Source organism: Carcharodon carcharias, chromosome 5 (genome assembly GCF_017639515.1).
Source record: "Carcharodon carcharias isolate sCarCar2 chromosome 5, sCarCar2.pri, whole genome shotgun sequence".
Lineage (NCBI taxonomy): Eukaryota > Metazoa > Chordata > Chondrichthyes > Lamniformes > Lamnidae > Carcharodon > Carcharodon carcharias.
In genome coordinates, this window is record NC_054471.1 from 13164416 (window position 1) to 13308594 (window position 144179).

The 144179-nt window shown below is 47.5% G+C and overlaps 2 protein-coding genes across 3 annotated transcripts; both read right to left on the reverse strand.

The window, feature by feature from the left end:
- Positions 1-7141: 7141 nt before the first annotated feature.
- Positions 7142-28502, reverse strand: degs1 (delta(4)-desaturase, sphingolipid 1). Of its 2 annotated transcripts, none has more exons than XM_041188686.1 (3): positions 28324-28502; positions 11958-12700; positions 7142-8183 (listed from the first exon to the last, which is right to left on the reverse strand). In XM_041188686.1, exons 1-3 carry the CDS (start codon positions 28403-28405, stop codon positions 8040-8042), a joined length of 969 nt encoding a protein of 322 aa, XP_041044620.1. In that variant the 5' UTR covers positions 28406-28502; the 3' UTR covers positions 7142-8039. The 2 variants fall into 2 exon arrangements, with proteins under 2 accessions (XP_041044620.1, XP_041044621.1); XM_041188687.1 differs by having other exon boundaries at positions 7142-8199.
- Positions 28503-49603: 21101 nt separating this feature from the next.
- Positions 49604-112796, reverse strand: fbxo28 (F-box protein 28). Its single transcript, XM_041187693.1, has 5 exons — positions 112570-112796; positions 74028-74137; positions 67147-67285; positions 62089-62284; positions 49604-56040 (listed from the first exon to the last, which is right to left on the reverse strand). Exons 1-5 carry the CDS (start codon positions 112774-112776, stop codon positions 55586-55588), a joined length of 1107 nt encoding a protein of 368 aa, XP_041043627.1. The 5' UTR covers positions 112777-112796; the 3' UTR covers positions 49604-55585.
- Between the last annotated feature and the right edge of the window lie 31383 nt (positions 112797-144179).

The following is a 144179-nucleotide window of genomic DNA, read 5'->3' on the forward strand; positions in this document are numbered from 1 at the left end:
GGAGCCTCATGCAAGCGCTCTCCCACACCAGTGGATTTTTCATGTTTCACACTCATCTCAATTTCCTGAGCATTCCTTCCTGAAAATCCCACCCCCATCCACATTCATGTTTCCGACCTCCTCCTTCCCACCCGCAGGGTTCGTGTCTGCTTTTGGATCCCTTCTATCGCTCCTGTCACCCTCCCACTCCCACCTCACTCTGCCCTGTCGTTCTCACCCTTCCTCCATTCCACACCCAGCTTCAGTTTGCTCCCCAGGAGGCAGACATATCCGACCACTCCTGTGCAACCCGCACCTCCCCTCCCCCTGCACCCCTTGCATTCATTTCCCCCCCTCCGCAACCCACTCCCCAGAACCCCCATGGGACCCTTCCACCCCCCCCCCCCCGACTTAGTACATCTCCCTTCACACACCCTTACCTCTTCCACCGTTAGCCCCTCCCTCCTCCAGCTTTATCTCTTCATCGAGCCTTACTTCTTTCTCCAGCCATACTTCTACCCCTTTCCTGACTCCTTCCTCCACCCTTACTCCTTCCCCTCCCCTTCCTCACCCTGGAGGCCTTCCATATTCCTTCTGTTGCACCTTCCACCCCCTTACACCTACCTCCCCAGTTACCGTCTTCTCCCGTTAACCCCTCATCCACCCGTTCTCACTCCCACCTCCCAGACACCTTCATTCTCCCCTCCCAACCTCACCCTCAAGACATCTCCCATCCCCTCAAGCATTATCTATTGCGAACATCAATGGTGTCTTGTATCTTCTGTGCGCTGCTTCGCAGCAGAGCCATGTCCATGAGAATCTGCTCAGCATACCATGGACATTCCTCCAGGGTGCCATTGCATGCCAGCACCGTCTTCCTCGGATGTCCACGCTGTGAGCAAAGCCCTGGTGGGTAAGACCCGACTTCTGCACATCACACTTATTAAGACACGTTCTGCACCAGCGTGTTTTCCTGCTGATGTGAGCGGATGATCCCTGCGGGCAAGCTGGGGAGATGCCTGTGGGTTGGCTACGGCCCTACCTCCTCTTTAGTGTCAGCTCCTCATTGCCCTAAATTCCCTGATATTTAAAAAACTATTTACCTCCTCTTTAAATACTTTGTAATCTCATCTCCACAATTCTCTGGGGTAGAGAATTCTAGACATTCACTACCCTCCGAGAAGAAATTCCTTCATATCTCAGTTACAGAATAAAGGGACATTCTTTTCAAACTATGTCTTCTAGTTCAAGATTCCCCCACTAGTGGAAACATCTTCTCACCTGTCAAGCCCCTCAGAATCTTGTACATTTCAATAAGATCATCCCTCATTTTTCTAAACTGTAATGAATAAAGGCCTAACCTGTTTAGCCATTCTTAAGTCAACCCCTTCATCCCAAGAACCAGCCTAGTGAATCTCTTTTGAACTGCCTCCAATGCCACTATATCCTTTCTTAAATATGGGGACCAAAACTGTACACAGGCCTCACCAACACCCTGTCCAGTTGTAACTAGACTTCCCTATTTTTAAACTCCAACCCCCTAGCAATACAGGCCAAAATTCTATTTGCCTTAAGTACTTGCTGTACCTGCATGCTAACTTTTTGTTTCATGCACAAGAACACCCTGATCCCTGTGCTGCACTTCTTTGGAGTCTCTCTCCATGTAAATACTAGTCTGCCTTTTGATTTTTCCTAGCAAAGTGCATGACCTCACACTTTCCTACATTAAACTCCATCTGCCAAGTTTTTGCCCACTCACTCAACCTATCTATATCCCCTTGCAGATTCCTTATCGCACCATGCCCTCCCACTGATTTTGTATCATCAGCAAATTTGGATACATTACTATCTATACGAATGACTTGGAGGAAGGGGCAGAGTGTAAATGATTGAGGTCTTAGGACTGATCCTTGTGGCTCTCCACTAGTTACGTCTTTCCAACCCAAAAAAGAACCATTAATCTCGACTCTGTCTTTGTTAGCCAATCCTCAACCCATGCTAATACATTACCCCCAGTAGTGAGCTCCTATCTTATGCAATAACCTTTTATGTGGCAACTTATCAAATGCCTTCTGGCAATCCAAATACACTGCATCTACCAGTTCTCCTTTATCGACTCTGCTTGTTATCACAGAATCACAGTGCAGAAGAGGCCCTTCAGCCCATCGAGTCTGCACTGACAAGGAACAACTGACCTACCTACCTACCTAATCACACTTACCAGCACTTGACCCACAGCCTTGAATGTTATGACATGCCAAGTGCTCATCCCAGACTGCTGAGGGAGGAGATCGCAGGGGCTCCGACCCAAATTTTTAGTTCCTTTCTGGCCACGGGGGAGATGCCAGAGGACTGGAGAACAGCTAATGTGGTTCCACTACTTAGAAGGGTTGTAGAGATAAGCCTGTAGTGGCCAGTGAGTCTAACGTCAGTGGTAGGGAAAGTATTGGAGAAAATTCTGAAGGAGAAAAATCTATCTCCACCTGGAGAGGCAAGGTTTGATCAGGGATAGTCAGCATAGCTTTGTCAGAGGGAGCTCATGCTCCCTCTCCATCACCCTCCCAGGCAGCGCATTCCAGACTGTCACCACCCTCTGGGTAAAAAAGTTTTTCCTCATATCCCCCCTAAACCTCCTGCCCCTCACCTTGAACTTATGCCCCCTTATGACTGACCCTTCAACTAAAGGGGAACAGCTGCACCCTATCCACACCCCTCAATCTTGTACACCTCAATCAGGTCACTCCTCAGTCTTCTCTGCTCCAACAAAAACAACCCAAGTCTATCCAACCTCTCTTCATAACTTAAATGTTTCATCCCAGGTAACATCCTGGTGAATCTCTTCTGCAACCCCTCCAGTGCAAGCACATCCTTCCTATAATGTGGCAACCAGAACTGCACACAGTACTCCAGCTGTGGACTCACCAATGTTCTATACAACTCCAACATGACCTCCCTACTTTTGTAATCTATGCCTCGATTGATAAAGGCAAGTGTTCCATATGCCTTTTTCACTATCCCACTAACATGCCCCCGTCTTCAGAGATCCATGGATAAACACACCAATGTCCCTTTGTTCCTCAGAACTTCCTAGTGTCATGCCATTCATTGAAAACTTCCTTGTCAAATTGCTACTTCCAAAGTGTATCACCTCACACTTTTCAGGGTTAAATTCTATCTGCCACTTAACTGCCCATTTGAACATTCCATCTATATCTTCCTGTAGCCCAAGACACTCCACTTCACTGTTAACCATCCGGACAATCTCTGTCATCTGCAAACTTACTAATCCTCCCCCCCTCGTAGTCATCTAAGTCATTTATATAAATGACAAATAGGGTATGCCACTGGACACGGGCTTCCAGTCACTAAAACATCCTTCTGTCATCACCCTCCTACAACCAAGCCAATTTTGAATCCACCTTATCAAACCATCCTGTATCCCATGTGCATTTGCCTTCTTTAAAAGTCTCCCATGTGGGACCTTGTCAAAGGCTTTGCTGAAATCCATATAGACTACATCAACTGCACTACCCTCATCTACACACCTGGTCACCTCTTCAACAAATTCAATCAAATTTGTTAGGCATGAGCTCCCTCTGACAAAGCTATGCTGACTATCCCTGATCAAACCTTGCCTCTCCAGGTGGAGATAGATTCTCTCCTTCAGAATTTTCTCCAATACTTTCCCTACCACTGACGTTAGACTCACTGGCCACTACAGGCTTATCTCTACAACCCTTCTAAGTAGTGGAACCACATTAGCTGTTCTCCAGTCCTCTGGCATCTCCCCCGTGGCCAGAAAGGAACTAAAAATTTGGGTCAGAGCCCCTGCGATCTCCTCCCTCAGCAGTCTGGGATACAAATCATCCTGACCTGGAGATTTGTCCACTTTTAAGCCTGCCAACACCTATCATTCCCAATATCAATTTGCTTAAGAACCTCAGTCTCTCTCCACCCGAGTTCACTACCTTCATCCTCATTCTCTTGGGTGAAGATGGATGTGAAGTATTCATTCACTCTAACGATGTCCTCTGGCTCCACCCATAGATTGCCCCCTTTGATACCTTATGGGCCCTACTCTTTCCCTGGTGATCCTCTTCTCATTGATATACTTGGGATTTTCCCTTTTTCCAGCCAGAGCTTTCTCATATCCCCTCTTTGTTCTAATTACTTTAAGCTCCACCCTGCAGTCTGTACTCCACTAATGCCTCTGCTGATTTGCTTCCCTTGTACCTGCTAAAAGCAGCTCTTTTCCTTCTTGTCATAACCTGAATATCTCTGGTCATCCATGGTTCTCTGGGCTTGTTACTCCTTCCTATCATCCTAGAGGGAACATGTTGAGCCTGTTCCTTCCACATTTCCTTTTTGAACGCCCCCCACTGCTCCTCTGTAGATTTCCCCACAAGTAGCTATTCCCAGTCTACCTTGGCCAGATCCTGTCTTATTTTACTAAAATCCACTCTTTCCCCCAATCCAAAACATTTTTTCTTGTCTATTTCTTTGTCCATAACAAACTTAAACTGTACCATGTTGTGGTCACTATCATTAAAATGCTTACCCTCCTGGCCAGCTTCATTCTCCAGATTTAGGTCCAGCACTGCACCGTCCCTTGTTGCACCCTCTACATATTGACCTAAAAAGTTCTCGTGCACATTAAGAAATCCACTCCATCCAAGCCCTTAACACTATGTCGATCCCAATTAATGTTGGGAAAGTTGAAAACACCTAACAATTACCATATTATTGCTTTTACACACCTCTGCAAATTGTGCGCATATATTTGCTCCTCAATTTTCCACTGATCATCTTGGGGTCTATAATAAACACCTAATAACGTGGCTGCCCGTTTTATTCCTGAGCTCTAGCCACAAAGCTTCATTCAATGCTCCCTTCATGATATCATCTCCCCTTACTGCAGTAACTAACTCCTTAATTAATAACGCAACACCTCCTCTTTTACCCCTCCCATTTCACCTGAAGATTCTATATCCTGGAATGTTGAACTGACAATCCTGCCCCTCCCTCAACCATGTCTCAGTGATGGCTACTATATCACAATTCCATGTGTCAATCCTCACCCTTAACTCATCCATTTTACCTGTAATACTCCTGGCATTAGAGGCCATCCAGCCTTGCCTTATTCCCTTGAAACTTAATGCAGCTATACTCTGACTTGATTGTTTTGTTGTACTGTGTCCTTATTCTACTAACTGTGCCCCCTCCCCCTGCCTTGTTGTACTGTGTCCTTATTCTACTAACTGTGCCCCCTCCCCCTGCCAAATTAGTTTAAACTCCTCCCAACAGCACTAGCAAACCCTCCTGCAACGATGTGCGTCCCACTCTGGTTCAGATGTAAACCGTCCCACTTGTACATGTCCCACCTTCCCCAGAAATGGTCCCAGTGATCCAGGAATCTAAAACCTCCCCTCCTGCACCAACTCTTAAGCCATGTATTCATCTGCACTGTTCTCCTACTTCTGAGCTCGTTATCACGTGGCACTGGGAGTAATCCAGAGATTACAACCTAAGAGGTCTTGCTTTTCAAGTCTGCCTAACTCTAAATTCTTGATGCAAGACCCCATCCCTCTTTCTACCTATGTCATTGGTACCAACATGTACCATGACCTCTGCCTTATATTCTCCCCTTTCAGGATGCCCTGCAGCTGTTCTGACATCCCAGACCCTGGCATCAGGGAGGCAACATACCATCCTAGAGTCAACACTAATGGCCACAGTAGTGCTTAGCTGTTCCTCTGACTATAGAATCCCCTATTACTCTTCTTCCCCTCCTGTACAGACAGGCTGCTTATGGTGCCAGAAGCTTAGCTCTGTCTGTAATCCCTGGAGGAACCATCAGCCTCCAAAAGGGAATACCGATTTGCAAGCAGGACCCCAGGGGACTCCTGAACTACCTGCCTGTTTCTCTTGGACTGCCTGTCCAAGAGAAAGTGCTTTACAGCCAATGAAGTATGTTTTGAAGTATAATCAAGTTGTAACATGGAAAACAGTTATTTTGTACTCAAACTTCCACAAACGGCAATGTGATGTTAACTGAGGAATAAATATTGGCCAACGCACCAGGATAATTCTTGTATGTTTCAAATTAGTGCCATGAGATCTAATACATGCAACCCAACAGCCAGATGGAGCCTCGGTTCAACTTCTCATCCAAAAGAGTGCAATACCCCCAATATGCACTGGAGTGTGAAGAATGAACATAGTACCTGCTCCTGTCCTGGGCATGTTTGTAATTTGTCAGTTTAGAGGTCCAATCATTTCTTCTACCAGAGCTCTGCCTCCCCCATTATTAGGCTGACTAGGCCTGTATTCATTGGAGTGAAGAATGAGAAGGGATCTCATTGAAACAAAATTCTGACAAGGATGGACAGACTGGATAGATGGATGTTTCCTCTGGCTGGGGTGTCTAGAACAAGGGGGTGACAGTCTCAGGATATGGGATAGGCCATTTAGGACAAATGGAGAAACTTCACTCAGGGTGGTGAACCTATGGAATTCAAGCATAGAAGTCACAAAACATTTAAGAAATACATAGAGTTCTGGGCCATGAAGAGAAAGCGGGAGAGGAGTATCATGTTGAGATAGAGAATCAGCCACAATTGTATTGAATAGCAGGGCAGGCTCAAAGGGCCAAATGACCTGCTCCATTTTTTATTACCTCAATCACTTCCTCTATCTAATGCAGGAGATGGATGTGCATTGGTAAATTCAAGTAGCTAATTGGAGGTCAGTACATTGTATTACAGATCAGTTCTATCTATTACTGAAATGTAGAAGCTTATTGTTTGAATATGTATTCTTAAATGAAAGAAACTGCTGGGAGAACTCAAGTCTGGCAGCATCTATGGAGAGAGAAACTTTCAACATTAAATCTGCATGGCTCTTCCGAACTTATTTAAAAAACATCCATTTGATTCCTTTCATATTCACAACTGAGAGCCTCCTCTTTCCTCCCTCTCCCTTCCAGGGAGGGACTCTCACCTGAGCAGCACTGGTCCCAGGTGAAAACTTCCCTCCTCAATCTTTTTTAAAAACTGCCATTTTAGTATCAAAACATTTACTTTTAGTCTGGTCAGACCAAGTGTAGTGTTTAAGAACAAAAGGAAAGCTCTAATCAATCATGGACCCAATTTACACAGACATACCAGACTTAAACCAACCATTTATATTGACAGCAAAATAGTGAATTGTACTCATGGTTAACATGACAAATGGTAAACAGCAGCCCCAGGTGGCTTCACAATATCAATGATCAGAAGCAAGTCATGTCTTACACAATCTTGTTAGTCCCATACTAACTGATCTCCAATGCAGAAGTGGTGAGTCAGCAGCAATTAAAACGCAGATAAAAATCTGAAGATTACTTAAATCAGCTGCAAGGCCTACATGGAACTATTAGCTGTACTTTACCACCACTAAATTTAGTCACCAACACTGGCACCCTTCTCAGAACAATGGATTTTGCTTCCCACTCCTGAGATCAAGTAGCTATGACTCCATTTCCTCAAATCTTTTAAAGTCAGAGGATAGAGCCATCTAAATTCTAGATTTTGACACTTGGAAGCCAGGAGATGAAAGACCTGCATGAGGTTTGTTCCCCGCCATTGCTGTAGGTTCTGGGATAGGCTGAAGTTGGGGGGGGGTGGGGAAGAAAGAAAGAGGACTGTGGTTACATTTGGTTTTAATGTGATGGTAACATAAAATACAGTTGATCACAAGGCAGTCTGATCCCTTTTACAGGAAGGGAGATAAGGTATCGGTGCATTAAATAAGTGAAACCAGTTCAGAGGCAAAGCAAACAAATCATAATTGTCAGAGACAACATCACATTTTGTACCCAGTGATTGGAGGCTTTGAGCAAGGAGGGATACAACAGGCTGACTCACCACTTTAGGATTTTTACACAATATTTTCAATGTTTGCTAGTGCACAGTTTGTACAAAGACATTTTAATACATTGTTCTTGGAAAATACAAGATCTATAAAAAAGCTATAAACACTGCAGTTAACCTAGCTTAAATCAATTCCCAGATCCATTCCACTTAGTCCTGTTTGGCATCCTTCACAGTTCTCTTAATACGAGAGTAGGGACTGATGGTATCATCCATGATGAAGTCGTAGAGTACTTTCACCCAGGAAGAGTACTGTGGCAGGTTATCATAGTAATCAGCAGCTATCTTCTTTACCTAAAAGAGAGACACACTAAGACTGATTTTTGAAGTTCTGTCACAGCTGCCAATACAAACATAGCAATGTGATAGACCAGATAATCTGTTTTTGTAATGTTCATGAGGGTAATCATTGACCAGAATCTTTTTGCAATGTTCATGAGGGTAATTATTGACAAGGATACCAGGGATTTTACATCTGGAAGGTCAGATGGGGCCTCAGTTTACCATCTCAGCACCTCAAAATGATGCAGTACCAGATTGTCAGCCTTGATTTTTGTGCTTAAGCCCTGGGAATCTAGAGGCTTGTGACAGAGATCAGAATTCCTTAAAAACACTTTCTTCCTCCAAACTTAAACCACACAGGGAGGAAACAGAGGTTTCATTTTCTCCCATGTAGGAGTTACTGTTGTTGGGGCACAGTTCCTGGCACCTCAAGTTGTCATTCATGAGGGGTAAGATACCAACATCAGCAGGCTAGAGTGCCTGACACTTCAATAAACTAGGATTATTAGCTGGATGCTGGTCTGCAAGTTATTCTCCCCTACCCTTTGTGCATGTAATAACTGCCCTAGAAGAACTCAGATTCTGGACTCAAACAGAATTCAATGGCAGTCACTCAATGTATTAGAAGCAGCAGGGACACTAGATCCAACCTTATATTCATTTTATACCTTTACATTGAAATTATCCACCTTGGGATTACTAAAATGTGAGTGGCTCAGACCCAGATTGATTTGTTTTGTAGTTCCATGGACACTACCATTGTCCTATTTCCCTGGAGACAACTATGCTCCCAAAAGTACTCACGAGCAAAGCTAAAGAGGAGACACAAGACTGGGACAACATCCAAGTGTTAGGGAAGAGACTGAAGTATATGCAGGAGCTTAACTAGAAAAAAAAACTTGTACCACTGAACCTCTCTGCAGCAATGGCTGTTCTGATAGACCAGTCAAATGGTGAGGGGACATTGAACTGAATCCCAATATCCTACATATACTTCAAATACAGCAGCCAAATAGAGGACAGATCAGATGACACTTCTGGCTTAGAAGTGCAAGAGTTCCAGCACTAGTTTCAGCAGCAACCTTGCTCTAATTACAAGTGACCAACTCAATGTTGCTCTACTAAAGCAACAGCTTCTGGTTCTATTGGGACAATAATGTTCTGTACGAATTATTGTAAAGGCCACTTGAAGTTGATGGCAAGTACTGGACTGTACTTAATGCAAGTCTACAGGGACAATAATTTAAAAAGTGTCCAGATTTTAATTCTAACCAGTACCAGATTCCTTGTCTAAGCATTACCAAGACTGAAGTTAGGGTTAGACCAGTAAATCCTGCCAGTAAATTTCCAGTCCTGTACTAACAGTGTAGCTTCTTTGAACAGTAGATTGAAACACTGGTTAAGCAAATGTCTTGAGTCAAGAACACTCAGCAGCTACAACTTAAACATAAATAGAAGGAAACTCCATTATATATCCAAGTCAGTTATTTGATGTAAAAACAGAAAATGCTGGAAAAAAAAACTCAGCAGGAAGGAGCATCTGAAGTTCTGAAGCACATTCAGACTCGAAATATTAACTTTCTCCTTAGATACTCAGGCCCGCTGAGTTTTTCCAGCATTTTGTTTTATTTCAGATTTCCAGCATCCAATATTTTACTTATATCCATTATTTGATGTGTTATGGTCACTGCTAGTCACAGATGCAATGATCAATTCAGTATCCTCACTGGTCCTCTAGATGCATTACGGATACAGATTAAATTGGTGGTTTTTTCAAACTTGGCCCAACATAGTCAGTCAGGATTACAGCACAGGTAGCGATGTGGCCCATTGTCTGTGCTGGCTCTCAAGGAGCACTCCACATGCTGCCACTCCCCATCACTCTTTTTGGGCATTTAGAAAATGTTAAATTTGTGACTGCCAGCTGAAAGACAAGCCATCCACCCAGCCTAATCCCATTTTCCAGCATTTGTTCCATAGCCCTGCAGGTTCCAGCACATCAGGTGCATATCCAGACACCTTTTGAACAGAATGAGGGTTTCTGCCTTCACTGCCCCTTTCAGGCAGAGAGTTCCAGACCCCCACAACCCTGGGTGAAAAGATTTTTCATCTCCCCTTTACATCTTTCTACCCATCATTTTAAATTTATGCACTGAGTCACTGACCTCTCTGCTAAGTAAATAGGCCCTATTCATCCACTGTTTCCAGGCCCCCCCAATTTTGTACATCAAATCTCCCCTCAGCCTCCTCTGTTCCAAAGAGAACAACCCCAACCTATTCAATCTTTCCTCATGATTGCAATTTCAGTCCTGGCAACATTCTTGTAAATCTCCTCTGTACCCTCTAGTTTGCCAGGTGATCAAAATTGCATGCAGCAAGTTGTGGTGCAAGTGTTTCATATAGCTCCAGCATAACTCCCTGCTCTTGTATCGTTTCTCAGCCAATAAATAGGATTCCTTATGCCTCTCCAACCATCTTGTTGACCTGTCCTGCTACCTTCAAGGATCTGTGAACATGCACTCCAAGGTCCCTCACTACTTCTACACCTCTATCCTCCCATTTATTGGCTATTTTTTGCCTTGTTCAATTTCCCAAATACATCACCTCACTTCTCTGGGTTGAATTCCATTTTCCACTTGTAAGCCCACCTGGAAAGTCCATTGGTATCATCCGATAGTCCCCTCTTCATTAACCACATGGCTAATTTGCCATCTACAAACATCTTGATCATTCACCCTACATTTCCATCCAAATCATTCATAAAAACCACAAAGCAGGGGACATGGTAGTGAGCCCTGCAGAACCGCACTGGAAACAAACATCCAGGTCACAAAAACACTTGTCAATTACCCTTTGCTCCCTGCCAGTGAGTCAATTTTGTATTGAGCTTGCTACATTTCCACAGGCTTTTTTTAAAAACATTGGGATCTTGTCAAAATGTAGACCACATTAATTGCATTACCCTTAATCCTTGTTATCGCCTCAAAAACTGCAGATAAAGGAGTATAACTACACACTACTTTGGAAACCCTAAAACAAGCTTAATTCAAGTCATCACAAATGATGGAACCTAGAATATGCCAGTATAGGATCCAGTGTGTTGCATTTAGATTCACTACTTAAAATTAATTGGGGCATAGAGTACAAGAGCAAGGTGGTTGAAATACTGATTTGGTGGACAAAACCAACTTCAAGAGATACTTTCAGCTTGTAGTTCTCCTGCAAAGAACAATGAGATCCCTTAACCTTTTGAAAAAATTACTAACAGTCAGTCCACATGTTCATAACTTCAACATTCATCCTTCAAAGGCCCAACTGTGGAAAGGCAGCATCCCATTTGCTTTTATAGCCACACCCCTCCTTCAAAAAAGGTACTACAGAATTTATCCTAAAAATTCCAGAATGTTAGCACAAGTGCAAAATACCAAGTTATTTAGATTTGGTCACTCCACCATTGTACAAAAGGTAGCTGACCTTGGCATAGCACTAGGGGAAATCCAGGAACCCCACTCAGCTCAGTTATGCTGACCAAAATGTTAGGATATAACTTTTCAGGTCACATGAATAGCCATTTTGACAATAACCATACTGTTCACCCAGGAACTGCTGAATCAGAAGGAAAACAGGTCAGAAACTAGGTAAAAACAGCAACAGTTTGAGAGTTGTTTAAAATTTGAATGTCAATAAGGATGAAGCTTTTAAAGCCATTCAACTATGCAGGGTTTCTCTCCTAAAGAGGAATTTAGATCTGCAGTTAGAAACAAACACAATTTATAAAATACTCACTTGAGGAAGCCGGCATCCTGGAACACTGGGAAAGTCATGGTGTTCATTGTGATATCCAACATTGAAGGTTATTAGATTGAGTGGCCCATAATAAGAATAGGTTTCATGACCCTTCAGAAACATGTAATGTTCAGCAATAAAGTGCCCAGAGATGGGATGTAGGCCCATGCCAAGGAGGGACCCTGCCAACATATACACTACGGATTTCATTCCACAAAAGTAATAAACCAGTAAGTTAAAGGTTAGCTGAACAATCAGGTTGGTGATCTCCAGGTAAGTGATGGGTTTGGGATTGATGCAGAGTGGACGGATAGCATAGAAGAGTGGCTGAAGGATAACCCAAAACAGCTTCCTGAATCTGGTGCAGAAAAACCATCCCTCAAACACGGTGGGAATATCCACGTCAATACCATCACCACCCATGTAGCGGTGATGATCCATGTGATACCTCTTGAAGGAGATAGAGTAGGGCAGGCCAACAGGGAGGTTTGCAAACATCCCAAAGTAACGGTTCAACAGTGCTCGCTTGTTCCCAAAGGCAGCATTGTGAGAAATTTCATGGATGGCCAGCGTTATGGAATGGTTGAAACATCCACCAAATACATAGGCCCAGAAAATCACCCACTTCCAGTCTAAGTCCTTTACAAGGTAGAAGGCCAAAAGCTGAACTGCTACCATCAGAGAGACGATCCATTTCAGGTTGTGATCTGGGCCCATCAACAACTTAATTTCAGGGTATTTGGCTGTAAGGCAAAAAAGTCCATTAGTTTGAAATATGCAACTCATGTTGACAAGCCTCATGGCAATCAATCAACTTCACATCCAGCTTTAACTTAATAGCAAACAATGCACTCAAGAATCAGTGGATTCAATGAGATAAAAGCAAAAAAAACTGCGGATGCTGGAAATCCAGAACAAAAACAAAAATACCTGGAAAAACTCAGCAGGTCTGGCAACATCTGTGGAGAGGAGCACAGTTAACGTTTCGAGTCCACATGACTCTTCAACAGAACTAAGGAAAATTTGGAGAATGCCAACTCAAGGGTTATAGCCTGTACAACACTAAAGAAGACTGCTGAAAGATTTCAGAGTTGCTCAATAACAGGTGTTTAAACCAAGAATATAATACCAAACTCCATTTCCTTTCTGTACTGCTGATCAACTTTATCACTCCCTAGTCTCCAGCAGAAAGTAAAGATCAACACCCAATTGTTATCCACTTTAACATGAGGAACCTGCTTCGTTGGCTTCCTGTCCCAGGAAAAATATTGAACATTATGAATTAAATGAAACGACACCGTATTCAGGGATGTGGTGCAGGGAAAGAGGTGATGGTGTAGTTGTATTGTCACTGGATTAGTAATCCAGATACCCAAGGTAATGCTCTGGAGACCTGGGTTCAAGTCAGATTGTGGCACTTGAAAATCAAATGACCATGAAATCATTGTCAATTGTCTAAAATGCCATCTGGTTCACTAATGCCCTTTAATGAGTGTGAGCTGTTCTTACCTGCTTTGGTCTACATGTGACTCCAAACCCACAACAATGTGGTTGACTCTAGAATGCCCTCTGAAATGGCCTAGCAAGCCACTCAATTGCATCAAACTGATACAAAGTCTACCTAAGCACCAGAAACAATGCCAAGCTCCGCCCTGTCAAAATCTCAACATCTGGGGTCCAGTGCCAAATTGCCTCCATCACCACCCCTGGTTTGTCCTGTCCCACCAGGACAGGCCCAGGAGAGGTGGCAGCACAGCAGGTATACAGTCAGAAGGGCATTGCCCTGGGATTCCCCAACATCAAATCTAGATCCCATGAAGTCTCATGGCATCAGGTCAAACCTCCTGATTACCACATACCAGCACCCCCCCCTCCCACCCCTCTTCCAGCTGATGAATCAATGCTCCATGTTGAACACCACTTGGAAGCAGCACTGAGGGTGGCAAGTGCACAATATACTCTGGGTGGAGGACTTCCATGTCCAACATCAACAATGGCTCAGTAGCACCACTGTTGACTGAGTCCTAAAGGACAGCTGATGAACTGGGTCTGCAGCAGGTGGTGAGGAAACCAACAAAGGGAAAAACATACCTCCTCACCAACCTGCCTGCTACAGATGCATCTGCCCGATAGTATCAGGAGGAGTGACCACTGCACAGTCCTTAGAGACTGCCTTCACATGAGGATACCCTGTGACACTACCATGCTAAATGGGATAGATTTCAAACAGATCTAGCAACTCAAGACTGGGCAACCATGAGGCGCGGTGGGCCATCAGCAGCAGCATATTCAACCACACTCTAACCTCATGGCCCAGTACATCCCCCCTCTTACCATTACCACCAAGCCAACAGATCAATCCTAGTTCAAAGAAGAGTGGAGGGCATGCCAGGAGCAGCACTAGGCATACCTAAAAATAAGGGGTCAACCTGGTGAAGCTACAACAGAACTACCTGCGTTCTAAACAGCATAGGCAGAGAGCTAAGCAGTCCCACAATTAACTGATCAGATCCAAGCTCTGCAGTCCTGCCACATCCAAACATGATTGGTGGTGGACAATTAAACAACTCACTGGAAGAGGCTTTACAAATATCCCCATCTTCAATGATGGGGGAGCCCAGCATCTCAGTGCAAAGATAAGGTTGAAGCATTTGCAGCAAGCTTCAGCCAGAACTGCCAAACAGATGATCCATCTTGGCCTTCTCTGGAGGACCCCAGCATCACAGATGTAAGTCTTCAGCCAATTTGATTCACTCCACATGATACCAAGAAACAGCTGAAGGCACTGGATACTGCAAAGGCTATGGACCCTGATAATATTCCAGCAATAGTACTGAACACTTGTGCTCCAGAACTTGCTGCACACAGCCAAGCTGTTCCAGCACAGCCACAACACTGGAACCTAACTGACTGTGGAAAATTGCCCAAGCATGTCCTGTAAACAAAAAGCAGGACAAATCCAACCCAGCCAATTACTGCCTCAGTCTACTCTCAATCAGTAAAGTGCTGAAAGGGGTCAGTGCTATCAAGCAGCACTTGTTTAGCAATAACCTGCTCATGGATGCTCAGCTTGGGTTCTGCCAGGGCCATTAGATTCCTGACTTGATTACAGCCATGGCTCAAACATGAACAACAGCTGAACTCTAGGTAAGCAGAGAGTGACTGCCCTCTACATCAAGGCAGCATTTGATCAGGTGTGGCATCAAGGAGCCTTAGCAAAACTGGAGTCAATAGGAATTGCTGGGGGGGCTGGGGATGGGGAGAAGAGAACTTTCCACAGGTTGGAGTCATACTTAACACAAAGCAAGATGGTCGTGGCATTTGGAGGTCAGTCATTTCAACTCCAGAATATCACTGCATGAGTTCCTCAGGGTAGTGTCCATCTTCAGTTGCTTCATCAATGACCTTCCTTCCATCATAAGGACAGAAATGGAGATGTTCACTGATGATTGCACAATGTTCAGCACCATTCATGACTCCTCAGATACTGAAGCAGTCCATGTCAAAATGCAGCAAGACCTGGACAATATCCAGGCTTGGGTTGACAAGTGGCAGGTAACATTCACACCATACAAGCAGTGGGCAATGACCATCTCCAAAAAGAATCTAACCATCAATCCTTGACAATCCATGGGTTAACCATTGCTGAAGCCCCTATCAACAGCCTGGGAGTTAGTATTGACCAGAAAACAAGTGGACTAGCCATGTTGGGGAGGTGGTGTTAATCCAGAGACCCATGGAAATGCTCTGGGGGCCCAGGTTTGAATTCTGCCACAGCAGATGGTGGAATTTGAATTCAATAAAAATCTGGAATTAAAAGTCCAATGACGACTAATAAGCCAATGTTATTTTTTTTTTGTTAAAAACTCATCTGATTCACTAATGCCCTTTAGAGAAGGAAATCTGCCTACACGTTGACTCTTAACTGCCCTGCCCCTGAACAAGGGCAATTAATGCTGGCCCAACCAGCAGCTACATCCAATGAATGAATGAAAAATATAAATACTGTGGCTATAAGAGCAGGTCAGAGACTAGGAGTCTTGCAACAAGTAACTCACCACCTGACTCCCCAAAGCTTGTCCACCATCTACAAGGAACAAGTCAGGAGTGTGATGGAATACTCCCCACTTGCCTGAGTGAGTGCAGCTCCAACATCACAATAAGCTTGAGACCATCTAGGACAAAGCAGCCCACTTGATTGACACTCCACCCACCACTGATACATATTGTACACTGCTGCCACTGACAGATGCACTGCAGAAACTCACCACAGATCCTTAGATAGAAACTACCATCTAGAAGGACAAGGGCAGAAGACACATGGGACACCACCTGGAGGAGCCCCACCAAGCCACAAGCCATCCTGACATGGAATATATCACTGTTCCAAAATCCTGGAACTCCCGAACTGCACTAAGTGTCTACACCAGTGGATACACCAGTTCAAGAAAGCAGCTCACCACCACATTAAAAAGGGCAATTAGGGATAGGCAATAAATGCTGGTCTAGCCAGTGACAATCACATCCCATGAATGAATAAAAGAATGAAAATGTAGAGAGTGGGTTGAGAGGGCAGGAAGAATTGAAGGCACTACCCTGACACTTTGAGAACCTAATCCACATGTCTTGAACTGTCTGGCCCTTCCCTAACCTTGCAGTCAGTTAATACTGCTGAGAAACATTAGATTGGATCAACTCAATCATGAGGCTCAAAAACAAGCTGGGAACATTCTAATGCAAATCTAGCCCCAAGGAGTGAAGGCAAAGGCTTCTTTCACAGGTTGAGAGAGGAAAAGTAGATGCACAAATCACAAGACTTTTCTGCAAGATAAAGCAGAAGCATTTGTTACAACAAATACAGGTGCTGTAGATATTGAGGTTAGTTTGCCAAATTGCACAATGCCAATGTCTTAAATCAGACATCAAGTGATTCAACTCTAAATTTGAATTTTTATTGTATTTAGACTAGAAATAGAGACTGCAATAAATCAGTCAAACCGTGAGAAGACAATATTATTCAACTCAATTGTATGTTTAGACTTCGAGTTACCCACAGCAGTTACAGCTCTAAATTGTCTGTAACATGAAAGTAGTTTGCCAGTAAGTCATGACATCTCAGCCAATAGTTTTCACATTTTCCATTTGACATACTGAAAGTGAAACGGTTGACTGGGTAAATAGAGCTGGCTACATCAGCTGTTTAACTGAACAGGCTGTGTGGGAGTCAGATAATATTGTCCTATGTTTTTAAATGAGCAAACCCTGAAAAATGGAGGATTGGCATTCTAAGGAAAATTGGTGTTAGAATCAACAATGGAGAATGTAGTTAGTGGAGAGGCAGCTCCAGTTGGGACAGGACAGACTGCTTATGCCTAGTTATTAACACCATCTCTTGAAGGTATAACGAAAAGTTACTACTAGACCATAGTATATCCTGAGATTATGTCAAGACAATCGTTGTGGGTGGTTAATAGGGAAAAGGATATAGACCAATCATGAGATAAGCAAGGGGAAACTACAAATATTTGTGATTTTATGCAAATTGTGTCAAGGACTAGAGTAGCCATCATAATCTGAGGGTCAACTGGTTGGGTGGCCACAGATCAGTTCCAAGAGCTCTACATAAGTGCATACCAATGAGGTTTTAAAAATAGATCCATTAGTGACTAATGCAAAGTGTTAAATATCAGTCATCTGCCACACAACCTCCAGGTATTAACAGGTTCATTGTGATACAATTGTGGCTTCTATCACAGGTTCAAATGTTGATTTGGTAAAAATCCAGAGGAAATATTTACTCAGCAAATCATGATCTGGTACGCGCTGCTCGAAATGGTAGTGGAAGCAGATTCAATTGTAACTTTCAAAAGGGAAGCATTTGCAGGATTATGGGGAAGAAGCAGAGTTGAGATTGTTAAATTCAGTTCTGTAGGCCACAGACAGCTTGTAGATTCATTCTCCTTTGTTCTTTATTCACTTGATCAAGATATGGGTGCTACTGGCATTTACCACCACTTATTTTGCTGCCTTGGTGGTGTGGGCTGCCTTGATTCAGTGCAGTCCATATTACAATTATTTTTTCCTCTGCTCATTCTTTGAAGTGGCCAAGCAAACCACTTGTATAAAACCACTGCAGAGGTTAGTTCAACCACATTGATGTGGGACCTATCATAGGCCATATAGAATAAGGGTGGAAGGGGTTTTGTTTTCTTCTCTAGAGGCTCAATGCACATTTGTAACAAGGCAGATGGATGAACTGTGACATGTAGAAATAATTGGAATTATATGATAGCCATTGGAGAGGTAGTTGCAAGATGTCCAAGGCCAGGAACTGAATATTGAAGGGTACCCGACTTTTCAGAAGGATAGGGAGAAAAGGAAGTGGGGCCAGGTCTGTTAAAGAATGACATCAGCACAGTAGTGAGAAACTCTTGTTCAGAAGATCAAGGTAGAGAATGTTTGCAAGATAAGAAATGGCAAGGGAAAAAAGTTACTAATGAGATATTATAGATCCCCACCCCACTAACAAGTAGTGTTCTGAAACTAGTCTCTTTACAAAGATGACAAGTTGCTAAAATGGACCTGGGAAAATAGTGGTAGTTGATAAGCAGTGGCAGATGTTTAAGCAAACATTTCATAACTCAAAGTACTTAAGTATTTGGATGTGCATTTGCAATGCCATAGCTTTGTATGCTATGAGCCTAGTGCTGGAAAATGGGGTTAGAATAGTTAGGTACTTGTTTGACCAGCAGAGACTTGATGGGCCAAAGGGCCTCTATGCTATAGACCTCTGATGCTATGACTCAAAGATGTATTCCATTAAAACAGGAAGATGAACCACCCATGGCTAAGGAAGGATGATATCAAGTTGAAAAGAAATGGCATATAATTTAAATTCATTTACAGGATGTGGGCGTCACTGTCTAGGCCAGCATTTACTGCCCATCATTAATTGCCATCCAGAAGGTAGTGGTGAGCTGCCTTCTTGAACCGCTGCAGTCCCAGTGGCACAGATACACCCAGTGCTGTTAGGGAGGGAGATCAGGATTTTGGCCCAGCAATAGTGAAGGAACAATGATGTATTTCCAAGTAAGGATGGTGTGCGACTTGGAGGGGAACTTCCAGGTGGTGGTTCAGAGATCAAGCCAGAAGATGAGAAAAACTTTAGAAACCAGCAGAAGATAACTAATTATAAGCTAGCAAATAAAAGATAGAAATAACTTGCATGTGGATATCAAGAGTGTTAACTAAAGTAAACATTGGTCCATTAATTCCCCAGTCTCATCCTCCAGGGGGAAACAAGGAAATAGCAGAGACTGCAATACAAACATATTTGTTCAGTCTTTAGATACAAAGCACTAAACATTGTGAAAATAGTAGGAAAAAAATCAAGGGACAAAAGGCAGAGGACTTGGGACCAAAGGCTGATAAGTCCCCTGGACTTGGTTACATCCTAGAGATAGTGGATGTTTTGGCTGTAATCTTCCAAAATTCCCTAGATTCCAGAATGGTCTGCAGATACAAAAACTGCAAATGTAACACCACTATTCAAGAAAGGAGGGAGACAAGGCAAACTATATGTCATTGGGAAAAATAATGGAATACATTAACATTTAGAAAATCATAAAACCATGTTGACATTGTAGAAAAGAAATGTTGACAAACTAAAATTTTCAGGGCATAATGGGAAGGATGGATAAAAGAGGAAACCATATGTGGTGTATTTGTCTTCCAAAGAGTCTTCTGATTTAGATTGCTGCACAAGATCTCATGGTGTTAGGGGGTAATACAGTAAGCACAGGTAAGTGTAACAGAAGGTTGAGAGAAATGGGTCACAAGTTGGCAAACCAATGGAGTGCCACAGGGTTCAGTGCTGGAGCCTCAACTACTTCCAATCCATACTCATGCCAAATATGATAAAGAAAGGAAGGAAAGAAAGTTGAGGACAGAGTCTGCAAAGGAATCATCAACAGGTTAAGTGAGTAGGCAATGAGATGGCAGGTGGAGTATTGTTTGGGAAGTGCAAGTTTATTCAACGGTATTAAAAATAAGCAGAATATTTTTGAAAATGCATGAATGTACCCACAATCTTACAAGGGACAAAGTTAAGCAAGTGCAAGAAATTAGGAAGGCGAAGGACATGTTGGGCATCATTGCCAAGAGGGACTAGAGTTGTACAGGGCTTTGATGAGATCACACCAGGAGGATTATGCAGAGTTTTGATGTCCACATCCAAGGAAGGATTTACTTGCCAATAGCCCAAATGATTTTTGCTAAGGAAGGGTCTACTTGTCTAGGGTGCAGTGCAAGGAAGGTTTGCTAGATTGGCTCAGCTACAATGAGACTGAGGAAATTGGGTCTGGTGTTTGAGAGATGATCTCATTGAAACGAGATTCTAAAGGGGCTGGAGAACCTAGAACATGGATGCAGTCTGGCTGAGCATTAGAGTCAGAAATGTCTTCTTTGAAAGAGTTGTGACTCATGGGAATTGATGCCCTAGATAGTTGTGATGTGCCATTGAGTGCACCTGAGATTCAAGGGATTATGGAACAGGCAGGAAAGTAGAGTGAGGTAGAAGATCCGCCATGATCATATCGAATGGCAGAGCAGGTTTGAGGGGCTGTATGATAAGGAGTCAAAATATATTTCATGGGTGATTTCTCAGGACATCTGCAGTCAGCTGGTCAGTTTCGTGACAGTTGTACAGCATTAACATGGATGGAGGGCATCCTGCAATTCAGAATTTCCCAGCATCAACACAAAAAATGCATATAGGACATAGTGAATTCCATCTGAATACACTTGAGTGCAAGAGCAAAGACAAGCAACTGATGTCAGAATGTTGTGTGGCAGGAATGGCCGGGGTGGGGGGGGGGGGGGGTGGTGGTGGTGTTGAACGCAGCTATTCTTCCAGTCCAAGTCATCCTATTGTCCAGTAGATAGGAAAGGCTGAATTCAGTTATATCAATTTCCCTTCAGTGCAGAATTAAAACCATCAGACAAGAAGCACAAAACATTTAGGCTATTGGTAAGCACCTCATCCATTCTCAAAATGCAACTCCATCTATGCATTGCTAGGGGTTGAGAAAGAAAAATCACCTAAAGGGTTAAATTATAAAGGGAAGCAAGAACAGAAAAATAAGAACAAGCCTAGACATATGAAATAGCCTGAGATCGAAGTTTAAGCAAAGAGTACATAAAAAGATACATGACACAATAAACACAAACAGAAAAAAGCAAAAAACTGTGGGTGCTGGAAATCCAAAACAAAAATATAAATACCTGGAAAAACTCAGCAGGTCTGACAGCATCTGCTGAGAGGAACACAGTTAACGTTGCAAGTCTGTATGACTCTTCAACAGAACCAAGGAAAAATAGAAGAGGTGAAATATAAGCTGGTTGTGGGGGGAGGTGGGACAAGTAGAGCTGGATAGAGGGCCAGTGATAGGTGGAGATAGCCAAAAGATGTCATACAGATTTTGTCTCATGGAATGAATAGTGCATTGTTAGAAGAGATAAGGGACGATAAAGAAACTATGGGTAAGCAAAATCAATTAGCTAACATATAATAAGAGAATAAAGATCACTCAAGTTAATAAGATCACTGTAAATATGCTGGAGTCACAATTGTACTGTACAAATACTGCTTGTTGAACACTAACTTCGAGCAGATCTAGATGATCTCTTCCAATGGCCATTGTACGGTTCAGCACTTAATAAATTGTACTCTTTCCTGAAGTAACTTGCATTTGCTATATTTATTCTTTGACAGGGTTAATGGGCCAGCGTGCAATTACCCATACTTGCTTTCAAACCCATTCAACAAGAGATTGACTATCCCTGACTACGTCTAAGTGAAGGAGAATGTAAATAAGGTTCATTCATACCAGTTTCTAGTTTTAAAATCCATGTACATTTAAAAGCTACCTTACAGGCCAGAAACAGTTCCTCTGATGGGATTAAATGCCAGAGAGAACTAGATTTACATTTAAAACTTGAAGGTATGCCTGTACAGTACAACTCTTGAAAAGTAGTGATTAGAGGAATAGTATATTTATTGTATTATTCAGTGCACTACTTCAATTTTCTTGTATGCAATGCAGTTGACAAGCATCTGATGGGAACCATCTAGGAATGAAGCACATCTTTCAAGTGGATAGTGGCTTCCTGCATCAGAACTTCATATTTTAATTGGAAATAAGAGGGGTGTGATGAAATGTTATGTACTCAGCTAAAGATGCAGGCTAGAATTGATGAACAATCCATACAAATTGCCACACATCTACATTTTGATTCAGTAAAGGGACACCCAAACATTTGAACTAACAGCAACCAGATGATCCAGTAAAAATAACAGCCATTCCCCCATTCAACATTTTTGCAAGGCCAACAAGACAATTGGAAATATATACTGATGCACATTTGAGTCAAACCACACCAATAAGCTATTTCTATACAATTATAGGAACACTGCTGGAATTGGCTCTGAACTGAAAGACAGCTCTATAGGATGGTCTTATAGTGCTAGCATATAAACTTTTGTCTCAAAGTGCAACCAGAGGACACTGAAGTAGAATAAAAGTAGTAATACTGCAGCCCGTGAGTCTACATATATAAATGTAGGTTCAGCAATTAGGGGGTTTCTCAGGCCAAAGGTCATCTCCAGAGCTGTTACAAAAACAGTAGCTGGACTGTGCTCCTATGTCAAGGATGGTGCATTGTAGAAGTACTAACTCAGCAAAAAGCAGAAAAGCTCATGGATTAATTTCATCAGAAAAATGTCACATGTACTTTCTATCACACTCTTGGAAGGGGATATTTAAATAGTTCATCAAGATACTGCCCTATGGCCACAGGGTTGGATTAATTGCCCTTATTAGTTGGCTTATGGTGATGTACACCAACTTTATTGCCTCAATAGGGATATTAGGATTTTAGTCTAGCAAGGATGATAAATAGCCAAGACAAGATGATGTGACTTGGGATGCAAGTCTGCTGTGGTACTGAGGTATGCCAGACATTGCAATGCATCCAATAGACAGTATATAATATAGCAGGGTGCAGTGGCAACAGTTATGTTCCTGGTCTAGTAATCAGAGATCAAGCTTAAACACCATAACAGCAGTTAAGTAAAACTGAAATTAAAAGCTAGCATCAGTAATGGTAAGAATGAAACTTAGGTCAGTGTAGCATCATAAGCCCAACCATCTTCAGTTGCTCCAATGACCCTCCCTCCACCATAAGGTCAGAAATGGGGATATTCACAACTCCTCAGATACACTGTACAGTTACAGAGGTGTAACTAGGGCACATGGACTGCAGTGGTTCAAGGCAGCTGCTCACCACCACCTTCTCAAGGGCAGTAAATACTGGCCTAGCCAGCAATATAAAAATAAGATGTTCATATCTTTAAACACCAGACAGTTAATAGTAAGCAATGCTAGAGCTGTTCAGAGGGAGTTTGCTGTGCACTATATAAGCAGTTAATAGTGCCAGTGCTGCTGAATTTAAAGTAGAATGAGATTAAGCTGCATCAGAGCAGCAATTTTACACTAGAACTGCACAGAACAGTATTGCATACAGTTCACCACCACTGCAATCATACTTGAGGGACCGCAAAGTGCCAGAAATGGAGAATTTTGGCCAAGACAGACAATAGTTTGGGTAGTTTTCTGTGGAATAAGGGGTGGTAGGAGGTGAAAGACTGGATAGTTTGGGTAGTTTTCTTTGGAATGGGGCAGGGGGAGAGAGATTTAATTAAGGCATATATAATGGAGCCCACGAAGGGCTTAGCTCCCTTCAGAAGTCAACAACCTGGGTGAGCATAGATTTACAGTAATCAGAAGGATGAGGGAGAAATTAGAAATAATTTTTCCACCAAGGTGTTGGGGATTTGAACTCTAAGGTAGTAGAGGCAGAAACTCTCAACATAAAACACACTTGGATCAGCACCTGAGGTAACATTACCTCTAGAGGCATAGGTACATAAGGCATTTTAGGGTGAATAGCTCAGCCAATGAGCTGAATGGCTGCCATTTTCCATTTGGACTGCACACACATCACCCAAAGACCAGTGATTTGACTGACACCTGGAATTAACAACTACCCTGAATGCAGTCATTTACAAAAAACTGTTAAATTATCCAGGATTGCCTATTGATAGTGGCCTTAAAGCTTGCATTTAGGTGAGTATAGATGAGGTCATGCTTGCAACTTACTAATAGGATATTACCACAGAGGCCCCACCAGTTATTTTGTATCACTATCCAAAAATAATGCCTAAGATGTCCAAAGTTTAACTTCAGTTTAAAATTAAAGCTACACATAATTATGGTTAATAATTGACTTACTTGGGTAAAATACATGTTACCCAAATGTTTTTGGAACTTAAATTCCTGACAAGTTTGGACAGCTCACTGGTTCTTATAGGCCAAGAATATTTCACAGGATCTGTAATTTACTGAAGCCATAACGGAATCTGGTATATCCTGCTGACTCAGTTTTATTTATTTAGCATCCAGCAGCATTCAAAAGGACTTCAAAACAAGAGTAGCATGGCTTGAGGCTTTGAAAGGTGGATGAGTTTAAGCAAGCCCTAAAGTGTAGGCCTAAGACAAGTCCTGCTACGAACTGGGGTGAGGTGGAAAGAGGGCAAAAATGAGAACACCTGGATTTTAAAATTGTTACCACACCTTTAATGATGTGCTCGCTCAGGCAGTCATACAGGCTGATTTGCAAACCACACAGGATATGGACAAAATCTGAGAAATTAGAAAAAGGTTCAATCTATTGGAATTTCAGTATCAATGAAGGGCAGAGGTAGATGGAAACAGTATTAATGGATTGAGAGTGGAGTCAGAGTCTTAAACAGAAACAGAAATACCTGGAAAAACTCAGCAGTTCTGGCAGCATCAGCAGAGAAGAGCACAATTGACGTTTCGAGTTCTGATGAAGGGTCATGAGGACTAAGTAAAAATAGGAAAGGGCTGAAATATAAGCTGGTTTAAGGTGGGGGGGGGGGTGTTGTTGGGACAAGCAGCCAGTAATGTGGAGATAACCAAAAGATGTCACAGACAAAAGGACAAAGAGGTGTTGAATGTGGTGACACTATCTAAAGGAATGTGCTAAGAGTAGAAGGCAGGACAGACAAGGTACAGATAGCTCTAGTGGGGGTGGGGTGAAGGAATACTAAAAGGGCTAAAAGGTAGAGATAAACAATGGGTGGAAATACATTTAAAAATAATGGAAATAGGTGGGAAAAGAAAAATCTATATAAATTGGGAAAAACAAAAAGGGAATGGGAAGAAACAAAGAGGGTGGGGATGGAGGAGAGAGTTCATGATCTAAAATTGTTGAACTCAATATTCAGTCCGGAAGGCTGTAAAGTGCCTAGTCAGAAGATGAGGTGCTGTTCCTCCAGTTTGCGTTGAGCTTCACTGGAACAGTATAGCAAGCCAAGGACATACCTGTGGGCATGAGAGCAGGGTGGAATGTTGAAATGGCAAGCGACAGGGAGGTCTGGGGAATGCTTGTGGACAGACCGAAGGTGTTCTGCAAAGCGGTCACCCAGTCTGCGTTTGGTCTCTCCAATGTAGAGGAAACTGCATTGGGAGCAACGAATGCAGTAGACTAAGATGAGGGAAGTGCAAGTGAAATGCTGCTTCACTTGAAAGGAGTGTTTGGGCCCTTGGACGGTGAGGAGAGAGGGTTAGAGTCTTGTCCAGGATTAAACAAAAATACATAGTTGGTTCACTAAACAGCTTGGGAAGATTAAATTTGACAGGAGACAAAAGCTTCACTCCTGTATTCAACTGTGGTCAGGTATAAGAATTGAATTACATGAAGACAGTTCTGGGATATTAAGACAAGATTGCAATCACAGGCTCCTGCTGGTGACTGACCAATTTTCTGACTAGCCAGGTAAGCAGACATTTAAACTGAAAGTTTTTCATTTTCAAAAATCCTCATAGATCTCAGGGACCTTCTGTACTACATCTAGCACTGATAGCTAGAGGTAGAATTCCTGTGCTACATCCAGCATTGATAGTTCTGTTCAAAGTTCAGTCTGACCAGAGCTACCAGTTACAGCATTCTCATTGTTGTTTTGACTATAAAAAAGCTTAAGAACTTGCAGGGCCATAAATTGGTCAGCTGAAAGTCAAATGGCTCAACAAAAGCCATCTTAACTTTTGATTGCCCAGTTCCCTGTAAAACACAACTATTCAATTTCAGATCACAACTAATCTATTTACATAAAGCGCAAACATCAACGTACTTGAACAAACCACTGCTGTAAAACTTCTACACTCAGAGCACTACAGGCCTTTTCCATTTTCCCAAGAAAGCCTTCTTGCAGCCTCAAAGCTATTGTGCCATCAACTCAATATTGAGACTGGGCTATGTGCCTAGAGGAATTTGCAGTCAGATTTGTATTTCACTAGCACTGACTGGATTTCCTGCTCTATATTAAAATGGGTGATAAAGCAAACCACACACTAGGTCTGTCCCTTCCTTCTGAAGGATGAAGGACTGCCAATATGCAGGCTGGTACCTGTTCACGCACCAAAGCATTGCACAATTTGAAATGTCATTGCTGGGAAAAGATTAGCAATATAGTATCAAGATCAGCAAGGCTCATGCTGAATGAAATCATATGGCCCTAATTCAACATGTCCTTACTAGAAGTAGAGTTGCACCTGCATTTGTGCACTCTTTCTGGGCTACATTTTCACTGCTAACTCATTGCATGATGGCCCTGCATTAATTGACTCAAAACCTAGTCAGAACCTATTTCCTAGATATTTGGCAGCACATCAACCACTTAAGCAACTGAATTAAAGGTGGCCAGGGGATTGAGAGCAACACTACTGCCCCATCTTCAGTTGCTCCAGAAATGAAGGCGGCAGGATAGCCTTCTTAAATGTATGCTCCCACAATGGTGCTGGGTGGGGAATTACAGGATGAAGGAATTTGTGTCCAAGATGAGGTGACCTGGAGGTAATGAGTGCTCTGAACTTTGCCAATAGGTCCATCTAAATTCATCATACAATTGCACCAAGGCACAGCATCCATCCAATCTCTATGTTGGGAGGTTTTAGCTTTGTTCCAGGAGTAGAAATGCTAAAGAATCATGTGACTAAACATGACTAACAGTCTTTACTAAAAATCAAATCTTGTACAAGAATTCACCATTTATTGTTCCAGATAGCTAGCTGCAACCACATTAATTGCTCCCAGTCGCAATTCATCTTGGAAGGAATATTTGCCTGGCTATTTCAGTATTCAACATTTTTAAAAAAAAACTTCCACTCATTTTCTACAGTGGTGGGGAAAAGAACTGATGCCAAGTGGACATGAAATGGTCAGACGGGTTAAATATTTTAAACATGTGTTCAGCCTGAGCACGTAACCAGAGGAGCAATGGTAACAACGCCACGGTAGAAAGTCTGGCAACACCCATAAATGCAACATTTTAACAAACCTGCATCCGAAAATTACAACTAACCATTTACAGAAAAGCTCGAATAGAAGTTGCATTGATTCTACAGCAGGGAGAGAAATAGGAATGTGATCTGGGCGGGCGAGCTGCTGACACACCAAAAACAGAAATGAAGGGTTTTTCTCCAATCTACAAGGAGGAAAAAAAATAACGGTCCTGAACCACGGGTGGGGCCAAGGAGCTGCCAAAAAAAAAACACAAACACGTCTCAAAACCAGCCAAGCCCCTGGAAACAGATGAAACTGGGGCAGCAGCTCTGAAGAAGGACTCGAAACATTAAACCTGCCTTTTTCTCCACAGACGCTGTCAGGCCCTGCTCAGGTTTTTCCTGCTAGTTTTGTTGCCGATTTCCAGCATCCGCAAGTTTTCCGCTTTGTTATCAGCGGTGCTCATGCTGCTGGCGGCTTTGCTCCACTTCAGCCCGGGGTAGAAAGGAGGAGGAGGACCACCTCCTCGGGGGTTATGACCGGGCCAGCACCCTCCGGGAATGTGTACACAGACTCCCACACCCAGTCTGGACACTACAACAACAACTGCTTCCGTCTCACGGGAGGGGCGGGGTGGTGGGAGAGACTCGCCGTTTTGGTGCCCGTTGGGCCGGAAGGGAGTTTCAGAACGGACCCCAAGCCAAACTTCCCACGGTCCCCCCCGGGGGGGGGGGGGGGGCAGAATATCCTCCGATCCGGTCCCGGGGGAGGGGCAAGAACATGTTTTTATATATTCCGGTTTGACCCGGTCCCAAGTGGGAATATCCTTTTCCGGACACGATTTAGTGACCATAACCCGACAAAGCCCGATAGAGCAAGTGACCGGCTGTAAGCGGTTACCTTCCCCCAACAGCAGCAGCAGCCGCCGGTTATTCCTTACCGAGTATCTCCTTCCTGCGGTCGGTGTGCGGTTGGTCGGTGTAAACCCACTCGAAGTCCTCCCGGACCACCCGGTTGCCCATAGTTACCGATGGAATGTTGCGGACTGGCTCGCGCAGTGACCGTTAGCCCGACTCCTTCCTCCCGCGTCCGCCTTCAGCGCCACACAGCCGCAAAAACGATTACCCACCCCCCCCCCCCCCCCCCTTTAAATACCTGGGGCCAACTCTGGCCCCGCCCCAGTCCGCGACGTCACGACACCCGCCACCGTTAAATTATTAATTAACGGGCGCCCGTCTTTCATTGAGAAATACTCTCTCTCTCCCACTCTCATTCGGAACTGCTAGGGGAAAAATAAAGCACATGCACAACATGGTCCGTAGTTTTATGACTAGTTCTTTTTGCGGTTGCTCAGCCGACCTCATGACGTCACCTGACTGAACGAGTTGGAAATGGCCTGGTTCTGTCGAAGGTTCATGAGGACTCGAAACGTCAACTCTTTTCTTCTCCGCCGATGCTGCCAGACCTGCTGAGTTTTTCCAGGTAATTCTGTTTTTGTTTTGGAAATGGCGCTGGTTTCATTCCCGCCAGGATTTGGCTGCTTCTTGTACACGCGATTTTTCTCCGGCCACTATCGCCGCCTGGAGTCTGAGCAGGAAATAAGAAAGGGCGAAATGACAGTTAAATGCCGGGGTTGATCATGTGACTGAACGCCAGCTTGTTTGGGGCAATTTGGTCAAGGACACGAGGTCACGTGACCCTCTAACGCCCGTCACTCCCATTGCAGCTTCCAACTACTTCTCAAATTGGTCAGCATTTCTGCCTTCACTACTCTATTTAATGCTTTATTCCACATGTTCATCACGATCTGAAGAGGAATTTCTTTATATCTGTCCTAAAAATACGTTTCTCCAGTTTTATTTAATAATACCAGTTTCTGGTCCATCTACAAGGCACAAGTCAGGAGTGTGAAGGAATACTCCCCAATTGTTTGGATGAGAGCAGCTCCCACAACATTCAAGAAGCTTGACACTGTCCAGGACAAAGCAACCCGCTTGATTGGCACCACATCCACAAACATTTACTCCCCCCACCACCGATATACAATAGCAGCAGGTGTGTGTACCATCTACAAGATGCACTACAGGAATTCACTAAGGATCCTTCGACAGCACCTGCCAAACCCGTGACCACTGCCATCTAGAAGGACAAGGGCAGCAGGTATTTGGGAACACCACCACCACCTGGAAGTTCCCCTCAAAGTCACTCACCATCCCGACTTGGAAATATATCTCCGTTCCTTCACTGTCACTGGGTCCCAATCCTGGAACTCTCTTCCTAACAGCACTGTGGGTATACCTACACTACATGGACTGCAGTGGTTCAAGTAGGCTGCACACCACCACCTTCTCAAGGGCAACTAGGGATAGGCAATAAATGCTGGCCCAGCCAGCGAAACCCACATCCGGTGAATGAATTAAAAATGATGACTTTCTGAGCCCAGAGTATTTTGCTTGTATATCACTGACTATCTATTCTACACCCAGACTTTATATACTTTATATCCTTAAAACTTATTATGAACAATGTATAATTTTAAGTTGAATCTTCATATATATTTGTGTGTTAAGAAAGGTTAAAATGGTTTTGTTTCATTTAGATTTTGTTCATGAACCATGGTGCCTGGGTGTCTGGATAGACTTGTGACTGAAAGATTTCAGGTCTTTTGGATTTGTTTGTATATATACATTTTTAATGAGGTGTTACAACGCCTGAAGTTCAAGAGATGGGTTAAAAGGTGTTGAAAGCTCAGTGATTCTGAAAAAAGGCAAAATAGAAAAGTTTTACTGCTGCCTAGCAACAGTGATCCTGTGACACAGGCACAAACTGATGCAAAGTATTTATTCAACTCCTCTGCCATTTCCTGGTTCCCTGTTATCATTTCCCCAGCCTCGTTCTCTAAGGGCCTATGTTCACTTTGGCCTCCCTTTTAGAGATTTAAAGAAGCTCGTACTATCCATTTTTATATTACTTGTTAGTTTACCTTCAACATTTATTTTCTCCCTCTTTTTTTTGGCCATCTTTTGTCGGTTTTTAAAACTTGCCCAATCCTCTGGCTTACTACTAATCTTTGCCACATTGTATGATTTTTCTTTCAATTTGATACTGTCCTTAACTTGCTTGGTTAACCATAGTTGGTTTATTCCCTTCCTTGAATCCTTCTTCCTCACTGGGATATAGCTTTGTTGAGAGTCATGAACTATTTTCTTAAATGTTTGCCATTGTTCATCAACTGTCTTTTCTGTTAAACTCCTTTCCCTGTCCACTCCAGCCAACTCTGCCCTCATTCCTTTGTAATTACACTTATTTAAGTTTAGGACAGTTGTTTCTGACCCAAGTTTCTCACTCTCAAACTGAATGCTAAACTCTACCATATTATGGTCACTGTTTCCTAGGGGGTCCTTTACTCTTAGATCATTTATTAAACCTGCCTTACTACACATTACCAGATCCAAAATAGCCTGATCCCTGGTTGGATTCATAACATATTGTTCTAAGAAACTGTCCTGAATACACTCTATGAATTCTTGCTTATGTCTACTCTGCCAATTTGATTTTTCCAATCTACATGAAGATTAAAGTCACCCATGATTAATGTACTGCCTTTTTTACATGCCCTCATTATCTCCTGATTTATTCTCTGTCATAGAGTCATAGAGGTCTACAGCACAGAAAAAGGCCCTTCAGCCCATCGAGTCTGCGCCGGTCAAACAAGTACCTATCTATTCTAATCCTATTTTCCAGCACTTTTTTCCCCTTTTGACCCTATTTGCTGCTGTTTTTTAATGTTTGTACACTCTGTCCCTTCCTGTCACACTCTGGATATCATTACCTAAATAGCTGTCCTGCATGGCTGCCATATTCTTTTGCTTTGTAAACCTATGTACCCACTTTCCAGAACTCTCCCTCCCCCCCTCTATTTAGTTTAAAGCTCTCTTTACAGCCCTAGTTATTCGATTCGTCAGGACACTGGTCCCAGCATGGTTCAAATGAAAAAACAAAAACATAATTACCTGGAAAAACTCAGCAGGTCTGGCAGCATCGGCGGAGAAGAAAAGAGTTGACGTTTCGAGTCCTCATGACCTTTCAACAGAACTAGGTGAATCCAAGGAGAGGGGTGAAATATAAGCTGGTTTAAGGTTGGGGGGCGGGGTGGGCAGCGGTGGTGGGGGGAGAGAAGTGGAGGGGAGGGTGTGGTTGTAAGGACAAGCAAGCATTTCACTTGCATTTCCCCAAATTAGTCTACTGCATTTGTTGCTCCCAATGCAGTCTCCTCTACATTGGAGAGACCAAACGTAAACTGGGCGACCGCTTTGCAGAACACCTGCGGTCTGTCTGCAAGAATGACCCAAACCTCCCTGTCGCTTGCCATTTTAACACTCCACCCTGCTGTCTTGCCCACATGTCTGTCCTTGGCTTGCTGCATTGTTCCAGTGAAGCTCAACGCAAACTGGAGGAACAGCACCTCATCTTCCGACTAGGCACTTTACAGCCTTCCGGACTGAATATTGAATTCAACAACTTTAGGTCTCGAACTCCCTCCTCCATCCCCACCCCCTTTCTGTTTCTTCCCCCTTCCTTTTGTTTTTTCCAATAATTTATATAGATTTTTCTTTTCTCACCTATTTCCATTATTTTTAAATCTTTTATGCCCCCCACCCCCATTAGAGCTATACCTTGAGTGCCCTACCATCCATTCTTAATTAGCACGTTCGTTTAGATAATATCACCAACTTCAACACCTCTGTGTTCTTTTGTTCTTTTGTCTGTCACATCTTTTGATTATCTGCTCCAATCACTGCTTGCTTGTCCCTACAACCACAGCACCCGCCTCCACTTCTCTACCCCCCCCCCCCCCCCCCCCCACCCCCCCCCACACACACCTTATGCTAGTTTATATTTCACCCCTCTCCTTGGATTCACCTAGTTCTGTTGAAGGGTCATGAGGACTCGAAACGTCAACTCTTTTCTTCTCTGCCAATGCTGCCAGACCTGCTGGGTTTTTCCAGGTAATTCTGTTCTTGTTTTGGATTTCCAGCATCCGCAGTTTTTTGTTTTTATCTCATGGTTCAAATGAAGCCTATCCCATCGGAACAGCTCCCTTCTACCCCAGTACTGATGCCAGTGCCCCATGAACTGAAACCCTTCCTCCCACACCAATCCCTAAGCCACACATTTAACTCCTTGACTTTTACACTATGCCAGTTTGCCCGTGGTTCAGGTAGCAATCCTGAGATCATTACCTTGGAGGTTCTGCTTTTTAATTTAGCTCCTAAATGTTCAAATCCTTTCAGCAGAACCTCCCTTCTAGTCCTATCAATGTCATTAGTACCAACATGGACGATGACAACTGGATCCCTCCCCCTCACTCCAAGTTCCTCTCCAGCCCTGAGGAGATGTCCTTAAACCTGGTACTGGGCAGGCAACACAGCCTTTGGGACTCAAGCTCACAGCTCCAGAGAACAGTATCTATCCCCCTAATTATACTGCCCCCTACCCCTACTATGTTCCCATTTGCTTCCCCACTTGAATGTCTCCCTGTACCACAGTGCCATGGTCAGTGCGCTCATCCTCCCTGCAGTCCCCACTCTCATCTACACAGCTTGCAAGAACCTTGTAACTGCTGGACAATTGCAGGGGCCGAAGCTCCTCGATTCCCCTGGGTCCCCAAACCTGCCTCACCTGCAGTCACACCCTCCTGTCACTGATCACAGACCAAATTGTAATTACCTAATCTGAGGGGTGTGACTGCCTCCTGGAGCAAAGTGTCCAGGTAATTTTCCCCCTCCCTGATGTGGTGCAATGTCTACAGTTTGGACTCCAGCTCCTTAACTCGGATCCAAAATTCCTTGAGCTGCAAACACTTGGTACAGATGTGTTCGCTCTGGATTTCCTTGGTGTCTAGCAGATCCCTCATGCTGCAGCAGGAACACATCATCGCTATCATATTTTATTCAGTTAATTAATTAATTACTCTTGTATCCCCACTCTTTATAGTTTATTATAATTATTTTTTATACACACCAGTATTGATCTTATACTTAACAAGCTATTGTTAAGAAGAGAAAAAAAAAACTAGAGATCTAAACACAAACTAAAGAGCTATCGTTAAGAAAAAGAGAAAAAAAAACTAGAGATCTAAACACAAACTAAAGACCTTACTTTATTTTAAAGACTAGAAATACTCGCCAATCAGCTGCTCTCTGTGTTCTTTTCCCTCTCACGCTCTCTAATGGTCTCTTCTGTCGCTTTCTCACTGTTAAAGACCTCACTCCTCTTGTACTCGCTCCCTGTAAACGACCATGCTGTTTCTCTCTCACTCTCTTGCTGTAAATGACCACGATGTTTTTCTCACACTCTCTCGCTGTAAATGACCACGTTGTTTCTCTCACACTCTGTCCCTGTAAATGACGTTGTTTCTCTCACACTCTCTCGCTGTAAATGACCATGCTGTTTCTCTCACACTCTCTCTCTGTAAATGACCACGCTGTTTCTCTCACTCTCTCGCTGTAAATGGCCACGCTGTTTCTCTCACTCTCTCTCGCTGTAAATGACCACACTGTTTCTCTCACACTCTCTTGCTGTAAATGACCACGCTGTTTCTCTCACACTCTGTCCCTGTAAATGACCACGTTGTTTCTCTCACACTCTCTTGCTGTAAATGACCACGCTGTTTCTCTCACACTCTGTCCCTGTAAATGAGCATACTGTTTCTCTCACACTCTGTCCCTGTAAATGAGCATACTGTTTCTCTCACACTCTCTCCCTGTAAATGGCCACGCTGTTTCTCTCACACTCTCTTGCTGTAAATGACCACGCTGTTTCTCTCACACTCTGTCCCTGTAAATGACCACGTTGTTTCTCTCACACTCTCTCACTGTAAATGACCACATTGTTTCTCTCACACTCTGTCCCTGTAAATGAGCATACTGTTTCTCTCACACTCTCTCCCTGTAAATGACCACGCTGTTTCTCTCACACTCTGTCCCTGTAAATGAGCATACTGTTTCTCTCACACTCTCTCCCTGTAAATGACCACGCTGTTTCTCTCACACTCTGTCCCTGTAAATGAGCATACTGTTTCTCTCACAATCTCTCCCTGTAAATGAACATGCTGTTTTTCTCACTCTCACTGTAAATGAGGGGAGAGTGTGTGTCAGAGAGAGAGAAGATGGGGATTGTAAGCTCTCTGAAAATAAAAACTACAGGGCTAATGGGACAGTAGTTAACTGAATAATCAGTTATGGGACTCAGTAAAGTGATCAGTTTAGCAGGGGTGGTACTGGAATACCATGCTTAGGGAATTCATTTGTTTGCAGTAGAAAAAGCAATGAGTTTAGAGTGCGGTGTTTGGGTGTCTCGGGGAGAGATATGAGTTGGGTGAAAAGCATCAAGTGAATACTCAGGAATTCACCAGAAGAAAACTGTTTGCAACTGTGCCTTTTCTTTTTACTAAAATTGGGTTGACTGGTCTCTATTCACTGGAGTTTAGAAGAATGAGAGGGGATCTCATTGAAATGTATAAAATTCTGATAGACTGGATGCAGGGATGATGTTTCCTCTGGCTGGGGTCTAGGACAAGGGATCACAGTCTCAGGATACGGGGTAGAGCATTTAAGACTGAGAGAGGAGAAATTTCTTCACTCAGAGGGTGGTGAGCCTGTGGAATTTTCTACCACAGAAGGTTGTGGAAGCCAAGTCACTGAATATATTTAAGGAAATAGATAGATTTCTGGACTCTAAAGGTGTCAAGGGTATGGGGATAGAGCAGGAGTATGACATTGAGATAGAGGATCAGCCATGATCATATTGAATGGCGGAGCAGGCTCAAGGATCGAAAGCCCTACTCCTGCTCCTATTTGCTATGTTTCTATGTGCCAATCCCAAGCGAGAAACCTTAGTGTCAAGCAAGTGGTAACTCTACACTGGTTTATGTATCTGTACAGATATTGCTTGGGTAGAGGAATAGTGGGAATTTGAATCATCTTCTTCTGTTGTTGTGAAGCTAAGGTAACTAAAATGCTGGGCTTTAGAGATTGCTGGAACACCTAAAAGAAAATGACACTTCAGAAGGTTACCCATGTTTGTTTAATAGAATCAGAGTAGAACAGATGGAGGCATAAAATAGCAGGTGGGATTACTTAGCTGGAGATGTGATGTCTAGAACAAAGAAAAGTACAGCACAGGAACAGACCCTTCAGCCTTCCAAGCCTGCGCCAATCATATTGCCTGTCAAACTAAAACATTTTGCACTTCCGGGGTCCGTATCCCTCTATTCCCATCCTATTCATGTATTTGTCAAGCTGCCTTTTAAACACCGTTATCGTACCTGCTTCCTCCACCTTCTCTGGCAGCGAATTCCAGACACTCACTACCCTCTGCGTAAAAAAACTTGCCCCACACATCTCCTCTATAGTTTTCTCCTCTCACCTTAAATCTATGTCCCCTAGTAATTGACTCTTCCACTCTGGGAAAAAGCTTCTGACTATCTACTCTGTCCATGCCACTCATAATTTTGTAAACTTCTATCAAGTCGCCCCTTAATCTCCGTCGCTCTAGTGAGAACAATCCGAGTTTCTCCAACCTCTCCTCATAGCTAATAACCTCCAGACTAGGCAGCATCCTGGTAAACCTCCAACGCCTCCCATCCTTCTGGTAAAGTGATGACCAGTATTGCACGCAATATTCCAAGTGTGGCCTAACCAAGGTTCTATACAGCTGCAGCATGACTTCCCAGCTTTTGTACTCAATATCCCTGCCGATGAAGGCAGTATGCCATATGCCTTCCTGACTACCTTATCTACCTGCGTTGTCACTTTCAGTGACCTGTGGACCTGTACACCCAGATCCCTCTGCCCATCGATGCACTTAAGGGTTCTGCCATTTACTGTATAATTCCTGCCTGTATTAGATCTTCCAAAATGCATTACCTCGCATTTGTCCGGATTAAACTCCATCTGCCATTTCTCCGCCCAAGTCTCCAACCGATCTATATCCCGTTGTATCCTTTGACAATCCTCTTCGCTATCTGCAACTCCTCCAACCTTAGTGTCGTCTGCAAATTTACTAATTAGCCCAGTTACATTTTCCTCCAAATCATTTACATATACTACAAACAGCAAAGATCCCAGCACTGATCCCTGCGGAACACCACTAGTCACAGCTCTCCATTCAGAAAAGCACCCTTCTACTGCTACCCTCTGTCTTCTATGACCAAGCCAATTCTGTATCCATTTTGCCAGCTCACCTCTGATCCGGTGTGACTTTACCTTCTATACCAGTCTGCCATGAAGGACCTTGTCAAAGGCCTTACTGAAATCCATGTGGATAACATCCACTGCCCTTCCATCGTCGATCATCTTTGTCACTTACTTGAAAAACTCAATCAAGTTAGTGAGACATGACCTCCCCTTCACAAAACCATGCTGCCTCTCACTAATACGCCCATTTGCTTCCAAACGGTAGTAAATTCTGTCACAAAGAATCTTCTCCAATAATTTCCCTACCACTCACGTAAGGCTCACCGGCCTGTCTTTTCCTGGATTATCCCTGCTACCCTTCTTAAACAATGGAACAACATTGGCCATTCTCCAGTCCTCTGGGATCTCACCTGTAGCCAGTGAGGATACAAAGATTTCTGTCAAGGCCCCAGCAATCTCCTCCCTTGCCTCCCTCGGTACTCTGAGGTTGATCCCATCTGGCCCTGGGGACTTAACCACCTTAATATTCTTCAAGACGCCTAACACCTCCTCTTTTTGGATCTCAACATGACCCAGGCTATCTACACACTCTTCCCTAGACAAATCGACCACTAAGTCCTTCTCTTCGGTGAATACTGATGAGAAGTATTCATTTAGTATCTCTCCCATTTCTTCTGGCTCCACACACAGATTCCCACCTCTGTCCCTGAGTGGGCCTACCCTTTCACTGGCTACCCTCTTGCTTTTTACATATGTATAAAAGGCCTTGGGATTTTCCTTAATCCTGGTTGCCAGTGACTTTTCATGATCACTTTTAGCCCTCCTGACTCCTTGCTTAAGTTTCTTCCTACTTTCTTTATATTCTTCATGGGCTTCATTTGTTCCCAGCCTTCTAGCCCTTACGAGTGCTTCTCTTTTCTTTTTGACTAATCTCACAATATCCTTGTTATCCAAGGTTCCTGAAACTTGCCATGCTTATCCTTCATCCTAGCAGGAACATGCCAGTCCTGAATTCTTATCAGCTGATGTTTGAAAGCCCCCCCACATGTCAGTTGTTGATTTGCCCTCAAACATCCGCCTCCAGTCTAGATTTCTCAGTTCCTGCCTAATACTGTTTTAATGAGCCTTCCCCCAATTAAGCACCTTAACCCGAGGACTCCTGTTGTCCTTATCCACCACTACCTTGAAACTTACTGAATTATGGTCACTTTTCCCGAAATGCTCCCCTACTGAAGATTCGACCACCTGGTCGGGTTCATTTCCTAATACCAGGTTCAGTATTGCCCCTTCCCTAGTTGGACTATCTACATATTGTCTCAGGAAGCCCTCCTGGATGCACCTTACAAATTCTGCACCATCCAAACCCCTAGCACTAAGTGATTCCCAGCCAATATAGGGAAAGTTAAAATCACCCACCACAACAACCCTATTGCTTTTACATCTTTCCAAAATCTGCCTACATAACTGTTCCTCAATCCCCCGCCGGCAATTGGGAGGCCTATAGTAAACCCCCATCATTGTGACTGCACCCTTCCTATTCCGGAGTTCTACCCATATTGCCTCGCTGCATGAGCCCTCCAAGGTGTCCTCCTGTCATGCAGCTGTGATATTCTCCTTAACCAGCAGTGCAACTCCCCCACCTCTTCTACATCCCTCTCGATCCTGCCTGAAACAACTAAATCCTGGAACATTTATCTGCCAATCCTGTCCATCCTTCAACCAAGTCTCTGTAATAGCAATAACATCATAGTCCCAAGTACTAATCCAAGCTTGAAGCTCATCTGCCTTGCCTGTTATACTTCTCGCATTGAACCAAATGCATTTCAGACCCCCAGTCCCACTCTGTTCAGTAATTTCTCCCTGCCTGCCCTTCCTCTTAGTCCTACTGGCCATATTCACTAGTTCCCAATCATTTATTTCACCTGCTGACCTATTGCTGTGGTTCCCACCCATCTGCCATACTAGTTTAAACCCTCCCGAGTGACACTAGCAAACCTCGCAGCCAGGATATTGGTGCCCCTCCAGTTTAGATGCAACCCGTCCTTCTTCTACAGGTCCCACCTGCCCCAGAAGAGATCCCAATGATCCAGATATCGGAAACCCTCCCTCCTACACCATCTGTTCTACACTGCAAAGAACTGCAGTCCAGAGAGATGTTTTCTTTTGGGAGTTAGAGTTAAATTGGTTTAAGAGCATCCAGTGAACCCTGAAAGTCTATGTTGTCATGGGAGATGGGTGGAGCTTAGAAGGTTCTTTGGTTTCAATTTATTTATCTGTGTGTTTGCTAGGAGAGGAGGTTGCACTTTGGACCTGGTGTGGTCAGCAGCTCACAGAGAAGCCCTAAGGGCAGTTAGTCGGCTCAAGGCAGTGAGGGCTCAGAGGAATCCTGGGGAACTGACAAAGTGGCGGAGGTCACTGGTTCCAAGCCAGGCAATTAGGGCTCAGAGAAACCCTGGGAGCCATTTATAGCTCAGGGCAGCCAGGAGACTGGAGTTCGGAGAAATGCAGAGGCAGTGCCAGATTAGGGAAGCTAGCAGTCTGCGAAAGAGTTGGAAGTGTGCTGGCAATTAAAGATGGGAGTGCAGTCATTAAGGCAAGGCTTTTAAGAGCATTCAAGGCTAAATTTTCAAGTGAAGAGTTGAAATCCCTCATGAGTGAGACAGAATTTTAACAAGATATTGTGACTCGTTTTGGTCACGGACATCTGCATGGGTTACTGAGAAATCCACTGGATCTGTCATGGTTGCATCTTCAATATGCAGTATGGTGTGTTCGATAACAATTTGCCTGTTAATTCATATTCAACTCATGTTAATTCTGAATGTTAGGAGCACAAGATAGGTATTGTAAATTGTTTTACTTTTCTGACTTTGTATAGTAAAGTTATTTTATTTGTTTAAAATCATGGAATCTTATGACTTTATTCCCCTATTGGGTAGCTGTGATTTCAAATGTCTACTTTAATCAAAATGTTATTGGTCCCTAACCAAATCATAACAATCCTTTCCATCACTAGAATCAGAGAATAGAACAGCACAGAACAAGGACATTGACTCTGCACCAGCTCTTTCAAAGAGAATTCTAGTCAGTCCCAATGCCTTTCCTCATATTCCTGCAATTTTTTTCTCCTTCAAATATTTATTCAGCTCCATTTTAAACGATACTATTGAATCTACGTATCCACCTTATCAGGCAATGCATTCTAAATCTCAACCACTCCTTTTATAAATACTGTTTTCCCCACCTTAAATCTGTGCCCTCAGGTTCTCAATCCTTCAGCCTTGAAAAAGTTTCTCTTGATTTACTCCATTCCTGGTTTTAAGTACCTCTATCTTAGCTTTCTCTGCTCCAAGGAGAACAACTCCAGCTTCTCCAGTCTACCCATGTAATTATGAACCCTCATCCATGGAACAGTTCTTGTAAGTATCTCCTGTACCATCTCTAAAGACTTCAAGTCTTTCCTAAAGTGTGCTGCCCAGAATTGGACGCAAAACTCCAACTGGGACTAAACTGGTGTTTTACAAATATTTAGCATAACTTCCTGGATTTTGTATTCTATGCCTTGATTTATAAGGTCCAGGATTCTAAATGCTTTATTAACCTGTCCTGCCCCCTTCAAATAATGTTTACTCTGTTCTTGCACACCCTTTAAAATTGTACCATTAAGCTTGTATTGTTTCTCCTCATTCTTCCTACAAAAATATATCTCTTCACACTTATTTGTGTTTTTCACCTGCCATGCACCTATCTGTCCATTCCACCAGTCTGTCCATGTTCCCTTGAATTCTACCACTGTCTTTCTTACTGTTTACTAAACTCCTGTGTCACCTACAAATTTTGAAGTTGTGCTCTGTATCCCTCAAGTCCAAATCATTACTGTATATCAAAAACAGCAGTGATCCTAGTACTGAATCCTGGGGAATACCACTCCATATCTCCCTCCAGTCTGACAACCATTCACCACAACTATCTGTTTTCTATCTCTTAGCCAGTTTATTATCCATAGTGCTATTACCTCTTTCATCCCATAGGCTTCAATATTATCAACAAGCCTAATAAATATATGGTATTTTATCAAATGCCTTTTGAAAGTCCATCCATATGTACAGAACTTCACTGTTCTCATCCATCCACTTCACCAAAAAACTCAATTGTTAGTCAGAGTTTTGCCCTTAACAAATTCCTTTATTATTTGTCTATGTTTGTCGAAGTGGCTGTTAAATCTTCCCCGCCACTAGTAATGGTAATGGTCTATAACTGACAGCTCTATCCTTCTCTCAATTTTTGAGAAGGGCGTTTTTTTTATTCATTCATGGGATGTGGGCTTCACTGGCTGGGCCAGCATTTATTGCCCATCCCTAGTTGCCCTTGAGAAGGTGGTGGTGAGCTGCCTTCTTGGACTGCTGCAGTCCATGTGGTGTAGGTACACCCACAGTACTGTTAGGGAGGGAGTTCAAGGACTTTGACCCAGTGACAATGAAGGAAAGGTGATATATTTCCAAGTCAGGATGGTGAATGACTTTGAGGGGAACTTCCAGGTGGTGGTGTTCCCATCTATCTGCTTCCCTCGATCTTGCAGATGGTAGTGGTCATGGGTTTGGAAGGTGCTGTCGAAGGAGCCTTGGTGAATTCCTGCAGTGCATCTTGTAGATGGTACACACACTGCTGCTACTGTGCGTTGGTGGTGGAGGGAGTGAATGTTTATGGATGTGGTGCAAATCAAATGGGCTGCTTTGTCCTGGAATGGTGTCAAGCTTCTTGAGTGTTGTGGGAGCTGCACTCATCCAGGCAAGTGGGAAGTATTCCATCTCGCTCCTGACTTGTGCCTTGTAGATGGTGGACAAGCTTTGGGGAATCAGGGGCTGAGTTACTTGTTGCAGGATTCCTAGCCTCTGACCTGCTCTTGTAGCCACTGTATTTATATGGCTAGTCCAGTTCAGTTTCTGGTCAATGGTAACCCCCAGGATGTTGATAGTGGGGGATTCAGTGATGGTAATGCCGTTGAATGTCAAGGGGCAAGGGTTAGATTCTCTCTTGTTGGAGATGGTCAATGCCTGGCACTTGTGTAGCACAAATGTTACTTCCTACTTGTCAGCCCAAGCCTGTGTCCAGGTCTTGCTGCAATTTGGACATGGACTGCTTCAGTATTCGAGAATTTGTGAATGGTGCTGAACATTATGCAATCAGTAACCCCCAGTCTGTTGATAGTGGGGGCTTCAGCAATGGTAATGCCATTGAATGTCAAGGGGTGATGGTTAGATTCTTTTTGGAGATGTTCATTGCCCACTGCTTTTATGGTGTAAATGTTACTTGCCACTTGTCAACCCAAGCCTGGATGTTGTCCAGGTCTTGCTGCATTTTGACATGGACTGCTTCAGTATCTGAAGAGTCACGAATGGTGCTGAACATTGTGCAATCATCAGCGAACATCTCCACTTCTAACCTCATGATGGAAGGAAGGTCATTGATGAAGCAACTGAAGATGGTTGGGCCTAGGACACTACCCTGAGGAACTCCTGCAGTGATGTTCTGGAGTTGAGATAACTGACCTCCAACAACCACAGCCATCTTCCTGTGTTCCAGGTATGACTCAAACCAGTGGAGAGTTTTCCCATGATTCCCATTGACTTCAGTTTTGCTAGGGCTCCTTGATGCTACACTCGGTCAAATGCGGCCGTGATGTCAAGGGCAGTCACTCTCACCTCACCTTAGGAGTTCAGCTCTTTTGTCCATGTTTGAACTAAGGCTGTATTGAGGTCAGGAGCTGAGTGTCCTGGTGGAACCCAAACTAGGTGTCAGTAAGCAGGTTATTGCTTGGCAAGTGCCGCTTGATAGCTCTGTTGATGACCCCTTCCATCACTTTACTAATGATTGAGAGTAGACTGATGGGATGTAATTGCCTGGGTTGGATTTGTCCTGTTTTTTATGTACAGGACATACCTGGGCAATTTTCCACTTAGCCGGGTAGATGCCAATGTTGTAGCTGTACTTGTACAGCTTGACAAGGGCACGGAAAGTTCTGGAGCACATGCCTTCAGTACTATTGCCAGAATAATGTCAAGTCCCATTGCCTTTGCAGTATCCAGTGCCTTCAGCTATTTCTTGAAATCACATGCAGTGAATCAAATTGGCTGAAGACTGGCATCTATGAAACTGGGGACCTCCAGAGGAGGCCAAGATGGATTTATTCACTCAGCACTTCTGGCTGAAGATTGTAGCAAATGATTCAGCCTTATCATTTGCACTGATGTGCTGGGCTCCTCCATCATTGAAGATGGGATATTTGTGGAGCCGCCTCCTGTGAGTTGTTTAATTGCCACCACCATTCATGACTGGATGTGGCAGGACTGCATAGATTAGATCTGATCCATTGGTTGTGGGATCGCTTAGCTCTATCACTTGCTGCTTATGTTGTTTGGCATGCAAGTAGACCTGTGTTATAACTTCACCAGGTTGACACCTCTTATTTTGTGTGCCTGGTGCTGCTCCTGGCATGCCCTCCTGCACTCTTCATTGAACCAAGGTTGATCCCCTGGCTTGTTGGTAATAGTAGGGTGGGGGATATGTCAGGCCACGAGGTTACAGATTGTTGTCGAGTACAATAATGCTGCTGCTGATGGCCCACAGTGCCTCATTGATGCCCAGTTTTGAGTTGCTAGATCTGTTTGAAATCGGTGGTCACTCCTACCGATACTGTCAAGGACAGATGCATCTGCAGCAGGCAGGTTGGTGAGGATGAGGTCAAGTATGTTTTTCCCTCTTGTTGGCTACCTCACCACCTGCCGCAGATGCAATTTATTGGCTATGCCCTTTAGGACTCAGCCAGCTTGGTCAGTAGTGGCCGAGTCACACTTGGCGATGGACATTGAAGTCCCCCACCCAGAGTACATTCTGTCACCTTGCCACTCTCCACTGCTTCCTCCCAGTGGTGTTCAACATGGAGGTGCACTGATTCATCAGCTGAGGGAGGGCGGTACATGGTAATCAGCAGGAGGTTTCCTTGCCCATGTTTGACCTGATGCCATGAGACTTCATGGGGTCCAGGGCCAATGTTGAGGATTCCCACAGCAACTCCCTCCTGACTGTATACCACCTCTGCTGGGTCTGGGTTGATGCTGATGGTGTCTGGAACATTATCTGTAAGTTATGACTCTGAGAGACGACTATGTCAGACTGTTGCTTGACTTGTGAGACAGCTCTCTCAATTTTGGCACCAGCATCCAGATGTTAGTAAGGAGGACTTTGCAGGTTTGCCATTGTCATTTCCAGTGCCTAGGTCAATTACAGATGGTCCATCTGGTTTCATTCCTTTTTATTGACTTTTTAGCGGTTTGATACAACTGAGTGGCTTACTAGGCCATTTCAGAGGGAATTTAAGAGCCACATGTCAGCCAGACCAGGTAAGGACGACAGATTTCCTTCCCTAAAGGGCATCAGTGAACCAGATGGGTTTTTACAACAATCAACAATGGTTTCATGGTCATCATTGGAATTTTAATTCCAGATTTTTATTGAATTCAAATTCCACCATTTTTTGTGGTGGGATTCAAAACTGGGTTCCCAGAGAATTTCCCTGGGTCTTTGGATTCCTAGTCCAGCAACAATACCACTACACCATCATCTCTGGCACCACTCTTGTATCTAAGGATGTTTGGAAGATTATGGTCAGTGCCTGTGCAATTTCCATCCTTACTCCCCTCAGCAATCAATGGTGCATCCCATCTGGACCAGCTGACTTCTCCACTTCAAATGCTGCCTGCCTTTCGAGTACCTCTGCTGTATCCCTTATCAGATTCAGTATCCTGATAACCTCGTCATTTACCATGGCTTTCGCACAGTCACATCTTCCTTGATAAACACTAATGCAAAGTTCTCATTTAGTACTTCAGCCATGACTTTTGTCTCCAATCACCGATCTTCATTTTGGTCCCTTATCAGCCTCACCAATCTTAATGACAATCCTTTTACTGTTAATATAAAACCCCTTTGGATTTCCTTAGCTACGGGTCACCAACCCATTCTCCTACCATCTCTTTGATCCTCTTCCTTTGTCCCTTGTCCTCTTTACATTCAGCCTGATTCTTCCTTGTACTATAAAACTATTGAGCAATAAAGTCACTACAGCATGGAAGACATTTGGCCCATCAAGTCCATACCAGCACTTGAGCAATCTGGTCAGCCCTGTTTCCCCCATTTGATTTCCCAATCCAATTTTTTATTGAAATCATCATCTCCACCCCCCACCCTCTTATTTCCTTTCTCTCAACAACCCCCTCAGTTTCCTTTCTCTTGCCCCCACCCTTGGTTTCCTCTCCCTTTGCCCCAGCCTTCAGTCCCCCCCTTCTCATTCCCCCACTTTGTTTCCTCTCTCTCTCCCCAACCAACCCCCCTCAGTCCTAAGTTTCCTCTTTCTCTCTCTACCCCTCCCTCAGTTTCCCTTCCCTTCTCTTCCCTATCCTGTTTCCTCTCCATTCCCCAGCCCTCGGTTTCCTCTCCCGCCAATGGTTTTCCTTCTCTCCCCCATTCTCAGTTTCCTCTCCCCCTCAAGTTTCCCTTCTCTCCCCCATCATGTTTCCTCCCTCCGTTTCTTTTTCTCTCTCCCCCCACACCCATTTCCCCTGCCCCTCCATCTTTCTCACCCTTCCTTGGTTTCTCACTCTGTATCTCCACTCCTGCCCTCAAGTCTCCCCATATCCTTGTATTCCACTGTCTCCCCTGCCCTTTGTTTCTCCCCACTCTCCTCCCATTCTTGGTTCCACTGCCCTGTGGCTTTCCTTTTCCTGCTGCTGACAGGTAACTTCCTTCTTGCAACTTCTCGTACAACAGCTGCCAGCATTTAAGTTTTGGTCTCCAATATTTAAAGGAAGAATATCCTTGTCTTGGAGGTGAAAACTCACTGGATTAGTTTCTGGGGTGAAATGGTTGGCCTATAATGAGGGGCAGAATAAATTGGGCCTATATTCACTGGAGTTGAGGAGAATGAAAGGTGATTTCATTTGAAACATACAAGGTTCTTAAGGGGCATGATAGACGCCAGAGGTTGCTTTTGCTGGCCGGAGAATCTAGAACAGGGGGGTACTGTCTCAGGATGAGGGGCCAATCAAAGTTTGTTCACTTAAAAGGTTGTGAATCTTTGGAATTCTTTATCGCATAGAGTTGTGGGTGCTCCATCATGTTGAGACACAGATTTCTGGTTACTCAGAAAAGAGGGTTATGGGAGGAGGTGAGAAAGTGGAGTTGAGGCAGATCAGCCATAATCGCATTGAAGAGGAATAGGCTGGAGGAGACATATGGTTTTCTCCATATTTATGTAATATTCTTGAGTGACTCATGCTGGGCAATAAATGTCAACTTTGTCACCAGTGTGGCATCTGGAGAACATACTTAAATTCTTTCATTCCTTCCTAGAAACATATTTTACTGCTACATTAGCAACAACCTTTGCATCAATTGGTGCGAAGTCCTCATTTAGTACCCCAGCTATGCCCTGGCCTTCACAAGATGATTCCTTTCTCGTGCCTAATTAGGCCCACCCTATGACTATTCTCTTGTGGATTATAGGTTATTTAAGACTTGGATTCCTTTTACTTTTAGCTGCTATTCTTTGTTCTCATATTCTTTTGTAGATGTCTGCACTTTCTATGCACATATCTCTTGCGTGTTTCAGTATGAAACATTGTCCTGCAAAGTACAGTGGGATGATTTACTATATTAAAGGTGCTATAACAGGCTTGTCCAACCTGCAGCTCACAGGCTGGATATGGCCTGCAAAGCCCTCCCCAGTGTGGCTCCCAGAGGCAGTTTTCAAAATGCTGGTACGTGGAGTGGAAGATGCTCCCTCCAATGATAGGCCGTTTCTCTCCCACGTTTGCTCGTGATCCTATCAGCAGCAAATGTGGAAGAAAAAGAGTCTGTGATTGGAGGAGCAGCAACAATGGCAGCAGCGAGTGTGCACCTGCAAAAGAGGATGTGTCTGCTGGGCCAGGCCAGGCAGGGGAGGAAGGCCAGAAAATACTGGGTGCAGGCTAGCTGCCCAGTGCTGTGTGAGAATGTGTTTGCATGGGAGGGAGAGACAGACAGAGAGTGGGAAAGAGGGTGTGTGCATCTTTGGGGGGGGGGGGGGGGGGGGGGGGGGGGAGGGAGAGAGAGAGAGAGAGAGAGAGAGTGTGTGACCGTGTGTCTGGCTCAGTCTCTGGACTCCCACTCACCCTCAACCCCATACACAATCTCACCCACTCACATAGTGGATGAGGGCGAGTGAGTGAGCATCAAGAGACTGAGTGAGCCAGACAAGCAGACTCTGTTGCTCTCCCACCCTAATGTTGATCTTTCTTAATTACTCATTTTTAATTATCAATTTATTGCTTTGACAGCGCTTTATTTTTGCTCTGCAAGTTGTTTTTCTTCATACCTCAATTTAATTTTGAGTTTCATGTTTAACGTTGTGCCAAACCTTATCTTTCTGAAATTTGCTCATGGGTCCCTTCAGTGAGATTAAAAATAGAAATGTGGCCCCAAGTGAAAAGGTTGGACAAACCTCTACTACATAAACACAACTTGTGCCCTTCTGAGCAGATAATAAACAACATCCTGACAACTTTTTTGCACGTTGCTTGCTCAGGTTATGTAATGTGCCGTAGTTCTGTGTTCCGCCTCTTAAAAGTTTTACAATCATTATTTCACTTATTTCCAAACACATGACACAAGTGCAATGTGCAACCATTGTGAGGTGCTACTCCAAAGTAAATCAAATGAACAAACCCAAGCTTGCTAAGCATCATTTTTACAAAAACAGAGCTTTTTAAAATCCCTACTTGTAATGGAATCACAGACCATGAGGACCCCACATCTAATTTCAGGACCATGTTGAGTTAGCCACTACTACGGGCTCCCCATCAGCTCCCTTTCCTGGTACATTGGCCACCATATTGGTGCTGTTTCCTGCCCTTGCTCAGAATAGTAAAACGTCTTCATTTTTTATTCTAATGTCCATCCTTCTCTCACCTTCATGTGGTCCATCTTGGACTCCATTCCCTTCTGGACTCCAGATTGAGTTCAACGATTTCAGCCCATAATCTCTCCTCCCCCATTTTGTTTCCTTTTCTCTGTATCTGTTGGCCTTAATCTTGTTTTTCTCACTTTGCTTTCGGATGGCAGCTGTTCATTACTCTGCCATTCACAGCTCCTCTGGACCCATCTTTTGTTCCTTTATTTGCCCCACTACCACTCCCTTTGGCTACAGGAACATACTCTTGAGCCTGCTCTGCCATTCAATAAGATCATGGCTGATCTGATTGTGGCCTCATCTCTGCATTCTACCTACCCTTCAATATCCTTTGACTTCCTGGTTAGTCAAGAATCTATCTACCTCTGCCTTAAAAAATATTCATTGCCCCCGCCTCCACCGCTCTCTGTGGGAAGAGTTTCACAAAGATTCACAACCCTCAGGTAAGAAATTTCTTCTCATCTCCATCTTAAATGAGAGACCCTGTATTTTTAAACTATGTCCCCTGGTACTGGTCTCTCCCACAAGGGGAAACGTCCTTTCAGCATCCAGCCTGTCAAGTCTCAGGATCTTTTATGTTTCAATAAGACTACCTCGCAAGCTTCTAAACTTCAATGGATACAGGCCTAGCCTGTTCAACCTTTCCTTGTAAGATTGTAACCTCCCGCCCCATTCCCGGTATTAGTTGATTTTTTTTGTTCTTTTTCCACCTATTACATTTCTAACTTTTCCCAGTTCTGATGAAAGGTCACAATGTGAAATGTTAACTGTTTCTCTCCATAGGTGCTGCCAGACCTGCTGAGTATTTCCAATATTTTCTGCGTTTACCTCCATTTTAAAGTTCTCATCTTTCTTTTCAAACTCCTCCATGGCCTCAGTCCTATCTCTGTAATCTCCTCCACTCCCATAACTCATATCTGTGCTCCCCAAATTCTGGCCTCTTGATTATTCCCGATTTTAATCACTTCACCATTAGCAGCCATCCTTCAGCTGCCAATACCCTAAACTCTGGAATTCCCTCCCTTTTCTTTGTTTCTTTAAGATTCTCCATATAGCCTACTTCTTTGGTCAAGTTTTTGTTATCTTCCCTATATCGCATGTGGCTCCTGTAAACTACCTTAGGACCATTTTACTATTTTAAAGGTGCGATACAAATAAAAGTTGTTGGATAATGAGACTGGCTGTATGATACTTACACAATGAGTGTCTACGAGGAGATTGGGTAAAATTCTCTCTAATTTAGAAAAATGAGAAGTCATCTCACTAGGGTTTGACATAGTACATGCCGAAAGGCTATTTCTCTGGCTAGGGGGTCATAGTCTCAGGCGTAGCCCTTTCCCTAAGCACAGTGGATGCTCAGTTGATGAATTTTTTTCAAGACTGGGCACGAAGGGGAAAGAGGGCTGGTCAGTGGAGTTGATGATGATCAGCCATGATCTTACTGAATGGCATAGCAGGCTCCATGGGCCGTATGGTCTACTCCTATTTCTTATGGAACGTCATGCCCAGTTGAAATCCACTGTCCATGAATCTGGTGCCTCCTCAGTCAGCATTTCAAAAGGAACCTAACTAGCCAACATCACACTGGATGAAGAGCAGTGACACCAGTGGTCCCCAGCAGAACAGACATCCTGTAAATGAACAGTCTGGCTATAACGGTAAATAAAAAGTTAAGGGCTGCAGCCAGCACCAAGAAAGCAATGTGGTATTTTTTAAACAAACCTTGCTTTTCAAATCCCCACAGTCCATAAAGGTTAAGCTTCACTGCTGGTTATAACAGTCAGTAGTCTCAACTTAAGAAACAGCCCTTCCTGGACATCCAGTACTTTTAATTGAAAGAAACATTTCAAACAAATAGAAATGTGCTTTTTCTTCTTTTGTAAAGTGAGGGTGTGTTTAACCCTTAGAGTATTCCAGTGCCCTTTCACACAACTTTAAAGACACAAAGGTGCTGACATCATGCCATAACCGAACATTTGGCCAATCATTCTTGTTGAACTTAAAAAAAAAAGTACTCACACTGAACATTTATTTTATTCTTCCCCCTCCTCCAAAGCCATTTTCAAGCTGGGGTACATGCCCACAGGCACTGACAGCGTCCTGGTACCAAACTAGTCATTCCTTTACTGGCAGGATGATCAACTGGAGGGCATCACTGCCAAACCTAACACCGCGTTCCTGTGGATATGGCCCTTCCCGATCAGAGGTTGCTGGAACACAATCAACTGGCCAATATTCCCTTTCCGAGCCAAGGGCACTTGAGGCCAACTGTAGCGATCCTGACTGCCACCCCACTTGACAGCTATTCAACTTGTGGGATCCTCATCAGTTAGTCCCCTTCAACAGGGTGATGGGCTGTAATCCCAGACGGATTTGTACATGGTTTGGGATGATGTATTTGTAGACCAGGTCCTGCTATAATATGATACAACACAATAGGCAGGAATAGGATTGCTCCTTGGGATCCTCAGTATGGCGTGAATAGTCTTTAGAGACCTCTCTGAACCTGAGTCCAGCCATGCACTGACCGCCGTATTAAGGCTTTTCTTCTGTCCAACAGTTTTTGTTTCAGGTCAGTGGTGTATTCTCCTCCCAGTGAACAGGTCCCCACTGGTGCACAGGTGTTTGAGGGTTCCGGATCATCACCATGAGATCCTGCAAAGTCTGATGGCCACCATTCAAGAGTCAAACTCAGGACACCTCAAAACCCAAGCTATTGATGGGGCAATTGGTAAATAACAGATCAAAGGCACACACACAGCGCAGAGAGGGCAGAGGGAGTAGACTCAACTTCAAATTACGCATTAATCCTAACTCTTTTTGATAAGCTTTAAGAGAAAGGATCTCGGACAGGGGATCAGAACTCAGGATCGGAGGGTCAGGAGCAAACTACCATTGCAATCATATAAGTTGAAAGCTCCATTAGTGTACAGTGACACAGGAAGAGAGCAGCAGCTGCCTGTGACAGTAATACTATGATCAAAAGGAGGATTTGCAGACTCGTTTAACACTGAATTTTTTGAAGAACCTGAGGGTGTCACTTCCTAAAACTCATCAACGCCATCTGTTTAAAGAGGCTGTAAAGTATTTTTTGTTGAGTGGGGGGTGGGTTTCTAGAGAGAATCACATTCTCGTTGCTGTTTAATTTGCTATGTGGGGCAGGGCAGAGCCAATTCATGGCCAGTTTCAATTTGGTTGCAATGTTCTATGAAGAGAACCCCAGCAGATTTGCATGACCATTTTCCCTCCTCCTGGAGGAGTAATTTGTGGACACTGGGTGAAGACAGGGCTAGGGGCAGGAGTGGGTTCAGCAGTGATGCCACATATGATCAAACTGATGTTGACAATTGAATGAATTTTTTGTACTTCAGCCCCTCAAGAGTATAAGGCGATGAGGAAAAAAAGATTGAGGAAAAGGATCCAGATGGGCAGTGAGACACAGTGACACCACTGCGGGCTGGCATGGCCCACCACAGGCTGAAAAGTGACCACCACACCTGGATGCAATGTTTTGACTGATGAGGCAAATTCAGCTTTTGAGGTACTGGAATTTCCCTGGTCATGCGCACCACACTGACTATGAGATATGAACATGGGTAGGCTGTGCCCAGCATTGTGGTGAGAGGCCCTGGCAGTTCCTTGGGTTTCCTGTTCACTTCTCTCTCACCATCAGCTGGATTCCTGATTGGTTATTATAACTCCCGTAAGAGCCTATTAACTAATAACCCTGGACTAGCAGTACACAGTAGAATACTCCATTCTTGACAGCCAATACAGAGGTCAGAATGGTGACATTGCTCCCAGAATTAAGATCTTATTATACTGTTACAGCACCCAATAGAAAACTGTACTGCCAGCACCAGAGTGAAGAGTTAGGGGCACAAAGCCCTCCATTCTCAGGCACAGTCGGTGTGTTGGGAGACCCCAAACCCACTGGTCAAATGCACAGCCCATCTATACAGCACAAGTGGGAACACTGTCCAAAGCAGGGATATACACCATCTTGTCATTCTGTTATGTTCCTTGCGTGCAGTTTCATTTAGTTTGTTTCTGGAATAAAGTTCTCTCCTCGTTCCAATCTTCCTCCAGTACTCAAAGGGTAAAGCCAGAGGAACTCTGGGCTCACAAGCTCTAATGGTCCCAATGCTCTGCAATACGTGTAGAACCCATCCTACAGTTTACCCTTCAACCTGATCTGGCTTTAATGCCGGGGTAGAGAGTGAATCATAACCCTTGAAAATGTGCACTCTCTGGCCAATCAGAAGAAAACATGGGCTGACTCAAGAGTCCACATTCATCATATTGTCACAGTCAGGCTGTTGTCCTGGATACTCTAACTCTGGTAGGAGTACAGTCCCATAGACATCATCCTAACTGCTTCAAGATGACAGCAGACCATTTGGTAATGGGGGCATTGCAACCAAACCTGTTCCAGTCACTGCTTAGTGCATTTACAAGTATTTCCAGAGCAGCTCATTAGACTCCAAGGGAGAAGGAATCAACCTACACTCTTGCGGGGGTGGGGGGAGGTGTTGACCAGTTATATTGCTGCCCTACCCGAGACCAGCAAACTCAACACGAACAATTCTTCAAAAAAAAAGTCCTCATTGAGAGAGCTGGATTGCAGTGCCTCTGTGTAGGTGTCCCCATCCAGGGGAGTTTAACTCACTCAGCCACCCACTACAGAGGAAAGGTGTTTAACTCACTCCGTCACCCAGTAATGAGGAAAGGGGCAGAGTTTAACTCACTCCATCACCCAGTAATGAGGAAAGGGGCAGAGTTTAACTCACTCCGTCACCCAGTAATGAGGAAAGGGGCAGAGTTTAACTCACTCCGTCACCCAGTAATGAGGAAAGGGGCAGAGTTTAACTCACTCCATCACCCAGTAATGAGGAAAGGGGCAGAGTTTAACTCACTCCGTCACCCAGTAATGAGGAAAGGGACAGAGTTTAACTCACTCCATCACCCAGTAATGAGGAAAGGGACAGAGTTTAACTCACTCCATCACCCAGTACTGAGGAAAGGGGCAGAGTTTAACTCACTCTGTCACCCAGTAATGAGGAAAGGGGCAGAGTTTAACTCACTCCGTCACCCAGTAATGAGGAAAGGGGCAGAGTTTAACTCACTCCATCACCCAGTAATGAGGAAAGGGACAGAGTTTAACTCACTCCATCACCCAGTAGTGAGGAAGGGGGCAGAATTTAACTCACTCTATCACCCAGTTGTGAGGAAGGGGGCAGAGTTTAACTCACTCCGTCACCCAGTAATGAGGAAAGGGGCAGAGTTTAACTCACTCCATCACCCAGTTCTGAGGAAAGGGGCAGAGTTTAACTCACTCCGTCACCCAGTAATGAGGAAAGGGACAGAGTTTAACTCACTCCGTCACCCAGTAATGAGGAAAGGGGCAGAGTTTAACTCACTCCATCACCCAGTAATGAGGAAAGGGGCAGAGTTTAACTCACTCCGTCACCCAGTAATGAGGAAAGGGGCAGAGTTTTACTCACTCCATCACCCAGTAATGAGGAAAGGGGCAGAGTTTAACTCACTCAGTCACCCAGTAATGAGGAAAGGGGCAGAGTTTAACTCACTCCGTCACCCAGTAATGAGGAAAGGGGCAGAGTTTAACTCACTCCGTCACCCAGTACCGGGGAAAGGGGCAGAGTTTAACTCACTCCGTCACCCAGTACTGAGGAAAGGGGCAGAGCTTAACTCACTCCATCACCCAGTCATGAGGAAAGGGGCAGAGTTTAACTCACTCCGTCACCCAGTACCGGGGAAAGGGGCAGAGTTTAACTCACTCCGTCACCCAGTAATGAGGAAAGGGGCAGAGTTTAGCTCATTCAGTCACCCAGTACTGAGGAAAGGGACAGAGTTTAACTCACTCCGTCACCCAGTAATGAGGAAAGGGGCAGAGTTTAACTCACTCCGTCACCCAGTACCGGGGAAAGGGGCAGAGTTTAACTCACTCCGTCACCCAGTAATGAGGAAAGGGGCAGAGTTTAACTCACTCCATCACCCAGTAATGAGGAAAGGGGCAGAGTTTAACTCACTCCATCACCCAGTATTGAGGAAAGGGGCAGAGTTTAACTCACTCCATCACCCAGTAATGAGGAAAGGGGCAGAGTTTAACTCACTCCATCACCCAGTATTGAGGAAAGGGGCAGAGTTTAACTCACTCCATCACCCAGTAATGAGGAAAGGGGCAGAGTTTAACTCACTCCGTCACCCAGTAATGAGGAAAGGGGCAGAGTTTAACTCACTCCGTCACCCAGTATTGAGGAAAGGGGCAGAGTTTAACTCACTCCGTCACCCAGTAATGAGGAAAGGGGCAGAGTTTAACTCACTCCATCACCCAGTACCGGGGAAAGGGGCAGAGTTTAACTCACTCCGTCACCTAGTAATGAGGAAAGGGGCAGAGTTTAACTCACTCCGTCACCCAGTAATGAGGAAAGGGGCAGAGTTTAACTCACTCCGTCACCCAGTATTGAGGAAAGGGGCAGAGTTTAACTCACTCCGTCACCCAGTAATGAGGAAAGGGGCAGAGTTTAACTCACTCCATCACCCAGTACCGGGGAAAGGGGCAGAGTTTAACTCACTCCGTCACCCAGTAACGTGGAAAGGGGCAGAGTTTAACTCACTCCATCACCCAGTAATGAGGAAAGGGGCAGAGTTTAACTCACTCCGTCACCCAGTATTGAGGAAAGGGGCAGAGTTTAACTCACTCCGTCACCCAGTAATGAGGAAAGGGGCAGAGTTTAACTCACTCCATCACCCAGTACCGGGGAAAGGGGCAGAGTTTAACTCACTCCATCACCCAGTAATGTGGAAAGGGGCAGAGTTTAACTCACTCCATCACCCAGTAATGAGGAAAGGGGCAGAGTTTAACTCACTTTGTCACCCAGTAATGAGGAAAGGGGCAGAGTTTAACTCACTCCATCACCCAGTAATGAGGAAAGGGGCAGAGTTTAACTCACTCCATCACCCAGTATTGAGGAAAGGGACAGAGTTTAACTCACTCCATCACCCAGTAATGTGGAAAGGGGCAGAGTTTAACTCATTCCATCACCCAGTAATGAGGAAAGGGGCAGAGTTTAACTCATTCAGTCACCCAGTAATGAGGAAAGGGGCAGAGTTTAACTCACTCCTTCACCCAGTAATGAGGAAAGGGGCAGAGTTTAACTCACTCCGTCACCCAGTAATGAGGAAAGGGGCAGAGTTTAACTCACTCCGTCACCCAGTAATGAGGAAAGGGGCAGAGTTTAACTCACTCCATCACCCAGTAATGAGGAAAGGGGCAGAGTTTAACTCACTCCATCACCCAGTATTGAGGAAAGGGACAGAGTTTAACTCACTCCATCACCCAGTAATGTGGAAAGGGGCAGAGTTTAACTCACTCCATCACCCAGTATTGAGGAAAGGGGCAGAGTTTAACTCACTCCGTCACCCAGTAATGAGGAAAGGGGCAGAGTTTAACTCACTCCATCACCCAGTAATGAGGAAAGGGGCAGAGTTTAACTCACTCCATCACCCAGTAATGAGGTAAGGGGCAGAGTTTAACTCACTCCGTCACCCAGTAATGAGGAAAGGGGCAGAGTTTAACTCACTCCGTCACCCAGTAATGAGGAAAGGGGCAGAGTTTAACTCACTCCGTCACCCAGTACTGAGGAAAGGGGCAGAGTTTAGCTCTCTCTGGCACCCAGTATTGAGGAAAGGGGCAGAGCTTAACTCTCTCCATCACCCAGTACCGGGGAAAGGGGCAGAGTTTAACTCAACTCACCAGCTGCTCTATTCAGTTCCCACTGTGGTACTTTCCGTCTTTCTCTTTGCCCATTGCTGCAAACTCTGCCCAATCTTGTGACTGGAACCTGTTGCCATACCAATACCCCATCTGCTCTCCTGATCTGTGTCACTGGGCACCGTATATATAGTGTAACCTGGTGCAGATGCACACACACAGTGACACAAGGACAACAAAACCTCCCTCTAACATCTCCAGCTCACTTCCGGCTCCGAAGGCGCTTGGCACGGGTGGGTAAGTCCGAGGCAGTGCTCTCAGGTGGTGCCTTCTTGCGTTTGTTTTGCCCACTGGTGGCTTGCCCACCTGCAGCTCCTGTCTCGATGACTCGTTCCAGCAGCTCCTGCAGGTCCTTGATCTTCTGCTCGTTCTGCTGGTGTTTGAGGGCATGTTCAGCCAGCTTTCGGTCCAGTTCAGCAAGGCGGGCATTCTGCTCACCAATGATCTGGTTCTGCTCCAGGATCTTCTGATCCTGGTCCTGCAGTTGCTTTAGCTGCTCCTGGAACTTGACACGGAACTCCGAGACCTCACGCCTGGTGGCTGTCACATTCAATCCCTGTGCCTTCATCTGCTGCTGGAGTTTGCAGAGCTCTTGCCGGGCTGGATTCTGCTTGGAGAAGAGCTGCACAGCTGTCAGTGTGGTCGATGGCCCGGGAACTGCACACAAAACAAGAAACAAAACACCATTAAAATCCAAACCACAACCCATGTTGCTTTGCTCCTCACTCTCTCTCTCTTTTCCTCCAGCAGGTCCAATTCCATGAACAGTCCTCTGGTACTCCACCCTGTTGGCAACTGTGTGCCAGGAAAAGCCCATTTCAATGCAGGCAATGCATTGGGCATGGTTACATTAGGATTGCGGTTATGCTACAGAACAAGTAAGCCAGAGGCTTGGAGACATGTTTAGAGATTGCACCATCAAAGTTAGGGAGCAACTCACGCCTCAGGGACCAGGCAGAAAAGGAGACACAGAAAAAGAGAGAGTGGGGGGGTGGGGGAGAGAGGGTGGGGGTACACGGGTGGACGGTGAGAGCGGGGCCGGGGGTGGGGTGGGAGAGGAGAGAGCGTACCCTCTCATTCTTCTAAACTCCAGTGAGTACAGGCCTTGTTGGTCCAATCTCTACTCACACAACAATCCTGCCGTCGCAGGAATTAGTCTGGTGAACCTTCGCTGCGCTCCCTCTATGGCAAGTATATCCTTTCTTAGGAAAGGAAACCAAAACTGTACACAATACATCAGGTGTGGTCTCACCACGGCCCTGTATAGCCGCAGTAAGACTTCCTTATTTTTATATTCTATTCCATTTGCAATAAACACCAGTCACCCAGTACTGGGGCAAGGGGCAGAGTTAACTCAGTTTAAGACCCAGAGTAAACTCAGTTTACTCCTGTGCTCAAATCTTCTCACAATGAAGGCCAACATACCATTTGCCTTAACTGCTTGCTGTACCTGCATGCTTCAGTGATCGGTGTACAAGGACACCCAAGTCCCTTTGCACATCAACATTTCTCAATCCATCACCATTTAAATAATACTGTCATTGTGTTTTTCCCACCAAAGTGGATAACTTCATACTTATCCACGTTCTACTGCACCTGCCAAACATTTGCCCATTCACTCAACTTGTCTAAATCATCTTGAAGCCTCTTAACATCCTCCTCACCACTCTCATTCCCACCTAGTTGTGTTGTCAGCACACTTGGAAGTATTACATTTGGTTTCCTCATCCAAATCATTGATATATATTGTGAATAGCTGGGGCCCAAGCACTGATCCCTGCGGTACCCCACTAGTCACCACCTGCCACTCCAAAAAAGACCCATTTATTCCTATTCTGTTCGCTGTCTGTTAACCCGTTCTCAATCCATGCCAATATATTACCTCCAATCCCATGTGCTTTAATTGTGCACACTAACTTATGTGACATGTAAACTTTATGAAAATCCCAATACACCACACCCATTGGTTCTCCCTTATCTATCCTACTGGTTACATCCTCAAAAAAACTCCAGTAGGTTTGTCAAACTTGATTTCCCTTTCATAAATCCATGTTGACTTTGTCTCATCCTGTTGAAATTTTCTAATTTTACAATTTATATAAATGACTTGGATGAAGGGACTGAAGGTATGGTTGCTACATTTGCTGATGACACAAAGATAGGTAGGAAAGTAATTTGTGGAGAGGACATAGGGAGGCTACAAAAAGATATAGATAGGTTAAGTGAGACAAATGGGCAAAGATCTGACAAATGGAGTATAATGTGGGCAAATGTGAAATTGTTCATTTTGGCAGAAGGAATAAAAGGAAGATTATCTAAATGGTGAGAGATTGCAGAGCTCTCAGATTCAGAGGGATCTGGGTGTCCTGGAATTACAAAAGGTTAATATGCAGCTACAGCAGGCAATTAGGAAAGCTAATAGAATGTTATCATTTATTGTGAGAGGAACTGATTACAAAAGTAGGGAGGTTACGCTTCAGTTATACAGGGCATTGGTGAGACCACATCTAGAGTATTCTGCCAGTACTAGTCTCCTTATTTAAAGAAAGATGTAAATGTGTTAGAAGCAGTTCAGAGAAGGTTTACTAGATTAATGCTAGGAATGGGTGGGTTGTCTTATGAGGAAAGGCTGGACAATTTAGGCTTGTATCCACTGGAATTTAGAAGAGTAAGAGGCAACTTGATTGAAACCTTTAAGATCCTGAAGGGTCTTGACAAGGTGGATGTTTCCTCTTGTGGGAGAATCTAGAACTAGGGGTGACTGTTTAAAAATAAGGGGTCATTCATTTAAGACACAGATGAGGAGAAGTTTTCTCTCTGAGGGTTGAGTCTATGGAACACTCTTCCTTAAAAGGCAGTGGAAACAGAGTCTTTGAATTTTTTTTTTAAGGTACAGCTTGATAGATTCTCATGTTTGCTACTTTCCTAGCAACTTTATATGACTCCTCCTTGCATCTAATACTATCCTTAATTTATTTCGTTAGCCATCGTTGGGCCACTTTTCCTGTTGTGTTTCTGCACCAGAAAGGAATATATAACTGTTGCAATGCATACATTCGTTCCTTAAATATTTGCCATTGCCTGTCCACCATCATAGCTTTTAATGAAGTTCGTCAATCTATCTTAGCCAATTCACCTCTCAAACCTTCATAGTTTCCTATGTTTCCTAGTTTTGCATTGGACTATTTCACTTTCCATCCTAATGAAGAATTCGATCCTGTTATGGTTACTCTTCCCTAAAGGGCCCCACACAATAAGATTATCCCCATCTCATTGTACAATATCAAAACTGTTGTAAAGAACATGCCTTTTTATTTTCTGTTGGACAGTGGATTAGAATTACAATGGCTGCAGGTTGAAAGACATGTCCACTGGAACAGGATAAGAGATATATACAATGTTGCAGTCCTGGAACAGAGTGTGCCATGAAAGACAGGATGGTGCCGGAAAGGAGTCCCGACAGGATGGTGCCGGAAAGGAGTCCTGGACCAGGGGAGTTGCCTGGCAACAATGTTTTAATTGGCTCCTAACCAGGTGACCAGGTTTTGTGTGAGGACAGTGCAGCTGAATAGCTCCTAACCTGAAAGGAACAAGACCTTAAACCTCTCTCTCCTGTGTGGAAGATTCCAGTAATTCCACAACAATAGTTTTTTTTCTCTCCTCATGTCTCTAGAACCTGCTCTCTCTCAAAATCCCTGTCAAAAGGCAAAGGGGAAAATCACTGTTAGAGAATTGAAAATCACTGTTAGAGAATTGAAAAGCAAGTTCTCAACTAGTGAACTAAAGACCGAAAGTGCTGGAAGACCACCTCCTGTCATCAAGAGCTGAAAGGTATTTGGAAGACATCAATCAAAATTGACCCATCGAATCCTGTACTCCGGAACTGGTGATACTGAACTGTTTTATCCCACCTTTAAAATCCATGTTTTGTGTGCTTTATGTGTTTTGTATGTGTGCATATAGTGATTTAAGAAGGGGTTGAGTTTATTTTATAGAGTTAAAAATTAGCAGTTTACATTTCTTTCTTCTGCCACTGGTTAATGACAGTTAGTTCAATAAATAGTTATTTACTTATTAAACCTGGTGCTCATATTCTGTTAACCTAAATTAAACAGTTAGGTAGAATTGGGGCAATCTGATGGTTTGTACAAACTTTTCACACATGTCACAGCCTGGGGAACAGTGGGGCTTAATATTGCAGCGCACTATCTCCAGTAGGTTGTGACAAAAGGGCTTTAAACTAAATAGTGGGGGAGAAGGGTTCTGGAGAGGGAATGCATAGGCTAAAAAAGCAAAAGAATCTGGCAGCATTGCAGGGCAGTTATTTAGGCAATGAAATCGAGTATGACAGGAAGGGACAGAGTGTACAAACATGAAAAAAAGCAGGAAATAGGGTCAAAGGGAGAAAAAAATGGTCAATGGCAACATTAATGGCTCTTTATTTAAATGCACATAGTATTTGGAACAAAATAAGTGAATTAACGGCACAAATAGAGGTTAGTGGGTATGATCTTATAGCCATTACGGAGGTATGATTACAAGATCAAAGCTGGAAACTAAATATTCTAAATATTTTAGAAAGCACAGGCAGGAAGGAAAGGGTGGTGTGGGGTAGCTTTGTTAGTACGAGATGGAATAAGAATGATAGCAAGAAATGATCTTGGACAGAAAGATGTCAAATCCATATGGGTAGATGTAAGAAATAACAAGGGGAAGATGATTACTGGTGGGAGTAGTTTATAGGCCCCCCAACAACAGCTATACCTTAGGAGAGAGAATAAATTAGGAGATAATGAGGGTGTCTTCATGTAGATTGGGAGGGGGGCAGCGCGGGCAAGGGAGGGGGCAGCACGGGCAAGGGAGGGGGGCAGTGCGGGCAAGGGAGGGGGGCAGCGCGGGCAAGGGAGGGGGGCAGCGCGGGCAAGGGAGGGGGGCAGCGCGGGCAAGGGAGGGGGCAGCGCGGGCAAGGGAGGGGGCAACGCGGGCAAGGGAGGGGGCAACGCGGGCAAGGGAGGGGGGCAGCGCGGGCAAGGGAGGGGGGCAGCGCGGGCAAGGGAGGGGGCAGCGCGGGCAAGGGAGGGGGCAGCGCGGGCAAGGGAGGGGGGCAGTGCGGGCAAGGGAGGGGGGCAGCACAGGGAAGGGAGGGGGCAGCGCAGGGAAGGGAGGGGGCAGCGCAGGGAAGGGAGGGGGCAGCACAGGGAAGGGAGGGGGCAGCACAGGGAAGGGAGGGGGCAGCACAGGGAAGGGAGGGGGCAGCGCAGGGAAGGGAGGGGGGCAGCGCAGGGAAGGGAGGGGGGCAGCGCAGGGAAGGGAGGGAGAGAGGGCACAGTGTGGGGAAGGAGGGAGGAGGGCAACATGAGGAATGAGGGAGAGGGCAGCATGGGGAAGGAGTGAGGGAGGGAGTGGGGCAGCGTGGGGAAGGAGCAGAGTGGGGAAGGAGAGAGGGAGGGAGGGGTCAGAGTGGGGAAGGAGTGAGGGAGGGAGGGGGCAGAGTGAGGAAGGAGCAGAGTGGGGAAGGAGTGAGGGAGGGAGGGGGCAGAGTGGGGAAGGAGAGAGGGAGGGAGGGGGCAGAGTGAGGAAGGAGCAGAGTGGGGAAGGAGTGAGGGAGGGAGGGGGCAGAGTGAGGAAGGAGCAGAGTGGGGAAGGAGTGAGGGAGGGAGGGGGCAGAGTGAGGAAGGAGCAGAGTGGGGAAGGAGTGAGGGAGGGAGGGGGCAGAGTGGGGAAGGAGAGAGGGAGGGAGGGGGCAGAGTGAGGAAGGAGCAGAGTGGGGAAGGAGTGAGGGAGGGAGGGGGCAGAGTGAGGAAGGAGCAGAGTGGGGAAGGAGTGAAGGAGGGAGGGGGCAGAGTGAGGAAGGAGCAGAGTGGGGAAGGAGTGAGGGAGGGAGGGGGCAGAGTGGGGAAGGAGAGAGGGAGGGAGGGGGCAGAGTGAGGAAGGAGCAGAGTGGGGAAGGAGTGAGGGAGGGAGGGGGCAGAGTGAGGAAGGAGCAGAGTGGGGAAGGAGTGAGGGAGGGAGGGGGCAGAGTGGGGAAGGAGAGAGGTAGGGAGGGGGCAGAGTGGGGAAGGAGTGAGGGAGGGAGGGGGCAGAGTGGGGAAGGAGAGAGGGAGGGAGGGGGCAGAGTGAGGAAGGAGAGAGGGAGGAATGGGGCAGAGTGGGGAAGGAGAGAGGTAGAGGAGGGAGGCAGAGTGGGGAAGGAGAGAGAGAGGCAGAGTGGAAAGGAAAGCTGGCAAAAAATTGAGTTTCAGGGGTGCTGTGGATGAGACACAGAAGCTGTGCTATTCAGAACTTGTTTGGGCGATTTCGTGTTATCCAATTTGAATTTGTACAGTACTTGTCATAATCAGTGATTCACTTTATTTTGCAAGCTTTTCCAGCTAGGAACATAGTGCTTTACACATATAGTACAGTATTTGAATTTGTACATTGGTTTTTCTGGGCTAGAAATGACCTAAGGAACCTAATTGACTTTAATGTTGATTCCTATGGGACATCATAATTCACTTGGAAGCTGTTTCACTTTAATGTCGCGATTTTCGGGAATGCAACGGTAACTTTAAATGGGGACTTACTGTATGCGTAGATGCATGTGTGTGTGCTCCAAGTCAACCACACACACATTGGGAGCAACATCCTTCTACAATCTCCCGGCAAAATTCCAGGGTCCCCAAGGCGACACAATGAAGCAATTCAAACATTTGGGGGAAGTACCTGGCGTGACTCCGAGCAGACGACCCGACATATCTGAACCGCTCAGCTTCTTCTTCAGGATGGGCACAATCTTCTCATCAAAGTATTCCATGGCCATGGAGGAGATGTCTCTTAGCTCCTGCAGGACCTCGTGGGCTCTCTGAGGGGACCGGGTGGAGTTTACATACCTCAGAACCCGGTAAATCTCATCGATTACCTGCATGACATGTAACAACACACCAGACAAGTGGATAACAGCACACAGCAAAGAAGCAGATAACAGAGAAACTCAGACCTCTACCATTTCCCATCAAACTCTCCCAGGGCAGGTTCAGCACAGGTTAGCAACCAGGTAAAGCTCCCTCGACACTGTCCCACCACACCCACACAGGCCAGGTACTGCACAGGTTAGATACAGAGTGAAGTTCCCTTGACACTGCCCACCTGCCATTCTCCGGGGCAGGTACAGATGGGGTTAGATATCAAAAAAGCTCCATCGACACAAATAAAAACCAAGTGCTGGAAAAGCTCAGTCTGAAAGCAACTGTGGAGAGAGAAATCGTTTTGAGTCTAATCTGACATCTTCAGAACTACTACTTCAGTTCTGAAGAGTCTTTTGATTTGAAAATTTAACACCCTCTACACTGTCCCCATCAGACACTCCCAGGACAGGTACAGCATAGGATTAGATACAGAGTAAAGCTCCCTCTGCACTATGCAGAGATGTTGCCAGACCAGCTGAGTTATTCCAGCAATTTCTGTTTTGATTTCAGATTTCCAGCATCAGCAGTACTTTGCTTTTATTTCACTCCCTCTGCGATGACCCATCAAACACTCCCAGGACAGGTACAACACAGTCAGATACAAAGTAAAGCTCCCTCTACACTGTCCTCATCAAACACTCCAAGCTCAGGTTCAGCACGGTTAGCAACAAAGTAAGGCTCCCTCCCAACTGCAGAAATTCACCAAGACTCCTTAGACAGCACCTTCTAAACACACTACCATCTAGAAGGACAACGGCAGTAGGTACACCACCACCTGGAAGTTCCCCTCTAAGCCATTCAAAATCCTGACTTGGAAATATATTATCATTCTTTCATAGTCGCTGGGTCAATATCATTCAGAGGGCTTTTTTTTTTTAAAAAAGAGTCAACCACATTGCTGTCACATGTAGGCCAGGTGGTACTGATGGCTAATGTCCTTTAGGGAAGGAGATTTGTGAACCAGATGGGTTTTCACAACAATCGGCAATGGTTTCATGGTCATAAGACTTTTTAATTCCAGTTTTTTATTAGATTCAAATTTCAACATCTGCCATGGCAGGATTTGAACCCAGGTCATTACCCTTGGTCTCTGGAATAATAGTCCAGTGCCAATAACATTATGCCACCGCCTCCCTTTGCTAAGAGCTAAGAAACAGCAAAGGGCAGCAGACATTGGTTGGAGTTGTTTATCGGCCACCAAACAGTCGCTGTAATGTGGGGCATGGTATTAATCAGGAGATGAGAGAAGCGTGTAGCATGGGCAATACAGAAATCATGGGGGTGAATTCAATCTGCATATAGACTGGGTAAATCAATTAAGCACTAATGCTGTGAAAGACGAGTTTCTGGAGTGTGTTAGGGATGGTTTTCTAGAGCAATATGTTGAGGAGCTGACTTGTGGACAGGCTATTTTAGATCTAGTATTATGGGATGAAAAAGGGCTAATTAATTAATCAGAATTACCTAGAAAAACTCAGGTAATTCTGCTTTTGTTTTGGATTTCCAGCATCTGCAGTTTTTTTTGTTTTTATCTAATTAATTAATCCTTTAGGGATGAATGACCACAATATGATAGAATTTTACATTATGTTTGAAAGTGGGGGAGTTCATTCTGAAGCAAGGGTTCTAAAGTCGAATAAAGGAAATTATGAAGGTATGAGGGACAAATTGGCTGAGGTGGATTGGGAAAATACATTAAAAGGTATGACTGTACCAATGTCTAGTCTTCATAGAACTATTACATAGCTTACAGCACCTATACATTTCTTTAAGGTGCAAAAGCCCAAAAAAATTCAGTCAACTGTGGCTGACGAAGGAAGGTAAGGATTGTATAAGATTAAGAAAAGGATTATAAAGTTGCCAGACATAGTAGTAAACCTGAGGATTGGGAGGTTTTTTAGAATATAGCAAAGGAAGACCAAGAAGCTGTTAAGGAAAGGGAGAATAGAATATGAATGCAATCTAGCAAGAAACATAAAAACGGACTGTAAAAGCATCTATAGATATATAAAAAGGAAGTGTTTGGCTGAGACAAATGTGGGTCCATTACAGGCAGAGTCACGAGAATTCATAATGGGGGGGGAGTAGAGAAGTTAAATGTTTTCACTGAGGAAGATGCAGGAAAACTCCCATGTTTAGCGATCTAAGGGACTAGGGAGAATGAGGAGTTTAAGGAAATTAGTATACGTAAGAAGGTTGTATTGGGGAAATTAATGGGACTGAAAGTTGATAAGTTCCCAGGACTTGGTATTCTGCATCCCAGAATATTGAAAGAGGTTGCTATAAAGGTAGTGGATGCATTAGCGATCATTTTCCAAAATTCTATAGATTCTGGAATGATTCCTGAAGATTGGAAGGTAGCAAATGTTACCCCACTAGTTAAGAAGGGAGGGAGAGAGAAAAGAGGGAACCACAGGCCTGTTAGCCTTACAAAGGATAATGCTAGACTCAAGGATGTGATAAATGGATATTTTGATGATCATGACCAGATTGATAGTCGGCATGGATTTGCAAATGGGAAATCACGTTTGATGAACTTGGGAGTTTTTTTGAGGATGTAACGAACAAAATTGATAAAGGGGAGTTGATGGACATAGTATTCTTGGATTTTCAGAAGGCTTGTGATAAAGTCCCCCACAGGAGGTTGATTAGCAAAATAAAAACACAGGGGATAGGAGGCAATATGCTGGCATGGATTAAGGACTGGCTAACAGGCAGAAAACAGAGAGTAGGAATAAATGGGTCATTCTCACATTGGCAGGCTGGGACTAGTGGGGTACCACAAGGATCAGTACTTGGGACCCAGCTATTCACAATCTATATCAATCATTTGGATGTGGGGACCAAATGTACTATTTCCAATTTTGCAGACAGTACAAAGCTAGGCGGGAATGGAAATTGTGAGGAAGATGTAAAGCAGCTACAGAAGCATTTGGACAGACTTTTAGTGAGTGGGCAAGAACATGGCAGATGGAATGTAATGTGGAAAAATGACAGGTTATCCACTTTGGTAGAAGGAACAGGTGTGCAGAGTTTTTTCTACATGGTAAGAGATTTAAAAAGTGTAGATGTACAAAGGGATCTGGGTTTCCTTGTCCATAAGTCACTGAAAGCTAAGATGCAGGTGCAGCAGGCAATTAGGAGGGTTAATGGAATGTTAGCCTTTATTGTAAGAGGATTTGAGTACTAGAGTAGTGAAGTCTTGCTTCAACTGTATAGAAGCTTGGTTAGACTGCACCTGCAGTTTTGGTCCCCTTACTTCAGAAAGGATATTATTGCCATAGAAGGATTGCGATGAAGGATCACCAGACACGTTCCGGGAATGGCGAGACTGCCTTATGAAGAGAGATTGGGGAAACTGGGCCTGTATTCTCTAGAGTTTCGAAGAATGAAAGATTATCTCATTGAAACCTACAAAATACTTAAAGGAATAGACAGGGTAGATGCAGGTAAGATGTTTCCCCTGGTTGGAGAGTTTAGAACCAGGGGACACAATTTCAAAATAAGAGGGAAGCCACTTAGGACCGAGATGAGGAGAAATTTCTTTACTCAGAGGGTTGTGAATCTTTGGAGTTCTCTACCCCAGAGGGCCGTGGAAGCTCAGTCACTGAGTATATTTAAGGTAGAGATTGATAAATTTCTGATGAACAATAATGTAAAGAGTTATGGGGATAGTGTGGGTAAGTGTTCGATCGGCCATGATCGTATTGCATGGTGGAGCAGGCTCGATGGGCTGAATGGCCTACTCCTGTTCCTATGTTCCTACACTGTCTCATTACACACGCCTGGGGCAGCTACAACACAGGATACATACAGAGCAAAGCTCTCTCTACACTGTCCCTATCAAACACTCTCCGGGCAGGTACAGCACGAGGTTAGATATACAATAAAGCTCCACCTCCACAAATAAAAACAAAGTGCTGGAAAGGCTTGGTATGGAAGCAACTGTGGAGAGAGAAATAGTTTTGAGTTTAAACTGATTCATCTTCAGAGCTACTACTTCAGTTCTGAACAGTCATATTTGATTTAAAAATTTAACTCTTTCTCTATGCACAGATGCTGAATTTATCTTGCACTTTGTTTTGATTTCAGATTTCCAGCATCTGCAGTATTTTGCTTTTACATTACTCCCTCTACACTGTCCCATCAAACACTCCCAGGTACAGCATAGGGGTTAGATACAGAGTAAAGCTCCCTCTACACTGTCCCCATCAAACACTCCCAGGGCAGGTATAGCACGGGGTTAGATACAGAGTAAAGCTCCCTCTACGCTATCCGCATGAAACACTCCCAGGACAGGTAGAGCACGGGGTTAGATCAAGGGTAAAGCTCTCTCTACACTGTCCCCATCAAACACTCCCAGGGCAGGTACAGCACAGGGTTAGGTACAGAGTAAAGCTCCCTCTACACTGTCCCCATCAAATTCACTAGCTCAGGTACAGCACAGGTTACATACAGGTTAAAGCTCCCTCTACTGTCCCTATTAAACACTCCAGGGCAGATACAGCACAGGGTTGGATACAAAGTAAAGCTTGTTTTAACTACATGACAACATTAATGTAGTTACCTACATTACAATGACCTTAGTTCAAACGTATTTCATTGTTTGTAAAACACTCTACAACATCCTGAGGTTATGAAAGGTGTTACATAAACGAAAGCCTATTTTCTGCTCTTTTAATGTCCCCCATATTTTTAACTAAGGGAGAAGATTCTCAGCCCATGATACTAGGCCAGTTTCTAAAACACCCCAGATTTGGAAGTCGTCTGAGTCACTCACATCCCCCATGACTCCGTCGCCCCATTCTGCACCCACCTTGCCGGGGATGAAGCAGCAGAGATTGGTGTCGACATATTTCATGAAGGTCATGTTGAGCAGGGACAGTCTGGTCTCCACTGCTGCCAAGATATCTGCGTGACGTGCCAGTGAGTGATTCCTACGCTCCGACTCCCGCCTGCAAGAAGAGAGAATTAACCCTTACCGTGTAGAGTTCCCTTAAGTTCAACCCAATGGGGAGCCCAGATCCTTGTATGTTTCTCCATCATTTTGATCTCTCTCCTTCACTTCATGCTACAGTCAGGGGTCCCCTTTATTTCCCCCTCGACTTCACCCCCAGCTGTTGTGCTCCACCTCCCCCATCGTCCTATGGCAGAAACGGAGAATGAACCAGACCACTGGCAATATTAGTGTTGCCTTTGACCTTGATATGAGGTTCTGACTAGAAACCCGCATCATGACCAAGACCACCTATTCCAACTTTGCATGATAGCCTGACTCTGCCCTTCCCTCAGCTTAGCGAGGGAAGCTGCTGAAACATTAATTAATGTCTTTCTGTCATGTCTAGACTTGACTATTCAAATGCTCTCCAGGCTGACTTCCCACCTTCCACCTTCTCTGCTACCTGTCTCCTAACTCACATTTGCTGAGCAACATTGGCTCCCATTCCAGCAACGCCTCAATTTTAAAATTCAGAATAAAAGCAGAAAATGCTGAAAATACTCAGCAGGTCAGACTGTATCTATGGAGACAGAAACAGAGTTAATGTTTCAGCTCGATGACCCTTCATCAGAATTTGCCCCCTTGTTTTCAAATTTCTCCATGGCCTTGACTCTCCATATCTTTGTTACTGTTGTGCATCATCCTGATCCTACTGCAACCCTTTCCCCATCCCTGAGACTCAGAGTTGCTCAACTTCTTTATCAATTCATTCACAGGATGTGGGCACTGCTGGTTAAGCCAGTATTTATTGCCCATCCCTAATTGCCCTTGCGCAAGTAGAGGTGGGTACCTTCCTGAATACAACTCAGTGGCTCGCTAGACCATATCACGGGTAGTTGAGAGTTAATCACATTGCTCTGCTTCTGGACTACCATGTAGGCCAGACCAGGTAATGACAGCAGATTACCTTCCCTAAAGGACATTAGTGAACCAGATGAGTTATTTACAATAATCTGGTAATTTCATGATCATCATTACTGATACAAGGTTTTATTCTAGATTTACTTAATTAATTACAAAATTAGTTACAGAAAAATCAGATATGGGACTTTCCAGGTTTAACTGTCAAGAGCTCTCGGAAGACTCCCAAATTTGGATCACAGGTTTTCTCACCTGTAGAAACATGGTAATTGTGAAAAAGCGAGATATGTCATATCACCAGCAACATCTGCAAAATATCCATTAATGGCAAAGGACAGTGGTTGAGAATGATCTCCATTAGGAACTGCAATGATCTGAGGGGGCTGGGAATCTGACATCATCAGCTTAATACGTTGATACCACAATGATAACATAAGAACTAGGGGCAGGAGTAGGCAATTCAGCCCCTCAAGCCTGTCCCACCATTCAATACGATCATGGCTGATCTCATTTCGGCCTCAACTCCAATTTTCCGCCTTCTCCCCATAACCTTTCAACTAATTAAAAATCTGTCTATATCGTCCTTAAATTTATTCAGCGTCCCAGCATCCACTGCACTCGGAGGTAGTGAATTCCACAGATTCACGACCCTTTGAGAAAAGTAATTCCTCCTCACCGTTTGCAAACCTCCAAACCTCTGGGACATCGCGTGCATCTAGAGAGGATTGGAAAATGATCCTTAGAGCATCATTATTTCCTCCCTGGCTTCATTCAACAGCTGGGATACAATCCAACTGGCCCTGGTGACTTATCCACCTTCAAGGATGCCAGTCCCTCCACTACTTCCTCCCTCACTATATCTAAATTTCACAGAACCTCTGTGCAGCAGAGGCCCTTCGGCCCATCGAGTCTGCACCGACATGTGAGAAACACCTGACCTACCTACCTAATTCCATTTACCAGCACTTGGCCCATAGCCTTGAATGTTATGACGTGCCAAGTGCTCATCCAGGTACTTTTTAAAGGATGTGAGACAACCCGCATCCACTACCCTCCCAGGCAGCACATTCCAGACTGTCACCACCTTCTGGGTAAAAAAGCTATTCCTCACATCCCCCCAAACCTCCTGCCCCTCACCTTGAACTAGTGTCCCCTCATGACTGACCCTTCAACTAAGGGGAATAGCTGCTCCCTATCCACCCTGTCCATGCCCCTCATAGTCTTGTACACCTCGATCAGGTCGCCCCTCAGTCTTGTCTGCTCCAACGAAAACAACACAAGTCTATCCAACCTCTCTTCATAACTTAAATGTTTCATCCCAGGCAACATCCTGGTGAACCTCCTCTGCACCCCCTCCAGTGCAATCACATCCTTCCTATAATGTGGCGACCAGAACTGCACACAGTACTCCAGCTGTGGTCTCACCAAGGTTCTATACAACTCCAACATGACCTCCCTACTTTTGTAATCTATGCCTTGACTGATAAAGGCAAGTGTCCCGTATGCCTTTTTCATCACCCCACTAACATGCCCCTCTGCCTTCAGAGATCTATGGACACACACGCCAAGGTTTCTTTGTTCCTCAGAACTTCCTAGTGTCATGCAGGTCATTGAATACTTCCTTGTCAAATTTCTCCTTCCAAAGTGCATCACTTCACACTTATCAGGGTAAAATTCCATCTGCCACTTATCTGTCCATTTGACCATTTCGTCTATATCTTCCTGTAGCCCAAGGCACTCAACCTCACTGTTAACAACCCAGCCAATCTTTGTGTCATCTGCAAACTTACTACTCCTACCCCTCACATAGTCATCTATGTCGTTTATATAAATGACGAATAATAAGGAACCCAGCAAAGGATCCCTGTGGTATGCCACTGGACACTGGCTTCCAGTAACTAAAGCATCCTCCTGTCATCACCCTCTGTCTCCTACAACTAAGCCAATTTTGATCAACCTTATCAAATTACCCTGTATCCCCTGTGCCTTTGCTTTCTTCATAAGTCTCCCATGTGGGACCTTGTCAAAGGCTTTGCTGAAATCCATTTTAACTACATCAACTGCACTACCCTATCTGGTCACCTCCTCAAAAAACGCCATCAAATTTGTTAGGCACTGCTCCTCTTTAACTAGAATGCCTGCATCACCCCTCTCTTTAGTGAAGACAGAGACAAAGTACCCATTGAGAACACTGACCACATTATCTGCATCAAGTAATAGCATCCCTGCATCTAGTTGCAGGGATGATATTACTGGATGGAAGGATAATATTTCCTCTGGGGTCTGGAACAAGGGGTCACATACTCAGAATACAGGATAGGCCATTTAGGGTTGAGATGAGGAAAAACTTCTTCACTCAGGGGCTAGTGAACCTATGGAATTCTCTACCACAGAAGGCTGTGGATGCTAAGTCACTGAATAAGTTTAAGGAGGAAAGAGATTCCTGGACTCTAAAGGCATCAAGGGGTATGGGGACAGCACAGGAATACAGCATGAGATAGAGGATCAGCCATGATCATACTGAACTGCTGAGCAGGCTCGAAGGGCTGAATGACCTGCTCCTGCTCCTATTTTCTATGTTTCTAATCCACAAGTTACTATGTACATCTCTGATAGGATCGACATTTTCCTTAATTATTTTCTTGCTCTTAATGTGCTGGTAAAACATCTGAGGATTTTCTTTGATTTAACTTGCCGATATTTTCTCGTATCCTCTCCTTGCTTTCCTACTTTCCATTTTTACTTCACCCATGCACTTTCTATACTCTTCTAGGCTTTCTACAGTTTTAAGTCTTTTGTGACTGTCATAAGTTTTCTTTTTCTGCTTTATCATGGCCTGTATGCTTCTGGATAGCCAGAGGGCTCTAGATTTGGCAGTACCACTTTTTTTGTGGGGACATGTCTGTGCCCGTAGAATCTCGCCTTTGAATGCCTCGCACTGATGATTGAGTTCATGCAAGCTCGTGATCAGCCCTAAGGCTGTCACTTTCAGCTCTGAAAAGTGCCCAGTCTGCCTCAGATTACCCTGGAAGAGTAAAGTATCTCAAAAGTTTGAGCAACAGGTAAAGCTAGCTGTTTCACGCTGCTACTATGCAGTAGCAACACAAGCGGTAATCACCACTAATAGGGTGCTGCCCTCGAGCCAAAAATACATCCTGTCTATCACACAAATGAATAATGTAGTATATACAGTGTCAGTATGATGCTAAGTATGTATGTCGTACGTCCCAAAGGCTGGCAGATTGTGTCAAACAACATGTTCCAGCTGTTGTTCACAACGGACAAGGTACAGACAATATCCAACTTGCAAATCTCAAAAGTGTCCAACATTAGATGTGATTCTGTGATGGACATTTGTTAAATAATCCTCAGTGCGCTAAGAATTACGCTAACAATCAATTTAGGATTGCCAGTTGGGCTCGCAGTGTGGCTCATTTGCATGTACTGGAAGCTACATACATTAATACACAGGGCCCCGTTCTTTGCAGACAGAAAGAACATGTACATACGTTGTGCCTGTTTCAGCTCAACAAAATAAGTGACAGCCATCTCTGACTCATTCCTCAAGGAAATGCCTTGCCAATCAAGGTCAAGCTACCTGGTTTAAATTTCAAACAATGCTTGGTAGTTAAATGTCAGTCACCATCAGTGCTGCATTCTCCATGGCAACGCCACTTGCCCACCAATCAGCACTCTCTTCACATACAGTATAAAATGGTGTTTTCCGTGACCTCTCTTTTTCCAACAACTACAGGGGATTCACAATCCTGCTTACAAAGGATGTTATCTGTCCTTCACACTAATTGTTGAATCCTCTGTAATGACGTTACCCTTCTCTTCTCCTCCTCTTCCCACACTACAGTCTCCAGCTCCAAGGTACCCATGGCCTGCATTCTGGCTGTCCTTTTGACAATTAAATTGTACCTGTCAGATAGGATCAGTTTCTGTGTATCTTTATTTGTTATCTCACCTGAAACTTAACTGCCACACCGCTCCTGTTTGATCCTGCATCTTTCGATGAGGTGTGACCAAGTTCTGGAATGAAACATCCAGATACTTCACCATCTCCCTTGTGTTGGAGTGTCTCTAACTCCCACTTGACCTCAATGACTCGAGATGGAAACATCTATTCCAGGTGCTCGTTCAGGACAGGTTCACTGCATGCGCCTCACCGAGCCGGGCTCCCCCGCGCTCCCGCCGCCCAGTGGGTCGGATTCCTGGACACTCAGCTTAGGATTAGGGGGCTTCCTACTGGCAGTACGAGGTCACAGATGCTCATTGTAACATCCCACTGGCACCAAGAGCCAACCCTCAGTCTCTGCAATGAATGCAAGTACCTGCTATGGCATCTTAGCAAAGTGCAATCAGTGCCTTTACCATCCTGAGAGCTATCGGGCTCAGCTAATTTCACATGTGTATTTAAAGAACAAAGAACATAGACAAGTATAGCACAGGAACAGGCCCTTCCACCCTCCAAGCCTGTGACGATCATATTGCCTGTCAAACTAAAACATTTTGCACTTCCGGGGTCCGTATCCCTCTACTCCCATCCTATTCACGTATTTGTCAAGCTGCCTCTAAAACACCACTTTCGTACCTGCTTCCACCACCTTCTCTGGCAGCGAATTCCAGACACTCACTACCCTTTGTGTAAAAAACTTGCCCCACACATCTCCTTTATAGTTTTCTCCTCTCACCTTAAATCCATGTCTCCTAGTAATTGACTCTTCCACCCTGGGAAAAAGCTTCTGACTATCTACTCTGTTCATGCCACTCATAATTTTGTAAACTTCTATCAAGTCGCCCCTCAATGTCCATCGCTCTAGTGAGAACAATCCAAGTTTCTCCAACCTCTCCTCATAGCTAATAACCTCCAGACCAGGCAGCATCCTCTGCACCCTCTCCAACGCCTCCATATCCTTCTGGTAATGTATTATTTAGCAACCAAGGAACCAAATCACTCAAACATGAAAGAGCTTTCCTATACTCTGCTTTCTATCCGGCCATTAAACCAACAGTGACAAAAATATCTAGAATGCCACCAATGCAAATCTAAATATTACAAATTGCAATTTCCAAAAGCCCACATCTAAATTCTGGATTCCTTCACAGCTGGATCCCCAATTAGTCACAACTGGATTAAGAAAATAAGAAATAAAATGAGTAGATCAGATGGATCCTTGCTCTACCATTCAACATGACCCCATCCACTTTCACACCTGCTCTCCAGAGCCCTTGATTCCCTGAGACACCCTTTCCGAACAGCATGGTGGGTGCACTAACACAACATGGACTGCAGCAGTTCAAGAAGATGGCTCACCACCACCTTCTCAAGCGCCATTAGGGATGGCCAGCAAATGCTGGCCAAGCCATTGATGCCGACATCCCGTGAAAGAATAAAAAACACCCAAAATCTCTATCTCAGCCTTATATATATTCAACAAGTATCAGCACAACATTCTGGAGTAGACAATTGCAAAGATTCGCAACCTGCTGAGTGAACAAGTTTCACCTCATCTCAGTCCTAAAGGTTTCATGCTTTACCCTGAGACTGTGCCTCCTTGTTCTCGATTCCCAAACCAGTCTGTATCCTGTCAGTGGAGGCCCAATTTACTTGCCTATCCTGGCAACCCAGTCAGCCCAGGAAACAACTTCGTCAATAGTTGATGCCGCACGTTCAAGGTAACTATACACTTCCTTATGTTTGAGAGGAAGGATCTGTGGAGGGTCATTATCATTTCATGCTTAACACCAGACGACAACTTCAAGTTAAATGCAGTTAGATGCTGTGAAGAGATTATGGTACAGCCGCGCCACCAGTGACCCCAGTTACTCACCGTGGAAGCTGTGCTTTGACTTGTTTCTGACACAAATTATGGTACCGCTCAACTTTCAGAAAGCCCTGGTTCAACATCCGCTGACAAACTGCATCCATTCGCTTACAGACCTGTGAAAAAGACACAGGTAACATAATACACCACTCGGTACGTAAAATTGAAACACAGATAGTGTTAATCCACTTGCCGGGTGTTATTTATTCGAGTCAATGTTGGATCCCCAGGATGTGACTTGTTCCAGTCTTTATCTGCCTTTGCTCCCTGGGGTGTTATTTATTCCAGTCTCTCTCTCTCTCTGCTGCCTGGGGCGTTTTTTATTCCAGTCTCTCTCTCTGCTCGCCAAGGTGATATTTATTCCAGTCTCTCTCTCCCTGCTCCCCAGGGTGTTATTTATTCCAGTCTCTCTCTGCTGCCCGGGGTGTTATTTATTCCATTCTCTCTCTCTGCTGCCCGGGGTGTTATTTATTCCATTCTCTCTCTCAGCTCCCCAAGGTGTTATTTATTCCAATCTCTCCCTCTGCTAGCCAGGGTGTTATTTGTTCCATTCTCGCTCTCTGCTCCCTGGCATGTTATTTATTCCAATCTCTCTCTCTGCTCCACAGGGTGTTATTTATTCCAGTCTATCTCCCTGCGCCCCGGGGTGTTGTTTATTCCAGTCTCTCTCTCTCTGCTCCCCAGGGTGTTATTTATTCCAATCTCTCTCTGCTCCACAGGGTGTTATTTATTCTCGTCTCTCTCTCCCTGCTCCCCAGGGTGTTGTTTATTCCAATCTCTCTCTCTCTGCACCCCGGGGTGTTATTTATTCTTGTCTCTCTCTCCCTGCTCCCCAGGGTGTTGTTTATTGCAGTCTCTCTCTTGGCTCCCCAGGGTGTTATTTATTCCATTCTCTCTCTCTGCTGACCGGGGTGTTATTTATTCCAGTCTCTCTCTCTCTCTCTGCACCCCGGGGCATTATTTATTCCAATCTCTCTCTCTCTCTCTGCTCCCCAGGGTGTTATTTATTCCAGTCTCTCTTTCTGCTCCCCAGGGTGTTATTAATTCCAGTCTCTCACTCTGCTCCCCGGGGTGTTGTTTATTCCAGTCTCATTCTCTGTCTCTCTGCTCCCCGGGGTGTTATTTATTCCAGTCTCTCTCTCTCTCTGCTCCCCAGAATGTTATTTATCCCAGTCTCTCTCTCTCTCTGCTCCACAGGGTGTTGTTTATTCCAGTCTCTCACTCTCTGCTGCCCAGGGTGTTATTTATTCCAGTCTCTCTCTCTCTGCTCCCTGGGGTGTTATTTATCCCAGTCTCTCTCTCTCTTTGCTCCACAAGGTGTTGTTTATTCCAGTCTCTCACTCTCTGCTGCCCGGGGTGTTGTTCATTCCATTCTCGCTCTCTGCTCCATGGGATGTTATTTATTCCAATCTCTCTCTCTGCTCCCCAGGGTGTTATTTATTCCAATCTCTCTCTGCTCCACAGGGTGTTATTTATTCCAGTCTCTCTCTCTCTGCGCCCCGGGGTGTTATTTATTCTCGTCTCTCTCTCCCTGCTCCCCAGGGTGTTGTTTATTCCAGTCTCTCTCTTGGCTCCCCAGGGTGTTATTTATTCCATTCTCTCTCTCTGCTGCCCGGGGTGTTATTTATTCCAGTCTCTCTCTCTCTCTCTGCTCCCCGGGGTGTTATTTATTCCAATCTCTATCTCTCCTCCCCGGGGCATTATTTAGTCCAATCTCTCTCTCTCTGCTCCCCAGGGTGTTATTTATTCCAGTCTCTCTCTCTGCTCCCCTGGGTATTATTTATTCCAGTCTCTCTCTCTCTCTCTGCTCCCCGGGGTGTTGTTTATTCCAGTCTCATTCTCTGTCTCTCTGCTCCCCGGGGTGTTGTTTATTCAGGTCTCTCTCTCTCATGGTCTCTGGGGTGTTATTTATTCCAGTCTCTCTCTCTCGGCTCCCCAGGATGTTATTTATTCCAGTCTCTCTCTCTGCCCCCCAGGGTGTTATTCATTCCGGCCTCTCTCTCTCTGCTGCTCGGGGTGTTATTTATTCCAGTCTATCTCTCTCTGCGGCCCGGGGTGTTAATTATTTCCATCTCTCTCTCCCTGGTCCCCGGGGTGTTATTTATTCCAGTCTCTCCCTCTCTGTTGCCCGGAGTGTTAATTATTTCCATCTCTCTCTCCCTGGTCCCCGGGGTGTTATTTATTCCAGTCTTTCTCTTTCTCTTCCTGCTCCTCGGGGTGTTATTTATTCCAGTCTCTCTCTCTCTCTGCTACCCGGGGTGCTCTTTATTCCAGGCTCTCTCTCTCTCTCTCTGCTGCCCGGGGTGTTGTTTATTCCAATCACTCTCTCTCTGCACCCAGGGTGTTGTTTATTCCAGTCTCTCTCTCTGCTCCCCAGTGTACTATTTATTCCAGTTTCTCTCTCGCTCTCTGCTCCCCAGGGTGTTATTTATTCCTCTCTCTCTGCTCTCCGGGGTGTTATTTATTCCTGTCTCTCTCTCTCCACTCCCCGGGGTGTTGTTTATTCCAATCGCTCTCTCTCAGCTCCCCAGGATGTTATTTATTGCAGTCTCTCTCTCTCTCTCTCTCTGCCCCCCGGGGTGTTATTCATTCCAGTCTCTCTCTCTCTCGGCTGCCTGGGGTGTTATTTATTCCAGTCTCTCCCTCTCTCTCTCTCTCCCTGCTCCCCGGGGTATTATTTATTCCACTCTCTCTCTCAGCTGCCCAGGGATGTTATTTATTCCAGTCTCTCTCTGCTCACTGGGGCGTTATTTATTCCAGTCTCTCTCTATGCTACCTGGGGTGTTACCTATTCCAGTCGCTCTCTCTGCTCCACGGGGTGTTATTTATTCCAGTCTCTCTCTCTATCTCCCTGCTCTCTGGGTTGTTATTTATTCCAGTCTCTCTCTCTCTGCTGCCCAGGGTGTTATTTGTTCCAGTCTCGATATCTCTCTGCTCTCCGGGGTGTTATTTATTCCACTCTCTCTCGCTCTCTTCCTGCTTCCCCGGGTGTTATTTATTCCAGTCTCTCTCTCTGCTCCCCGGGGTGTTATTTATTCCAGTCTCTCTCTCTGCTCCCCGGGGTGTTATTTATTCCAGTCTCTCTCTATGCTCCCCAGGGTGTTATTTATCCCACTCTCTCTCTCTCTCTGCTGCCCAGGGTGTTATTTATTCCAGGCTCTCTCTCTCCTACTCTGCTCCATGGGGTGTTATTTATTCCAGTCTCCCTCTCTCTGCTCCCTGGGGTGTTATTTATTCCAGTCTATCTCTCTCTCCCTGCTCTCTGGGGTGTTATTTATTCCTCTCTCTCTCTCTCTCTGCTCCCTGGGGTGTTATTTATGCCAGTCTCTCTCTCGCTGCTGCTCGGGGTGTTATTTATTCCACTCTCTCTCTCAGCTGCCCAGGGATGTTATTTATTCCAGTCTCTCTCTGCTCACTGGGGTGTTATTTATTCCAGTCAATCTCTCTGCTCCCAGGGGCGTTATTTATTCCAGTCTCTCTCTATGCTACCTGGGGTGTTACCTATTCCAGTCGCTCTCTCTGCTCCACGGGGTGTTATTTATTCCAGTCTCTCTCTCTATCTCCCTGCTCTCTGGGTTGTTATTTATTCCAGTCTCTCTCTCTCTGCTGCCCAGGGTGTTATTTGTTCCAGTCTCGATATCTCTCTGCTCTCCGGGGTGTTATTTATTCCACTCTCTCTCGCTCTCTTCCTGCTTCCCCGGGTGTTATTTATTCCACTCTCTCTCGCTCTCTTCCTGCTTCCCCGGGTGTTATTTATTCCAGTCTCTCTCTCTGCTCCCCGGGGTGTTATTTATTCCAGTCTCTCTCTCTGCTCCCCGGGGTGTTATTTATTCCAGTCTCCCTCTCTATGCTCCCCAGGGTGTTATTTATCCCACTCTCTCTCTCTCTCCCTGCTCTCTGGGGTGTTATTTATTCCACTCTCTCTCTCTCTGCTCCCCGGGGTGTTATTTATGCCAGTCTCTCTCTCGCTGCTGCTCGGGGTGTTATTTATTCCACTCACTCTCTCTCTTGGCTCCCCGGGGTGTTATTTATTCCAGTCTCTCTCTCTCTGCTCACCGGTGTGTTATTTATTCCAAAACAAAAACAGAATTACCTGGAAAAACTCAGCAGGTCTGGCAGCATCGGCGGAGAAGAAAAGAGTTGACGTTTCGAGTCCTCATGAACTCGAAACGTCAACTCTTTTCTTCTCCGCCGATGCTGCCAGACCTGCTGAGTTTTTCCAGGTAATTCTGTTTTTGTTTTGGATTTCCAGCATCCGCAGTTTTTTTGTTTTTATCTCTGTTATTTATTCCAGTCTCTCTCTCTGCTCCCCGGGATGTTACCTATTCCAGTCTCTCTCTCTCTCTGCTCCCCGGGGCGTTATTTATTCCAGTCTCTCTCTCACTCCCTGCTGCCCGGGGTGTTATTTATTCCAGTTTCTCTCTCTCTCTCTGCTCCCCGGGATGTTATTTATTCCAGTCTCTCTCTCTGCTCCCCGGGGTGTTATTTATTCCTGTCTCTCTCTCTGCTCCCCAGGGTGTTGTTTATTCCTGTCTCTCTCTCTGCTCCCCAGGGTGTTGTTTATTCCAGTCTCTCTCTCATGGTCTCTGGGGTGTTATTTATTCCAGTCTCTCTCTCTCTGCTCCCCAGGGTGTTGTTTATTCCAGTCTGTCTCTCTCTGCTCCCCAGGGTGTTATTTATTCCAGTCTCTCTCTCTCAGCTCCCCAGGATGTTATTTATTCCAATCTCTCTCTCTGCCCCCCCGGGGTGTTATTCATTCCACTCTCTCTCTCTCTCTCTCTGCTGCCCGGGGTGTTATTTATTCCAGTCTCTCTCTCTCTCTGCTGCCCGGGGTGTTATTTATCCCAGTCTCTCTCTCTCTTTGCTCCACAGGGCGTTGTTTATTCCAGACTCTCTCTCTCTGCACCCAGGGTGTTGTTTATTCCAGTCTCTCTCTCTGCTCCCCAGGGTGCTATTTATTCCAGTTTCTCTCTCTCTCTCTGCTCCCCAGGGTGTTATTTATTCCTCTCTCTCTCTGCTCCCCGGAATGCTATTTATTCCAGTCTCTCTCTCTGCTCCCCAGGGTGTTGTTTATTCCAGTCTGTCTCTCTCTGCTCCCCAGGGTGTTATTTATTCCAGTCTCTCTCTCTCTCAGCTCCCCAGGATGTTATTTATTCCAATCCCTCTCTCTGCCCCCCCGGGGTGTTATTCATTCCACTCTCTCTCTCTCTCTCTCTGCTGCCTGGGGTGTTATTTATCCCAGTCTCTCTCTCTCTCTTTGCTCCACAGGGCGTTGTTTATTCCAGTCTCTCTCTCTCTGCACCCAGGGTGTTGTTTATTCCAGTCTCTCTCTCTGCTCCCCAGGGTGCTATTTATTCCAGTTTCTCTCTCTCTCTCTGCTCCCCAGGGTGTTATTTATTCCTCTCTCTCTCTGCTCCCCGGAATGCTATTTATTCCAGTCTCTCTCTCTGCTCCCCGGGGTGTTATTTATTCCTGTCTCTCTCTCTGCTCCCCAGGGTGTTGTTTATTCCTGTCTCTCTCTCTGCTCCCCAGGGTGTTGTTTATTCCAGTCTCTCTCTCTCTGCACCCCGGGGTGTTTTTTATTCTCGTCTCTCTCTCCCTGCTCCCCAGGGTGTTGTTTATTCCAGTCTCTCTCTTGGCTCCCCAGGGTGTTATTTATTCCATTCTCTCTCTCTGCTGACCGGGGTGTTATTTATTCCAGTCTCTCTCTCTCTCTCTGCACCCCGGGGCATTATTTATTCCAATCTCTCTCTCTCTCTCTGCTCCCCAGGGTGTTATTTATTCCAGTCTCTCTTTCTGCTCCCCAGGGTGTTATTAATTCCAGTCTCTCTCTCTGCTCCCCGGGGTGTTGTTTATTCCAGTCTCATTCACTGTCTCTCTGCTCCCCGGGGTGTTATTTATTCAGGTCTCTCTCTCTCTCTGCTCCCCAGGATGTTATTTATCCCAGTCTCTCTCTCTCTCTGCTCCACAGGGTGTTGTTTATTCCAGTCTCTCACTCTCTGCTGCCCAGGGTGTTATTTATTCCAGTCTCTCTCTCTCTGCTCCCCGGGGTGTTATTTATCCCAGTCTCTCTCTCTCTTTGCTCCACAAGGTGTTGTTTATTCCAGTCTCTCACTCTCTGCTCCCCAGGGTGTTATTTATCCCAGTCTCTCTCTCTCTTTGCTCCACAAGGTGTTGTTTATTCCAGTCTCTCTCTCTCTGCTCCCTGGGGTGTTATTTATCCCAGTCTCTCTCTCTCTTTGCTCCACAGGGTGTTGTTTATTCCAGTCTCTCACTCTCTGCTGCCCGGGGTGTTGTTCATTCCATTCTCGCTCTCTGCTCCATGGGATGTTATTTATTCCAATCTCTCTCTCTGCTCCCCAGGGTGTTATTTATTCCAATCTCTCTCTGCTCCACAGGGTGTTATTTATTCCAGTCTCTCTCTCTCTGCGCCCCGGGGTGTTATTTATTCTCGTCTCTCTCTCCCTGCTCCCCAGGGTGTTGTTTATTCCAGTCTCTCTCTTGGCTCCCCAGGGTGTTATTTATTCCATTCTCTCTCTCTGCTGCCCGGGGTGTTATTTATTCCAGTCTCTCTCTCTGCTCCCCGGGGTGTTATTTATTCCAATCTCTATCTCTCCTCCCCGGGGCATTATTTAGTCCAATCTCTCGCTCTCTGCTCCCCAGGGTGTTACTTATTCCAGTCTCTCTCTCTGCTCCCCTGGGTGTTATTTATTCCAGTCTCTCTCTCTCTCTGCTCCCCGGGGTGTTGTTTATTCCAGTCTCATTCTCTGTCTCTCTGCTCCCCGGGGTGTTGTTTATTCAGGTCTCTCTCTCTCATGGTCTCTGGGGTGTTATTTATTCCAGTCTCTCTCTCTCGGCTCCCCAGGATGTTATTTATTCCAGTCTCTCTCTCTGCCCCCCAGGGTGTTATTCATTCCGGCCTCTCTCTCTCTGCTGCTCGGGGTGTTATTTATTCCAGTCTATCTCTCTCTGCGGCCCAGGGTGTTAATTATTTCCATCTCTCTCTCCCTGGTCCCCGGGGTGTTATTTATTCCAGTCTCTCCCTCTCTGTTGCCCGGAGTGTTAATTATTTCCATCTCTCTCTCCCTGGTCCCCGGGGTGTTATTTATTCCAGTCTCTCTCTCTCCCTGCTCCCCGGGTTCTTATTTATTCCAGTCTTTCTCTTTCTCTCCCTGCTCCTCGGGGTGTTATTTATTCCAGTCTCTCTCTCTCTGCTACCCGGGGTGCTCTTTATTCCAGGCTCTCTCTCTCTCTCTCTCTGCTGCCCGGGGTGTTGTTTATTCCAATCACTCTCTCTCTGCTGCCCAGGGTGTTATTTATTCCAGTCTCTCTCTCTGCACCCAGGGTGTTGTTTATTCCAGTCTCTCTCTCTGCTCCCCAGTGTGCTATTTATTCCAGTTTCTCTCTCGCTCTCTGCTCCCCAGGGTGTTATTTATTCCTCTCTCTCTGCTCTCCGGGGTGTTATTTATTACTGTCTCTCTCTTTCCACTCCCCGGGGTGTTGTTTATTCCAATCTCTCTCTCTCGGCTCCCCAGGATGTTATTTATTGCAGTCTCTCTCTCTCTCTCTCTGCCCCCCGGGGTGTTATTCATTCCAGTCTCTCTCTCTCTCGGCTGCCTGGGGTGTTATTTATTCCAGTCTCTCTCTCTCCCTCCCTGCTGCCCGGGGTGTTATTCATTCCAGTCTCTCTCTCTCTCTCTCTCTCTCTCTCTCTCTCCCTGCTCCCCGGGGTATTATTTATTCCACTCTCACTCTCAGCTGCCCAGGGATGTTATTTATTCCAGTCTCTCTCTGCTCACTGGGGTGTTATTTATTCCAGTCAATCTCTCTGCTCCCAGGGGCGTTATTTATTCCAGTCTCTCTCTATGCTACCTGGGGTGTTACCTATTCCAGTCTCTCTCTCTCTGCTCCACGGGGTGTTATTTATTCCAGTCTCTCTCTCCCTCTGCTGCCCAGGGTGTTATTTATTCTAGTCTCTCTCTCCCTGCTCTCCAGGGTGTTATTTATTCCAGTCTCTCTCTGTCTCTCCCTGCTTCCCGGGGTGTTATTTATTCCAGTCTCTCTCTCCCTGCTCTCCGGGGTGTTATTTATTCCAGTCTCTCTCTCTCTCTCTCTCTCCCTGCTCTCCGGGGTGTTATTTATTCCAGTCTCTCTCTCTCTCCCTGCTCCCCAGAGTATTATTTATTCCAGTCTCTCTCTCTCCCTGCTCTCCGGGTTGTTATTTATTCCAGTCTCTCTATCCTCGATGGCCGGGGTGTTATTTATTCCAGTCTCTCGCTCCCTCCCTGCTCCCCAGTGTGTTATTTATTCCAGTGTCTCTCTCTCTCTCTCCCTGCTCTCCAGGGTGTTATTTATTGCAGTCTCTCTCTCTCTCTCTGCTGCCCAGGATGTTATTTGTTCCAGTCTCGATATCTCTCTGCTCTCCGGGGTGTTATTTATTCCACTCTCTCTCGCTCTCTTCCTGCTTCCCCGGGTGTTATTTATTCCAGTCTCTCTCTCTGCTCCCCGGGGTGTTATTTATTCCAGTCTCTCTCTCTGCTCCCCGGGGTGTTATTTATTCCAGTCTCTCTCTCTGCTCCCCAGGGTGTTATTTATCCCACTCTCTCTCTCTCTCTGCTGCCCAGGGTGTTATTTATTCCAGGCTCTCTCTCTCCTACCCTGCTCCATGGGGTGTTATTTATTCCAGTCTCCCTCTCTCTGCTCCCTGGGGTGTTATTTATTCCAGTCTATCTCTCTCCCCCTGCTCTCTGGGGTGTTATTTATTCCACTCTCTCTCTCTGCTCCCCGGGGTGTTATTTATGCCAGTCTCTCTCTCGCTGCTGCTCGGGGTGTTATTTATTCCACTCTCTCTCTCTCTCTCTCTCCTGGCTCCCCGGGGTGTTATTTATTCCAGTCTCTCTCTCTCTGCTCACCGGGGTGTTATTTATTCCAAAACAAAAACAGAATTACCTGGAAAAACTCAGCAGGTCTGGCAGCATCGGCGGAGAAGAAAAGAGTTGACGTTTCGAGTCCTCATGACCTCGAAACGTCAACGCTTTTCTTCTCCGCCGATGCTGCCAGACCTGCTGAGTTTTTCCAGGTAATTCTGTTTTTGTTTTGGATTTCCAGCATCCGCAGTTTTTTTGTTTTTATCTGTTATTTATTCCAGTCTCTCTCTCTGCTCCCCGGGATGTTATTTATTCCAGTCTCTCTCTATGCTACCCGGGGTGTTACCTATTCCAGTCTCTCTCTCTCTGCTCCCCGGGGCGTTATTTATTCCAGTCTCTCTCTCACTCCCTGCTGCCCGGGGTGTTATTTATTCCAGTCTCTCTCTCTCTCCCTGCTTTCCGGGGTGTTATTTATTACTGTCTCTCTCACTCTCTCTGCTGCCCCTGGTGTTATTTATTCCAGTCTCTCTCTCCCTGCTCTCCGGGGCGTTATTTATTCCAGTCTCTCACTCTCTCCCTCTCCCTGCTCCCCAGAGTGTTATTTATTCCAGTGTCTCTCTCCCTCTCTCCCTGTTCTCTGGGGTGCTTTTTATTCCAGTCTCTCTCTCTCTCTGCTGCCCAGCCTGTTATTTATTCCAGTCTCTCTCTCCCTGCTCTCCAGCGTGTTATTTATTCCAGTCTCTCTCTCTCCCTGCTTCCCGGGGTGTTATTTATTCCAGTCTCTCTCTCTCTGCGCCCCGGGGTGTTATTTATTCTCATCTCTCTCTCTCTGCTGCCCGGGGTGTTATTTATTCCAGTCTCTCTCTCTCTCTGCTCCCCGGCGTGTTATTTATTCCAGTCTCTCTCTCTCTCTGCTCCCCGGGGCATTATTTATTCCAATCACTCTCTCTCTCTCTGCTCCCCAGGGTGTTATTTATTCCAGTCTCTCTCTCTCTGCTCCCCGGGGTGTTGTTTATTCCAGTCTCATTCTCTGTCTCTCTGCTCCCCGGTGTGTTATTTATTCCAGACTCTCTCTCTCTGCTCCCCATGATGTTATTTATCCCAGTCTCTCCCTCTCTGCTCCACAGGGTGTTATTTATCCCAGTCTCTCTCTCTCTTTGCTCCACAGGGTGTTGTTTATTCCAGTCTCTCATTCTCTGCTGCCCGGGGTGTTGTTTATTCCAATCTCTCTCTCTGCTGCCCAGGGTGTTATTTATTCCAGTCTCTCTGTCTGCTCCCCGGGGGGTTATTTATTCCAGTCTCTCTCCCTGCTCCTCGGGGTATTATTTATTCCACTCTCTCTCTCAGCTACCCAGGGTGTTATTTATTTCAGTCTCTCTCCCTGCTCCCTGGGGTATTATTTATTACACTCTCTCTCTCAGCTACCCAGGGTGTAATTTATTCCAGACTCCCTCTCCCTGCTCCCCGGGGTGTTATTTATTCCAGACTCCCTCTCCCTGCTCCCCGGGGTGTTATTTATTGCACTCGTTCTCTCTGCTGCCCAGGGTGTTATTTATTCCAGTCTCTCTCTCTCTGCTGCCCAGGGTGTTATTTATTCCAGTCTCTCTCTCTCTCTGCTGCCCAGGGTGTTATTTATTCCACTCTCTCTCTCTGCTGCCTAGGGTGTTATTTATTCCACGCTCTCTCTCTCTCCCGCCCTGCTCCCTGGTGTGTTATTTATTCCAGTCTCCCTCTCTCTGCTCCCTGGGGTGTTATTTATTCCAGTCTCTCTCTCTCTCTCCCTGTTCCCTGGGGTGTTATTTATTCCACTCACTCTCTTTCTGCTCCCCGGGGTGTTATTTATGCCAGTCCCTCTCTCTCTCTCTGCTCCCCGGGGTGTTATTTATTCCAATCTCTCTCTCTGCTCCCCGGGGTGTTATTTATTCCAGTCTCTCTCTCTCTCTGCTCCCCGGGGTGTTATTTATTCCAGTCGCTCTCTATGCTACCCAGTGTGTTACCTATTCCAGTCTCTCTCTCTCTCTCTCTGCTCCCCAGAGTGCTATTTATTCCAGTCTCTCTCTGCTCCCCTGGGTGTTATTTATTCCAGTCTCTCTCTCCCCGATGCCAGGGGTGTTATTTATTCCAGTCTCTCTCTCCCTGCTCTCCAGGGTGTTATTTATTCCAGTCTCTCTCTCCCTGCTCTCCAGGGTGTTATTTATTCCAGTCTCTCTCTCTCTCTCTCTCTGCTACCCGGGGTGTTGTTTATTCCAGTCTCATTCTCTGTCTCTCTGCTCCCCGGGGTGTTATTTATTCCAGTCTCTCTCTCTCTGCTCCCCAGGATGTTATTTATCCCAGTCTCTCTCGCTCTCTCTGTTCTACAGGGTGTAGTTTATTCCAGTCTCTCACTCTCTGCTGCCCAGGGTGTTATTTATTCCAGTCTCTCTCTGCTCCCTGGGGTGTTAGTTATCCCAGTCTCTCTCTAGTTGCTCCACAGGGTGTTGTTTATTCCAGTCTCTCATTCTCTGCTGCCCGGGGTGTTGTTTATTCCAATCTCTCTCTCTGCTGCCCAGGGTGTTATTTATTCCGGTCACTCTGTCTGCTGCCCAGGAGGTTATTTATTCCAGTCACTCTCTCTCTGCACCCAGGGTGTTGTTTATTCCAGTCTCTCTCTCTGCTCCCCAGGGTGCTATTTATTCCAGTTTCTCTCTCCGTCTGCTCCCCAGGGTGTTATTTATTCCTCTCTCTCTGCTCCCCAGGGTGTTGTTTATTCCAGTCTCTCTCTCATGGTCTCTGGGGTGTTATTTATTCCAGTCTCTCTCTCTCTCTGCTCCCCAGGGTGTTATTTATTCCAGTCTCTCTCTCTCGGCACCCCAGGATGTTATTTATTCCAGTCTCTCTCTCTCGGCACCCCAGGATGTTATTCATTCCAGTCACTCTCTCTCTCTGCTGTCCGGGGTGTTATTTATTCCAGTCTCTCTCTCTCTCTGCTGCCCGGGGTTTTATTTATTCCAGTCTCTCTCTCCCTGGTCCCCGGGGTGTTATTTATTCCAGTCTCTCTCTCTCTCTGCCTGCTCCCCGGGTTCTTATTTATTCCAGTCTTTCTCTTTCACTCCCTGCTCCTCGGGGTGTTATTTATTCCAGTCTCTCTCTCTCTCTCTCTGCTACCCGGGGTGTTCTTTATTCCAGTCTCTTTGTCTCTCTGCTGCCCGGGGTTTTATTTATTCCAGTCTCTCTCTCCCTGGTCCCCGGGGTGTTATTTATTCCAGTCTGTCTCTCTTTCTGCCTGCTCCCCAGGTTCTTATTTATTCCAGTCTTTCTCTTTCACTCCCTGCTCCTCGGGGTGTTATTTATTCCAGTCTCTCTCTTTCTCTCTCTCTGCTACCCGGGATGTTATTTATTCCAGTCTCTCTCTCTGCTCCACGGGGTGTTGTTTATTCCTGTCTCTCTCTCTGCTCCCCAGGGTGTTGTTTATTCCTGTCTCTCTCTCTCTGCTCCCCAGGGTGTTGTTTATTCCAGTCTCTCTCTCAGGGTCTCTGGGGCGTTATTTATTCCAGTCTCTCTCTCTCTGCTCCCCAGGGTGTTGTTTATTCCAGTCTCTCTCTCTCTCTCTCTCTGCTCCCCAGGGTGTTGTTTATTCCAGTCTCTCTCTCATGGTCTCTGGGGTGTTATTTATTCCAGTCTCTCTCTCTCTCTGCTCCCCACGGTGTTGTTTATTCCAGTCTCATTCTCTGTCTCTCTGCTCCCCGGGGTGTTATTTATTCCAGTCTCTCTCTCTCTCCCTGCTCCCCGGGTTCTTATTTATTCCAGTCTTTCTCTTTCTCTCCCTGCTCCTCGGGGTGTTATTTATTCCAGTCTCTCTCTCTCTCTGCTACCCGGGGTGTTCTTTATTCCAGGCTCTCTCTCTCTCTCTGCTGCCCGGTGTGTTGTTTATTCCAATCACTCTCTCTCTGCTGCCCAGGGTGTTATTTATTTCAGTCTCTCTCTCTGCATCCAGGGTGTTGTTTATTCCAGTCTCTCTCTCTGCTCCCCAGTGTGCTATTTATTCGAGTTTCTCACTCTCTCTCTGCTCCCCAGGGTGCTATTTATTCCTCTCTCTCTGCTCTCCGGGGTTTTATTTATTCCTGTCTCTCTCTCTCCGCTCCCCGGGGTGTAGTTTATTCCAGTCTCTCTCTCTCGGCTCCCCAGGATGTTATTTATTCCAGTCCTTCACTCTCTCTCTCCCTGCTCTCCGGGGTATTATTTATTCCAGTCTCTCTCTCTCTCCCTGCTCCCCAGAGTATTATTTATTCCAGTCTCTCTCTCTCCCTGCTCTCCGGGTTGTTATTTATTCCAGTCTCTCTATCCCCGATGCCTGGGGTGTTATTTATTCCACTCTCTCGTTCCCTCCCTGCTGCCCGGGGTGTTATTTATTCCAATCTCTCTCTCTCTCCCTCTCCCTGCTCCCCAGACTGTTATTTATTCCAGTGTCTCTCTCTCTCTCCCTGCTCTCCGGGGTGTTATTTATTCCAGTCTCTCTCTCTCTCTCTGCTGCCCAGGGTGTTATTTGTTCCAGTCTCTATATCTCTCTGCTCTCCGGGGTGTTATTTATTCCAGTTTCTCTCGCTCTCTTCCTGCTTCCCCGGGTGTTATTTATGCCAGTCACTCTCTCTGCTCCCCGGGGTGTTATTTATTCCAGTTCTCTCTATGCCCCCCGAGGTGTTATTTATTCCAGGCTCTCTCTCTCCCGGCCTGCTGCCCGCGGTGTTATTTATTCCAGACTCTCTCCCTGCTCCCCGGGGTATTATTTATTACACTCTCTCTCTCAGCTACCCAGGGTGTTATTTATTCCAGTCTCCTTCTCCCTGCTCCCCGGGGTATTATTTATTCCAGTCTCTCTCTCTCGGCTGCCCGGGGTGTTATTTATTCCAGTCTCTCTCCCCCTGCTCCCCGGGGTGTTATTTATTCCACTCTCTCTCTCTCTGCTGCCCAGGGTGTTATTTATTCCAGGCTCTCTCTCTCCCGCCCTGCTCCCTGGGGTGTTATTTATTCCAGGCTCTCTGTCTCCCGCCCTGCTCCCTGGGGTATTATTTATTACAGTCTCTCTCTCCCTGCTCCCCGGGGTGTTATTTATTCCAGTCTCTCTCTCCCTCTCCCTGCTCCTCAGAGTGTTATTCATTCCAGTCTCACTCTCTCTCTGCTGCCCAGGGTGTTATTTATTCCAGTCTCTCTCTCTCTCTGCTGCCCGGGGTGTTATTTATTCCAGTCTCTCTCCCCCTGCTCCCCGTGGTGTTATTTATTCCAGTCACTCTCTCTCTCTCCCTGCTCCCTAGAGTGTTATTTATTCCAGTCTCACTCTCTCTCGCTGCTCCCCGGGGTGTTATTTATTTCAGTCTCTCTCTCCCTGCTCTCCGGGGTGTTATTTATTCCAGTCTCTCTCTCCCTCTCCCTGCTCCCCAAAGTGTTATTCATTCCAGTCTCTCACTCTTTCTCTGCTGCCCAGGTTGTTATTTATTCCAGTCTCTCTCTCCCTGCTCTCCTGGGTGTTATTTATTCCAGTCTCTCTCTCTCTCTCTCTCCCTGCTCTCCGGGGTGTTATTTATTCCAGTCTCTCTCTCTCTCTCTCTCTCTCCCTGCTCTCCGGGGTGTTATTTATTCCAGTCTCTCTCTATCTCTCCCTGTTCTCCGGGGTCTTATTTATTCCAGTCTCTCTCTCTCTCTCTCGCCCTGCTTCCCGTGGTGTTATTTATTCCAGTCTCTCGCTCTCTGATCTCCGGGGTGTTATTTATTCCAGTCTCTCTCTCTGCTGCCCTGGGTGTTATTTATTCCAGTCTCTCTCTCTGCTGCCCCTGGTGTTATTTATTCCAGTCTCTCTCTCCCTGCTCTCTGGGGTGTTATTTATTCCAGTCTCTCTCCCCCTGCTCCCCGTGGTGTTATTTATTCCACTCTCTCTCTCTCTCTCTCTCTGCTGCCCGGGGTGTTATTTATTCCAGTCACTCTCTCTCTGCTCACCGGGGTGTTATTTATTCCAGTCTCTCTCTCTCTGCTCACCGGGGTGTTATTTATTCCAGTCTCTCTCTCTGCTCCCCGGGGTATTATTTATTCCAGTCTCTCTCTCTGCTCCCCGGGGTGTTATTTATTCCGGTCTCTCTCTCTCTCCCTGCTCTCCGGGGTGTTATTTATTACAGTCTCTCTCTCTCTCTGCTGCCCCTGGTGTTACTTATTCCAGTCTCTCTCTCCCTGCTCTGCAGGGTGTTATTTATTCCAGTCACTCACTCTCTCCCTCTCCCTGCTCCCCAGAGTGTTATTTATTCCAGTGTCTCTCTTTCTCTCTCCCTGCTCTCTAGGATGTTATATATTCCAGTCTCTCTTTCTCTCTCCCTGCTCCCTAGAGTGTTATTTATTCCAGTCTCACTCTCTCTCTCGCTGCTCCCCAGGGTGTTATTTATTCCAGTCTCTCTCTCCCTGCTCTCCGGGGTGTTATTTATTCCAGTCTCTCTCTATCTCTCCCTGTTCTCCGGGGTCTTATTTATCCCAGTCTCTCTCTCTCTCTCACCCTGCTTCCCGTGGTGTTATTTATTCCAGTCTCTCTCTCTCTGATCTCCGGGGTGTTATTTATTCCAGTCTCTCTCTCTGCTGCCCTGGGTGTTATTTATTCCAGTCTCTCTCTCTGCTGCCCGGGGTGTTATTTATTCCAGTCTCTCTCCCCCTGCTCCCCGGTGTCTTATTTATTCCAGGCTCTCTCTCTCCCTCCCTGCTCCCTGGGGTGTTAATTATTCCAGTCTCCCTCTCTCTGCTCCCCGGGGTGTTATTTATGCCAGTCTCACTCTCTCTGCTGCTCGGGCTGTTATTTATTCCACTCTATCTCTCTCCCCCTGCTCCACGGGGTGTTATTTATTCCAGTCTCTGTCTCCCTGCTCTCCGGGGTGTTATTTATTCCAGTCTCTCTCTCTATCTCCCAGTTCTCCGGGGTGTTATTTATTCCAGTCTCTCTCTCTCTCTCTCTCTCTCCCTCCCTGCTTCCCGGGGTGTTATTTATTCCAGTCTCTCACTCTGCTGCGCTGGGTGTTATTTATTCCAGTCTCTCTCTCTGCTGCCCGGGGTGTTATTTATTGCAGGCTCTCTCTCTCCCTCCCTGCTCCCTGGGGTGTTATTTATTCCAGTCTCCCTCTCTCTGCTCCCCGGGGTGTTATCTATGCCAGTCTCTCTCTCTCTGCTGCTCGGGCTGTTATTTATTCCAGTCTCTCTCTCTCTCTCTCCCCCTGCTCCACGGGGTGTTATTTATTCCAGTCTCTCTCTCTCTCTGCTCCCCAGGGTGTTATTTATTCCAGTCTCTCTCTCTGCTCCCCGGAGCGTTATTTATTCCAGTCTCTCTCTACCTGCTCCCCGGGGTGTTATTTATTCCAGTCTCTCTCTCTGCTGCCTGGGGTATTATTTATTCCAGTCTCTCTCTCTCTCTCTCTGCTGCCTGGGGTGTTATTCATTCCATTCTCTCTCCCTGCTGCCTGGGGTGTTATTTTTTCCAGTGTCTCTCCTTCCTGCTACCCGGGGTGTTATTTATTCCAGTCTCTCTCTCTCTGCTCACCGGGGTGTTATTTATTCCAGTCTCTCTCTCTGCTCCCCGGGGTGTTACCTATTCCAGTCTCTCTCTCTCTGCTCCCCGGGGTGTTATTTATTCCAGTCTCTCGCTCTCTCTCTGCTCCCCAGAGTGTTATTTATTCCAGTCTCGCGCTCTCTCTCTGCTCCCCAGAGTGTTATTTATTCCAGTCTCTCTCTCTCAGTTCCCGGGGTGTTATTTATTCCTGTCTCTCTCTCCCCGATGCCCGGGGTGTTATTTATTCCAGTCTGTCTCCCTGCTGCCAGGGGTGTTATTTATTCCAGCCTCTCTCTCTCTCCCTGCTCTCCGGGGTGTTATTTATTACTGTCTCTCTCTCTCTCTGCTGCCCCTGGTGTTATTTATTCCAGTCTCTCTCTCCCTGCTCTCCGGGGTGTTTTTTATTCCAGTCTCTCACTCTCTCCCTCTCCCTGCTCCCCAGAGTGTTATTTATTCCAGTGTCTCTCTCTCTCTCTCCCTGCTCTCTGGGGTGTTATTTATTCCAGTCTCTCTCTCTCCCTGCTGCCCAGGGTGTTATTTATTCTAGTCTCTCTCGCCCTGCTCTCCGGGGTGTTATTTATTCCAGTCTCTCTCTCTCTCTCTCTCTCTCTCCCTGCTCTCCGGGGTGTTATTTATTCCAATCTCTCTCTCTCTGATCTCCGGGCTGTTATTTATTCCAATCTCTCTCTCTGCTGCCCTGGGTGTTATTTATTCCAATCTCTCTCTCTGCTTCCCGGGGTGTTATTTATTCCAGGCTCTCTCTCTCCCTCCCTGCTCCCTGGGATGTTATTTATTCCAGTCTCCCTCTCTCTGCTCACCGGGGTGTTATTTATTCCAGTCTCTCTCTATGCTCCCTGGGGTGTTATTTATTTCAGTCTCTCCTTCTCTCTCTCTGCTCCCCTGGGTGTTATTTATTCCAGACTCTCTCTCTCTGCTGCCTGGGGTGGTATTTATTCCAGTCTCTCCCACTCATCTCCCCAGTGTGTTATTTATTCCAGTCTCTCTCTCTGCTCCCCGGGGTGTTATTTTTTCCAGTGTTTCTCTTTCCTGCTCCCCGGGGTGTTATTTATTCCAGTCTCTCTCTCTGCTCCCCGGGGTGTTATTTTTTCCAGTGTTTCTCTTTCCTGCTCCCCGTGGTGTTATTTATTCCAGTCTCTCTCCCTCTGCCGCCCGGGGTGTTATTTATTCCAGTCTCTCTCTCTCCCTGCTCCCCGGGGTCTTATTTATTGCAGTGTTTCTCTTTCTCTCCCTGCTCCTCGGGGTGTTATTTATTCCAGTCTCTCTCTCTCTCTCTCTCTCTCTCTTTCTGCTGCCCGGCGTGACATTTATTCCAGTCTCTCTCTCTCCCCCTGCTCCCCAGGGTCTTATTTATTGCAGTGTTTCTCTTTCTCTCCCTGCTCCTCGGGGTGTTATTTATTCCAGTCCCTCTCTCTCTCTCTCTTTCTGCTGCCCGGCGTGACATTTATTCCAGTCTCTCTCTCTCCCCCTGCTCCCCAGGGTCTTATTTATTGCAGTGTTTCTCTTTCTCTCCCTGCTCCCCGGGATGTTATTTATTCCAGTCCCTCTCTCTCTCTGCTGCCCAGGGTGATGTTCATTCCAGTCACTCTCTCTCTCTGCCTGCTCTCCGGGGCGTTACCTATTTCAGTCTCTCTCTCTCTCTGCTCCCCGGGGTGTTATTTATTCCAGTCTCTCTATCCTCGCTGCCCGGGGTGTTATTTATTCCAGTCTCTCTCTCCCTCCCTCCCTGCTGCCCGGGGTGTTAGTTATTCCAGTCTCTCTCTCTCGCTGCTCTCCGGGGTGTTATTTATTCCAGTCTCTCTCTCTCTGCTCACCGGGGTGTTATTTATTCCAGTCTCTCTCTCTGCTCCCCGGGGTGTTATTTATTCCAGTCTCTCTCTCTGCTCCCCGGGGTGTTATTTATTCCAGTCTCTCTCTCTCTCTCCCTGCTCTCCGGGGTGTTATTTATTACAGTCTCTCTCTCTCTCTGCTGCCCCTGGTGTTATTTATTCCAGTCTCTCTCTCCCTGCTCTCCGGGGTGTTATTTATTCCAGTCACTCACTCTCTCCCTCTCCCTGCTCCCCAGTGTTATTTATTCCAGTGTCTCTCTTTCTCTCTCACTGCTCTCTAGGGTGTTATTTATTCCAGTCTCTCTCTCTCTCCCTGCTCCCTAGAGTGTTATTTATTCCAGTCTCACTCTCTCTCTCGCTGCTCCCCGGGGTGTTATTTATTCCAGTCACTCTCCCTCTGCCGCCCGGGGTGTTATTTATTCCAGTCTCTCTCTCCCTGTTCTCCGGGGTGTTATTTATTCCAGTCTCTCTCTCTCCCTGCTCTCCGGGGTGTTATTTATTCCAGTCTCTCTCTCTGCTGCCCTGGGTGTTATTTATTCCAGTCTCTCTCCCCCTGCTCCCCGGGGTATTATTTATTCCAGGCTCTCTCTCTCCCTGCCTGCTCCCTGGGGTGTTATTTATTCCAGTCTCCCTCTCTCTGCTCCCCGGGGTGTTATTTATGCCAGTCTCACTCTCTCTGCTGCTCGGGCTGTTATTTATTCCACTCTATCTCTCTCCCCCTGCTCCACGGGGTGTTATTTATTGCAGTCTCTCTCTCCCTGCTCTCCGGGGTGTTATTTATTCCAGTCTCTCTCTCTATCTCCCAGTTCTGCGGGGTGTTATTTATTCCAGTCTCTCTCTCTCTCTCCCTCCCTGCTTCCCGGGGTGTTATTTATTCCAGTCTCTCACTCTGCTGCGCTGGGTGTTATTTATTCCAGTCTCTCTCTCTGCTGCCCGGGGTGTTATTTATTCCAGGCTCTCTCCCTCCCTCCCTGCTCCCTGGGGTGTTATTTATTCCAGTCTCCCTCTCTCTGCTCCCCGGGGTGTTATCTATGCCAGTCTCTCTCTCTCTGCTGCTCGGGCTGTTATTTATTCCAGTCTCTCTCTCTCTCTCTCTCTCTCCCCCTGCTCCCCGGGGTGTTATTTATTCCAGTCTCTCTCTCTCTGCTCCCCGGGGTGTTATTTATTCCAGTCTCTCTCTCTCTGCTCACCGGGGTGTTATTTATTCCAGTCTCTCTCTCTGCTCCCCGGGGTGTTATTTATTCCAGTCTCTCTCTCTGCTCCCCGGGGTGTTATTTATTCCAGTCTCTCTCTCTCTCTCCCTGCTCTCCGGGGTGTTATTTATTACAGTCTCTCTCTCTCTCTGCTGCCCCTGGTGTTATTTATTCCAGTCTCTCTCTCCCTGCTCTCCGGGGTGTTATTTATTCCAGTCACTCACTCTCTCCCTCTCCCTGCTCCCCAGTGTTATTTATTCCAGTGTCTCTCTTTCTCTCTCCCTGCTCTCTAGGGTGTTATTTATTGCAGTCTCTCTCTCTCTCCCTGCTCCCTAGAGTGTTATTTATTCCAGTCTCACTCTCTCTCTCGCTGCTCCCCGGGGTGTTATTTATTCCAGTCTCTCTCCCTCTGCCGCCCGGGGTGTTATTTATTGCAGTCTCTCTCTCCCTGTTCTCCGGGGTGTTATTTATTCCAGTCTCTCTCTCTCCCTGCTCTCCGGGGTGTTATTTATTCCAGTCTCTCTCTCTCTCTCTCTCTCCCTGCTCTCCGGGTTGTTATTTATTCCAGTCTCTCACTCTGCTGCGCTGGGTGTTATTTATTCCAGTCTCTCTCTCTGCTGCCCGGGGTGTTATTTATTCCAGGCTCTCTCTCTCCCTCCCTGCTCCCTGGGGTGTTATTTATTCCAGTCTCCCTCTCTCTGCTCCCCGGGGTGTTATCTATGCCAGTCTCTCTCTCTCTGCTGCTCGGGCTGTTATTTATTCCAGTCTCTCTCTCTCTCTCTCTCCCCCTGCTCCCCGGGGTGTTATTTATTCCAGTCTCTCTCTCTCTGCTCCCCGGGGTGTTATTTATTCCAGTCTCTCTCTCTGCTCCCCGGAGTGTTATTTATTCTAGTCTCTCACTACCTGCTCCCCGGGGTGTTATTTATTCCAGTCGCTCTCTCTGCTGCCTGGGGTATTATTTATTCCAGTCTCTCTCTCTCTCTGCTGCCTGGGATGTTATTTATTCCAGTCTCTCTCTCTCTGCTGCCCGGGGTGTTATTTATTCCAGTCTCTCTCTCTCTGCTGCCTGGGGTGGTATTTATTCCAGTCTCTCTCTCTGCTGCGCTGGGTGTTATTTATTCCAGTCTCTCTCTCTGCTGCCCAGGGTGTTATTTATTCCAGGCTCTCTCTCTGCTCCCCGGGGTGTTATTTTTTCCAGTGTTTCTCTTTCCTGCTCCCCGGGGTGTTATTTATTCCAGTCTCTCTCCCTCTGCCGCCCGGGGTGTTATTTATTCCAGTCTCTCTCTCTCCCTACTCCCCGGGGTCTTATTTATTGCAGTGTTTCTCTTTCTCTCCCTGCTCCTCAGGGTGTTAATTATTCCAGTCTCTCCCTCTCTCTCTTTCTGCTGCCCGGCGTGACATTTATTCCAGTCTCTCTCTCTCCCCCTGCTCCCCGGTGTCTTATTTATTGCAGTGTTTCTCTTTCTCTCTCTGCTCCCCGGGGTGTTATTTATTCCAGTCCCTCTCTCTCTCTTCGCTGCCCGGGGTGTTATTTATTCCAGTCTCTCTCTCCCTCACTGCTGCCCGGGGTGTTAGTTATTCCAGTCTCTCTCTCTCGCTGCTCTCCGGGGTGTTATTTATTCCAGTCTCTCTATCCTCGCTGCCCGGGATGTTATTTATTCCAGTCTCTCTCTCCCTCCCTGCTGCCTGGGGTGTTAGTTATTCCAGTCTCTCTCTCTCTCCCTGCTCTCCGGGGTGTTATTTATTCCAGTCTCTCTCTCTCTCCCTGCTCCCCAGAGTGTTATTTACTCCAGTGTCTCTCTCTCCCTGCTCTCGGGGGTGTTATTTATTCCAGTCTCTCTCTCTCTCTGCTGCCCAGGGTGTTATTTATTCCAGTCTCTATATCTCTCTGCTCTCCGGGGTGTTATTTATTCCAGTCTCTCTCTCTGCTGCCCGGGGAGTTATTTATTCCAGTCTCTCTCTCTCTGCTGCCTGGGGTGTTATTTATTCCAGTCTCTCTCTCTCTGCTGCCCGGGGTGTTATTTATTCCAGTCTCTCTCCCTGCTGCCTGGGGTGTTATTGATTCCAGTCTCTCTCGCTCTCTGCTGCCTGGGGTGGCATTTATTACAGTCTATCTCTCTGCTGCGCTGGGTGTTATTTATTCCAGTCTCCCTCTCTCTGCTCCCCGGGGTGTTATCTATGCCAGTCTCTCTCTCTCTGCTGCTCAGGCTGTTATTTATTCCAGTCTCTCTCTCTCTCTCTCCCCCTGCTCCCCGGGGTGTTATTTATTCCAGTCTCTCTCTCTCTGCTCCCCGGGGTGTTATTTATTCCAGTCTCTCTCTCTGCTCCCCAGAGTGTTATTTATTCCAGTCTCTCTCTACCTGCTCCCCGGGGTGTTATTTATTCCAGTCTCTCTCTCTGCTGCCTGGGGTATTATTTATTCCAGTCTCTCTCTCTCTCTCTCTCTGCTGCCTGGGGTGTTATTCATTCCATTCTCTCTCCCTGCTGCCTGGGGTGTTATTTTTTCCAGTGTCTCTCCTTCCTGCTACCCGGGTTGTTATTTATTCCAGTCTCTCTCTCTCTGCTCACCGGGGTGTTATTTATTCCAGTCTCTCTCTCTGCTCCCCGGGGTGTTACCTATTCCAGTCTCTCTCTCTCTGCTCCCCGGGGTGTTATTTATTCCAGTCTCTCGCTCTCTCTCTGCTCCCCAGAGTGTTATTTATTCCAGTCTCGCGCTCTCTCTCTGCTCCCCAGAGTGTTATTTATTCCAGTCTCTCTCTCTCAGTTCCCGGGGTGTTATTTATTCCTGTCTCTCTCTCCCCGATGCCCGGGGTGTTATTTATTCCAGTCTGTCTCCCTGCTGCCAGGGGTGTTATTTATTCCAGCCTCTCTCTCTCTCCCTGCTCTCCGGGGTGTTATTTATTACTGTCTCTCTCTCTCTCTGCTGCCCCTGGTGTTATTTATTCCAGTCTCTCTCTCCCTGCTCTCCGGGGTGTTTTTTATTCCAGTCTCTCACTCTCTCCCTCTCCCTGCTCCCCAGAGTGTTATTTATTCCAGTGTCTCTCTCTCTCTCTCCCTGCTCTCTGGGATGTTATTTATTCCAGTCTCTCTCTCTCCCTGCTGCCCAGGGTGTTATTTATTCTAGTCTCTCTCGCCCTGCTCTCCGGGGTGTTATTTATTCCAGTCTCTCTCTCTCTCTCCCTGCTCTCCGGGGTGTTATTTATTCCAGTCTCTCTCTCTCTGATCTCCGGGCTGTTATTTATTCCAATCTCTCTCTCTGCTGCCCTGGGTGTTATTTATTCCAATCTCTCTCTCTGCTTCCCGGGGTGTTATTTATTCCAGGCTCTCTCTCTCCCTCCCTGCTCCCTGGGATGTTATTTATTCCAGTCTCTCTCCCTGCTGCCTGGGGTGTTATTGATTCCAGTCTCTCTCTCTCTGCTGCCTGGGGTGGTATTTATTCCAGTCTCTCTCTCTGCTGCGCTGGGTGTTATTTATTCCAGTCTCTCTCTCTGCTGCCCAGGGTGTTATTTATTCCAGGCTCTCTCTCTGCTCCCCGGGGTGTTATTTTTTCCAGTGTTTCTCTTTCCTGCTCCCCGGGGTGTTATTTATTCCAGTCTCTCTCCCTCTGCCGCCCGGGGTGTTATTTATTCCAGTCTCTCTCTCTCCCTACTCCCCGGGGTCTTATTTATTGCAGTGTTTCTCTTTCTCTCCCTGCTCCTCAGGGTGTTAATTATTCCAGTCTCTCCCTCTCTCTCTTTCTGCTGCCCGGCGTGACATTTATTCCAGTCTCTCTCTCTCCCCCTGCTCCCCGGTGTCTTATTTATTGCAGTGTTTCTCTTTCTCTCTCTGCTCCCCGGGGTGTTATTTATTCCAGTCCCTCTCTCTCTCTTCGCTGCCCGGGGTGTTATTTATTCCAGTCTCTCTCTCCCTCACTGCTGCCCGGGGTGTTAGTTATTCCAGTCTCTCTCTCTCGCTGCTCTCCGGGGTGTTATTTATTCCAGTCTCTCTATCCTCGCTGCCCGGGATGTTATTTATTCCAGTCTCTCTCTCCCTCCCTGCTGCCTGGGGTGTTAGTTATTCCAGTCTCTCTCTCTCTCCCTGCTCTCCGGGGTGTTATTTATTCCAGTCTCTCTCTCTCTCCCTGCTCCCCAGAGTGTTATTTACTCCAGTGTCTCTCTCTCCCTGCTCTCGGGGGTGTTATTTATTCCAGTCTCTCTCTCTCTCTGCTGCCCAGGGTGTTATTTATTCCAGTCTCTATATCTCTCTGCTCTCCGGGGTGTTATTTATTCCAGTCTCTCTCTCTGCTGCCCGGGGAGTTATTTATTCCAGTCTCTCTCTCTCTGCTGCCTGGGGTGTTATTTATTCCAGTCTCTCTCTCTCTGCTGCCCGGGGTGTTATTTATTCCAGTCTCTCTCCCTGCTGCCTGGGGTGTTATTGATTCCAGTCTCTCTCGCTCTCTGCTGCCTGGGGTGGCATTTATTACAGTCTATCTCTCTGCTGCGCTGGGTGTTATTTATTCCAGTCTCCCTCTCTCTGCTCCCCGGGGTGTTATCTATGCCAGTCTCTCTCTCTCTGCTGCTCAGGCTGTTATTTATTCCAGTCTCTCTCTCTCTCTCTCCCCCTGCTCCCCGGGGTGTTATTTATTCCAGTCTCTCTCTCTCTGCTCCCCGGGGTGTTATTTATTCCAGTCTCTCTCTCTGCTCCCCAGAGTGTTATTTATTCCAGTCTCTCTCTACCTGCTCCCCGGGGTGTTATTTATTCCAGTCTCTCTCTCTGCTGCCTGGGGTATTATTTATTCCAGTCTCTCTCTCTCTCTCTCTCTGCTGCCTGGGGTGTTATTCATTCCATTCTCTCTCCCTGCTGCCTGGGGTGTTATTTTTTCCAGTGTCTCTCCTTCCTGCTACCCGGGTTGTTATTTATTCCAGTCTCTCTCTCTCTGCTCACCGGGGTGTTATTTATTCCAGTCTCTCTCTCTGCTCCCCGGGGTGTTACCTATTCCAGTCTCTCTCTCTCTGCTCCCCGGGGTGTTATTTATTCCAGTCTCTCGCTCTCTCTCTGCTCCCCAGAGTGTTATTTATTCCAGTCTCGCGCTCTCTCTCTGCTCCCCAGAGTGTTATTTATTCCAGTCTCTCTCTCTCAGTTCCCGGGGTGTTATTTATTCCTGTCTCTCTCTCCCCGATGCCCGGGGTGTTATTTATTCCAGTCTGTCTCCCTGCTGCCAGGGGTGTTATTTATTCCAGCCTCTCTCTCTCTCCCTGCTCTCCGGGGTGTTATTTATTACTGTCTCTCTCTCTCTCTGCTGCCCCTGGTGTTATTTATTCCAGTCTCTCTCTCCCTGCTCTCCGGGGTGTTTTTTATTCCAGTCTCTCACTCTCTCCCTCTCCCTGCTCCCCAGAGTGTTATTTATTCCAGTGTCTCTCTCTCTCTCTCCCTGCTCTCTGGGATGTTATTTATTCCAGTCTCTCTCTCTCCCTGCTGCCCAGGGTGTTATTTATTCTAGTCTCTCTCGCCCTGCTCTCCGGGGTGTTATTTATTCCAGTCTCTCTCTCTCTCTCCCTGCTCTCCGGGGTGTTATTTATTCCAGTCTCTCTCTCTCTGATCTCCGGGCTGTTATTTATTCCAATCTCTCTCTCTGCTGCCCTGGGTGTTATTTATTCCAATCTCTCTCTCTGCTTCCCGGGGTGTTATTTATTCCAGGCTCTCTCTCTCCCTCCCTGCTCCCTGGGATGTTATTTATTCCAGTCTCTCTCCCTGCTGCCTGGGGTGTTATTGATTCCAGTCTCTCTCTCTCTGCTGCCTGGGGTGGTATTTATTCCAGTCTCTCTCTCTGCTGCGCTGGGTGTTATTTATTCCAGTCTCTCTCTCTGCTGCCCAGGGTGTTATTTATTCCAGGCTCTCTCTCTGCTCCCCGGGGTGTTATTTTTTCCAGTGTTTCTCTTTCCTGCTCCCCGGGGTGTTATTTATTCCAGTCTCTCTCCCTCTGCCGCCCGGGGTGTTATTTATTCCAGTCTCTCTCTCTCCCTACTCCCCGGGGTCTTATTTATTGCAGTGTTTCTCTTTCTCTCCCTGCTCCTCAGGGTGTTAATTATTCCAGTCTCTCCCTCTCTCTCTTTCTGCTGCCCGGCGTGACATTTATTCCAGTCTCTCTCTCTCCCCCTGCTCCCCGGTGTCTTATTTATTGCAGTGTTTCTCTTTCTCTCTCTGCTCCCCGGGGTGTTATTTATTCCAGTCCCTCTCTCTCTCTTCGCTGCCCGGGGTGTTATTTATTCCAGTCTCTCTCTCCCTCACTGCTGCCCGGGGTGTTAGTTATTCCAGTCTCTCTCTCTCGCTGCTCTCCGGGGTGTTATTTATTCCAGTCTCTCTATCCTCGCTGCCCGGGATGTTATTTATTCCAGTCTCTCTCTCCCTCCCTGCTGCCTGGGGTGTTAGTTATTCCAGTCTCTCTCTCTCTCCCTGCTCTCCGGGGTGTTATTTATTCCAGTCTCTCTCTCTCTCCCTGCTCCCCAGAGTGTTATTTACTCCAGTGTCTCTCTCTCCCTGCTCTCGGGGGTGTTATTTATTCCAGTCTCTCTCTCTCTCTGCTGCCCAGGGTGTTATTTATTCCAGTCTCTATATCTCTCTGCTCTCCGGGGTGTTATTTATTCCAGTCTCTCTCTCTGCTGCCCGGGGAGTTATTTATTCCAGTCTCTCTCTCTCTGCTGCCTGGGGTGTTATTTATTCCAGTCTCTCTCTCTCTGCTGCCCGGGGTGTTATTTATTCCAGTCTCTCTCCCTGCTGCCTGGGGTGTTATTGATTCCAGTCTCTCTCGCTCTCTGCTGCCTGGGGTGGCATTTATTACAGTCTATCTCTCTGCTGCGCTGGGTGTTATTTATTCCAGTCTCCCTCTCTCTGCTCCCCGGGGTGTTATCTATGCCAGTCTCTCTCTCTCTGCTGCTCAGGCTGTTATTTATTCCAGTCTCTCTCTCTCTCTCTCCCCCTGCTCCCCGGGGTGTTATTTATTCCAGTCTCTCTCTCTCTGCTCCCCGGGGTGTTATTTATTCCAGTCTCTCTCTCTGCTCCCCAGAGTGTTATTTATTCCAGTCTCTCTCTACCTGCTCCCCGGGGTGTTATTTATTCCAGTCTCTCTCTCTGCTGCCTGGGGTATTATTTATTCCAGTCTCTCTCTCTCTCTCTCTCTGCTGCCTGGGGTGTTATTCATTCCATTCTCTCTCCCTGCTGCCTGGGGTGTTATTTTTTCCAGTGTCTCTCCTTCCTGCTACCCGGGTTGTTATTTATTCCAGTCTCTCTCTCTCTGCTCACCGGGGTGTTATTTATTCCAGTCTCTCTCTCTGCTCCCCGGGGTGTTACCTATTCCAGTCTCTCTCTCTCTGCTCCCCGGGGTGTTATTTATTCCAGTCTCTCGCTCTCTCTCTGCTCCCCAGAGTGTTATTTATTCCAGTCTCGCGCTCTCTCTCTGCTCCCCAGAGTGTTATTTATTCCAGTCTCTCTCTCTCAGTTCCCGGGGTGTTATTTATTCCTGTCTCTCTCTCCCCGATGCCCGGGGTGTTATTTATTCCAGTCTGTCTCCCTGCTGCCAGGGGTGTTATTTATTCCAGCCTCTCTCTCTCTCCCTGCTCTCCGGGGTGTTATTTATTACTGTCTCTCTCTCTCTCTGCTGCCCCTGGTGTTATTTATTCCAGTCTCTCTCTCCCTGCTCTCCGGGGTGTTTTTTATTCCAGTCTCTCACTCTCTCCCTCTCCCTGCTCCCCAGAGTGTTATTTATTCCAGTGTCTCTCTCTCTCTCTCCCTGCTCTCTGGGATGTTATTTATTCCAGTCTCTCTCTCTCCCTGCTGCCCAGGGTGTTATTTATTCTAGTCTCTCTCGCCCTGCTCTCCGGGGTGTTATTTATTCCAGTCTCTCTCTCTCTCTCCCTGCTCTCCGGGGTGTTATTTATTCCAGTCTCTCTCTCTCTGATCTCCGGGCTGTTATTTATTCCAATCTCTCTCTCTGCTGCCCTGGGTGTTATTTATTCCAATCTCTCTCTCTGCTTCCCGGGGTGTTATTTATTCCAGGCTCTCTCTCTCCCTCCCTGCTCCCTGGGATGTTATTTATTCCAGTCTCCCTCTCTCTGCTCACCGGGGTGTTATTTATTCCAGTCTCTCTCTATGCTCCCTGGGGTGTTATTTATTTCAGTCTCTCCTTCTCTCTCTCTGCTGCCTGGGGTATTATTTATTCCAGTCTCTCTCTCTCTCTCTGCTCCCCGGGGTGTTATTTATTCCAGACTCTCTCTCTCTGCTGCCTGGGGTGGTATTTATTCCAGTCTCTCCCTCTCATCTCCCCAGTGTGTTATTTATTCCAGTCTCTCTCTCTGCTCCCCGGGGTGTTATTTTTTCCAGTGTTTCTCTTTCCTGCTCCCCGGGGTGTTATTTATTCCAGTCCCTCTCCCTCTGCCGCCCGAGGTGTTATTTATTCCAGTCTCTCTCTCTCCCTGCTCCCCGGGGTCTTATTTATTGCAGTGTTTCTCTTTCTCTCCCTGCTCCTCGGGGTGTTATTTATTCCAGTCTCTCTCTCTCTCTCTCTTGCTGCTGCCCGGCGTGACATTTATTCCAGTCTCTCTCTCTCCCCCTGCTCCCCAGGGTCTTATTTATTGCAGTGTTTCTCTTTCTCTCCCTGCTCCCCGGGATGTTATTTATTCCAGTCCCTCTCTCTCTCTGCTGCCCAGGGTGATGTTCATTCCAGTCACTCTCTCTCTCTGCCTGCTCTCCGGGGCGTTACCTATTTCAGTCTCTCTCTCTCTCTGCTCCCCGGGGTGTTATTTATTCCAGTCTCTCTATCCTCGCTGCCCGGGGTGTTATTCATTCTAGTCTCTCTCTCCCTCCCTCCCTGCTGCCCGGGGTGTTAGTTATTCCAGTCTCTCTCTCTCGCTGCTCTCCGGGGTGTTATTTATTCCAGTCTCTCTCTCTCTGCTCACTGGGGTGTTATTTATTCCAGTCTCTCTCTCTGCTCCCCGGGGTGTTATTTATTCCAGTCTCTCTCTCTGCTCCCCGGGGTGTTATTTATTCCAGTCTCTCTCTCTCTCTCCCTGCTCTCCGGGGTGTTATTTATTACAGTCTCTCTCTCTCTCTGCTGCCCCTGGTGTTATTTATTCCAGTCTCTCTCTCCCTGCTCTCCGGGGTGTTATTTATTCCAGTCACTCACTCTCTCCCTCTCCCTGCTCCCCAGTGTTATTTATTCCAGTGTCTCTCTTTCTCTCTCCCTGCTCTCTAGGGTGTTATTTATTCCAGTCTCTCTCTCTCTCCCTGCTCCCTAGAGTGTTATTTATTCCAGTCTCACTCTCTCTCTCGCTGCTCCCCGGGGTGTTATTTATTCCAGTCTCTCTCCCTCTGCCGCCCGGGGTGTTATTTATTCCAGTCTCTCTCTCTCCCTGCTCTCCGGGGTGTTATTTATTCCAGTCTCTCTCTCTCTCTCTCTCTCTCCCTGCTCTCCGGGGTGTTATTTATTCCAGTCTGTCTCTATCCCTCCCGGTTCTCCGGGGTCTTAATTATCCCAGTCTCTCTCTCACCCTGCTTCCCGTGGTGTTATTTATTCCAGTCTCTCTCTCTCTGATCTCCGGGGTGTTATTTATTCCAGTCTCTCTCTCTGCTGCCCTGGGTGTTATTTATTCCAGTCTCTCTCTCTGCTGCCCGGGGTGTTATTTATTCCAGTCTCTCTCCCCCTGCTCCCCGGGGTGTTATTTATACCAGGCTCTCTCTCTCCCTGCCTGCTCCCTGGGGTGTTATTTATTCCAGTCTCCCTCTCTCTGCTCCCCGGGGTGTTATTTATGCCAGTCTCACTCTCTCTGCTGCTTGGGCTGTTATTTATTCCACTCTATCTCTCTCCCCCTGCTCCACGGGGTGTTATTTATTCCAGTCTCTCTCTCCCTGCTCTCCGGGGTGTTATTTATTCCAGTCTCTCTCTCTATCTCCCAGTTCTCCGGGGTGTTATTTATTCCAGTCTCTCTCTCTCTCTCTCTCTCCCTCCCTGCTTCCCGGGGTGTTATTTATTCCAGTCTCTCACTCTGCTGCGCTGGGTGTTATTTATTCCAGTCTCTCTCTCTGCTGCCCGGGGTGTTATTTATTCCAGGCTCTCTCTCTCCCTCCCTGCTCCCTGCTCCCTGGGGTGTTATTTATTCCAGTCTCCCTCTCTCTGCTCCCCGGGGTGTTATCTATGCCAGTCTCTCTCTCTCTGCTGCTCGGGCTGTTATTTATTCCAGTCTCTCTCTCTCTCTCTCTCTCTCTCCCCCTGCTCCCCGGGGTGTTATTTATTCCAGTCTCTCTCTCTCTGCTCCCCGGGGTGTTATTTATTCCAGTCTCTCTCTCTGCTCCCCGGAGTGTTATTTATTCTAGTCTCTCACTACCTGCTCCCCGGGGTGTTATTTATTCCAGTCGCTCTCTCTGCTGCCTGGGGTATTATTTATTCCAGTCTCTCTCTCTCTCTCTGCTGCCTGGGATGTTATTTATTCCAGTCTCTCTCTCTCTGCTGCCCGGGGTGTTATTTATTCCAGTCTCTCTCCCTGCTGCCTGGGGTGTTATTGATTCCAGTCTCTCTCTCTCTGCTGCCTGGGGTGGTATTTATTCCAGTCTCTCTCTCTGCTGCGCTGGGTGTTATTTATTCCAGTCTCTCTCTCTGCTGCCCGGGGTGTTATTTATTCCAGGCTCTCTCTCTGCTCCCCGGGGTGTTATTTTTTTCCAGTGTTTCTCTTTCCTGCTCCCCGGGGTGTTATTTATTCCAGTCTCTCTCCCTCTGCCGCCCGGGGTGTTATTTATTCCAGTCTCTCTCTCTCCCTGCTCCCCGGGGTCTTATTTATTGCAGTGTTTCTCTTTCTCTCCCTGCTCCTCGGGGTGTTATTTATTCCAGTCTCTCTCTCTCTCTCTCTTTCTGCTGCCCGGCGTGACATTTATTCCAGTCTCTCTCTCTCCCTGCTCCCCGGGGTCTTATTTATTGCAGTGTTTCTCTTTCTCTCCCTGCTCCCCGGGATGTTAATTATTCCAGTCCCTCTCTCTCTCTGCTGCCCAGGGTGATGTTCATTCCAGTCACTCTCTCTCTCTGCCTGCTCTCCAGGTCGTTACCTATTTCAGTCTCTCTCTCTCTGCTCCCCGGGGTGTTATTTATTCCAGTCTCTCTATCCTCGCTGCCCGGGGTGTTATTTATTCCAGTCTCTCTCTCTCTGCTCACCGGGGTGTTATTTATTCCAGTCTCTCTCTCTGCTCCCCGGGGTGTTATTTATTCCAGTCTCTCTCTCCCTCCCTGCTGCCCGGGGTGTTAGTTATTCCAGTCTCTCTCTCTCGCTGCTCTCCGGGATGTTATTTATTCCAGTCTCTCTCTCTCTGCTCACCGGGGTGTTATTTATTCCAGTCTCTCTCTCTGCTCCCCGGGGTGTTATTTATTCCAGTCTCTCTCTCTCTCCCTGCTCTCCGGGGTGTTATTTATTACAGTCTCTCTCTCTCTCTGCTGCCCCTGGTGTTATTCATTCCAGTCTCTCTCTCCCTGCTCTCCGGGGTGTTATTTATTCCAGTCACTCACTCTCTCCCTCTCCCTGCTCCCCAGAGTGTTATTTATTCCAGTGTCTCTCTTTCTCTCTCCCTGCTCTCTAGGGTGTTATTTATTCCAGTCTCTCTCTCTCTCCCTGCTCCCTAGAGTGTTATTTATTCCAGTCTCACTCTCTCTCTCGCTGCTCCCCGGGGTGTTATTTATTCCAGTCTCTCTCTTCCTGTTCTCCGGGGTGTTATTTATTCCAGTCTCTCTCTCTCCCTGCTCTCTGGGGTGTTATTTATTCCAGTCTCTCTCTATCTCTCCTGGTTCTCCGGGGTCTTATTTATCCCAGTCTCTCTCTCTCTCTCTCACCCTGCTTCCCGTGGTGTTATTTATTCCAGTCTCTCTCTCTCTCTGATCTCCAGGGTGTTATTTATTCCAGTCTCTCTCTCTGCTGCCCTGGGTGTTATTTATTCCAGTCTCTCTCTCTGCTGCCCGGGGTGTTACTTATTCCAGTCTCTCTCTCTCCCTGCTCCCCGGGGTCTTATTTATTGCAGTGTTTCTCTTTCTCTCCCTGCTCCTCGGGGTGTTATTTATTCCAGTCTCTCTCTCTCTCTCTCTTTCTGCTGCCCGGCGTGACATTTATTCCAGTCTCTCTCTCTCCCTGCTGCCCGGCGTGACATTTATTCCAGTCTCTCTCTCTCCCCCTGCTCCCCGGGATGTTAATTATTCCAGTCCCTCTCTCTCTCTGCTGCCCAGGGTGATGTTCATTCCAGTCACTCTCTCTCTCTGCCTGCTCTCCAGGTCGTTACCTATTTCAGTCTCTCTCTCTCTGCTCCCCGGGGTGTTATTTATTCCAGTCTCTCTATCCTCGCTGCCCGGGGTGTTATTTATTCCAGTCTCTCTCTCTCTGCTCACCGGGGTGTTATTTATTCCAGTCTCTCTCTCTGCTCCCCGGGGTGTTATTTATTCCAGTCTCTCTCTCCCTCCCTGCTGCCCGGGGTGTTAGTTATTCCAGTCTCTCTCTCTCGCTGCTCTCCGGGATGTTATTTATTCCAGTCTCTCTCTCTCTGCTCACCGGGGTGTTATTTATTCCAGTCTCTCTCTCTGCTCCCCGGGGTGTTATTTATTCCAGTCTCTCTCTCTGCTCCCCGGGGTGTTATTTATTCCAGTCTCTCTCTCTCTCCCTGCTCTCCGGGGTGTTATTTATTACAGTCTCTCTCTCTCTCTGCTGCCCCTGGTGTTATTCATTCCAGTCTCTCTCTCCCTGCTCTCCGGGGTGTTATTTATTCCAGTCACTCACTCTCTCCCTCTCCCTGCTCCCCAGAGTGTTATTTATTCCAGTGTCTCTCTTTCTCTCTCCCTGCTCTCTAGGGTGTTATTTATTCCAGTCTCTCTCTCTCTCCCTGCTCCCTAGAGTGTTATTTATTCCAGTCTCACTCTCTCTCTCGCTGCTCCCCGGGGTGTTATTTATTCCAGTCTCTCTCTTCCTGTTCTCCGGGGTGTTATTTATTCCAGTCTCTCTCTCTCCCTGCTCTCTGGGGTGTTATTTATTCCAGTCTCTCTCTATCTCTCCTGGTTCTCCGGGGTCTTATTTATCCCAGTCTCTCTCTCTCTCTCTCACCCTGCTTCCCGTGGTGTTATTTATTCCAGTCTCTCTCTCTCTCTGATCTCCAGGGTGTTATTTATTCCAGTCTCTCTCTCTGCTGCCCTGGGTGTTATTTATTCCAGTCTCTCTCTCTGCTGCCCGGGGTGTTACTTATTCCAGTCTCTCTCTCTCCCTGCTCCCCGGGGTCTTATTTATTGCAGTGTTTCTCTTTCTCTCCCTGCTCCTCGGGGTGTTATTTATTCCAGTCTCTCTCTCTCTCTTTCTGCTGCCCGGCGTGACATTTATTCCAGTCTCTCTCTCTCCCCCTGCTCCCCGGGGTCTTATTTATTGCAGTGTTTCTCTTTCTCTCCCTGCTCCCCGGGGTGTTATTTATTCCAGTCCCTCTCTCTCTCTGCTGCCCAGGGTGATGTTTATTCCAGTCACTCTCTCTCTCTCTGCCTGCTCTCCGGTGCGTTACCTATTTCAGTCTCTCTCTCTCGCTGCTCTCCGGGGTGTTATTTATTCCAGTCTCTCTCTCTCTGCTCACTGGGGTGTTATTTATTCCAGTCTCTCTCTCTGCTCCCCGGGGTGTTATTTATTCCAGTCTCTCTCTCTGCTCCCGGGGGTGTTATTTATTCCAGTCTCTCTCTCTCTCTCTCTCCCTGCTCTCCGGGGTGTTATTTTTTTCAGTCTCTCTCTCTCTCTGCTGCCCCTGGTGTTATTTATTCCAGTCTCTCTCTCCCTGCTCTCCGGGGTGTTATTTATTCCAGCCACTCACTCTCTCCCTCTCCCTGCTCCCCAGAGTGTTATTTATTCCAGTGTCTCTCTTTCTCTCTCCCTGCTCTCTAGGGTGTTATTTATTCCAGTCTCTCTCTCTCTCCCTGCTCCCTAGAGTGTTATTTATTCCAGTCTCACTCTCTCTCTCGCTGCTCCCCGGGGTGTTATTTATTCCAGTCTCTCTCCCTCTGCCGCCCGGGGTGTTATTTATTCCAGTCTCTCTCTCTCCCTGCTCCCCGGGGTCTTATTTATTGCAGTGTTTCTCTTTCTCTCCCTGCTCCTCAGGGTGTTACTTATTCCAGTCTCTCTCTCTCTCTCTTTCTGCTGCCCGGCGTGACATTTATTCCAGTCTCTCTCTCTCCCCCTGCTCCCCGGTGTCTTATTTATTGCAGTGTTTCTCTTTCTCTCCCTGCTCCCCGGGGTGTTATTTATTCCAGTCCCTCTCTCTCTCTTTGCTGCCCAGGGTGATGTTTATTCCAGTCACTCTCTCTCTGCCTGCTCTCCGGCGCGTTACCTATTTCAGTCTCTCTCTCTCTCTCTCTCTGCTCCCCGCGGTGTTATTTATTCCAGTCTCTCTATCCTTGCTGCCCGGGGTGTTATTTATTCCAGTCTCTCTCTCCCTCACTGCTGCCCGGGGTGTTAATTATTCCAGTCTCTCTCTCTCGCTGCTCTCCGGGGTGTTATTTATTCCAGTCTCTCTATCCTCGCTGCCCAGGGTGTTATTTATTCCAGTCTCTCTCTCTCTCCCTGCTCTCCGGGGTGTTATTTATTCCAGTCTCTCTCTCTCTCCCTGCTCCCCAGAGTGTTATTTATTCCAGTGTCTCTCTCTCTCTCCCTGCTCTCGGGGGTGTTATTTATTCCAGTCTCTCTCTCTCTCTCTGCTGCCCAGGGTGTTATTTATTCCAGTCTCTATATCTCTCTGCTCTCTGGGGTGTTATTTATTCCAGTCTCTCTCTCTGCTGCCCGGGGAGTTATTTATTCCAGTCTCTCTCTCTCTGCTGCCTGGGGTGGTATTTATTCCAGTCTCTCTCTCCCTGCTCCCCGGGGTGTTATTTATTCCAGTTCTCTCCATGCCCCCCGGGGTGTTATTTATTCCAGTCTCTCTCTCTCTCTGCTGCCCTGGGTGTTATTTATTCCAGTGTCTCTCTCTCTGTTCCCCGGGTTGTTATTTATTCCAATCTCTCTCTCTGCTGCCTGGGGTATTATTTATTCCAGTCTCTCTCTCTCTGCTCTCCGGGGTGTTATTTATTCCAGTCTCTCTCTCTCTCTCTCTCTGCTGCCCAGGGTGTTATTTATTCCAGTCTCACTCTCTCTGCTCTCCGGGGTGTTATTTATTCCATTCTCTCTCTCTCTCTCCCTGCTGTCCGGGGTGTTATTTATTCCAGTCTCTCTCTCTTTCCCTGCTCTCCGGGGTGTTATTTATTCCAGTCACTCTCTCTCCCTGCTCTCCAGGGTGTTATTTATTCCACTATCTCTCTCTCTCTCCCTCCCTGCTCCCCGGGGTGTTATTTATTCCAGTCTCTCTCTCCCTCACTGCTGCCCGGGGTGTTAGTTATTCCAGTCTCTCTCTCTCGCTGCTCTCCCAGGTGTTATTTATTCCAGTCTCTCTATCCGCGCTGCCCGGGGTGTTATTTATTCCAGTCTCTCTCTCCCTCCCTGCTGCCCGGGGTGTTAGTTATTCCAGTCTCTCTCTCTCTCCCTGCTCACCGGGGTGTTATTTATTCCAGTCTCTCTCTCTCTCCCTGCTCCCCAGAGTGTTATTTATTCCAGTGTCTCTCTCTCGCTCCCTGCTCTCGGGGGTGTTATTTATTCCAGTCTCTCTCTCTCTCTCTGCTGCCCAGGGTGTTATTTATTCCAGTCTCTATATCTCTCTGCTCTCCGGGGTGTTATTTATTCCAGTCTCTCTCTCTGCTGCCCGGGGAGTTATTTATTCCAGTCTCTCTCTCTCTGCTGCCTGGGGTGGTATTTATTCCAGTCTCTCTCTCCCTGCTCCCCGGGGTGTTATTTATTCCAGTCTCTCTCTCTCTGCTCCCCGGGGTGTTATTTATTCCAGTTCTCTCCATGCCCCCCGGGGTGTTATTTATTCCAGTCTCTCTCTCTCTCTGCTGCCCTGGGTGTTATTTATTCCAGTGTCTCTCTCTCTGTTCCCCGGGTTGTTATTTATTCCAATCTCTCTCTCTGCTGCCTGGGGTATTATTTATTCCAGTCTCTCTCTCCCTGCTCTCCGGGGTGTTATTTATTCCAGTCTCTCTCTCTCTCTGCTGCCCAGGGTGTTATTTACTCCAGTCTCCCTCTCTCTATCCCTGCTCTCCGGGGTGTTAGTTATTCCAGTCTTCTCTCTCTCTCCCTGCTCTCCGGGGTGTTATTTATTTCAGTCTCTCTCTCTCTCCCTGCTCTCCGGGGTGTTATTTATGCCAGTCTCTCTCTCTTTCCCTGATCTCCAGGGTGTCATTTATTCCAGTCTCTCTCTCTCCCTGCTCTCTGGGATGTTATTTATTCCAGTCTCTCTCCCCCTGCTCCTCGGGGTGTTATTTATTCCAGTCTCTCTCTCTCTGCTCCCCGGGGTGTTATTTATTCCAGTCTCTCGCTCTCCCTGCTCCCCGTGGTCTTATTTATTCCAGTCTTTCTCTTTCTCTCCCTGCTCCTCGGGGTGTTATTTATTCCAGTCTCTCTCTCTCTCTGCTCCCCGGGGTGTTATTTATTCCAGTCTCCCCCTCTGCTCCCCGGTGTGTTATTTATTCCAGTCTCTCTCTCTCTCTCTGCTGCCCTGGGTGTTATTTATTCCAGTCTCTCTCTCTCTGCTCTTCGGGATGTTATTTATTTCAGTCCCTCTCTCTCTGCTCCTCGGGGTGTTATTTATTCCAGTCTCTCTCTGCTCTCCGGGGTGTTATTTATTCCAGTCTCTCTCTCTGTGCTCCTCGGGGTGTTATTTATTCCAGTCTCTCCCTCTCTGCTGCCTGGGGTGTTATTTATTCCAGTCTCTCTCTCTCTGCTCCCTGGGGTGTTATTTATTTTACTCTCTCTGTTTCTGCTCCCCGGGGTGTTATTTATTCCAGTCTCTCTCTCTCTCTGCTACCCAGGGTGTTATTTATTCCAGTCTCTCTCTCTGCTCTCAGGGGTGTTATTTATTCCAGTCTCTTTCTCTCTCTGCTGCCTGGGGTGTTATTTATTTTAGTCTCTCCCTCTCTGCTGCCTGGCGTGTTATTTATTCCAGTCTCTCTCCCTGCTGCCTGGGGTGTTATTTATTTTAGTCTCTCCCTCTCTGCTGCCTGGGGTGTTATTTATTCCAGTCTCTCTCTCTCTCTCTCCTCCTCGGGGTGTTATTTATCCCAGTCTCTCTCTCCCTGCTCCTCGGGGTGTTACTTATTCCAGTCTCTCTCTCTCTCTCTGCTGCCCAGGGTGTTATTTATTCCAGTCTCACTCTCTCTCTGCTCTCCGGGGTGTTATTTATTCCATTCTCTCTCTCTCTCTCCCTGCTGTCCGGGGTGTTATTTATTCCAGTCTCTCTCTCTCCCTGCTCTCCGGGGTGTTATTTATTCCAGTCTCTCTCTCTCCCTGCTCTCCAGGGTGTTATTTATTCCACTCTCTCTCTCTCTCTCTCCCTCCCTGCTCCCCGGGGTGTTATTTATTCCAGTCTTTCTCTCCCTGCTCTCCGGGGTGTTATTTACTCCAGTCTCCCTCTCTCTATCCCTGCTCTCCGGGGTGTTAGTTATTCCAGTCTTCTCTCTCTCTCCCTGCTCTCCGGGGTGTTATTTATTTCAGTCTCTCTCTCTCTCTCCCTGCTCTCCGGGGTGTTATTTATGCCAGTCTCTCTCTCTTTCCCTGATCTCCAGGGTGTCATTTATTCCAGTCTCTATCTCTCCCTGCTCTCTGGGATGTTATTTATTCCAGTCTCTCTCCCCCTGCTCCTCAGGGTGTTATTTATTCCAGTCTCTCTCTCTCTGCTCCCCGGGGTGTTATTTATTCCAGTCTCTCGCTCTCCCTGCTCCCCGTGGTCTTATTTATTCCAGTCTTTCTCTTTCTCTCCCTGCTCCTCGGGGTGTTATTTATTCCAGCCTCTCTCTCTCCCTGCTCTCTGGGGTGTTATTTATTCCAGTCTCTCTCTATCTCTCCTGGTTCTCCGGGGTCTTATTTATCCCAGTCTCTCTCTCTCTCTCTCACCCTGCTTCCCGTGGTGTTATTTATTCCAGTCTCTCGCTCTCCCTGCTCCCCGTGGTCTTATTTATTCCAGTCTTTCTCTTTCTCTCCCTGCTCCTCGGGGTGTTATTTATTCCAGCCTCTCTCTCTTTCTGCTCCCCGGGGTGTTATTTATTCCAGTCTCCCCCTTTGCTCCCCGGTGTGTTATTTATTCCAGTCTCTCTCTCTCTCTCTCTCTCTGCTGCCCTGGGTGTTATTTATTCCAGTCTCTCTCTCTCTGCTCTTCGGGATGTTATTTATTTCAGTCCCTCTCTCTCTGCTCCTCGGGGTGTTATTTATTCCAGTCTCTCTCTGCTCTCCGGGGTGTTATTTATTCCAGTCTCTCTCTCTGTGCTCCTCGGGGTGTTATTTATTCCAGTCTCTCCCTCTCTGCTGCCTGGGGTGTTATTTATTCCAGTCTCTCTCTCTCTGCTCCCCGGGGTGTTATTTATTTTACTCTCTCTGTTTCTGCTCCCCGGGGTGTTATTTATTCCAGTCTCTCTCTCTCTCTCTGCTACCCAGGGTGTTATTTATTCCAGTCTCTCTCTCTGCTCTCAGGGGTGTTATTTATTCCAGTCTCTTTCTCTCTCTGCTGCCTGGGGTGTTATTTATTTTAGTCTCTCCCTCTCTGCTGCCTGGGGTGTTATTTATTCCAGTCTCTCTCTCTCTCTCTCCCTCCTCCCCGGGGTGTTATTTATTCCAGTCTCTCTCCCTGCTGCCTGGGGTGTTATTTATTTTAGTCTCTCCCTCTCTGCTGCCTGGGGTGTTATTTATTCCAGTCTCTCTCTCTCTCTCTCTCCTCCTCGGGGTGTTATTTATCCCAGTCTTTTTCTCCCTGCTCCTCGGGGTGTTATTTATCTCAGTCTCTCTCTCCCTGCTCCTCGGGGTGTTACTTATTCCAGTCTCTCTCTCTCCCTGCTCCTCGGGGTGTGATTTATTCCAGTCTCTCTCTCTCTCCCTGCTCCTCGGGGTGTTATTTATTCCTGTCTCTCTCTCCCTGCTCCTCGGGGTGTGATTTATTCCAGTCTCTCTCTCTGCTGCCCGGGAAGTTGCTGAATGATTTTGAGCTGGATTTTCTCACCATTCTCAGGCCGCTGATCTCGTCATACGACATTAACCCGAGGATGGAGTCGATGGCGACGATGGGGAGGTTGAGGAGCGGGTTATCCTGATGCAGCTGTTCTGTCCCGGGAAGTGTTCTGGACTCGGTGCCAGTGCCAGGTTCAGGCCCTGAGTCTCCGCTTGCCCCGGGCTCCCTCTCACTCTGCTCCGCCCGCTCGGCCGCCATCTTCCTGGAGCGGACGTGACGCACACGTTACGTCATTGGCGCCCTGACGTCATTCCGTCGAACGTCATTCCGCCAGGATTTATCCGCTCTGCGCATGTGTGTGATGTTCAGTTTTGGACATCATTTTGGTCAGGATTATTTGGAGTTACAGAGATCCCCTGATCCCAGAGATCCCCCTGATCCGAGATATTCCCCAGATCCGATAGATCCCCTTGAACCGAGAGGTCCCCCTGAACCGAGAGATCCCCCTGAACCGAGAGATCCCCTTGAACCTAGAGATCCCCTGAACCAGAGATCCCACTGAACAGAGAGACACCCCAGAACAGAGAGATCCTCTGAATAGAGGGATCCACCTGAACAGGGAGATCCCCTGAATAGAGGGCTCCAACTGAACAGAGATTCCCTTGAACAGAGAGATCCCCTTAAACAAAGAGATCCCTGAACCCAGAGATCCTGCTGAACAGAGAGATCCTGCTGAACAGAGAGATCCCCATGAACCGAGACATCCCCATGAACCTAGAGATCCCCCTGAACCCAGAGATCCCGCTGAACAGAGAAATCCCCCTGAACAGAGAGATCCCCCTGAACAGAGAGATCGCCATGAGCCGAGATATCCCCATGAACCTAGAGATGCCCCTGAACCAGAGATCCCCCTGAACAGAGAGACCCCCCTGAACAGAGAGACCCCCCTGAACTGAGACATCCCCCTGAACAGAGAGATCCCCTTGATCAGCAAGATCCCCATGAACAGAGAGATCCCCATGAACCGAGATATCCCCATGAACCTAGAGGTCCCCCTGAACCAGAGAGCCCCCTGAACAGAGAGATCACCCTGCACACAGAGATCCCCTAGAACATAGATAGCCCCTAGAACACTGATGCCCCTGAAACAAGATCCCCCTGAACTGAGAGATCCCCCTGAACTGAGAGATCCCCTTGAACAGAGAGATCCCCTTGAACAGAGTCATCCCCTAGAACAGTATTCCCTTTGAACCGAGAGATCCCCCTGAACTGAGAGATACCCCTGAACAGAGAAATACCCCTGTACAGAGACAACCTCTGGAACAAAGTGATCCCCTGAACTGAGAGATCCCCCTGAACCCAGAATTCCACTTGAACCAAGAGATCCCCCTGTACAGAGAGATTGCAACTGAATGGAGATCCCCTGGAACCCAGAGATCTCCCTGAACAGAGAGATCCACCTCAACCGAGGAGATCCCTCTGATCAGAGATGTCCCCGAGAACAGAGATCCCCTGAACAGACATCCCCTCGAACAAAGAGATCCACCAAACCGAGAGATCCCCTGAACCAAGAGATCCCCTGAACCGAGAGATCTCCCTGAACCGAGAGATCCCCCTGAACCGAGAGATCCCCCTGAACCGAGAAATCCCCCTGAACCTAGAGATTCCCCTGAATGGAGAGTTTCCCCTGAACAGATAGATTCCCCTGAACAGAGAGATCCTCTTGAACAGAGAGATCCCCGATCCCAGAGATCCCCTGAACAGAGACATCCCCTAGAACAGAGATCCCCGTGAACTGACAGATCCATCTGAAGTGAGAGATTATCCTGAACAGAGAAATCCCCTTGAACAGAGACATGCCCTAGAATGAAGAGATCCCCCTGAACTGAGAGATCCCCCTGAACTGAGAGATCCCCCTGAACTGAGAGATCCCCCTGAATTGAGAGATCCCCCTGAACCCAGAGCTCCCCCTGAAACCAGAGATCCCCTGAAAGATCTCCTAGAACAGAGATATCCGGTAGAACAGAGATCCCACTGAACAGAGAGATCCTGCTGAACAAAGAGTTCCCCCGAACCGAGAGATCCCCTGAACCGTGATCCCCATGAACAGAGTGATCCCCTGAAATGAGAGATCGCACTGAACAGAGAGATCCCCTGAACAGAGTGATCCCCTGAACAGAGACGTCCCCTAGAAAAACAGATCCCCCTGAACCAAGAGATCCCCCTGAACAGAGGGAACCGCCTGAACCAAGAGATCACCCAGAACTGAGAGAGCCCCCTGAACAGAGACTCTCTGAACAGAGAGATCCCTCTGAATAGAGAGATCCGCTTGAACAGAGAGATCCGCTTGAACAGATAGATCCCCTTGATCCCAGATAACCCCCTGAATGGAGAGATCCACTAGAACAGAGATACCCCTGAACAGAGAGATTCCCCTGAACCAAGAGTTCCTCCTGAACCCAGAGATCCCCTGAACAGAGAGATTCCACTGAACCCAGAGATCACCCTGAACTCTGAGATCCCCTGAACAAAGAGATCCACCTGAAGCCAGAGATCCCCCTGAACATTGAAATGCGCAGAACCCAGAGATCCCCTGGAACAGATATCCCCGAGAGCAGAGATACCACTGAACAGAGAGATCCCACTCAACAGAGGGATGCTCCTGAACCAAGATATCCCCTGAACAGAGAGATCCCCCTGAACAGAGAGATCTCCTGAACAGAGAGATCTCCCTGAACAGAGACAACCCCTAGAACAGAGATAACCCTAAAATGAGAGATACACCAAAACGAGAGATCCTTCTGAACAGAGAAATCCCCCTGAACAGAGACATCCCCTAGAACAAAGAGACACCCCCTGAACACTGAGATCGCACTGAACTGAGAGATCCCCCTGAACCCAGAGATCCCCTGGAATCCAGAGATCCCCATGAACAGAGAGATGCCCCTGAACCCAGAGAACCCACTGAACCCAGAGATCCCCCTGAACAGAGAGATCCCCCTGAACCTAGAGATCACCCTGAACCCTGACATCCTCTGAACAAAGAGATCCACCTGAACACAGAGATCCCCCTGAACCCAGAGATCCACTTGACACTAGAGATGCCCCTGGACAGATATATCCCCCGATCCCAGAGATCTCCCTGAACTGAGATGCCCCTGAACCCAGAATTCCACCTGAACCAAGAGATCCCCTGTACAGAGAGATAACTACTAGAACACAGAGATCTCCCTTAACAGAGAGATGCACCTGAACCGAGGAGATCCCCCTGATCAGAGACATCCCCTAGAACAGAGATCCCCCTGAACCGAGAGATCCCCTGAACCAAGAGATCCTCCTGAAATGAGAGATCCTCCTGAACAGAGACATCCGCTCGAACAAAGAGATCCGCTAAACCAAGAGACCCACTGAACCAAGAGATCCCACTGAACCAAGAGATCCCCAGAACAGAGAGATCCCCTGAACGGAGAGATCCCCCTGAACAGCGAGAACCACCTGAACAAAGACATTCCCTCGAATAACAGATCCCCGGACTGAGTTCCCCATGAACAGATAGTTCCCCCTGAACAGAGACAACCCCTAGAACAGAGATACCCCTGAAACGATAGATCCCCCGAAACGAGAGATCCTCCTGAACAGAGACATCTCCTAGAACAAATATACACACCCTGAACACTGAGATCGCACTGAACAGAGAGGTCCCACTGAACCCAGAGATCCCCTGGAACCCAGAGATCCCCTTGAACAGAGAGATGCCCCTGAACTCAGAGAACCCACTGAACCCAGAGATCCCCCTGAACAGAGAGATCCCCTGGACCTAGAGATTCCCTGAACAGAGAGATCCCACTGAACCCAGAGATCACCCTGAACCCTGAGATCCCTGAACAGTGAGAACCCCCTGAATTCAGAGATCCACCTGAACAGAGAGCTCCACCTGGACCCAGAGATCCCACTGAACAGAGGGATCCACCTGAACCCAGAGATCCCACTGAACAGAGAGATACCCTGAACCCAGATGTTACCCTGAACCAAGAGATCCCCCTAAACAGAGAGATACCCCCTGAACTGAGAACACCCAGAACCCAGAGATCTCCCTGAACAGAGCCATCCCCTAGAACAGATATCGCCCTGAACTGAGAGATACCCTGAACAGAGAGAATCCCCTGAACAGAGAGGTCCCCCTGAACAGAGAGAACCCCCTGAATAGAGACATCACATCGAACAACAGAACCCCTGAACCGAGAGATCCCCATGAACAGCGAGATCCCCTGAACAGAGAGATCCCCTGAACAGATGCAGCCGCCTGAAGCTAGAGTTCCCCCTGAACAGAGAGATATCCCTGAACAGAGAGAACACCCTGAACAGAGAGATCCCTCTGAACAGAGAGAATGCCCTGAATAGAGACATCACATCAAACAACAGATCCCCTGAACTGAGAGATCCCCATGAACAGCAAGATCCCCTGAATAGAGAGATCACCCTGAACAGAGAGATCCCCTGAACAGATGCATCCGCCTGAAGCTAGAGTTCCCCCTGAACAGAGAGATATCCCTGATCAGAGACATCCCCCTGAACCCAGAATTCTCCCTGAACTGAGAGATCCCCCTGAACACAAAGATCTCTCTGAATCCAGAGATCCACCTGAACAGAGAGATTCCCGTAAACCAAATGATCCCCTACAACAGAGATATTCCCAGAACAGTGATCCCCCTGATCCCAGAGATCCCTTGAACCGAGAGATCCCCCTGAACATTGAGCTTCCCCTGAACAGAGACATCCCCCTGAACCCAGAGATCCCCCAGAACCCATAGGTCCCCATGAACAGGGAGATCCTCCTCAACCTAGAGATCTCTCTGAACACAGAGATCCCACTGAACCCAGATATACCCCTGAACCATGAGATCCCACTGAACAGAGAGATCCTCTAGAACAGAGGTAACCCATGTAATAGAGTTCCCTCTGAACAGAGAGATCCCCTAAACAAAGAGATCCCCTGAACTGAGAGATCCCTGAACCGAGAGATCCCCATGAATAGAGAGATCCAACGGAACCGAGAGATTGCACTGAACAGAGAGTTCCCCTTGAACAGAGAGATCCCCTGAACAGAGAAATCCCCTTGGACCCAGAGATCCCATTGAACAGAGAGATGCCCTTGTACAGAGAGATACCCCTGAACGCAGAGATCCCCCTGAACCGAGAGATCCCTCTATACCCAGGTATCCCTCTGAACCAAGAGATTCCCCTGTATAGAGAGATAACCCCTGAATTGAGATCACCCGGAACCCAGGGACCTCCACGAACAGAGACACTTCCTTGAAGAAAGAGATACGCCGAACCGAGCGATCCCCCTGAACCGAGATCCCCCGAACCACGAGATCCCCTGAACTGAGAGATCCCCCTGATCCGAGGAGATCCCCTGATCAGAGACATCCTCTAGAACAGAGATACTCCTGAACCCAGAGATCCCCCTGAACAGAGACATCCCCTTGAAAAAAGAGATATGCCAAACTGAGAGATCCCCCTGAACTGAGAGATCCCTTGAACAGAGAGATCCCCTGAACTGAGAGATCCCCCTGAACCCAGAGATCCCCCTGAAGAGAGACATACCCTAGAACACAGATCCCCCTGAAGTGACAGATCCCTCTGAAGCGAGAGATCCTCCTGAACAGAGACATCATCCTGAACAGAAACATTCCTGAGAACAAAGAGACCCCCTGAACCCAGAGCTCCCCTGAACACAGAGATCTCACTAAACTCTGAGATCCCCTGAACAGAGAGATCCCTTGAACTGAGAGAGCCCCTTGAACTTCGAGATCTCCGTGAACACAGAGATCCCCCTGAACCCAGAGATCCCCTGAACAGAGACATCCCCTAGAACAGAGATTCCCCTGAACCGACAGATCCCTCTGAAGTGAGAGATCCCCCTGAACAGAGAAATCCCCCTGAACAGAAACATCCCCTGGAACAAAGAGATCCCCTGAACACGGAGATTCCCCTGAACTGAGAGACCCCCTGAACCCAGAGATCCCATGAACAGTGATATCCCCATGAACCCCGAGATCCCTTTGAACACAGAGATCCATCTTAACCCAGATATCCCCCTGAAACGAGAGATCCCACTGAGCAGAGAGATCACCTAGAACAGAGATATCCCCTAGAGAGTTCCCCCTGAACAGAGAGGTCCCCCAAACCAAGAGATCCCCAAGAACAAAGAGATCCCACAAGCCAAGAGATCCTCCAAACCGAGAGATCCCCATGAACAAAGAGATCTCCCTGAACCAAGAGATCACACTGAACAGCGAGTTCCCCCTGAACAGAGAGATCCCCCTGAACCCAGAGATCCCCATGAACAGACAGATGCCCTGACCCAGAGATCGCCCTGAACAGAGAGATCATCCTGAACCCAGAGCACCCCCTGAACTGAGAGATTCCCCCGAACAGACATCCCTTAGAACAGAAATACCCTGAACCAAGAGATACCCATGAACTGAGATCCCTGAACAGAGCTCCCCTTGAACAGAGTGATCCCCTGAACAGAGGGATGTCCCTGAACACAGACCTCTTCTGAACAGAATCCTCCTGAACTGAGAGATCCCCCTGAACCAAGAGATCCCCCTGAACTGAGAGATCCCCTGGAACAGAGAGATGCCCTGAACCCAGAGATTACCTCGAACAGAGATACCCCCTAGAACAGAGATATCCCTGAACAGAGGGATCCCACTGAACAGAGAGATCCCACTAAACAGAGGAATGTCCCTGATCACAGGCATCTTCTGAAGAGAGAGATCCTCCTGAATCAAGAGATCCCCCTGAACTGAGAGATCCCCTGAACTAAGAGATCCCCTGAACAGAGAAATCCCGGTGAACATAGACATCCGCAATAAAAAATAAGATCCCCCTGAACAGAGAGATGCCCTGAACCCAGAGCTCCCCTGGAACAGAGAGATCCCCTGGATCAGAGATACCCCTGAACAGAGAGATCCCACTGAACAGTGAGATCCCACTCAACAGAGAGATGTCACTGAACACCGAGATCCCTTGAACCAAGAGATATCCCTGAACAGAGACATCCCCTAGAACAGAGAGACCCTCCTGAACCCAGAGATCAGCCAGAACCGAGAGATCCCCAATGAACCCAGAGATCCCCTTAAACCCAGAGATCCCACTGAACACTGAGATCCCCATGAACACTGAGATCCCCTGAACAGAGAGATCCCCATGAACACTGAGATCCCCTGAACAGAGAGATTCCCCTGAACCCAAAGATCCCCCTGAACCCAGAGATCCCCTGAACACAGAGATCCCCTGAACACAGAGACTCCCCTGAAATCAGATATCCCCTTGAACTGATAGAAGCCCCTGAACAGACATTTCCCGCAGAACCTAGAGATCCCCCAGAGCAGAGAAATCCGCCTGAACACAGATAACCCCCTGAACAGAGAGATCACCCTGAATCCAGAGAAACCCCTGATCCCATAGATCCATCTGAACAGAGAGATCCCCCGAGCAGAGAGGCCACCTGAACAGAGAGATCGCACTGAAAAGAGAGATTCCCTTGATAAGAGAAATACCCCTGTACAGAGAGATCCCCTGAACCCAGAGATCACCCTGAACCCAGAGATCCCCTTACAGAGAGATCCCTGAACCCAGAGATCACCCTGAACCCAGAGATCCACCTGAACAGAGAGATCCACCTGAACCCAGAGATCCCACAGAACAGAGAGCTACCCTGAACCCAGATATCACCCTGAACCAAGAGATCCCCCTAAACAGAGAGATGCCCCCTGAACTGAGAACACCCGGAACCCAGAGATCTCCCTGAACAGAGAGATCCCATAAACCAAGGAGATCCACCTGAACAGAGACATCCCCTAGAATGGAGATCCCCCTCAACTGAGATGCCCTGAACAGAGAGATCCCCCTGAACAGAGAGATCCCTTTGACCAGAGAGAACCCCTGAACGGAGACAGTCCATTGAACAACAGATCCCCAGAACCGAGAAATCCCCATGAGCAGCGAAATCCTCTGATCAGAGACGTCCACCTGAACGCAGAATCCCCCCTGAACTGAGAGATCACCCTGAACACAAATATCCCCCTGAATCCAGAGATCCACCTGAACGGAGAGATTCCCCTGAATCCAATGATCCCTACAACAGAGATATCCCCAGAACAGAGAACCCCCTGAACAGAGTGATTCCCCCCAGAACAAAGATATCCCACAAACCGAGATATCCCTGCACCGAGAGATCCCCATGAACAGAGAGATCCTCTGAACAGAGAGATCCACTGAACCAAGAGATCCCCCTGAGCAGAGAGACCACCTGAACAGAGAGTTCGCACTGAAAAGAGAGATCCCCTTGATATGTGCAATAACCCAGAACAGAGAGATCCCCTAGAACCCAGAGATCTGTCTGAACAGAGAGATCCCATGAAGAGAGATCCCTGCATCAGAGAGATCTCCTGAACAGAGTGATCTCCGTGAACAGAGTTATCCCCTGATCCCAGAGATCCCCCTGAACAGAGATATCACCAAGAACAGAGATCTCTCTGAAGGAGAGATCCCTCTGAACAGAGAGATCCCCCTGAACCGAAACCCCCCTGAAGCCAGAGATCCTCCAGAACAGAGAGATCCCACCAAAGCTAGAGATCACCTTGAACCTGGAGATCCCCCTGAACAGAGAGATCCCCCTGGACAGAGACATCCCCTAGAACAGAGATCCACCTGAATTGACAGATCCCTCTGAAACGAGAGATCCTCCTGAACAGAGAAATTCCCCTCAACAGTGACATCCTCTAGAAAAAAGAGATCCCCTGAACCCTGAGATCCCCTGAACACATAGATCCCCACGAACAAAGAGATCTCCCAAAATGAGAGATCCCCTGAACATAGAGATCCACATGAACAGAGAGATCACCCTGAACCCAGAGATCTCCCTGAACAGAGAGACGCACTGAGCCCAGAGATCCCCTGGAATGGAAAGATCCCCCTGAACAGAGAGATCCCCTTGAACAGAGAGACCACCTGAACAGAGAGATCACACTGAAAAGAGAGACCCCCTTGATGAGAGAGATACCCCAGAACAGAGAGATCCCCATGAACAGAGAGACCACCTGAGCAGAGAGATCACACTGAAAAGAGAGAATCCCTTGATGAGAGAGATACTACTGAACAGAGAGATCCCCATGAAGAGAGAAATCATCCTGAACAGGGAGAGCCCCGGAAAAGAGAGATCCCCCTGAACTGAGAGATCCCATTGAACCGAGAGATCCCCCTGAACAGAGACATTCTCTTGAACAACAGATCCCCTGAACTGAGAGACCCCCATGAACAGAGAGATCCCCTGAACACAAAGATCCCCTGAACCCAGAGATCCACTTGAACAGAGAGATCCCCCCTGAAACAAGAGATACCCCTGAACAGAGAGACACCCCTGAACAGAGAGAACCCCCTGAACCGAGAGATCCCCCAAACTGAGAGATCCCCATGTGTAGAGAGATCCCTCTGAACACAGAGATCCCCCTGAACAGAGAGATGCCCTGAACCCAGAGAACCCTACAAAGAGAGATACACCCTAGAACAGAGATACTCTTGAACAGAGTGATCCCACTGAACAGAGAAATCCTGGTGAACATAGACATCTGCTAGAACAAAGAGATCCCCCTGAACAGAGAGATGCCCTGAACCCAGAGATGCCCTGGAACAGAGAGATGCCCTGATCCCAGAGATTAACTCGAACAGAGATACCCCCTAGAACCGAGATACCCCTGAAGAGAGAGATCCCACTGAACAGAGAGATCCCACTGAACAGAGGGACGTCCCTGAACACAGACATCTTCTGAACAGAGAGATCCTCCTGAACCGAGAGATCCCCCTGAACCAAGAGATCACCCTGAACTGAGAGATCCCCTGAACAGAGAGATCCCCTGAACAGAGAAATCCTGGTGAACATAGACATCCACTAGAACAAAGAGATTCCCCCTGAACAGAGAGATGCCCTGAACCCAGAGATCCCCTGGAAAAGAGAGATACCCTGAACCCAGAGATTAACTCGAACATATATACCCCCAGAACAGAGATACCCCTGAACAGAGAGATCCCACTGAACAGAGAGATCCCACTGAACAGAGGAATGTCCCTGAACACAGAAATCTTCTGAACAGAGATCCTCCTGAACCGAGAGATCCCCTGAATTGAGAGATCCCCTGAACTGAGAAATCCTGGTGAACATAGACATCCGCTAGAACAAAGAGATCCCCCTGAACAGAGAGGTGCCCTGAGCCCAGAGATCTGCTGGAACATAGAGATGTCCTGAACACAGAGATGACCTCAAACAGAGATACCCCCTAGAACAGAGATACCCCTGAACAGAGAGATCCCACTAACAGAGAGACCCCACTGAACAGAGGGATGTCCCTGAACACAGACATCTTCTGAACAGAGAGATCCTCCTGAACAGATAGATCTTCTGAACCAAGCGATCCCCTAAACTGAGAGATCCCCTGAACAGTGAGATCCCCTGAACTGAGAAATCCCGGTGAACATAGACATCCGCTAGAAGAAAGAGGTCCCCCTGAACAGAGAGATGCCCTGAACCCAGAGATCCGCTGAACATAGAGATGCCCTGAACCCAGAGATGACCTCAAACAGAGATACCCCCTAGAACAGAGATACCCCTGAACAAAGAGATCCCACTGAACAGAGAGATCCCACTGAACAGAGGGATGTCCCTGAACACAGACATCTTCTGAAGAGAGAAATCTTCCTGAACCGAGGGATCCCCCTGAACTGAGAGATCCCCTAAACTGAGAGATCCCCTGAACAGAGAAACCCCGGTGAACATAGACATCCGCTAGAAAAAAAAGATACCCCTGAACAGAGAGATGACCTAAACCCAGAGATCCCCAGGAATAGAGATATCCCCTAGAACAGAGATACCCCTGAACAGAGAGATCCCACTGAACAGTGAGAACCCACTGAACAGAGGGATGTCCCTGAACACCGAGATCCCCCTGAACCAAGAGATATCCCTGAACAGAGACATCCCCTAGAACAGAGATCCCCCGATCTGAGAGATCCCCGTGAAGCAAGAAATCCCCCTGAACAGACATTCCCTAGAACAAAGAGACCCTCCTGAACCCAGAGATCTGCCAGAACCAAGAGATCCCCAATGAACCCAGAGATCCCCCTGAACCCAGAGATCCCACTGAGCACTGAGATCCCCATGAACACTGAGATCCCCCTGAACAGAGAGATCCCACTGAACCCAAAGATCCCCCTTGAACTGAGAGAAGCCCCTGTACAGAGTGATCCCACTGAACCCAGCGATTCCCCCAGAGCAGAGAAATCCGCCTGAACCCAGATATCCCCCTGAACAGAGAGATCACCCTGAATCCAGAGAAACCGCTGATCCCAGAGATCCACCTGAACAGAGAGGTCACCCTGTACCTGGAGATCCCCATGAACAGAGAGATTCCTCTGAACCAAGTCATCCCCTACAACAGAGATCTCCCCAGAACAGAGATCCCCCGAACCGAGAGTTCCCCATGAACAGAGAGATCCCCCTGAAAAGAGAGATCTCTCAAACAGAGAGACCTCCCTGAACAGAGAGAACCCCTGAACAGGGAGAACCCCCTGAATAGAGAGATCCCCTTGAACATATATAACCCCGTGAACAGAGAGAACCCCTGAACACAGAGATCCCCTAGAGCAGAGATATCCCCTAGAACAGAGATCCCACTGAACAGAAAGATCTTGCTGAACAAAAAGATCCCCTGAACTAAGAGAACACCTGAACTGAGAGATCCCCATGAAGAGAGATATCTCCCTGAACCGAGAGATCGCACTGAAAAGAGAGTTCCCCTTGAAAAGAGAGATACCCCTGAACAGAGAGATACCCCTGAACCCAGAGATTCCACTGAACAGAGAGATACACCTGAACCCGGAGATCCCCCTGAACCCAAGGATCCCCTAGAACAGAAATATTGCCTAGAACTGAGATCCCCTAAAACAGAGAGATCCCCATGAACAGAGAGATCCTCATGAATTGAGAGATCCAACTGAACCACAAGATCCACTGAACTGAGAGATCCCCTTAATCAGAGAAATCCCGCTGAACATAGACATCTACTAGAACAGAGATCCCCAGAACAGAGAGATCCCCCGATCAGAGAGATCCCCCTTGAATCAAGTTCCCCCTGAACAGAGAGATCCTCATGAACTGAAAGATCCAACTGAACCACAAGATCCACTGAACTGAGAGATCCCCTTAATCAGAGAAATCCCGCTGAACATAGACATCTGCTAGAACAGAGATCCCCAGAACAGAGAGATCCCCCCGACCAGAGATCCCCCTGAACCCAAACATCCCCTGAGCAGAGAGATCCCCCTGAACCGAGAGATCCCCTGGAACCGAGATATCCCCTGAACAGAGAAATACCAGTGAACATAGACATCCGCTAGAACAAAGAGATCCCCCTGAACAGAGAGATGCCCTGAACCCAGAGATGCCCTGGAACAGAGAGATGCCCTGATCCCAGAGATTAACTTGAACAGGGATAACCCCTAGAACTGAGATCCCCCTGAACAGAGAGATCCCCCTGAACAGAGAGATCCCGCTGAACAGAAGGATGTCCCTGAACACAGACATCTTCTGAAGAGAGAGATCCTCCTGAACCGAGAGATCCCACTGAACCAAGAGATCCCCTGAACTGAGAGATCCCCTGACCTGAGAGATCCCCTGGACAAAGAAATCCCAGTGAACATAGACATCCACTAGAACAAAGAGATCCCCCTGAACAGAGAGATGCCTTGAACCCAGAGATCCCCTGGAACAGAGATATCCCCTAGATCAGAGATACCCCTGAACAGAGAGATCCCACTGAACAATGAGATCCCACTGAACAGAGGGATGTCCCTGAACACAAAGATCCCCTTGAACCAAGAGATATCCCTGAACAGAGACATCCCCTAGAACAGAGATCCCCCTGATCGGAGAGATCCCCCTGAAGAAAGAAATCCCCCTGAACAGACATCCTCTAGAACAAAGAGACCCTCCTGAACCCAGAGATCCTCCTGAACCCAAAGATCCCCCTGAACACTGAGACCCCCCTGAACACAGAGACACCTTTGAACCCGGGTATGCCCCTGAACCCAGAGTTCCCCTGAACAGAGAGATACCCCTGATCAGAGAGGTCACCCTGAAACCAGAGTTCACCCTCAACTGAGAGACCCCCTGAACAAAAAGATACCCCAGAACTCAGAGATCCACATGAACAGAGAGATTCCCCTGAACCCAGAGATCCCCATGAACAGAGAGATTCCACTGAACCAAGTGATCCCCTAGAACAGAGATATCCCCTAGAACAGAGATCCCCTGAACCTAGAGATAGCAATGAATAGAGAGGTGCCCATGAAGCGAGAGATCCGCCTGAGGAGCAAGATCCCCCGAACAGAGAGATCCACCTGAAGCCAGAGTTGCACCCGAACAGAGAGATCCCCCTGAACAGAGATCCCCCTGAACCCAGAGTTCCCCCTGAACTGAGAGATCCCCTGAACACAGAGATCTGCCTGAACAGAGAGATCCCCCCTGAACTGAGAGATATTCCTGAAACCAGAGATCCCCCTGAACTGAGAAATCCCCCTGAATCCAATGATCCCCTTGAACAGAGATATCCCCAAGAACAGAGATCCCCCTGAACTGAGAGATCCCCATGAACAGAGAGATCCCCCTGAACGGAGAGACCCACTGAACATTGAGAACCCCTGAACAGAGAGATCCCCTAGAACAGATGTAAGCGCCTGAATAGAGAGATCACCCTGAAACGAGAGATCCACTTGAACAGAGCGATGCCCCTGAACAGAGAGATCCCCCTGAATAGAGAGAGCCCCCTGAACAGAGAGATCCCCTTGAACAGAAGTAATCCCCTAAACAGAGAGATCCCCTGAACCCAGGGATCTGCCTGAACCCAGAGTTCCCCTGGAATATATATATCCCCTAGAACAGAGATTCCCTTAAACAGAGAGATCACCCTGATCAGAGCGATCTCCCCTGGAACAGAGATCCCTCTGAACCCAGAGTTCCCCCTGAACTGAGAGATCCCCTGAACACAGAGATCTGCCTGAACAGAGAGATCCCCCTGAACTGAGAGATACTCCTGAAACCAGAGATCCCCCTGAACTGAGAAATCCCCCTGAATCCAATGATCCCCTTGAACAGAGATATCCCCAAGAACAGAGATCCCCCTGAACTGAGAGATCCCCATGAACAGAGAGATCCCCCTGAACGGAGAGACCCACTGAACATTGAGAACCCCTGAACAGAGAGATCCCCTAGAACAGATGTATCCACCTGAATAGAGAGATCACCCTGAAACGAGAGATCCCCTTGAACAGAGCGATGCCCCTGAACAGAGAGAACCCCCTGAACAGAGAGAGCCCCCTGAACAGAGAGATCCCCTTGAACAGAAGTAATCCCCTAAACAGAGAGATCCCCTGAACCCAGGGATCTGCCTGAACCCAGAGTTCCCCTGGAATATATATATCCCCTAGAACAGAGATTCCCTTAAACAGAGAGATCACCCTGATCAGAGCGATCTCCCCTGGAACAGAGATCCCTCTGAACCCAGAGTTCCCCCTGAACTGAGAGATCCCCTGAACACAGAGATCTGCCTGAACAGAGAGATCCCCCTGAACTGAGAGATACTCCTGAAACCAGAGATCCCCCTGAACTGAGAAATCCCCCAAATCCAATGATCCCCTTGAACAGAGATATCCCCAAGAACAGAGATCCCCCGAACTGAGAGATCCCCATGAACAGAGAGATCCCCCTGAATGGAGAGACCCACTGAACATTGAGAACCCCTGAACAGAGAGATCCCCTAGAACAGATGTATCCGCCTGAATAGAGAGATCACCCTGAAACGAGAGATCCCCTTGAACAGAGCGATGCCCCTGAACAGAGAGAACCCCCTGAACAGAGAGAGCCCCCTGAACAGAGAGATCCCCTTGAACAGAAGTAATCCCCTAAACAGAGAGATCCCCTGAACCCAGGGATCTGCCTGAACCCAGAGTTCCCCTGGAATATATATATCCCCTAGAACAGAGATTCCCTTAAACAGAGAGATCACCCTGATGAGAGCGATCTCCCCTGGAACAGAGATCCCTCTGAACCCAGAGTTCCCCCTGAACTGAGAGATCCCATGAACACAGAGATCTGCCTGAACAGAGAGATCCCCCTGAACTGAGAGATACTCCTGAAACCAGAGATCCCCCTGAACTGAGAAATCCCCCTGAATCCAATGATCCCCTTGAACAGAGATATCCCCAAGAACAGAGATCCCCCTGAACTGAGAGATCCCCATGAACAGAGAGATCCCCCTGAACGGAGAGACCCACTGAACATTGAGAACCCCTGAACAGAGAGATCCCCTAGAACAGATGTATCCGCCTGAATAGAGAGATCACCCTGAAACGAGAGATCCCCTTGAACAGAGCGATGCCCCTGAACAGAGAGAACCCCCTGAACAGAGAGATCCCCTTGAACAGAAGTAATCCCCTAAACAGAGAGATCCCCTGAACCCAGGGATCTGCCTGAACCCAGAGTTCCCCTGGAATATATATATCCCCTAGAACAGAGATTCCCTTAAACAGAGAGATCACCCTGATGAGAGCGATCTCCCCTGGAACAGAGATCCCTCTGAACCCAGAGTTCCCCCTGAACTGAGAGATCCCCTGAACACAGAGATCTGCCTGAACTGAGAGATACTCCTGAAACCAGAGATCCCCCTGAACTGAGAAATCCCCCTGAATCCAATGATCCCCTTGAACAGTGATATCCCCAAGAACAGAGATCCCCCGAACTGAGAGATCCCCATGAACAGAGAGATCCCCCTGAACGGAGAGACCCACTGAACATTGAGAACCCCTGAACAGAGAGATCCCCTAGAACAGATGTATCCGCCTGAATAGAGAGATCACCCTGAAATGAGAGATCCCCTTGAACAGAGCGATGCCCCTGAACAGAGAGAGCCCCCTGAACAGAGAGATCCCCTTGAACAGAAGTAACCCCCTAAACAGAGAGATCCCCTGAACCCAGGGATCCGCCTGAACCCAGAGTTCCCCTGGAATATATATATCCCCTAGAACAGAGATTCCCTTAAACAGAGAGATCACCCTGATCAGAGTGATCTCCCCAGAACAGAGATCCCTCTGAAGAGAAAGGTCACCCTGAACAAAGAGATCCCCTGAACCGAGAGAAGCCCTGAACTGAGAGATCCCATGAAGAGAGAGAGATCCCCTGAACCGATAGTTCACACTGAAAAGAGAGTTCCCCTTGAACCGAGAGATCACCCTGAACAGAGATCCCCTGAAAAGAGAGACGCCCTGAACAGAGAGAACCCACTGAATAGAGAGATACCCTTCAATAGATATATCCCCCTGAAGGGAGAGATTCGCTGGAACCCATGGATCCACCTGAATAGAGAGATCCCCTGATCCCAGAGATCCCCTAGAACAGAGATATCCCCAGAACAGAGATCCCCTTACACAGAGAGATGCCCCTGATAAAAGAGATCTCCCTTGAACCGAGCTCCCCCTGAACCCAGAGTCACCTCTGAACTGAGAGATCCCCCGAACAGAGAGATCCCCCATGAACCAAGAGATCCCCCTGAAAAGAGAGATCCCCCTGAACACTTACCTCCCCTGAACCAAGAGATCCCCCTGAACAGAGAGATACCGCCTGAACTGAGATCCCTGGAACCCATGGATCCCCCAGAACTCTAAGATTCCCCTGAACAGAGACATCCCCCTGAATCCAGAGTTCCCCCGGAACCCAGATATCCTTCTGAACACAGAGATCACCCTAAGTCCCGATAAGCCCCTGAACCCAGACATCCCCTGAACAGAGAGATCCCCCTGATCCCAGAGATCCCCTGGAACAGAGATATCCTCTGAACAAAGAAATCCCGGTGAACATAGACATCCACTAGAACAAAGAGATTCCCCTGAACAGAGAGATGCCCTGAACCCAGAGTTCCGCTGGAACATAGAGATGCCCTGAACCCAGAGATTACCTCGAACAGAGATACAACCTAGAACAGAGATACCCCTGAACAGAGAGATCCCAATGAACAGAGAGACCCTACTAAACAGAGGGATGTCCCTGAACACAGACATCTTCTGAAGAGAGAGAGATCCTCCTGAACCGAGTGATCCCCCGGAACCAATAAATCCCCCTGAACTGAGAGATCCCCTGAATTGAGAGATCCCCTGAACAGAGAAATCTCGGTGAACTTAGACAACCGCTAGAACAAAGAGATCCCCCTGAACAGAGAGATGCCCTGAACCCAGAGATCCCCTGGAACAGAGATATCCCATAGATCAGAGATACCCCTGAACAGAGAGATCCCACTGAACAGAGGAATGTCCCTGAACACAGAGATCCACCTGAACCAAGAGATATCCCTGAACAGAGAGATCCCCGAGAACAGAGATACCCTGATCCGAGAGATCCCCCTGAAGCAAGAAATCCCCCTGAACAGACATCCCCAGAACAAAGAAACCCTCCTGAACCCAGAGATCTGCCAGAACCGAGAGATCTTCCCTGAACCCAGAGATCCACCTGAACCTAGAGATCCCCCTGAACACTGAGATCCCCCTGAACACAGAGACTCCTCTGAACCCAGGTATGCCCCTGAACCCAGAGTTTCCCTGAACAGAGATAGCCCTGATCAGAGAGGTCGCCCTGAAACAAGATTTCCCCCTCAACTGAAAGACCCCCTGAACAAAAAGATCCCCCAGAACTCAGAGATCCACATGAACAGAGAGATTCCCCTGAACCAAGTGATCCCCTAGAACAGAGAAAGCCTCTAGAACAGAGATCCCCTGAACCTAGAGATCCCAATGAATAGAGCGGTGCCCATGAAGTAAGAGATCCACCTGAAGAGCGAGATCCCCCTGAACAGAGAGATCCGCCTGAATAGAGATCCCCCTGAACCCAGAGTTCCCCCTGAACAGAGAGATGCCCCTGAACAGAGAGATACCCCTGAAACTGGAGATCCCCCTGAACTGAGAAATCCCCCTGAATCCAATGATCCCCTTGAACAGATATCCCAAAGAACAGCGATCCCCCTGAACTGAGAGATCCCCATGAACAGAGAGATCCCCATGAACCGAGAGATCCCCCTGAACAGAGAGACCCCCTGAACATTGAGAACCCCCTGAACAGAGAGATCCCCTAGAACAGATATATCCCCCTGAATAGAGAGATCCCCCTGAACCGAGAGATCTCCTTGAACAGAGTGATGCCCCTGAACAAAGAGAACCCCCTGAACAGAGAGGCAGCCCCTGAACAGAGAGATCCCCTTGAACGGAAGTAACCCCATAAACAGAGAGATCCCTGAACCCAGGGATCCCCCTGAACCCAGAGATCCCCTGGAACAGAGATACCCCCTAGAACAGAGATCCCCTTAAACAGAGAGATCACCCTGATCAGAGCAATCTCACGTAGAACAGAGATCCATCTGAACAGAAAGGTCCCACTGAACAAAGAGATCTCCTGAATCGAGAGAAGCGCTGAACTGAGAGATCTCATGAAGAGAGAGATCTCCCTGAACCGAGAGTTCACACTGAAAAGAGATTTCCCCTTGAACTGAAAGATCACCCTGAACAGAGAGACCCCCTGAAAAGAGAGAACCCACTGAATAGAGAGATCCCCTTCAACAGATATTTCCCCCTGAATAGAGATATTCCCTGGAACCCAGGAATCCACCTGAACAGAGAGATCTCCCTGAACCCAGAGATCCCCTAGAACAGAGATATCCCCAGAACAGAGATCCCCTTACACAGAGAGATTCCCCTGATCACAGAGATCTCCCTTGAACTGAGATCCCCCTGAACCCAGGGATCCACCTGAACAAAGAGATCCCTCTGAACCCAGAGACACCCCTGAACCCCCGAACAGAGAGACCCCCAATGAACCAAGGGATCCCCCTGAACAGAGAGATCCCCCTGAACACTTATCTCCCCCTGCACAGAGAGCTACCCCCCTGAACTGAGATCCCCAGAACCCATGGATCCCCCGAACTCTAAGATTCCCCTGAATAGAGACATCCCCCTGAATCCAGAGTTCCCCCAGAACACAGAGATCCCCCTAAACCCTGATAACCACCTGAACTGAGAGATCCCACTGAACAGAGAGATCCCCTGAACCCAGGGATCCCACTGAACAGAGAGATCCATCTCAACACAGAGATCCCCTAGAACAGAGATATCCCCTAGAACAGAGCTCGTCTTAAACAGAGTTGCCCATGAACAGAGAGATCCCCATGAACCAAGAGATCCCCTTGAACAGAGAGAACACCTGAACAGAGGGAACCCCCTGAACAGAGAGATCCCCTTGAATAGATATAACCCACTAAATAGAGAGATCCCCCAGAACCCAGATATCCCCTGGAACAGTGATATCCCCTAGAACAGAGATACCCTTAAACAAAGAGGTCCCCCTGATCACAGCAATCTCCCCCAGAACAGAGATCCCTCTGAACAGAAAGATCTTGCTGAACAAAAAGATCCCCTGAACCGAGAGAACACCTGAACTGAGAGATCCCCATGAAGAGAGATATCTCCCTGAACTGAGAGATCACATTGAAAAGAGTTCCCCTTGAACAGAGAGATACCCCTGAACAGAGCGATCCCCCTGAACCCAGAGATTCCCCTGAACCCAGAGATTCCCCTGAACAGAGAGATACACCTGAACCCAGAGTTCCCCCTGAACAGAGAGATCCCCTAGAACAGAGATACCCCTGAACAGAGAGATCCCACTGAACTGTGAGATCCCACTGAACAGAGGGATCCCCCTGACCCCAGAGATCCCCAGAACAGAGGTATCCCCTGAAAAGAGAAATCCCAGTGAACATAGACATCTGCTAGAACAAAGAGATCCCCCTGAACAGAGAGATACCCTGAACCCAGAGATCCCCTGGAACAGAGATATCCCCTAGAACAGAGATACCCCTGAACAGAGAGATCCCATTGAACAGAGAGATCCCACTGAACAGAGGGATGACCCTGAACAGAGAGATCCTCCTGAACCAAGAGATATCCCTGAACAGAGACATCCCCTAGAACAGAGATCCCCCTGATCTGAGAGATCCCCGTGAAGCAAGAAATCCCCCAGAACAGACATCCCCTAGAACAAAGAGACCCTCCTGAACCCAGAGATCTGCCATAACTGAGCGATCCCCCTGAGCCCAGAGATCCCCCTGAACCTAGAGATCCCCCTGAACACTGAGATCCCCATGAACACTGAGATCCACTTGAACAGAGAGATCCCACTGAACCCAGAGATCCCCCTGAACCCAGAGATCCCCTGAACGCAGAGACACCCCTGAAACCAGATATCCCCTTGAACTGAGAGAAGCCCCTGAACAGGGAGATCCTGCTGAAGCCAGAGTACCCCCAGAGCAGAGAAATCCGCCTGAACCCAGGTATCTCCCTGAACAGAGAGATCACCTTGAATCCAGAGAAGCCCCTGATCCCAGAGATCCAACTGAACAGAGAGATTACCTTGAACCCAGAGATCCCCATGAACAGAGAGATTTTTCTGAACCAAATGGTCCCCTAGAACAGATATCCCCTAGAACAGAGATCCCCTGAACCAGGAGAACCTCATGAACAGAGAGACACCCATGAACTGAGAGATCCCTCTGAAGAGAGAGATCCCCCTGAACCAAGAGATCTCCATGAACAGAGAGATCTTCCTGAACCTTGAGTTCCACGCAAACAGAGAGATCCTCCTGAATAGAGAGCTCCCCCTGAAAAAAGAGATCCCCTTGAACACAGAGATCCCTCTGAACAGAGAGATACCCCTGAGCCTGGAGATCCCCCAGAACAGAGAGATCCCCCTGAACCCAATGATCGCCTACAACAGAGATATCCCCAGAACAGAGATCCCCCTGAACCGAGAGTTCCCCATGAACAGAGTGATCCCCCTGAACAGAGAGATCCATTAAACAGAGCATCCCCCTGAACAGAGAGAACCCCTGAACAGGGAGAACCCCCTGAATAGAGAGATCCCCTTGAACAGATATATCCCCGTGATCAGAGAGATCCCCTGAACCCAGGGATCCCCCTGAACAGAGAGATACCCCTGAACCCAGAGATCCCCTAGAACAGAAATATCCTCTAGAACAGAGATCCCACTGAACAGAGATATCCCACTGATCAGAGAGATCTCCATTGAACCGAGAACCCCTGAACAGAGAGATCCCACTGAACCCAGAGATCCCCCTGAACCCAGAGATCCCCTGAATGCAGAGACACCCCTGAAACCAGATATCCCCTTGAACTGAGAGAAGCCCCTGAACAGGGAGATCCCGCTGAAGCCAGAGTACCCCCAGAGCAGAGAAATCCGCCTGAACCCAGGTATCTCCCTGAACAGAGAGATCACCTTGAATCCAGAGAAGCCCCTGATCCCAGAGATCCAACTGAACAGAGAGATTACCTTGAACCCAGAGATCCCCATGAACAGAGAGATTTTTCTGAACCAAATGGTCCCCTAGAACAGATATCCCCTAGAACAGAGACCCCCTGAACCAGGAGAACCTCATGAACAGAGAGACACCCATGAACTGAGAGATCCCTCTGAAGAGAGAGATCCCCCTGAACCAAGAGATCTCCATGAACAGAGAGATCTTCCTGAACCTTGAGTTCCACGCAAACAGAGAGATCCTCCTGAATAGAGAGCTCCCCCTGAAAAAAGAGATCCCCTTGAACACAGAGATCCCTCTGAACAGAGAGATACCCCTGAGCCTGGAGATCCCCCAGAACAGAGAGATCCCCCTGAACCCAATGATCGCCTACAACAGAGATATCCCCAGAACAGAGATCCCCCTGAACCGAGAGTTCCCCATGAACAGAGTGATCCCCCTGAACAGAGAGATCCATTAAACAGAGCATCCCCCTGAACAGAGAGAACCCCTGAACAGGGAGAACCCCCTGAATAGAGAGATCCCCTTGAACAGATATATCCCCGTGAACAGAGAGATCCCCTGAACCCAGGGATCCCCCTGAACAGAGAGATACCCCTGAACCCAGAGATCCCCTAGAACAGAAATATCCTCTAGAACAGAGATCCCACTGAACAGAGATATCCCACTGATCAGAGAGATCTCCATTGAACCGAGAACCACTGAACAGAGAGATCCCACTGAACCCAGAGATCCCCCTGAACCCAGAGATCCCCTGAACGCAGAGACACCCCTGAAACCAGATATCCCCTTGAACTGAGAGAAGCCCCTGAACAGGGAGATCCCGCTGAAGCCAGAGTACCCCCAGAGCAGAGAAATCCGCCTGAACCCAGGTATCTCCCTGAACAGAGAGATCACCTTGAATCCAGAGAAGCCCCTGATCCCAGAGATCCAACTGAACAGAGAGATTACCTTGAACCCAGAGATCCCCATGAACAGAGAGATTTTTCTGAACCAAATGGTCCCCTAGAACAGATATCCCCTAGAACAGAGATCCCCTGAACCAGGAGAACCTCATGAACAGAGAGACACCCATGAACTGAGAGATCCCTCTGAAGAGAGAGATCCCCCTGAACCAAGAGATCTCCATGAACAGAGAGATCTTCCTGAACCTTGAGTTCCACGCAAACAGAGAGATCCTCCTGAATAGAGAGCTCCCCCTGAAAAAAGAGATCCCCTTGAACACAGAGATCCCTCTGAACAGAGAGATACCCCTGAGCCTGGAGATCCCCCAGAACAGAGAGATCCCCCTGAACCCAATGATCGCCTACAACAGAGATATCCCCAGAACAGAGATCCCCCTGAACCGAGAGTTCCCCATGAACAGAGTGATCCCCCTGAACAGAGAGATCCATTAAACAGAGCATCCCCCTGAACAGAGAGAACCCCTGAACAGGGAGAACCCCCTGAATAGAGAGATCCCCTTGAACAGATATATCCCCGTGAACAGAGAGATCCCCTGAACCCAGGGATCCCCCTGAACAGAGAGATACCCCTGAACCCAGAGATCCCCTAGAACAGAAATATCCTCTAGAACAGAGATCCCACTGAACAGAGATATCCCACTGATCAGAGAGATCTCCATTGAACCGAGAACCCCTGAATAGAGAGATGCCCTGAACCCAGAGATCACCTGGAACACAGATGTCCCTGAGAACAGAGATAACCCTGAACAGAGAGATCTCCTAGAACAGAGATTCTCCTGATCCGAGAGATCCCCCTGAAATGAGAAATCTCCATGAAGAGAGACATCCCCTAGATCAAAGAATCTGCCCCTGAACCCAGAGATCTGCCAGAACTGAGAGATCTCCCCTGAACCCAGAGATCCTCCTGAACCCAGAGATCCCCCTGAACACTGAGATCCCCCTGAACACAGACTCCTCTGAACCCAGGTATGCCGCTGAACCCAGAGTTTCTGAGAACAGCGAGATACCCCTGATCAGAGAGGTCACCCTGAAACTAGAGTTTCCCCTCGACTGAGAGACCCCCTGAACAAAACATCCCCCAGAACTCAGTGATCAACATGAACAGAGAGCTCTGCTGAACCCAGAGATCCCCATGAACAGAAAGATTCCCCTGAACCAAGTGATCCCCTGGAACAGAGATATCCCCTAGAACAGAGATCCCCTGCACCTAGAGATCCCATTGAATAGAGAGGTGCCCATGAAGTGAGAGATCCCCCTGAAGAGCGAGATCCCCTGAACAGAGAGATCCCCTTGAACAGAAGTAACCCCCTAAACAGAGAGATCCCCTGAGCCCAGGGATCCCCCTGAACCCAGAGATCCCCTGGAACATATATATCCCCTAGAACAGAGATCCCCTTAAACAGAGAGATCACCCTGATCAGTGCGATCTCCCCTAGAACAGAGATCCCTCTGAACAGAAAGGTCCCCCAGAACAAAGCAATCCCCTGAACCGAGAGAAGCCCTGAACTGAGAGATCCCATGAAGAGAGAGAGAGATCCCCCTTGACCGAGAGTTCACACTGAAAAGAGAGATCCCCTTGAACTGAGAGATCACCCTGAACAGAGATCCCCCAAACCGAGAGATCCTATGAACAGGGAGACCCCCTGAACAGAGAGAACCCACTGAATAGAGAGACCCCTTCAACAGATATATCCCCTGAATAGAGCGATTCCCTGGAACCCAGGAATCCACCTGAACAGAGAGATCCCCCTGAACCCAGAGATCCCCTAGAACAGAGATATCCCCAGAACATAGATCCCCTTACACAGAGAGATCCTCCTGATCAGAGAGATCTGCCTTGAACCAAGATCCCCCTGAACCTGGAGACACCCCTGAACTGAGAGATCCCGTGGATTGAGATCCCCGGAACCCATGGATCCCCCTGAACTCTACGATTCCCCCGAACAGACACAACCCCCTGAATCTAGTGTTCCTCCGGAACCCAGAGATCCTTCTGAACACAGAGATCCCCCTAAACCCCGATTACCCCCTGAACTGAGAGATCCAACTGAACAGGGAGATCCCCTGAACCCAGGGATCACACTAAACAGAAAGATCCCCCTGAACCCAGAGATCCCCTAGAACAGAGATATCCCTGAGAGATCCCTATGAACCTAGAGATTCCCTTGAACAGAGAGACACACCTGGACAGAGAGAACCCCCTGAACCGAGAGATCCCCTTGAATAGATATAACCCCCTAAACAGAGAGATCCCCCTGAACCCAGAGATCCCCTGGAACAGAGATATCCCCTAGAACAGAGATCCCCTTAAACAAAGAGATCCCCCTGATCGCAGCAATCTCCCCTAGAACAGAGGTCCCTCTGAACAGAAAGATGCTGAAGAACAAAAAGATCCCCTGAACCGAGAGAACAACTGAACTGAGAGATCCCCATGAAGAGCGATATCTCCCTGAACTGAGAGATTGCACTGGAATGAGATTTCCCCTTAAAAAGAGAGATACCCCTGAACAGAGAGATCCCCCTGAACCCAGAGATTCCCCCGAACAGAGTGGTACACCTGAACCCAGAGATCCCCCTGAACAGAGAGATCCCCCTGAACCCAAGGATCCCCTAGAACAGCGATATTCCCTAGAACTGAGATCCCCTAAAACAGAGAGATCCCCCTGATCAGAGAGAATGCCGTTGCATCAAGATCTCCCTTAACAGAGATCCTCCTGAACTGCAAGATCCTCCTGAACTGAGAGATCCCCTTAAACAGAGAAATCCCGCTGAACATAGACATCTGTTAGAACAGAGATCCCCAGAACAGAGAGATCCCCCTGAAGAGAGATCCCATGAACCCAGACATCCCCTGAACAGAGAGATTCCCCTGAACCCAGAGACACCCATGAACTGAGAAACCCCCCAGAACAAAACCATCTCCCAGTACCCAGAGATTCTCCTGAACCTGGAGATCCCCATGAACAGAGAGATGCCCCTGAACCAAGTGATCCTCTAGAACAGAGATCCCCCTGAACCATTAGATCCCTGTGAACAGAGAGATGCCCATGAACCGAGAGATCACCCTGATGAGAGAGATCCCCCTGAACAGAGAGATCCACCTGAACCCAGAGTTCCCCCTTGAGCACAGAGATCCTCTGAACATAGAGATTCCCTTGAACAGATATATTCCCCCTGAATAGAGAGATCCCCCTGAACCCAGGGATACCCAAGAACAGAGATATTCCATGAAATAGAGATCCTATTAAACAGAGAGACCACCCTGATCAAAGAGAACCCCCTTGAAACGAGAACCCCCTGAACAGAGAGATCATCCTGAACTGAAAGATCCCCCAAACTGCGAGATCCCCTGAACAAAGAGGTCCCAGAGAACCCAGAGATTCCCCCGAACCCAGATATCTCCATGAACAGACAGATTCCCCTGAACCAAGTGATCCCCTAGAACAGAGATAACCCCTAGAACAGAGATCACCTGGAACCAGGAGATCCCCATGAACAGAGGGATGCCCATGAACTGAGAGATCCCCTGAAGAGAGAGAGAGAGAGATCCCCCTGAATAGAGAGATCCTCCTCAACCCAGAGATACCCCTGAACAGAGAGATCCCCTTGAATAGACACAACCCCCTAAACAGAGAGATCCCCCTGAACCCAGAGATCCCCTGGAACAGAGATATCCCCAGAACAGAGATCCCCTTAAACAAAGAGATCCCACTGATCAGAGCGATCTCCCTTAGAACAGAGAAACCTCTGAACAGAAAGATCCCACTGAACTAAGACATCCCCTGAACCGAGAGAACACCTGAACTGAGAGATCCCCATGAAGAGAGATATCTCCCTGAACCGAGAGATCGCACTGAAAAGAGAGTTCCCCTTGAACAGAGAGATCCCCTGAACAGAGACATCCCCTTGAACCCAGATATTCCCCTGAATAGAGAGATCTCCTGAACCCAAGGATGTCCTAGAACAGAAATATTCCCTAGAACTGAGATCCCCTTAAACTGAGAGATCCCCCTGATCAGAGAGATCCCCCTTGAACCAAGATCCCTCTAAAGAGAGAGATCCCCCTGAACCGAGCGATCCCCCTGAAGCGCAAAATCCCCAGAACTGAGAGATCCCCTTAAACAGAGAAATCCTGATGAACATAGACGTCTGCTAGAACAGAGATCCCCAGAACAGAGAGATCCCCCTGAACAGAGATCCCACTGAACTCAGACAAACACTGAACAGAGAGATCCCCCTGAACCCAGAGACACCCCTGAACTGAGAGATCCACTGAACAAAAGTATCCCCCAGAACCCAGCGATTCCCCTGAACCCAGAGATCCCCAAGAACAGAGAGATGCCCATGAACTGAGAGATCGCCCTGATGAGAGAGATCCCCGTGAACAGAGAAATCCCCCTGAACCCAGGGATACCCTAGAACAGAGATATTCCCTAGAACAGAGATCACGTTAAACAGAGAGATCCCCTGATCAGAGAGATCCCCTTTGACCAAGATCCCCTGTACGCAGAGATCCTCCTGAACCGAGAGATCCCCATGAACAGAGAGATTCCCCATAACCAAGTGATCCCATAGAATAGAGATATCCCTAGAACAGAGATCCCCATGAACCAGGAGAACCCCATGAACAGAGAGATGCCCATGAACTGAGAGATCCCCCTGAAGAGAGAGATCCCCCTGAATAGAGAGATCCAACTGTAGCCAGTGTTCCACCAGAACAGAGAGATCCCCCTGATCAGAGAGATCCCCTTTGACTGAGATCCGCTGAACACAGAGATCCTACTGAACTGAGAGATCCCAATGAACAGAGAGATTCCCCATAACCAAGTGATCCCCTAGAACAGAGATATTCCTAGAACAGAGATCCCCATGAACCAGGAGAACCCCATGAACAGAGAGATGCCCATGAACTGAGAGATCCACCTGAAGAGAGAGATCCCCCCTGAATAGAGAGATCCAACTGTAGCCAGTGTTCCACCAGAACAGAGAGATCCCACTGAACAGAGAGATCCCCCTGAGTAAAGAGATCCACCTGAACACAGAGATCCCCTGAACAGAGAGATACCCCTGCAGCTAGAGATCCCCATGAACAGAGAGATCCCCTTGAACAGAGAGATCCCCTGAATAGAGAAATCCCCCTGAACCCAGGGATACCCTAGAACAGAGATATTCCCTAGAACAGAGATCCTGTTAAACAGAGAGATCCCCCTGATCAGAGAGATCCCCTTTGACCCTGATCCGCTGAACACAGAGATCCTCCTGAACCGAGAGATCCCCATGAACAGAGAGATTCCCCATAACCAAGTGATCCCCTAGAACAGAGATCCCCATGAGCCAGGAGAACCCCATGAACAGAGCGATGCCCATGAACTGAGAGATCCCCCTGAAGAGAGAGATCCCCCTGAATAGAGAGATCCAACTGTAGCCAGTGTTCCACCAGAACAGAGAGATCCCACTGAACAGAGAGATCCTCCTGAAATGAGAGATCCTCCTGAACCCATAGATGCCCCTGAACAGAGAGATCCCCCTGAACCCAGATCTCCCGAGCTGAGATATCCCCTAAACTGAGAGATCCCAATGAAGAGAGAGAACCCCCTGAACCAAGAGATCACACTGAAAAGAGAGTTCCCCTAGAACAGAGAGATCCCCCTGAACATGGGGACCCCTCTGACCCAGAGTTCCCCCTAAACAGAGAGCTGCCCTGAACCCAGAGATCCCATGGTACAGAGATATCCCCTAGAACAGAGATACTGCTGAACAGAGACCCCCCTGAACAGAGAGATCCCACTGAATAGAGGGATGCCCTGGAACCCACAGATCCCCTGAACAGAAGATCCCCCTGAACCAAGAGATACCCTTGAACAGAGACATCCTGTAGAACAGAGACCCCCCCCCCCCACCAAACCAAGAGATGCCCCTGAAGCAAGAGATCCTCCTGAACAGAGACATCTCCCTGAACAGAGACATCCCCTAGAACGAAGAGACGCCCCCTGAAAACTAAGATCTCACTGAACAGAGAGATCCCCCTGAACCCAGAGAACCCCTGGAACACAGAGAACACCGTGAACAGAGAGATGCCCCTGAACCCAGAGATCCCCCTGAACACAGAGACCCCCCTGAATGCAGATATTCCCCTGAACCAAGAGAGCCCCTGTACCCAGAGATTGCTCCAAACAGAGAGATCTCTCTGAACTCAGAGATCGCATGGAAGAGAGAGATCAACCTGAAGCCAGAGTATCCCCTGAAACCAGATATACCCCTGAACAGAGAGATCCCCTTGAACCCAGAGATCCCCCTGAACCCAGTGGTCCCACTGAACTGAGAGATCCCCCTGAGCAGAGACATTCTCAAAAACAGAGATTCCCCTGAACCAAGAAATCCCCTGGACCCAGAAACTGCCCCGAACAGAGAGATCTCCCTGAAACCAGAGATCCTGTGAACAGAGAGATCCCAATGAACCCTTATATCACCCAGAACCAAGAGATCCCCTGAACAAAAAGATCCTGCAGAACCCAGAGAACCCCTAGAACAGAGATCTCCTCTAGAACAGAGCTCGTATTAACCAGAGAGTTCCCCATGAACCGAGAGATCCGCTTGAACAGAGAGATGCACCTAAACAGAGAGAACCCCCTGAAGAGAGAGATCCCCTTGAATAGATATAACCCCCTAAAAAGAGAGATCCCCCGAACCCAGGCATCCCTCTGAACCCAGAGATCCCCGGAACAGAGATATCCCCCAGAACAGAGATCCCATTAACCAAAGAGATCCCCCTGATCAGAGTGATCTTCCCTACAACAGAGATTCCCCTGATCTGAGAGATCCCCCTGAACCCCACGAGCAGAGAGATCCCCATGAACTGAGAGATCCCCTGAACAGAGAGATCACCCTGAACAGAGAGACCCCCTGAACAGAGAGAACCCCCTGAACCCAGAGATACCCCTGAACAGAGAAATACCCCCTGAACTGAGCTCCCCAGAATCCATGGATCCCCCTGAACTCTACGTTTCCCCTGAACAGAGACAACACCCGAATCCAGAGTTCCCCAGGAACCAAGAGATCCCTCTGAACCCAGAGATCCCCCTAAACCCCAATAAAACCCTGAAATGAGAGATCCCACTGAACAGAGAGATAGCCCTGAACCCAAGGATCCCCTACAACAGAGATATCCCCTAGAACAGAGAGCCCTCTGAACCAAGAGATCTGCATGAACAGAGAGATCCCCATGAACTGAGAGATCCCCTGAAGCAAGAGGATCCCCCTGAACAGAGATTCTCCTGAACTCAGAGATCCCCTAGAACAGAGCTCTTCTTAAACAGAGAGTTCCCCATGAACAGCGAGATACCCCTGAACCGAGAGATCCCTTTGAACAGAGAGACCCCCTGAACAGAGAGAACCCACTGAACCCAGAGAACCCCCAGAACACAGAGATCACCGTGAACAGAGAGATGCCCCTGAACCCCGAGATCCCCCTGAGCACAGAGATCCCCCTGAACCCAGATATTCCCCTGAACCGAGGAATCCCATGTACCCAGAGAATGCACTGAACAGAGAGATCTCCCTGAACCCAGAGATCGCCCGGAAGAGAGAGATCATCCTGAAGCCAGAGTATCCCCTGAAGCCAGATATAACCCTGAACAGAGAGATCCCCTTGAACGAAGAGATCCCCCTAAACCCAGTGATCCCACTGAACTGAGAGATCCCCCTGAACAAAGACAATCCCTAGAACAGAGATTCCCCTGAAACGAGAGATCCCCCTGTATCGAGATCGCTTGAACCGAGAGATCACCCTGAACCGAGGAATCACCCTGAACACTGAGATTCCCCTGACCAGAGAGATTCCCCTGAACCTAGAGATCCACCTTAAACCAGAGTTCCACCTGAACAAAGAGAACCTCCTGAACCCAGAGATCCCTCTGAACAGAGAGAACCCGCTGAACCCAGAGATCCCCTAGAACAGAGCTCTTCTTAAACAGAGTTCCCCATAAACAGAGATATACCCCTGAACTGAGAGATCCCCTTCAACAGAGAGACGCCCTGAACAGAGAGAACCCCCTGAACCCAGAGAACCCCCAGAACACAGAGATCACCGTGAACAGAGAGATGCCCCTGAACCCAGAGATCCCCCTGAGCACAGAGATCCCCCTGAACCCAGATATTCCTCTGAACCGAGAAATCCCCTGTACCCAGAGATTGCTCCAAACAGAGAGATCTCCCTGAACCCAGAGATCGCCCGGAAGAGAGAGATCATCCTGAAGCCAGAGTATCCCCTGAAGCCAGACATACCCCTGAACAGAGAGATCCCCTTGAACCCAGAGATCCCCCTGAACCCAGTGATCCCACTGAACTGAGAGATCCCCCTGAACAGAGACATTCCCTAGAACAGAGATTCCCCTGAACCGAGAGATCCCCCTGTACCGACAGCACCTGAACAGAGAGATCACCCCGAACCGAGGAATCACCCTGAACCCTGAGATTCCCCTGACCAGAGAGATTCCCCTGAACCTAGAGATCCACCCTAAACCAGAGTTCCACCTGAACAAAGAGAACCTCCTGAACCCAGACATCTCCTTGAACCCAGAGATCCCCCTGAACAGAGAGATCTCCCTGAACCAAGAGATCCCTTAGAACAGAGAGACCCCCTGAACAGAGAGAATCCCCTGAACCCAGAGAACCCCCGGAACACAGAGATCACCGTGAACAGAGAGATGCCCCTGAACCCCGAGATCCCCCTGAGCACAGAGATCCCCCTGAACCCAGATATTCCCCTGAACCGAGAAATCCCCTGTACCCAGAGAATGCAGTGACCAGAGAGATCTCCCTGAAACCAGAGATCGCCTGGAAGAGAGAGATCATCCTGAAGCCAGAGTATCCCCTGAAGCCAGATATACCCCTGAACAGAAAGATCCCCTTGAACCCAGAGATCCCCCTGAACCCAGTGATCCCACTGAACTGAGAGATTCCCCGAACAGAGACGTTCCCTCGAACAGAGATTCCCCTGAACCGAGAGATCCCCCTGAACTGAGATCGCCTGAACAGAGAGATCACCCTGAACTGAGGAATCACCCTGAACCCTGAGATGCCCCTGACCAGAGAGATCCCCCTGAACGTAGAGATCCACCTTAACCCAGAGTTCCACCTGAACAAAGAGAAGCTCCTGAACCGAGACATCTCCTTGAACCCAGAGATCCCCATGAACAGAGAGATCCCC

Bases quoted from the DNA above. Each gene is read 5' to 3' on its own strand.
- fbxo28 (XM_041187693.1), bottom strand. From the start codon at position 112,776: ATGGCGGCCGAGCGGGCGGAGCAGAGTGAGAGGGAGCCCGGGGCAAGC. The intron at 62,285-67,146 runs GTGGGTGCAGAA...CATGTCATGCAG, and splicing joins GCTGCTTCATCCCCGGCAAG to GTAATCGATGAGATTTACCG. The intron at 56,041-62,088 runs GTACTTCCCCCA...TTTTGTGTGCAG, and splicing joins TCTGCTCGGAGTCACGCCAG to TTCCCGGGCCATCGACCACA.
- degs1 (XM_041188686.1), bottom strand. From the start codon at position 28,405: ATGGGCAACCGGGTGGTCCGGGAGGACTTCGAGTGGGTTTACACCGAC. The intron at 12,701-28,323 runs GTAAGGAATAAC...TTTGCCTTACAG, and splicing joins CCGCAGGAAGGAGATACTCG to CCAAATACCCTGAAATTAAG. The intron at 8,184-11,957 runs GTGAGTATTTTA...TCTCTCTTTTAG, and splicing joins CAGGATGCCGGCTTCCTCAA to GTAAAGAAGATAGCTGCTGA.